This window comes from Ambystoma mexicanum, chromosome 13 (assembly GCF_040938575.1).
Source record: "Ambystoma mexicanum isolate Mex_15411 chromosome 13, UKY_AmexF1_1, whole genome shotgun sequence".
In the NCBI taxonomy this organism is placed as follows: Eukaryota; Metazoa; Chordata; class Amphibia; order Caudata; family Ambystomatidae; genus Ambystoma; species Ambystoma mexicanum.
In genome coordinates this window covers 715,580,688-715,703,384 of record NC_090938.1, presented here as the reverse complement: position 1 = coordinate 715,703,384, position 122,697 = coordinate 715,580,688, and the positions used below count along the sequence as shown (strand labels likewise).

Sequence of the window (122,697 nt, the reverse complement as noted above, 5' to 3'; positions counted from 1 at the left end):
CTAGGGTAGAAGATTTGCACATTGCAGTAATTACATTCAGACCAGTGGGGGGCACATTATTGGGAGTCTTAGACATTGTATCAAGTGCAGTTGGGTCAGGGCGATGCTTACTATGTGGGCTCAGCTCCACTGTGTGGCTTAGTCTATGGGATTTATGCAGTACTGAGGAAGGAGCCTTTAGGCTAGTGGCTGATTTGAGGGTTCTTGATTGTAGGCGTGTATTGCGTACCCTTGTGGGGATGGGTAAAGTGAGCATTACGCTCGGGAGAGTACGTGTGCGTAGCCGCTGTAGTCTGTTTGTGAGTGATTTGAATAGTTCCGGAGTGCGGGACTCCTTACCTTTTGATTCATGCAGAGTTCCACGGCAAACGGCAGACTGCGAGCAGCGAAGAGCTGCTAAGAGGAGCGCTGGCCTTTTTCTGCAGCCTTCTTCTCCCGGCTTCGCCTCACGGCACCCTCTACCTCCATATATGAAACAACACTATAGGCAGTAAACCATGGGTAGGCTTTTTTTTTAAAGAGTGTACCCTGAGAACTAAATCACTCTTAGAGACCGATCATTTTTAAATATTTTCTGTTATTTTGACAGGTTAACACTGAGATTCAATAAATTGACCAGGAGCACACATTTTGGTTATGCGGTGAAGCTGGGATTTGAGCCTATTCTCCAATTTTGACATTTACCCACATTATTTCCCAATTCTTGTCGTAGAGCAAAGTGTAATTATTTGTGATTGATGTTCATGAACTAAAATAATACCCTGGTTTCTAGAACTTTTTTGAAAAGTACACAACTAACATGATAAACCGACATGAGAATATAAAAAAAAGAATCCTTGTAGAAGCACTCGTCCCTCTCGACCTCCATGCTACCTTTGATGCCATTATGCATGAAGCCAGCCCCGGCATCCTCGCTATGCTCATGGGCTTTGACGGAACAGTCCTGTAGTGGTTCACCTTATGCCTCTCCAATGGAGACTGACTCCAGATGGGCACCAATAGATCCCAGCGCCACCCAGCAACCTGTGGAGTGCCACAATGCTGCAGCCTATCGCCTGTCATCTTCCACTTCTACATGGAACCCCTGGGGGAACTCTTCACCAACTCTGACATCAAAATATACCAATACGCAGATGATACGCCCATTACATCGCGGCATCCATTGGCTCAAGCACTGTCTGTCCCTCATCCCAAGCTGGATGATAAGCACCTACCTGAAGCTTAACCTGACAACGACCAAATTCATTTCCCGGGGGAACCTCACTAACCTTGCCCAAGTCCAGAATGTGTTGACTCACACAGAACTTGATGGATTCAAGCTTCAACTCTCACCCAGTACAAAATCTCTCAACTTTACCAATGACCGGGACCTCTCACCCAAGCCAAGAAGACCCAAGCAGCATTGGAACCAGATGCCACCTTGGCCCCTCCCTCTGATAGCCATTCGGCACTCTGCAACACACCTCCTCAAGGAGCCGCACTGGTTACCCCATCAAGCAAGCATCATGTTCAAGTCTGCCTTCATAGCTACAAAGCAGTCCCAGCCCAAACACCACTCTACTTGGCTGAGAAACTCACCATCTCTGGAGGCTTCGCACCAGCAGAATCCACAGCATCACCTGTCTGGAAACAGACAATTGCATGATGGAGGGAAAAGAGGAAATAGGCCTTTGCCGCTGTGCAGCCTTCTCTGGAACAAGTTACCAATGCAGATAAGCCTGCCCCCCGCCATCCTAGACTATAGGAAGGAGCTGAACACTCTAAGCTTCAAAGAACTTCTCACCAATTGCTGATCACTGCACTCAGCCCTATTTCTCTTCTTATACAGGTCCTCCCCTCCCCTGCTCCCGCTACACAACCAAGTTCCTCTGCAAACCCTGCGACCTGCTTGTAGAGCTCTGGGTGCGTTCCTTCCTTACTGCGCTCCATTGTTTCCAGGAGAGATTCACAATTCATAAATCCCATACATTCAAAGATGTTAAGCAAAAGGAACATGGATGTAGCTGTATGTTCTCCTTTAATAATGGAAGTCTACAAGTGCCAGAATACTAATGGGTGTGAGCCTAAAAATGTCTTCTGGGTTTTTCTACTGTATTGATTTAAATATACACCAAACACAATACCCTCTGCAATAAGGTCTCTTGGTTGTAGTCATCGTTTGACACAGACCTGCTAATTGTGAAATTGTAGGAAAAACAAACCATTTATGTGGCAAATAAGCAGACCTTAAAATAGGCTTGCCAGAACCATGTTCCATTTGTTTGTCTCTCTTTTGTCGCTGGCCCATTCCACTGAAATGGCCTATATGAAAATAAAAAGCAGGCAATGGTCTGAAAAAAGCCACCATAATGGAAACAGGCAAGACTTTTCACATAAGACAGCACGTCACTATCCAGTGGAGACAAGACGATATTTTGAGGGTTAGTGCGACCTCTTGTGGTAAAGCTGTGAAATGAGCCTTGACACTTTGGTTCCACTGTCACAAATTTTGATACCTAATGTCCTCTCCGGAATAATGCACTATGCATTTCATTGGAGGTGGCTGTGCAGGTTTTGCAACCCTTGTTTTGTGGGACCAATCTCTAGACCTGCACCATACCTATGCTACATTAGCGCTTTCTGGTGCAGGTAAATTGGGGCTAATTACAAGTTTGGTGGTATCTCGGCAGTAATACCACCAAGATACCACTAAACCGTATTACCGTTATTGCCCCTTGGTCTGGCCAGATTGCAAGTGCCAGTTTGGCAGTGTAAATCCCCATTTTATGGAGTCCATAGGACACCATTGTGGATTTTTGGCTTTATTTATCTCTGGCAGATGGTAATACTGCAGATTATTGGCAGTAAAGTGGAGGAGTTACCTGAAGCCGCTTTACCCCCCAAAATGGCCGTAATTAACATCTGGTAATTCCGCGAGAGGTAATACCGGCAAATTTGTAATTTGGCGGTGTGGGAAAAAGGGAGGTAAACCGAATTACCCTCACTTTTTTCTTGCACTGCCAAACTCGTAATGAGGCCCAAGCACAGTAGGTGTTATTATGAGAAAAGGTTATATACTCAGGTTTCTCAATTTCAATCTGGCTGGGATTTGGTATTATGATCTGGCAACCCCAGTCCTTTGCAACAGGTGCTTAACCAACTGAGCTATTTTATGAATCCTCATTGAATTCACTTCTCAATATGCATTTAAATTTTGGTTATTTCATGTGATCAATATATTCTCCAAAGAAAGGCAAAAACGCTACACAAGGTGAAACTGCATCTACTACAGTGAACACAGAACACATTACCAAATAAATCAGCCTAGACCTTAGATGTCATCAATGGCCAGGCAGCAGCTCCAGACCCAAAGCAGCACGCTAGAAAAGACCAGAAAATATAGTATTTTTCTTTTGTAAAAGTGGGCAATGACTCCATTGCATCAGGCAGCGAGGTGGGGCTGCGGGCGGCATCTTGGGGCATGTGCCCCATTTGCCCTCACATTAAGATGTCTCTGAGTACTTGCTTTACTTTATGACCCACTGAACTAAGTTACTTATATGGGTCAACAGGTGATGAGTTCATACTTACTGATTACCAGGTGTTACAGATTCAACAATGTCAAAGACGGTCTACACAGGTGACAGTTTAAACAAAACTTTATTTTGTGGAAAAGTCTCTCCGATTGGTTGGGTTGGCTCTTTGGGTCTTATTGCGGGTATGGCGGTTGTTAATGGATTTCTAAACTCTGCTCTGGTGGACAGATGTTTAGGAGGCCACCCTAGTTTAGTGAAACAAACAACACTTCTGCAAAGTTAGCCAGGACAATTCAAGGTAGTCTCAGAGGTAGTGGGGGGTGATCTGAGGTCTTGGATGAGCACACACAGTAGGATGACCAGAATTACCCTTATACAGTAGAATATCAAAAATATACAATTTATTAGGCCCACGAAAAACACAAGTGAATAATGGCAAACCCAGTAATACTATTACTTAAACACACACTAGATAAACATATATGTACAATCACTTTTCGGTCAATGCAGTAAAGTGCGGTTTCCACCCAAATCCTGTGAGGAGGAAAGCCAAGAAGACTTTATCATGATGGCCCTCTCCAGAAATGGATATCCCTAACTTAAGAAGTCCAGCCCTACGAAGATTGGAGCCTTGTGCTCAATATTATGTTTGTGCGTAAAGCGCTTGTTGATGTGTAAGGAGAACAAAAGTTAGAAGAGGATATTGGAGTATGAACATTTCTTTCCGAGAGTCAGAGGTGGATCTGCTGCGGAGAACAAAGTTGGCCCCTACGTTTGGATGAAATTAGGAAGCAAGAGCCACCCAAGCCAAGGCAAGGACCACAAGAGAGCCTGTGTGTGTAAAAATGGTATGGCGGAACTAGGGGCCATCGTTAAGCGTTATGGTTACTCACCGCCCTTAACTCACTCCGGGTTCTAACTTGGAAGGTACAAAAATGGTCGCCTGGAGTACGAAATCCCCTCCTTGGTTAAGCTTCAAAGTGCACAGGCGCTATGGGTGCAGATGTGGGTCCGGTTTACACCAGGAGCTGGATCTCTTGTCTCGAATGCAGGACAAAGAAAGCACTAATGCAGCTGATCTCAGGATACTTGAAGAAAGGCGGGAAAGCCACCAGCAGCGACAGCCACGGGGGCACCCAATCTCATGGACTGATGCACGCTTCTCTCTCATGACTCAAAGCAGTAGGGCAAGAAGAGGCTTTTCAGTGTGATCTAGGGTTCCCAGAAAGCTTGAGCCGTAACTCGATGTAGCAATGCTCCAACAAGGATGCCAAGGGACAAGTAGGCCAGTGCAGGGACACTTCCGAGAGGGCTCGTTTGCAGGGCTCCAAGGATTCGTTGAGAGTGATTGGTCCCACCAATCAAAAGGGATGAAGCACATTTGCAGGCCTTTGGAGATTGAGCGCAAAGCAGGGCTCTACCGGGGACAACAGCGGGCTCAGGGTGCCAAACCTTCTATGCGCGGTTCCGGATAGACCTTGGATCTGCTTTGCTTCTCAGGATACTTGGCTCCTTGTAGAGGTCGATTCGGACCTCTGGATGATCTTTGGTTCTGCACTTAGAGCCCCTCCTCATATCCCAAAGTCCAGTGAGTGCTCACACCCAGCTGGCCAATGAGGACATCTGCCCCACTCATGCACGCCAGCAGTGGGCCAATCAGGGATCACTGTGGCTCTCATGCTCTCATGCACAACAGACATCCTGGCACCAGTAGTGTGGATTAAGGCCAGACAGTCCAGCCCACTTCCTGGGTACCAACACATGTGGCTTGCATTAGCCCACGAAAAGCACCAGCTTTCGCTGGTGAATGTATGCCCAAATAAGGATTCCCCGGGTCACAAAGACCAGGGAGAAGGTCAACGGACAAAATGGCCAAAGGCGAAGACAAAAAAACTTTGTGGCACGGCCATGATGGACACTAGCCACAGTCATGAGGCAAGCGCAGTTAGCGCGGTATGGCTCAGTAAAGAAATGGAAAAATACATGAAAAAAAAGCTACTGATGCCACCAGACTCCTCTTAGGCACATTGTCCAGTTAGCAAACGATCCTTAAGGGATGGCTAAGGCCCAAAAATGCAAGGATTCCAGTGTGCAGTACAGAAATGTACTCAACACACTGAAATACTGTTGCTAAAAGGGGCAGCAAAGTCATAAAACTGAGGGAAACAAAGTTTCCCAGTACTGACTGGCTGAAGGACAAGTCAGTTTCCCCATAAAGATGAGCGGAAGCCCAGGGGAGTGCAGCTGAAGGCTGTGCTCCTCTGGCAGAAAGTCAGGGCAGGAGAATGAAACAAAAGCAAAAAGTTGGGGGTCCACAAATATAGAGGTAAAACAGCAGTAAGTGAAATTTTACCTAACAACGGTGCAGGGATAAATGACAGTAAAATGGCAGTAATTCCATTACTGCCACTTTGACGCTGCATTAGCGCACTGCCGCACTGCGAATTTGGAGGTAAGAAGGACAATTTACCTCCAGCATAAAGCTGTAGGTTAATCTTCCTGGTTATGGAGAACGCATGGCAGATTTACTGTGCGGTAAATCCACTACAATGCTGCATGCTGACTTGCATCACCGGGCCGCCCTGCGTTATCCAGTAGTGAGTCCATGGAACCGCGAGAAGTACTGCTGACTTACTAACAGACTGGTTTTAAGGCCCTCTGTCTCTAGTCCCCGCTGGTCAGGTTTAAGAATGCACTCCGTTTTCATTTTGGAACAATGACGTTTCACTTTGCTATGGCCTTTAATTGACCTTCCCAGCATGCAGTGTTTTAGACAAATGATGATCTAGACCAATGATGTTTCAGTTTGCTCTCGCTTTTCAGACTCACTTTTGCAGCATGCAGCATTGTTGGCAAATGCACAGGGGCTCTCTCCGCTGTGGACTTTAAGACTCATTCCCCAGGCACTCACAGTTTTAGTCAATTAACAATTCAGTTCGCTCTGGCATTAAAGACTCAAACCAACATGCAGTGTCTCTGGGTTTAAGGACTCAACCCAGCATGCATCATTTTATGCAATGAATAAGGATTCACTGTGCTCAAGGCTTTAAGACTCCCTTCCCTTTGCGGGCTGGTCTCCTTATGGGTAGATGATGACACTACCTTTTTCTCACTAATGACCTTTTGATGCGGAAGCAGTGTGACTTTCTGGTCAAGGTGACTGCTGCCATAAAGAAAAGACTTATCCAGCGCAGCGTTGATATCTACACCAGGCTACTGCCGCCATAAAGAAAAGACTTATCCAGCGCAGCGTTGATATCTACATCAGGCGACTGGCGCCATAGAGAAAAGACTTATCCAGCACAGTGTTGCTATCTACACCTGGCGACTACCGCCATAGAGAAAAGACTTATCCAGTGCAGTGTTGATATCTACACCAGACGACTGCCGCCATAGAGAAAAGACTTATCCAGCGCAGTGTTGATGTCTACACCAGGTGACTGGCACCATAGAGAAAAGACTTATCCAGCGCAGTGTTGATATCTACACCTGGCAACTGCCGCCGTAGAGAAAAGACTTATCCAGCGCAGTGTTGATATCTACACCAGTGACTGCCATCATAGAGAAAAGACTTATCCAGCGCAGTGTTAAGATGTACACCAGCCGACTGCCACCATAAAGAAAAGACTTATCCAGCACAGTGTTGATATTTACACTGGGTGACTGCCACCATAGAGAAAAGACTTATCCAGCGTATTGTTGATATTTACACCAGGTGACTGCCGCCATAGAGAAAAGACTTATCCAGCCCAGTTTTTATATTTACACCAGGCGACTGGCGCGATAGAGAAAAGACTTATCCAGCGCAACGTTGATATTTACACCAAGCAACTGCCGCCATAGAGAAAAGACTTATCCAGTGCAGCGTTGATATTTACACCAGGCGACTGCCGCCATAGAGAAAAGACTTATCCAGCACAGCGTTGATATTTACACCAGGGGTCTGCCGCCATAAAGAAAACACTTATTCAGAGCAGCGTTGATATTTACACCAGGCGACTGCCGCCATAGAGAAAAGACTTATCCAGCGCAGTGTTGATACCTACACCAGCCGACTGCCCACATAGAGAAAATACTTATCCAGCGCAGTGTTGATATCTACACCAGGCGACTGACGCCATAGAGAAAAGACTTATCCAGTGCAGTGTTGATATCTACACCGGGCTACTGCCGTCATAGAGAAAAGACTTATCCAGTGCAGTGTTGATATCTACACCAGGCGACTGCCGCCATAGAGAAAAGACTTATCCAGCGCAGTTTTGATATCTACACCGGGCGACTGCCGCCATAGAGAAAAGAATTATCCAGCACAGCGTTGATATCTAAACCAGGCGAATGCCGCCATAGAGAAAAGACTTATCCAGCGCAGTGTTGATATCTACACCAGGCGACTGCCGTCAAAGAGAAAAGACTTATCCAGCGCAGTGTTGATATCTACACCAAGCGACTGCCGCCATAGAGAAAAGACTTATCCAGCGCAGTGTTGATATCTACACCAGGCGACTGGCGCCATAGAGAAAAGACCTATCCAGCGCAGTGTTGATATCTACACCGGGCGACTGCCGCCATAGAGAAAAGAATTATCCAGCACAGCGTTGATATCTAAACCAGGCGAATGCCGCCATAGAGAAAAGACTTATCCAGCGCAGTGTTGATATCTACACCGGGCGACTGCAGCCATAGAAAAAAGACTTATCCAGCGCAGTGTTGATATCTACACCAGGCGACTGCCGCCATAAAGAAAAGACTTATCCAGCGTGACAGTGTCACTGCTCAGTTTGTTCCAATGATTTTCCACACAGGTTAGCTATAGTCATGGCCGGGGATTGACAGGCACTGTTCGCTGTATTGTGTACAAAAAAACCAAGGGGATTAGGTTTCACTGAGCACACACGTGGGGTTCTGAAATAAGTTCAACGCGCACTTCCCTTTAGTCCTTCACCCTCCGCAAACCATTCCACCGCCTTGAGAGAAATACTACTTATCAGTGTTTGTGGTTAACAGTGCTGTGTTATGTTGATTTATACAGCGCAACGCTGCCATTTTCATGGCCTCCAGGCGCTCAGTGCTCTGCACTTCTCTCGTGGCCCTTTGTTGAAACTTTCTTGGCTCATGTTGGATTCACCAGGAAGACGCCTCTAAGAAGTACTGTGAAAAGAGACCTGCATAGAAAAATAGACCCAATGGTTGGGACAAAAGAGCGCAGAGTGAACCAAGAAAAACCAGGTGACTTAAAGACCGAAGACCATATCCAGGCCACAGGCCCCAAAAATATATTATGGTAAAAAAAGATGCTTACCGGCAAGCATCGCATAAAAAAAAACAACCCTGGAGACCACCAGGGGGCGGGGCAAGATGGCGCCCTGAATGTCGTGCACGCTCCCAGAGCCCCAGAAACATGAGCAAATGGCCGTTGTTGCAAATGGATTGAACCTATGAAAGGGAACCCCCCTACTTCCCATATGCATCAGCAACTGTGGAGCCCAGCCCGGAGATAAAACTCCCCGAGACCACCAGGGGGTGCACGCAAGATGGCGCCCTGAACATCGTGCTCGCTCCCAGAGCCGCAGAAACATGAGCAAATGGCCGTTGTTGCACATGGATTGAACCTATGAAAGGGAACCCCCCTACTTCCCATATGCATCAGCAACTGTGGAGCCCAGCCCGGAGATAAAACTCCCCGAGACCACCAGGGGGTGCACGCAAGATGGCGCCCTGAACATCGTGCTCGCTCCCAGAGCCCCAGAAACATGAGCAAATGGCCGTTGTTGCACATGGATTGAACCTATGAAAGGGAACCCCCCTACTTCCCATATGCATCAGCAACTGTGGAGCCCAGCCGGAGATAAAACTCCCCGAGACCACCAGGGGGTGAACGCAAGATGGCGCCCTGAACATCGTGCTCGCTCCCAGAGCCCCAGAAACATGAGCAAATGGCCGTTGTTGCACATGGATTGAACCTATGAAAGGGAACCCCCCTACTTCCCATGTGCATCAGCAACTGTGGAGCCCAGCCGGAGATAAAACTCCCACAGAGGAGACCACGGAACGAGTAATTGAGAGATCTGAACCACGTGGCAGCGAGGGGAGAAGGAGTGGTTGAAAGGAACTGATCGCAGGGACCCACTGCGGAAGACGTTGGAGAGAGGCCACCGGGCGCAGAACAAGGAGTGAACAGGGAAGCCCGGCACACTGCAGCAGAAGGAGGCAGCCAAGGGGCAGCAGCTTCCCGGCCTGACAAGCAGGCATATGAGTAACCTGGAGAATGGGGCAGCCACAACATAGAGTGGGTGTCACGAGAAGGAGTGTGTAAGGGCAATCCGAAAAGACGAGTTGAAGCGGGGAAGGAGTGTGCACGGCACGGGCAACTGCCCGAAGCAGCAAACGAACACAGAACAGCAGGGAGCCCCTAGCCAGAGAGAACCCCATTCAGAGCGTGCGTGCATTACTCGAGGACGGGAAGACAAGCAGGGAGGTAATTTCACCAACAGGCCGGTGGTAGCGGAAGTGACATTACACGGCCCTTGACCTCTGATGACATCAAAGGATGTGATGTCATTTGACCCCTCCCTGAAGTGATATCATGGGATGCAATGGCACACGACCTTTCACCCCTTGACAAAACAGGAACTGGCATCACAGAGCATTGTTCCTAAGTACATTAAGAAAAATATGTTTACGATATCACTATAATGTGATATACATTTCATACAAAAATGGATCGCTATATGTATCGTTAGGATCAGTGTGTATAGGCCCATATTACCAAATTACTGTGAATGCAAGCAGACGTCCATGACCAAATGATAATGATGTGTTATTATATATCACTTAGAACAAATGTACATACAATATCACCCAACCTGTGCTGGTATTCATGTATCGATCTCGAAGGATGAAAGGGTGAGTTGGCCTTGCTAGAATTCGAACCTGCAACCTGCAGATCACACAAACATCGCAGCATTGAACACTCAACTCCCTGCACTACCTTACCGGCTATAGTAAAATGAGTAATTACATGCCTGAATCTTCTCAAAGTCAGAAAGCAAATTACACTGGTAACTGAACAGCAGGCCAGTTCATCTGCAGGTCTGGTGCACATTTGGCCATATGCCAAGCTTGTCTGAATCTACTTTTCAGGCTTCATAGGTTGGCAAAATACATACCATGTGGAGGGGTCATAACTGTGTATAAAAGAATTCTGAGTAGCGCAGGGAAAGCTGCACCCTCACACGGCATCTCGTACTGTGGGCACTCGTTACCTCATACATGCAAACAAACATCCTGAACAGCATGCCAGGGAGATAGGAAAGATAGACACATTGCAACAAAGCATTTATTGTGGCACAATGAAATCAAGGGCCACTTTATGTGCTATGGTCAAACATTTCTACACTGTACACAAGCTTTTAGGCACAAGGATTTTGTCCAGTGACCGAGGACACGGAGATGGAATGTCTTGTGATGATCGTAACAGAGACAGCGGCAGAAAATAAACAGGCTATAACTGCAACTTGCGAAAAGCAAAATCCATAGTCCGAAATGGATGCTTGTTCTACTCTAAATGCTTTTTGGAAGTTTTTGTCTGCATTGTGGATTTGAGATGTTTAAGAACAAACTACATCAGTGATTCAACCCCTGAAGTGTGTCTAAAATAAACCTTTAATGAGTCTAGCAATTATTGTATAGAATTCCAGAAAGACACATTATTTACTATTCATATTCTTTCTTATTTAGGGTCACTGTTACATTTGTGGAAACCCTTGTTTTTTTAAGAGGCCTGAACAAGAAAGCCAGCCACTCCATAAACAAAGAGCCACATGGTGCTGGCCACAGCCCAGGAGCTTCTGTTTGTAACGTAGGTTGCAATTGAGACCAAAGGGGTAGCAAGGGAGACCAGAGGGGTCGCAGTTGCGACCCCTTGTGGCCCCTAAATGACCTCCATGCCTAAAGCCTGCTTGCCAGAAAGTTAACATTCCTTCGTTATCCTCCCATTCTATTAGTCCTTTCAATAAGGAAATACCTTTGCCCGTATGTGGCAACCCTTTGATTTAGCTGGCCCCCCTTATTTTGCTTCTATTTGAATGACACGGCCACTGTAATTTTGGACGTGACAAAGGACATCCCATGTGTGGGTAGCTTCCCAGTTCCAGTCGCATTTCATTCCCACAACACCGTCCTTCTGGCACGGACTCCATCGGCACCACAGGAACAAATTAAGGTAGCTGACCCGTAGTGTTATAGAAAATAATGTAGTCATTGGCAACAGGAAATCTAAAATCATGACTTTTGCCCCCAAACATAAAAAGCTGTGAAGAGGGGCATTACTATTGAATAGTGCACCTTTGGAGCAAGTGTCTGAGGTTACATATCTGGGTGTAAGCCTTTCAAATGCATTGATCTGGAAGCCACTCAAGCCACCATTAGAGCCATCATCAAGCAGGTAGGAAACATAGCAACATCATCTCAGCCCATCCTGAATCTGTTTATTCAGGTAAAATCTGGTATTATTAGTTTTATTATTATTAGGATATTTATTGAGTGCGTACCTAGCTTCACGAAGCAACGTAGCTTTTCATGCGTCGCAGAGGCGTTGCTGGGGGTGGCTATAGCCCCGGGTGTTTTGGTTCTAGCCCCGGATAGAATCTCAGGGGCTACAAGAAAAAGGCTATAGCTAGCCCCGAGTCCTGACAATCCCAACATTAGCTTAGCCCCGGATCTTTTCCAGACCTAACAGCACCCCTGATGCGTCGTACGGAGAAGTGAACGGTGAGGGAAGCAGATTGCAAGGGGACAAGGGGGCGGGGAGCATACAACAGGGGCGAGGGGCGGGCAATTGGCAGCCTGCCAGCAAACGATCTACAAGCAAACAGTCGATGTAAAACCAGGGGAGGAAACGGGCGAGCAGAGCGTAGGGCGCTGGGATATGGGGGCCTGACAGCAAGGCTGGTGTGCTGGGAGTTTATCAGAGAGCTTTAGGGATGAAGTTACTATACGTGCCCAGTGGCTTTCCAAGCGCAGCCCTTCAGGTAGACACAGGATTTCTTTCTGTTTACTACAGAGTAAAAAACTCCCCAGCTCGGTGTCCTGTTAAGAGAGTTTTTATCAAGAAAAGACAACTTGATTGATCAAGTGTGGAATGAACATTTAAAAGGTGAATATTCTTCCACGAGCCTGGAAGCTTCTAAGCTGGAATTGCATCCCTTAGATTGGGCTGAATTTCATGTGGGGACAAACACCTGCATCAATCAAACACTCGCCTGAAAAGATACAAGACAGCGCAACGTGCTGACCTGGATGAATTTCTAGTCCATCGCAAGAAAGGAGACTTGTGCAAGGTTTTACAGACTTGTGGAAGTATTTGTAATTGGTTATTTATAATACGCTTAATACCCAGAGGTTTCTAAGCACGGACCCGGGGCTCGAACCCGTGTTGCCTATCCTCCCGGAACAAGTGCCAGAGCGATTGCTGATGCAATTGCTTCTTGCATCATATGGAAACCCTACAACATTCTGTGTTAATTTGCCCTTTTAATACTCCTTTGCGGAACTCTCGAATGGTCCCTCCATTTCAGAATGGAGGGAAGTCGGGATATGTACAATTCCCTGCATTTCTTTTTGGGGCGACTTTGGTGACTCTATAAAAAAAATGTGGTAGGGTCTTGTCTTATCTGTATGTGGCTTGGAAGTGTAGGACAACGTTTGCAAAATGTTTGAACCCCTCTTTCCAAGCAAACTCTCATAATTGTGCATCTTGAAAAGTAAGGGTCGGATTGATTGAGGGTCGTGACCTACAGGAATCATTTCTCCCCGTGTGCTGTAGTCATGACCATAAGAGGGCTACGGGGTATAGTTGATGACAGGTCTCTTTCTTTCAGGGCCCCAGGCTGCCTCGTTTTCTATCAATGCTTTACGCAGGTTTGTATTTTAAAGATTTATCAACGTTTGATTCTAGGTAACAGTTTTTACATTATTTCTGAGATGATTTTCTCTCTTTTACACACAAGGCTCTTGGAGTCAAAGTTCTAATAACGATCCATAGATTTATGCTGGTACATCAAGTATTTAAAATCCTATCTTCGCCACACATTTTGTATGTAGTGCAATTAATTTACGTGACTCCCCTTCGCCAGACTATATCCCTACTTATAACACTTCACAAAATCCCTAAAATCCTTTGCCACTCTACATCTTTTATTATCCTCTCTGTCCATGTTAAGCGATTAGCACCTCAAGTTAATATTGTGTCACTCGCTACTTTACCTGTATTCGTTATAGGATAGCAGGGCCACCATTGCAATTTCAATGGAAAATGATCTCTCGTCTCTTTGTCGGACCTGCAAAGATTTTATATGGAAAAAGTCTTTGCCAAAAGAGAATAAATGATCAATCATGCAAGAGGTATCATCTATGACCTGGCTGTACTAGGTTGACATGTTTTACTTGACAGTTTCAGACTTCATTGGCATGCTTACTGCTTCCGATTTAGCTAATCAATGATATCCTAATCAATGATATCCTGTAATTTTTGATGTTTTTGAACAAGATTAGGCATTGAGAGAGTCCAAAGATGGTCCATGTGATTTGTGTCCATTCCATCACCAGTTTTGGGTGGGCATTTGGCACCGAAGCCTCCATACAAGACAACAGGGTCACAGGGATCAGAGTCCAATCAATGACTTTACAATTTCCCATACTGTTTCCCATATTTACTGAACGTTTTGTGCCGGGGAATTCTTGAGAGCCCAGGCTCACTCCCATCCAGTCACTGGGTGGATTCTCAAGACTCCTGCCTTTTTGCCTTTGTCGTACGAGCCAGGGTAGAAATACGGAAGAAGGATCTGGCTGAAAGTGTCTTTAAAGGTGAACAGCAGTGACTTTCCATTAATGTTGTAAAATGATACCTTCCCCTCTTCATAATCCAGAAAAACACCAATAATCCTGGGTTTTCCTTTGGTGTCAATGGGGATATCTGGGGAGACTCCGGCCCAGTATTGATCGCCGTCCCTCAGATACACCCTCCAGCATCCATCCTCGGGTGAGAGGTTGATATCCTTGGCCTTTCGACCGATGGACCTGTCACATACCCCCAAGTCCCAGTCAGCCATGTCTCCCACGTCCACCTCCCAGTAGTGTTTCCCGGTGTTGAAGCCTTCACACCCCAGGATTAGGGGATACAAAGTGAACCTCTTTGGATTGTTGTCCACGTTCCTCCTTTTCTCTCCAATCCTCACACTCTTCTGATCTGTTGAAATAATGAGATTAGGGTGCGCTGTGTCAGGATCGAAGTGCACGTCCACTGGAAAGGAACACGAGAGGATTAGTGCTTTGTGGTAATCATGGAGCAGCCTTCATGTATTAATATTGACACTGCAATTCCAGAATTATGCCCAGCACAAACGTAATACTTGAATAAAAAGAAAGCCTACACATGACCAGGGCCCCATGTCAGGATCAAGAGTTTGCACTGCATGAACACTCAGGACACTTAACTTCAGAACAGTTTTCACTCATAAGTGAGTGAGCCTGAATGTTGACCCCACTCTTTACTGTAACATCTTGGTCTACGGCAGGGTCTGAAGGCTGTGGTTGCCCAAATGTTTTGGATGACCACTCCCAGGATCCCTTACCACTGACTATGCTAGCTAGGGCTGATGGTAATTGATGTCCAAATCATCTGGAGAGCCAAAGGTTGCAGACCCCTGATCTATGGTAAGGCCACTGTGTTCCATTTTAAAACAGGGAGAAAGCTCAGACTGTCAACGTGTACCCCATGTCTAAGCTGATTGGGTAGCATTCCCAGTTGTTGAGGCAGGAAAGAGGGTTGATGATAGTGTAGCATTCTATATGGGGAGGAAGATGGGAGGGCCCACTAATGTTGGAGGCAGGCAGGAATGCCCATTGATAGGGTAACATTCCAATTATCTGAGACAGGCAGGAGGCAGGGTAGCATGCCCAGTGTTGAGGTCAGATAAGAGGGCACAGTGTTAGGGTATGATATGATATGATAGGCTATTTATAACACGCTTAATACCCAGAGGTTTCTTAGTGCGGACCCGGGGATCGAACCTGTGTTGCTCGGCGTCGTCTTGCTTCCAAGGCGAGCACGTTGCCCCTGAGCTATCGTCTGAGAGGATAGCATTCCAAATGTCAGTGGCAGATATGAGGTTAAATCTGTAGTTTAGCCCTTACCAATGGCATACGCCATCCCTACCTCCACCTGGCTCCACTGAAAGAAGAAATGCAAGAAGCAGAAAAACAAGAAAGCAAGCCCATCCTTGCTTCGCTCCAGCACCGCGGAAAAGCATACCAATGTTTGTCAAACAGCATCAGAACAAAAGAAACTCTTAAAAGCTAAATTTGACAAATCTTTCCCTAACTTGCAAAGCAGCACTATCTTCTACAAAGTAAGCAACACTATAATAGAGCGTTCTCCATGATGCACTCTTACTGCATCATCAAAGGGAAGCTGATTGACACCAGGGCCCCTCTTACGTAAAGCTCTAACTAGCCATAATTAAAAAGAATTCAGTCTGCCACTGACTATAGGATATGGGGTACTCTCCCCCACCTTCCATGTTCCTCATTTGCTGCAAGTTCCCCGTCTTGGTTAGGCCTCTCTGGCATCCCAGGGAGTTGTAGGGTCATTTCCCTCCACTCTGTAGGATCTTCTGGCTTCGAGGCTTTAAGGGATCTTGAAACCTTTTTTGTTTGCGTGCTTCAGGGCTTTAGGATCCCAATGTCTCGGGAGGATGGGTCAGGGGCAATGTGCTTGCCTTGGAAGCAAGAGAACACAGCAACACAGGTTTGATCCCCGGGTCCGTGCTTAGAAACCTCTGGGTATTAAGCACGTTATAAATAACCTATCATATCATATCAATGTCTATCTGAGGGTTGTTGGTTCATAGGTACAGAGGATCCAGCATTATATGTGGTAGGCTTTATTGTCCACTGTTACTTCGAGACACATGTGGTAAGCACAACCGGTAAGTCATCTCCATTGCCAAAGAGGTTAATGGATCCATTAGACCAGCACTGGCCAGTCACACCCTTCCAGCTATCTCCCAATCTCCAACTGCCACTCCTGGAGCCATCCCCACTCCACCAACATCATACATTCCACTATTTCCTCACAGGCACTGGGTGCTCAGGTGAACATGACTCTTGCGACACCAAGCTATGACACCAACCCAGTTGATCAGTCCCTCGAGTAGGCAAGGAATTGTAGCCAGACCTCTGGGAGAGTTCAAAGGGAAGAGGGAAAGAGATGCTCAGCTCCCAAATATGAGCTTGGGGTACACTTAGTGTGAATCCCCTGCCTCCCCGATCTAAAGATAACCTCTTAGGCCCACTCTTGTTTCTGCTCCCACTGGTTGCGTGTGCCCTGGCCTGACATGGCCCTCTGGAAACTTCCTGTCCGGTCTGGCTGTTTCTACCATCAATATTCTGATAGCCATGCTTGTTCTGTCCTCCTCGCCTCCTCTGTCACCTGTGAGTACTGCCTTCTTCTCATAACCACCACCAAGTCCTGTTGTCATTGCTTCTTCCTGACATGTACCCTAGCCTTTTGACATCACTTCCCGGTTCTTCTTCGTAGCTGAAGCCATCTGTGCCACTACTCTGTCCCATACAACTTGTGATGTTACTGCCTCTGCTCCTTCTGGGCCACTCTCATTTCCCGGCGTCTCCCCCCCCCTCGTTATCAGCATCTGTTGTTTTCACTTTTCCAAACTTCCCACCTCAATGTTACTTTTGCCACTTGGTGTAACTATCACTTGGGGCCCCCCTTGCCTTTTTACAACTACTTATCCTCACTGTCAGCTTCAGCACCTGATGGGGATATTTTTCTCTGAGCTCTCAATCTCCAACTCTATATCACCATACTTGCCAATATTATGTGACCAAAAAGATGTAGGATTTTTCAAGTTTCAAAAATAATAATTCGCATAACAATCACATTACAGGAAAATACAAAACATACATTGTTGGCACCATTGAAGCATTCTAAAATACACAACCCATCAAACAGCACAACAGGGAAAGATGTTCAAATGTTAATAATGTATTATTCTGAATGGTAAGTTAACACCAAATTCAATTACACAGAAGGTAATCACACAGCCTGGGCAATACATATGTATTCCTCCAGTGCAAGTTGACCACTGAATGACATGGAGACTGATACCCTCAGTCTATTTGGCAGATGCTGTGTGATGGTGTTACGCTCTGCCACTTGCCTTCCCTGATGGTTCACCTAAGGGTTGTACCGGCAAGCGTGCAGGACAGAGTCACGTAACTGCCAGGTCAGTGGATTGGTCTGAGCCCAATCAAAGTAATCACCTACCAGCCCACTGTACAGACAGACTAATTAATGTGTCGCATGCTATGTCCTGCAGCCTGCCTTAGAGTCACATATATTACCTGCCACTGTAAAAAGCAGTAGGATCTGTCACCCAAATCTGTTGGCAGTAGGATTGCTTAAAAAGCAGTAGCCTACTGCCTAAATCTGTAAGGTTGGCAAGTATGTATCACTTCTGCAACCCGACGGTACCGCCACTACTATTTCCATAGCATCCTTTCCTCTTGGTGCATCTTCTCCCTCACTTTTTACCTTCAGCACCTGTTGTACTCACTTCCTCCTCTAAGCTCCCTTCCACCACCTCAGTATCACTTCAATCAGTGAATGTTACCATCCCCTGATGTTACCCCTCCTTTCTCATAACAGTATTTTCCCACCTCCTCCTTAATATCAGCTTCACCACCTGATTTGACCTGCGTCTTCATTACAGTACCAACGCTGCACAGTTTAACTTTTCTCTCACCACCTTTCGTTTCCCCTCTATTCCAGGGACTCTCTCCACCTTCCTCTGCCACTCGAGCCTCTTCTCACTACTCCAGCCTTCTCTTCTCAGCAACTACCTCCAAAACTCACTCTTCTTCTCTGAACGCCTTCCCTGCAAACAGCTTTTTCTCTCCAAACGCAGTCCACCATGACTGACTGGAGTCTCTGGTTTACGCTTTTCCTGAGTGTTTGCACCTGTGCCTTGTGATTGTGGTGCAGCGCTGGGATTGGTAGCTGCTCCTGGGCCCTATGTCTGACATAGCGGCCATCTTGGAATTTGTTTCCCTCTGCATGGCTGCTTACTGCCCTCCGTGGAAGCTTTACTATATGTGTGCAAGCAGCATGCATTTCTTTAGCTGGTTATGCTTCTCGGTATCTCTTTACAGATTAAGGGAAAATACTTTGTGTTGCTGAAATTGTACTTTTGCGTATTGTTACATTCTAAAGATGCACGTGTGAACAATCTGCCAGAGAAATGCTGATCGGCGACATTGTGTCACAAATGAGGTCAGGAAATGGCATAGCCAGGGGTCTGCAACCTGTGGCTTGAGAGGTGTTTTGAACTAACACTCTCATGATATGATTTGATAGGTTATTGCACTTAATACCCAGAGATTTCTAAGCGTGGACCCGGGGATTGAACCTGTGGTGGTCTGTGTCATCTTGCTTTCAAGGCAAGCGTGTTGCCCCTGAGCCATCCTCCCTCACCATTGTGTATGATAGTTAGGGCTGATGGGAGTTGTAGTCCAACACACCTGGAGGGCCAAAGGTTGCAGACCCCTGGCATAGACACCATTTGAAGCTTCCTTTCCTTCAACACATGAGGGTTTATATACATTTCCCTTCTGTTTGCGAAAATTGTTTTTTCTTTAAACCCCAGATGGCTTCTAAACATTGTTTCTCTGTAGTGAGTTCCTTTTTCCTAGGACAACATTTTAAGGACATATCCATGCATTTCTCCCCTTCCGGTTTTAACCCTGACTGTCTCTCTAATGCAGGGATCTGCAACCTGTGGCTCTCCAGGTGTATTGGACTACGACTCCCATGATCCTTTCGCATTGACCATGTTGGCAAGGTCTGATGGGAGTTGTAGTCCAACACATCTGGAAAGACAAAGGTTGCAGACCCCTGCTCTAAAGCTATCTCCCTGACAATAACATTAGCTTGGGTTTTATGACCGTCATGGGTGAAAGGCTCCCTCTACGGCGGGTGGTCTGCCGACTCCTTGGCTGACGGGAGCTGTGTCAGGTGTGCGCTATGGGCTCTTGGGGTTTACTTCCTGCAAGAGGGAGTCCATGGCAGCCACCCATGTAATGGTCTTATGCTATCTGGGGGGAACAGACAGGCATGACTAGGGGATCCTCCACATACTGTATCTCCCCCAGACCCACCATCCATTAACTTGGGGAGGTCCCCGGCCTCCTCAGTAACGCTACATCTGTGCCCAAAACCAAACATGGGGCCTTGTTACACTCCGCACCAATGTCAGAGGCATACATGAGTGCCATAGCCCGCACAGTGTATTTATTTTCTAAACCAGGGATCTGCAACCTGTGGCTCTCCAGGGGTATTGGACTAAGACTCCCATGATCCTTTCACATTGACCATGCTGGCTAGGTCTGATGGGAGTTGTAGTCCAACGGTTGCAGACCCCTGTTCTAAACCGTATTATAGCGGGGCTCCTGCGGTGGCGGGGGAGGGGATGGAGAGTGATAGAGCAAGAGGGAATGCAACAGAAATAGAGGAGAGACTGTAGATCAAGTGAACAGCAGTAGACCGAGCACTCCTTACACTGGGTTCCCTAACAATGATACCACTGTAACTGACACAGAAACCTACGTCTGCTCCCATTGATTGCAGGATCAATACTGTTTGTGCCATTGCCAGTACTCTGGCTTGCATGGGTGGCCTGCCCAATACAGAATATAGGCGACTTGTCAATCAACGTAAGGGACATTTTGTCGGTTACATGTGTTTACAACAACACATTTTATGTAGAATGCACATGTACCGAAACTTTTATAACGAAAAACATAACACATTTCTTTGGAGGGGTTCCCCCCACCATCCCCGTTTCCTAACCCTAAAAATCAACCCCAACCGTTTCCCAACTATATTTAACCCTTTACCCCACCCCCACATACATTTTTCGTTATAAAAGATTTGTTATGTGTACATGTCTACATATCATTTTTGCTATAAAGACTGCATACCCCTTTTGTCTAGCCTAAGTGCATTACCTGCGAATCTGCGGACTTCTTTGCATTCTGAAATAAAATGAGAAAACAGAGAAGGTTAGGGCAACAGTCAACAAGGAATAATAACTTACAATAACAGAAGGGCAAAGACCTTTATCTGAGATGCCAGTGTGTTCCAGAATGCCATGCACTAAAACTGCATGTGTGTGCACCACCAGTGCAATAACCCACCTCATTGCTCAGCCGGCCCGCCCCTTTAGTCCTCATTCACCTTTTCTCCATTGAGGAGGCACCTAATATGCCAATAAACAATATTTGGGGATGGGATATCCTGACAGTTGTCTGCTGTAACCCCTGAAGCATTAGAGACTATGAGGAGAGGAACCCTTGCAGGAGGTGTTTGGATTTATTACAAAATGCACCTGGCATGAAGGGGAACATCTATTTTAAAAAAAATGCTGGATTGGATACTATACAACCAACTAGTAGTCAAGAAAATATACTAAAATAAACATTTTCAAATTCGAAATAAAATTAAAACAAATCAATATAGGCTAGTGCATGTCTCAGTGGAAAATCGAATCTAGGTGGCGCGCTCTGATCACTTTGCTATACCCTCCACACTCACTCTACCCCACAAGATCCCCCACTTGCCACACTTACACCCACAGCCAGACAAACCAAACACATTACAAACATAGAAAGAGAGTAAGGCATAAAAAAGCCAAAGCGGTACCCAGCGCTTGCACACAAAAGGATTAACAAGAGGGACTAGAGGCTGCGGGTTAACTGGAAGGGGTGGGTATACTGCCTATAAACGCTACATTAGAGAAAGACCATACACAGATGATTCCAGAAACACTGCGCCAAAAAAAGTCCAAATTAGAGTTGCAATTTTGTGTTTAATTCTACACAAGAAGTCAGCCTGACACGTGTTTCGAGCTATCCAGCTCTTCTTCTGAGGCTTTGGTAGCACGGCTCTCAACGCAACTCAATTAACGGTCGAAATTACCAGACTAGGGTAACAAATACTCTTACGCTTCGCATTTGCGGTTATCTCTGGCAGGAACAAATCAATCGGCCTGCAGTGTCCTCGAGCGCCAGCAAACAAAGCCTTAGCACCAATCATACCACTTCCCTCCGGCTCCTCCTCAAACGCACTTCCTCAATTCTACTCAACCATTACAACACCATCATCACACAGGCACTTGACAAAAATGCACCCCGAATTACACAACAGCCACCACAGACCATGGTTCAGCTGTTGCCTCCTCTCTATCTAGCAGGAAGCCAGAAGCCTAGAAAGCGCCTGGCAAAGGAACACATGCCACACAGTCAGGACACTCCTCAGACGCTGCTGCAGCAACTACAGAACCGCCATATTCAATGCTCAAGCCATGCATTACCTCCAAGGATTCCAATCGGCCACCAGTCATACCCAGAAACTATTCAACATCGTCAAGTCTCTCTCAAAGCCACCATCCACACCTTCCACACTTGCATCCACAGCAGTATGGCACTGCCTCATGGACTACTTCAACTCCAAAACATTAGAACAGCCCTGCCCCCTTACTCTGCCACTCAGATGCACCGCCCCCAAATATTCCAACACCTGGGACACCTTCCAACCCATCGACATACACCCTGATCACTGTCACTGCCAAAACAAAACCTGCCCACTTCATGGATTATGCATGCCCACCTCAAGCTGCATCCAATTGCTTCACCCCCCAAGCCCCACTGGCTCAACCTCATTCACATCTGTCTCTCACATGGTACTAACCCCCCTGCACTAACAACTGGACAAATCTCATCACTCCTAAAAAAACACTTTATACCCCACTGTCCCTACTGCCCATCCCGATCTTACCAATTCTCGCAAGAATCATCAGGTGCTTTGCCACTATCCAACTGCAACAAAACATCATCACAAACAGGCCACTCAACCCCTTCCAATCTGGCTTCTGACCTGGACACAGCACCAAGACCGCTACTCTACACATCCTCGAGGACCTCCACAGCATCACAGACGAAGGACACACAGCAGTCTTCGTACTCTTCGATCTCTTTGCAAGCTTCGGCACTATCAACCACACTATTCAACTAAACATCCTAGCCCAGAAAAAGAAACTCTCCGCCACTGTACACAACTGGTTCACCCCCTTTCTCAATGACAGGACATTTGTCTCCATGACCCCTTATCAATCCTACCACGCCCCTGTCAAACATGGGGTCCTGTAAGGCTCCTTTCTGTGTCCACTTCCACCAATGTGCTGATGCCGCACAAATATACTTCCACATTTCATCCCCTTAACAACTCCACGCACTCAAAACACGTTTCCTCACCATCAGCAACTGGATGGCCACTTACCTCCTAAATCTCAACTCTTCCAAAAAGGAATACTTCACCTGCACCCTCCTCCCCGATCCCCATATCCCTCAACACACCTGTCAAATCCCTTGGAATGACTATCAACCGTACCTTTCCTTCACGTGCCACATAGTCACTGTCACCAAAACATTCCATTGAAAGTCACACCTCCTATGCAAGATCAGACATGTCTTCTCTGCTGACGACCTCCTCCCTGCAGTCCAAGCACTGGTTCTCTCTCAGCTGGACTATGGAAATGCTCTCCTCACTGCCCCCCCCCCCAACAGTACCCTTGCCCCTGTGCAAGCCATACACAACGGAGCAGCCAGACTCATTCTCCACCTACCTAAAATATTCAGACATCACCCCCACTCTCAAGAGAGACAAGTGATTTGACAGGGGTGGGGTCTGACTGATAAGGGGGCATGGAGACAAAGCAATATAATTTGGGGATATATACCAGAAATATATTACTTGTCCTTTGTTTCTCTGAAGTATGATTTACTGTTGTGATTCAACATGACTTTTTCCAATGGTATCTTTGCCACAGATTCCTCAGACTCCAGGGGCTTCATCGAGGCTATTTCCCAGAGGATTCTACTGAAAAACATGTAATACGTAACAACAATGCACTATATGTAGGGGTGCCCCTCCCCACCTAGGGCAAAGCAGCCCCGGACATTTTACAAGGAATAACTCCATAGTTCTGGGACATCCACAGAACCACGAACCACTCCAAGCCCCAACTTCCAACTCTCCTCAGCGACCTGTCTGTCAGCCCCTACGGGTTGTCCTATAAATAAATCACACCCTGTCATTGGCTCCTATACCTGTCACTCACAAATGCCCCTCCCAGGTTATCTAACATCCCAGGTACAGCACTTCCCCTAGAAGGGAGCTATGGGCCCCCGTATTTTAGGAAGCTGACCAATTAAATGCAATGATGTCACTGCTCAAGCCACGAGGAGAGGGACATGTAACCCCTTGCTGCACAGTAAGCAACCAAACATGAACTAGGGGCAAACACACACAAACAAGACCTGAAGTGCAAAATTGAGCAATGGGGTAGATATCACACTGCGAGCACTAAGCATTGATGATCAAGAGTAACCCAGTAATGCTGTTGTAAAACTGGAGAAAGGGCAGTAATTGGTTAAGCTTTGGCAAGAGATGATGTTTTCTTTAAGATGCAAACTGTAGTAATCAAAATCAATCAATCATATGTTAGTAAAATAACGAAAGTTTGAAGATACAGTGCTTTGTTAAATTGTTTAAAGGACTTGGTGCTTTTTGATGTCAGAATGCAAGCTAAACATTCAAGTCCTTGGGTTTCATATTAACTCTGAAGGGATTGGCACAGACGGCTAAACTGATTCCTTTGCTGTGCCACATGCATACTCTTCTTGACTAGTATACAAGTTGACCTTGTTGACATGCTAGACGAGTTATCAATCAACTTGAATGCTAGCTCATGCCTTGAGATTCATACCAGTGACCACCTACTGCAAGGACCCTCCTCAATAAAAGTGCAGCCCAGGTGAACCGTGGCCTGCATGACCATGCATGACATGGACTGTACAACCCACCAAGGCCTAGATTCCTATCCTGGGCCAAGAGCTCAGCGGCCCAGGCTTTCTCTCTCTCCACTGAGATGTTGCGTCTCCTATCCTTGCTCAGGAAGGACCATGGTCTTCTTTTCTTGAGGAACTGAAAGGCCATACATTCATTTAGTCTCACCCATGAAATCCAGCACGATTTTCTTCAGATCAATCCGCTGTTCCAGGAGTCGGTACATGTTGGCCTCCTGCTCTGGGCTTTCGGGTTCTGGCCTCTGAACATTTACATTCTCGCACCTGAGAAGAAGAAAATAAATCACTGCTATACATTTCATCACAAAAAGAAACTTGTCGGCACAGGGAAGGACGATGCAGGTTGTTTTTAATATATTTAGGGGCAAACAGTACATTTAAAAACATTTGTTAACAAAGATACTTGTCCCAGGAGGATAGTTCAGCGGTAACATGCTCGCCTTGGAAGCAAGACGACACGAAGCAACACAGGTTTGATCCCCGGGTCCGCACTTAGAAACCTCTGGGTATTTAAGCGCGTTATAAATACGCAACTAAGACAAAACAAAACAAACTATTATGCAACTAAAAAACAAACAATTCCTGTAACCACGCATCGAGCGCTTTAAAAATGCAAAAAATAATAATAAAATAAATACTTAACTGCATTGTCGGTTCTCAAGCAAAAGAGAAGTCTCAGTATTGAAAGGACTCGGAAATCACTGCATGGATGCGAGTCTTCTCGATTTCTGAACTAAAAGTAGGGAATGCAGTGTTTGACTCATAAGTATCACATAAGTAACCAGAGAGAACAAGTATATAACTTTGACGCAATGATGGATCATCAGCTACTTGGCCCCTTCCAAGCATGGCTTTACAGAGAAGAAGTGTAAAGTCTGTTCTGGCTCCTTCATTGATTGGTGCGCTCTTTGCAGCGGGTGTCAGCTGTGCACACTGCCTTACCTTAACAGATCTGTCTGAAGCGTTTCATACCATCAAGTGTGGATCATCACATTTCTCAAACAGCTAGCCAATAAGCTTTCTCCGTAGGCTCTTGGGTCCAAGGAATCCCAGCTGATCCAATTTCAGATTGGGTTCCTCTGTTGTAGGCTCATGTCTTATTACAAGCCTAGTTCCAGCTGGCCCAATTTCAGATTGGGTTCTTCTGTAGGATCATGTCTTGTTGCAAGCCTAGTTCCAGCTGGCCCAATTTCAGATTGGGTTCTTCTGTAGGATCAGGCCTAGTTCCAGCTGGCCCAATTTCAGATTGGGTTCTTCTGTAGGATCATGCCTTGTTGTAAGCCTAGTTCCAGCTGACCCAATTTCAGATTGGGTTCCTCTGTACGATCATGTCTTGTTGCAAGCCTAGTTCCAGCTGACCCAATTTCAGATTGAGTTCCTCTGTAGGATCATGTCTTGTTGCAAGTCTAGTTCCAGCTGGTCTAAATTCAGATTTGGTTCCTCTGTAGGACCATGTCTTCAGATTGGGTTCCTCTGTAGGATCATGTCTTGTTGCAAGCCTATTTCCAGCTGGCCCAATTTCAGATTTGGTTCCTCTGTAGGACCATGTCTTCAGATTGGGTTCCTCTGTAGGATCATGTCTTGTTGCAAGCCTAGTTCCAGCTGACCCAATTTCAGATTGGGTTCCTCTGTAGGATCATGTCTTGTTGCAAGCCTAGTTCTAGCTGGCCCAATTTCAGATTTGGTTCCACTGTAGGACCATGTCTTCAGATTGGGTTCCTCTGTAGGATCATGTCTTGTTGCAAGCCTAGTTCCAGCTGGCCCAATTTCGGATTTGGTTTCTCTGTAGGACCATGTCTTCAGATCGGGTTCCTCTGTAGGATCATGTCTTGTTGCAAGCCTAGTTCCAGCTGGCCCAATTTCAGATTGGGTTCCTCTGTAGGATCATGTCTTGTTGCAAGCCTAGTTCCAGCTGGCCCAATTTCAGATTTGGTTCCTCTGTGGGATCATTTATTATTCCAAGTCTAGTTTCCTTGTTTCTAGGCCCTTTTTGTGGGGCATGAATAGGGGACGAATTGTTGGATGCCCGTCTGGATTTTTAGCCTCCACTGTGCCTCCTATATCCCTTTGTTGCTTTCCAGTGTGGCTCTGTCTCTGTGTGCGCTCAGTAAGATTCTTCATTACAAGCACAAGCTTATTGGAGCCACTTGACATGGGGTTTAGAAGGGCCGTAAAGCTAACAGGCTTAAGCTCGGCTAGCAGAGATGACAAAAACGCCAAAAGATACATGGAACAAGGGTTATCATCACGCCAAGCAGATAAGCAATCAGGAACTTGGGCGTTGCTTCCCTTCAAAATATGCTGCTGGAACACCCAGGGTTTCTCTCCTCTGTTTTCGAAAACTGAATCAGAACTACAGTCGTGCGACATCATTTTTCTGCAAGAAACCTGGATGCAGATCTTATCGATCTGCGATGGATACATTGCATATTTAAACTCAGCTACTAGAGGCAAAACAGGGTGCCCTTTTTCAGGCCTTCTCACTTTAATCAAATATGCCCGTTACCTGGAAGTTGAAGAAGAGCAGAATCCTAACCCTTATGTTCAAATATTGCTAATCGAGAGAATGTCCCAAAATGAAAATCAATCTAATTTCTTGCTGATTTGCAATTTGTACTGGAACCCTGCGGGTATCACCGAGGCAGTGTTGATCGATACAGTACTTGCATCAATTGATAAGTTCCAACTCCGATGCGAAAAAATCCAAATAATCCTCTTTGGTGACTTGAACATTCATCTATTTGATAAGGCAGGATCCTTGCCTACAAAAGCCCAACTTAGGGTCAAAGAGCTGCAGGCAAGATCGATCGTGTTGATAAATGGACAACTGACAGGAGATATGCCTCCGATTCCTACATGGCAAAAGGGGAACTCTCTTGTCTACCTTGATTATATTTTAGCCTCAACAGAAATGTTTCTGGAACTAGATACCTTAAAAGTGATGCTGACTACAAAAAGTGATCATCGTCAACTGATTCTAACCTGGAAAGATAAACAGGGGGGAAGAATGTTGAATAACTACCTCCCTTAACGGTGAACACTAAGAAAAACAGACTACGAATACATAGTAGTAATGTTTCAGCGATGACAGCAAGGTATCTGAATTCACCCTTGATTGAACATGACAGGCTAAATTATGTGTAGATGCTGATACCATATCAAATTACTGGTGCCTAAATCTAAATAAATCGCCATCCCTGCGAGGAGCCATGCATTCAATAGCGAGTTAGTTTAGCAGAGAAAAAGGTTTAGAGCAGATCTAAGAAAGCTCAACCGCTCATCGGCATCAGACCGCCAAATGCTAATACGAAAACCAAAACAAAAATATAAAAATTGGATTCTGAGGTGAAGGGCACAACGACTTCAAATGGACGCAGAAAGAATGCTTAAATTATTGGCTAATCGAAACACTTGCGAGCTTTGGGCATTATTGAACGATCAGCAGGATATTTCATTGGCTTTGACTGCGGCAGTTCCAGAAGTTAAGTGGATTGCACACTTTTCAACACTATTCGCAAAGGCTCCAGGCTGGGAATCGATACTAAAAAAAAGGTAACATTTCAAGATGGAAAATATAATGGGACAAAGAGGACATTTTGATATTAATCAAATCACTCAACACATCACGAGCACCGGGGCCAGATGGGCTGTCAAATAACATCTTGAAGCAAAATCCAGAAGCATGCGCAGACTTGTGTGTCGCTTTATTTTCTACGATAATGGACACCAATCAGATTCCACCCTCTTGGAAAAATGCAACATTGATCCCAATTTATAAACAAGGAGACAGAGCCCTTCCAATTAACTACCGGCCACTTGCTCTCCTAGATCCACTGGGAAAAATCTCTGTGCCTCAGGACTTTTGAGACAACTTACATGCTGGGCAAAGCAAACCAAAAGAATAGACCTCAGACAGACCGGATTTGTTAAGGGGGCAGGAACTAACATCAACCTCCTCCTACTGAATCTCATAAAGCTTGAAGCTATGAGAGCTAAAACGAAAACCTATGCAGTGTTTGTAGATGTCAAACAAGCGTTTGATTGCGTAAACCGGCTGAGATTATTGCAGAAACTGCAGAGCTGTAATAGTCCACCCGATCTGGTTGCAGCTATTCAAGAGCTTTATATTGTTACATCCATCCAGCTCAGATTATCTAACCAAGGCGCACTTTCAAAGAAAATTGACACGTGGAATGGATTAAAACAGGGATGCCCGCTGGCAGCATTTCTGTTTAATCTTTGTATATCAGATCTAAATATATCCCAACAAGGAATACGAACATTTCCACCGATCTTATATGGTACGGCTGTAGGTTGGATGATATATGCTGATGACCCTGGTCTGCTGGACAAAACACTGATTGGCCTCCAACTTGGTTTAAATGCATTAGTCAACTATCATGGAATCAATACTAATTGACCTCCAACTTGGTTTAAACGCATTAGTCAACTATCTCGGAATCAATGGGCTTACAATCAATTCTACAAAAACCCAAACAATGTCATTCTCAAATCAGGAAGGTCGGCACAAAGCGAATTCTACCCTATACGTAGGCTCAACTGAGCTGGTAAAAGTGCAAAAGATCAAGTATCTAGGAGTATGGATTACTACATCACTAGACGAACATGATTGGGCCAATGCCCTACAGACTAAAGTGCTTTCCCATGCAGATCTGTCGACAACCACTGCAAAACTGTTTGTCACCATTGCACTTTGTGCAGTTTGACTGTAAGCCTTTTTTCTCATCAATTATCATTTTTGTCAAATAATTCACATTGATAACTGTACCGCTTACGTTGTGTTTTTTATACCAGGGATATCAAGGAGTTGCAGAGTTGTTTACTTAGGTCTTATAGGAAATATTCTAGTAGAGAAGATAGGCGGTGTGCCAAAATGAAAGGGTGGCTTACATATGCATCACTCACCTCTCGTAAATGCATTGATTTATTGGTCATTTCATATGCACTTATACAACAAGTAAATTGCGTTTCAAAGCGCCCACAGGGCAGCAGGGAGGGACATGGCATAGAAAACAATGAATACACTGGAAGATAAGGACAAACCTACTAGGCCTTGTGAGCATTCATAGTGTGCAGGTTTAGAGAGAGTAGAGGGGAAAAGGGGGAGGGGGTAAGTACTGGAGTGGCCATGCTTGTGAGTGAGCAGCAGGTGCAAGTGCCCAGAGTAGGAAGTGCTAGGGTACTATCGTCTGTAAAAAATTAAAATAATGGGCAATTGCAGGCCTAGAGTGGCAGAGGCAAGTAAGTGCCAAGGAAAGTGCTGTGTGAGGCGGAGACTGAAGGCGATTGGGTGGGCGAGGCCAGGGCCCCAAAGGACACATAAGGGCGCTGCTCACCAATCACAGCAACCGTGAGATTAGCATAGGGGAGAAGAAGGAAGGGTGGGATGAAAAGGAAAGTCTTGAGGAGCTTCCGGAATTGGTGGAGGTCTGGCTCAAGAGGAAGGGGGAGGCTGTTCCATAAGAGGGAGCCAGCTGGGAGAGAGATTGGCCTCCGGCCCTCTGTTTAGAGAAACACTTGACACATGGGGCCTCATTAGGACCCTGGCGGAGAGGGTTTTACGCCAGCGTAGTGCATGGCGTACCTCTCCGCCATACTACGAGTTCCCGTAGCGCCATGGCGGCCTTTTCCGCCTGGTTTTACCAGGCGGAGAAAACCATGGCGCTACGGGACCTCGTTGTTAATTACGCCACCGTATTTTACGGTGGCGTAATTAACTCCTTCCCCACTCCCATTATACCCTATGGGGCAAAAATGGGAATGGGGAAGGGCAGAATGGGGATTGGGGATTTACCGCTCCGCCGAGGTCGGAATGGGGCGGTAAATCCGCCAACCCCCATGGCGCTATCGGCGGCTTTCCGCCATGCTTCGCGGTGCATTTAGCACCGCGAAATCCGCCTGGGTCCTAATGAGGCCCATGGAGAGTTGGAAACCAGAGAAACATAGAGGTCTAGAGGTGGCGTATTTAGTAAGAGCAAGTTGCATATAGCATGGTCCCTGGCTCCAGACAGCCTTATGGATGATGCAGAGGGATTTGAACTTGATCCTTGCGGCAACCGGCAGCCAGCGAAGAGATTTTAGGGTTGGAGAGATGCGGTCCCTGGACTTGAGGTCAAGGATAGGTCTTGCTGCCCTATTTTGGATTAGCTGGAGAGGTCATAGAGAGGAAGAGGGTAGATTCAAGAGAAGGCTATTGCAGTAATCTAGCCTCTAGAGAACCAGAGATCTGGTAACATTGAGCTTCTGGGGGAAAGTGTGAAAAGGGAGGATTCCTTTGAGAAGGAAGAGTTGAAAGTTGGACTTCTTGGCAATGTCCTCAATGTGAGGGAGGAAGGAAAGAGAGGAGTCGAAGATGACTCCAAGGTTTCTGGATTCAGATGAAGGTGGAGGGGGAGTGCCCAAAAAGGATGGCTGGAGTGAGGGGAAGAAAGAGAGAGCAGGGGTCCCAATTGGAAGAATCTCAGTCTTGCTGGAATTGAGGCACAGATCTTTGGAAGTGCACCAGGACTGGATGGCAGACAGGCAGTCTGGGATGATGGAAGATGCAAGAGGGTCTGAAGGAAGTTTGGTGTGTGGAATCTGCGGCTATTCAGGGGAGAATGAGAAAATGAGGAGTGCCAGCTGAGCAAGAAAAGTGTTAAAGAGCCAGTGACAGAGGTTGGAGCCCTGGGGATCCCACAGGTGTAAAAAGAGGTAGGTGAGGAGAAGGTGCCCAGAATAACCTGGGACGAACGGTCAGTTAGGAAGGAGGTCAGCCAATCCAGTGCCCGCTCTGAGATACCCATGGTATAATGGAGCCGTTATGTGAGGATGGAGTGGTTGACCGTATCAGAGGCAGAGGAGAGGTCGAGTAGAATTAGGACAGCTGGGGAGTTCGAGTCCAGAGAGGCAAGCAGTTCTTCACGAGTGTTCAGAAGAGCAGTTTCCATGCCTCCGGATGCTCGGAATCCAGATTGATGGTTGTGGTGAAGTAAGTTGGGGGAATGCCAGCTTCTCCAGGAGTTTCCCAGGGAAGGGGGTGATGGAAATAGGGTGGTAGTTGGCTGGACAGGTTTGCCTGGTCTGCTGAAGGTTTTATCAGGAGGTGGTGCACAAGGGAGTGCCTGAGGGTGAGGGGAAAGAACCAGTACCAAACGAGCAGTTGCAGAAATCAGTGGGTGCAGTAGCAAGATAGCCAATGTTGTCTTTGATAGTTCTGGAGGAGCAAGGTGAAACCTGTTTGTATGAGACCTTCATAGAGCTGACAACTCTGGTGACCTCACCTGGTGTGACAGGGAGAAGGAGGAGAGAGAGCAGAAGGAGGGTGGGAGGCCATAGGATGCAAGGGAGTGTGGGAGGGGTTGGGGGAGAGGGTAGCAAAGGTGCTCAGGATGTCCAGCGTTTTAATGGTGAAGTGTGTGGTCAGTGTTTTGCAGAGGGCCTAGGATGGAAGAGCGTGGTCTGACCAGGAGAGAGGTGTGATCAAAGGGGGGGGAGAGTGAAAGACTAGAGTGGATGAGAGCATCAAGAGTGTGTCCTCCTGAGTGGGTTGGATCAGACGGGAGAATGGAGAGGGAGAGCGAAGTGCAGAGGTCAAGGAAGACGGTTGATGCTGTGATAGAGGAGTCCACGTGGATGTTGAAGTCGCCCAAGAGAAGGAGTTTGGAGGTGGTAGTGAGGAGAGAGGAGCAGACGTCAGCCCATTCAGAGAGGAACAGGATGGTTGTGCCAGGGGGCCTGTAGATAGTGGCAATTGTCAGAGAGGAGGAGGGAGAGATGACCAACTTGCAGACCAGGCTCTCGAGGGAGGAGTAAGGCTCAGTGGGTATGAGGGAAGCAGGAACCCACTCAGGGAAGATCAAGGCAACCCCAATTCCAGCACAGCTAGGGCGAGGCTTATGGATGATCCTCCAGCCGCCATCAGGGAGAAGGGAGTGAAAAGCAGACTGAGCTGGCATGTCTCAGTAAGAGTGAGAATGTCGAGGTCAATGTCTTCAAGAAGGAGGCAGATGTCAGTGGAGTGTTTGTTGGACGAGCAGGCGTTTAGTGTGGCCACGTGGTAGAGGTCTTCACCTTTGAAGGGCTTCAGAAGAGGAGTACAGGGGCGTGGTACATCAGTCGAAGGGGGAGGGACAGTGACAGTGGTTGGGGGAGAGGCAGGAGAGGGAAGAAATTTAACGAGGGATGGCACGTGCCGGCCGAAGAGAAGGAGGTTGGGTTGAGGACCCTGAACCAAGATAGTGCCAGTACGTGATAATGAGAAGCCCACCAAGAGGACTTCCCACTTGGTGCCACCATTGATGGGAGAGGATGTGAATGGGGAGAGAGTAGAGATGAGATGAGGGGTCCATAGATCTGGGGCTAGGACAGTGAAGAGGATATAGGTGAAGACCTGTCCGGAAGTTGCGCTGACATAGGTGTCTGCGATGGGTAGGCCAGGGTTGCCACTCAGGATGTCTTTTTTGTGCTTTTCTCTTCCAGACCTCGTGAGGGAGGGAGGGTAGGGGATAGTGTAGCTGTTAGAGAAGATAGGAGAGATGGTAAGTGCCATCAGAGTGGTAGAGGGTAGTTGAAGGAAAGAGGGGTGGCTGCACTGCACGGTCCTAGGCCAAACTCCCCATGTGGTCTAGCAGTGAGAGGTGGGGCACAAAAATGCAAGGCAAAATGTGGGGTGCAAGAAGTCACAAACACACGCACCTAGGTTCGAAATTCAGACAGGGCACAAAAATGCAATGCATATGTGTGACAAAAAATACGTACCTTGTCAAAGTATTCTTCACCTCCTGTTTTGAGGAAAATATAAATATGAATATATTAGTGTCCTGTTCACAGGTGATTGTTTCACTTTTTCAAACTTGTAACACATACAGCAAAGTGATAGTGTGGAAAGCTACATACAATGCAAAGAATCAACAATCAGCCTCGTTTGAGAGTAAAGTCACATGAGAAAATCTACCAATGGCTGCAACCGGTAAGTATGACATGTTTAACTGACGTATTTACTGAAAAAAAATCACAGAATTGGTCTCAGCCTCGTATGCATTTAAAAACACAAGCAACGTGGCCTGGGGCCTGGTTGGTAGCACTGTGCATTATATTTTTCGACGGAGGGCATGTGGGCAGGAGAGGTGGGCACAACCTTCCTTGCCCATTGCTGTTGTTAGGTTGGCTTGGCTGGCGTCAGTGAGGCTGCATGACGTGGGCCATGTTTGTGCGTCGATGAAATGTTTCAGCCATTTTGTGTTGGGGTGGGTGAGACTTGGGGATGCATCGCACAGTGGTGTAGCCAGAATGTCTCGACTTGGTGGGCCCGCACCCTACATATGTGGGTCTAAAGCAGGGGTCGCACTAACCTAATGGTGAAATATTGATGCCACTGGAGTCTTTTCTGTCTGAGCTCCATTGACCAGGCCAAGGGTTGAGCTTCTATATCCTAGCCTCATTTCATTACAAATGGCAGATGTTGCTATCATCCAACGAAATGGTACTTATTTTATAGTGTGTGTAAGGATGAAAGGAGGAAAGGCTCCTGACAGAATTTCCACATATGCATGCAGGTACAGCCAGGGACTACATATATGTGCACCCTGTCCCTCGGGATGAACCCTCTTAACGGATCCCGCCTCTCCTGACCACCTTGGCGCTTTCCCCCGTATTCTCCCCCTTTTTAAGTTCATCCCCACCCTGTTTGGTAGCTAGGTCCATGCTATGTAAACCACATACATGCATACATACATAAACCCATATGTACATATGTTCTCTTCTGCGCCACAGCAGCAGCCTGCGCGCAGCATGACTGCTGAGTGTGAGCGTTCTAGAGGTAGGGAGGCAGGCAGGCAACTGCCCACTTTTCTCATCACACTGCTTTATTCACACCCTCGTTTCGAAAGACATGTGCTGTTAGAGAGCACTCAGAACATGCTCTGCAAATCATTGCATAGTTAGCACTCCATGTTACATTCCTGTGTAGTTTAATACTAGAGATCTACAAATACCAGAAAGGAATATGACCATCTCAGATACACAGTCAGAGGGTTCTGTGATTGACTTGCTGAGCATTATCACCTCTGATTTACACCCAGAGGCTTCTGTTATACACTTGCTGAGCATTAACATCTCTGATTTGCATCCAGAGGGCTATGGTATTTACTTACTGAGCATTAGCATCTCTGATTCACACCAAGAGGCTTCTGTTATACACTTCCTGAGCGTTATCATCTCGGACATGCATTCAGAGGCTTCTGTTGAGCACTTACTGGGCATTATCATATCAGATTTGCACCCAGAAGCTTCTGGGATGCACTCACTGAGCATTAACATCTCTGATTTACACCCAGAGGCTTCATTTATGTACTTACTTGTCGTTATCATCGCTGATTTACACCCAGAAGCTTCTGGGATGCACTCACTGAGCATTAACATCTCTGATTTACACCCAGAGGCTTCATTTATGTACTTACTTGTCGTTATCATCGCTGATTTACACCCAGAAGCTTCTGGGATGCACTTACTGAGCATTAACATCTCTGATTTACACCCAGAAGCTTCTGGGATGCACTCACTGAGCATTAACATCTCTGATTTACATCCAGAGGCTTCTGTTATACACTTGCTTGGCAGTATCATCTCTGATTTACACCTAGAAGTTTCTGGGATGTACTTACTGAGCATTAACATCTCTGATTTACACCCAGAGGCTTCATTTATGTACTTACTTGTCGTTATCATCGCTGATTTACACCCAGAAGCTTCTGGGATGCACTTACTGAGCATTAACATCTCTGATTTGCACCCAGAGGCTTCATTTATGTACTTACTTGTCGTTATCATCGCTGATTTACACCCAGAAGTTTCTGGGATGCACTTACTGAGCATTAACATCTCTGATTTGCACCCAGAGGCTTCATTTATGTACTTACTTGTCGTTATCATCGCTGATTTACACCCAGAAGCTTCTGGGATGCACTCACTGAGCATTAACATCTCTGATTTACACCCAGAAGCTTCTGGGATGCACTCACTGAGCATTCACATCTCTGATTTACACCCAGAAGCTTCTGGGATGCACTCACTGAGCATTCACATCTCTGATTTACACCGAGAGGCTTCTGTTGTGTACCTACTGGGCATGATCATCTGTGAAGCCAACCCGCTCCCCCAGGCACTGGCCTTCATCTGCTGGCTGGTAGTCAACGTTAAGTTTCCCATCTGCCACACAGCCCAGGTGGCACAAGATCGGCGTTTCGAGTTCTGTGCTGTCAGAACCTTGTTCGACTTATATGCACTCTTCCTGAATCGTATCTACTTATTGGCGTATTTGCTGGCCAAGACGGTTACATATCTATCCTGGGCAGTCAGCTACGCCCCGGATGTTTATTAAACATAATACTACCGTGCCTGGCTTTTAAAAAACGGACATTACTTTAGTCTATGCGGCTGCACTGCCTCTTAGTGGCCCACATTCACTTGCCTGACGGGCTACTTAATGCAAGCTTTCCCACAGCTCAGTAATTGCTTACCAGAGGTTTCTAAGCGCGGACCCGGGGATCGAACCTGTGCTGCTCCGCATTGTCTTGTTTCCACGGCGAGTGCGTTGCCCCTGAGCTATCTTCCCGAGTCCTGGACTTTCTTAGCCGAAGTTTGTCTGTCTTTGGGTGCCTTGCTCAGCTTGTGCACTTATTCTGGCGCTCTCCTTCCGAGCGAAGAGTCCGAATATTCTGGAATGTTCATGCTTTGTAAGGCCTGCCTGGGACAATGGTCGTTGCACACTTATCTCTCTCTATAAATTCAATACGCAGTCTGCTTCTAACCGCTATTATTCACCCCTTCAGTGCCAAGTTATTATGCAAGTCTATGCAAAAAGGGCGGGCATACTCGTCTAAAGCTCTTATTGTTCAGGGTACCCGCTTGTTTTTCGAAGTCTGTGCGGGCATTGGCACAAGTCCTGCCTGCCCTCCATACTATGCGCAGTGAATACCAGTGGAGTAACATTTCTGAAAATATTGGGGGGAGGGGGGCATGACATCTGAAAAAAATGTGCCCAAACCAAATGAATGGGGACAAAATGGTTTGCCATGAAAGTTGGAGGGGGACAAACACCTCTGCCCCCCTTAAAATTACGGCCATGTTGAATACATGACTTTCCAGGGTTGTGAGTGCTTTTAGGCACTCACAAGCACTGATGTGCTAACCACACTGTAAAAGGTGGGGCTTTTATCACACAAGATGGCATTTGTGCATGGCGCTTAGACTCAAGAAACACTCTCCAGGTGTTCTTTGCAGCTGCTGTCATTCACAAGTGACATTTAGGAGGCTTCAATGGCCTGTACTACTGCACACATAGCCATAGAATGACGTTACAAGAGGTCAGGGGGCTTGCAGGGGCAAATAGAGGCGCCCCTTTAATTACTATGTAAAGAAAAGCATTTTCAGCAAAGAGTAAGAGGAACAATGGGTGGGTCAGGAAGATAGAAATAGGGGCAACACGGGGTTTCAGTGTTCTCATTTTAAAAAAGCTGCAGGAGTATGGGGCGGGGAGCGTAATGTCGAGGCCAGGCGGGATCAGTGGCCTGGGGGCCATTGGAGTGGAAAGGAAAAAGTGCCCCTCTGTATTCTAACCCCGGCCCCCTCTATATACCTGTTCTGTTGCTACCTTCGTAAAGCGCTCCGTTGCTTCTCGAAACTAGGCCCGCGCTCAATAGATACCATAATAGTAATTAAAACACAAACTACAGCAAGTAAAACGTGCTGAAACTTACACATCTGAACGTGATGAAAGAGCAACACAACAATTGTGTATTTTGGAAATGTGATTTTCGAGATTTCAATTTCAGACTTTATATTTTGAAACTAGAGCGCTATCCTTGAGTTGGTCATGGAAAGGACATCTCTGTTGATAGCCTGCGCTACTGTGGACACCCCCAGGGCTCACCTGTATGAGCTCGAGGTCCGGTTGTTGGAGTGTGGCCTGCAGGTCTGAGATCAGGTTCTTCAGGTAGGACACTTGCCCGTCCTGCTGCGACACAGCCCCGCGGACGCGCTTCAGCATGTCGCTGTGCTCTTTCTCCAGTTTGCTCAGCTGGAGGCGCTCCTCCTCCCTCAGGAACTGCTGCAGCTCTTCAAACACACTCACAATCCTTTGCCGTTGGCTCTTGAATGCATCCTTGGGAAAGAATTGGACATTACCAGCATGTTTTGAAAGTATAAACAGTGATTTGTGATATCAATTTTACAGAGCCCTCAGGTTGTCCCAAGCCGCGCGACTAGGTGTGCACATCCTGGTTTTATTATTGGCATTCTGGTACTTGTAGTTTCCCTTTTTTTCTTTTAATAAATAATGGGCCTACATGTCTCAGGATGCTCATCAAAAAAGACAGGCATGATTGAGGAAGTCCTGCATGACATGGGACATCTTGAAAGCGCTGCCCAACACGCACACTTCATAACGTATAGCGCAATATACACTTAACTTTGAAAAAAGGGAGCAGCCTCCTGAGCTGTAGTCAAACATATCCCCTTTTTATAAATGTGAAGTGTTATGATCTAAAAATGGCCTCCACGTGGCCTATGAGTGAACAGTTGAACATAATATCGTTTTAATTCTTTACCAAGGAACAAAGACTGAGGCATTAAAAACATTGGGGTAATCATGTACTTGGGTTCCACCCTCTGCATCAGTGCTCTTCTTCTTTCTTTCAGTTTCTTAAAGGCAAAACGCCTACCTGCCAAGTGGCTGCGAATATGCTGGGCTATTGTTTTTCTTTTTTTTACATGTTTATTCATTTTATAAACATCACAACATACATCCATAGACATCACAAAAAGCTAAAAATGTACATCTAGGTTCATCACAATCAGGTTACTCAAAATCTCCAACAGAAAAAGGAATATTACACAATCATTCAAGTATAGCATATATCTAAAAATCTGCTCCAGATATGATCAAATAAATTCATTTTCTTTTCTCTGTAGAGGATTATCTTTTCAAATCTTGACACAAGTTTTAGATCATCCATCCATTCAGAAATTGTTGGCCTTTCCTCACATGCAGGGCTATTGTTGAACACCAACTTGTTACTGTGGTGAAGCCCCCTTCCCCTCCCTCCCCCATTCCCCCTACCCCCCCCCGTGGAATTCTTTGACTAGTCCACTGTTAACCCCTACTCTGGGAAGCAAGCAGGCCCACACCATTTTATTTTTCTGCAATTTGCTTCCCTAGAAAAACAACACACAAATGTGTGCAATCTGAAAATACTTTCATAAGCAGCACAACTGACGCTTGGTCAATTGACAAAGGCAAAACACAAAATATATGTTATGAAATCATACAAATTAAGGGTGTAGCTCACAATTGTAACTCGCCTTTTATTTGACTAATAAGGAAACATATCATGTTCAAAGGCCTGTTCATTTCCCTGCTAAAAAAGCCAGGTCTATTGAGAAAACCTGTTGCCAATATGTTCAAAGGTCAGGCTGGTTGCTCAACTCCTCCCAGGGCAAGAAGTACATGGATTAAAATGGCGGCGCACGTCGCGTCTTTCCACAAACACAAAGAAGCACCGGCACATACTCCAAGCATACTCTATGTTGAGAACCCTTTGGAGCAGAGAGACGTGCATTTGAGACAAACGCGCTTTGACCCTAGAGGCAATCGCAGCATTTGCTAAACCGTTTCAACGCAAAAGTGTGAATACTGAACTGTTAACCCACCTTAATTTAAACCTGAAGCTCAACAAGACGCCATTTAAGATTTAAACAATGGCCCCCAATATAGGGGCAAAGCATGCAGAACATAGCACATGCTGAAGCTAATTAGTTACTTATCCTATATATTAGGTAGGAGGCTTTCCCAAAATATCCCAGACCATTGCATTCCTGCAAGACCATTGGCCGTTGCCACTTGGCTAGCTCCTCGTCCTCCTGTAATTGGGGAGTTTTTCCTTGCTACCACAGCCCATGTCAAAGTTCCAAATGGGAGGTAGAGTTTGTGTCTCGATGCCTTTGGCAGTGTGGTTTCCTTGGAGAAGCCTCCTCTTACTTTCTTTCCTGTTGTCTTTCATTTGGAGCTGGTGGACCAATGAAGTGTATGTGCTCTGGGATCATTGATTTCACTGTTCGATTCAGTAATGCCTCCGCTGGTCCTACACCTGTGGGGGGGGGGGGTGTGCTGTTGCTCTATATGTTATGTTAAATTGACTTATACCGTGCAGCGTTAACCATTGGCCTCGTTCAGTGTCCTCATCAATCTCTCGGCATCGTCATTGGCATGTGGCCAGCACAGTGTTCTGCGTGTGTCCGGCATGCCACACATGCCTGGAATTCCTTGCTCTGAAATGAGGTCCATTGCCAGGCTAAATGAATGCAGATATCCTATGTGCCATAACACTGCCTCTAGCTGTTAGGATAACCACCTTTGCGGTGCTAGCCATGATAAACTCGAAGTTGGGATATCCCAAAGTCAGTGCTGAGTGCAGGCCAGGGAACTGTGTTCCTCGTGGGAGACGCAATTGGGGACAACGGCTGAGCCACGCCTGAAGCTTGGCACCACGTGCAGGCGGCAAGTGCCTTGTCTCCCTCCTTTTTCAGGAGAGGGAAGCAGACCCGTTCCCTCCACCTGGCCTTCGTTTCTCTTGACCCTTGATGCCCTGCATGGGCTAAGCTTATCACATTCGGTATCAGAAGGGGAAGGATCACAAGGCTCGAGCTTATTAGCAGTACGCCATCCTCACCAATCAACAGCTCAGCTCGTACCCTCCACAGGCCTTGTAGGAAGGCTTGAGCCTCAGCGGTTCAATGCCCATGAAGAGCAAGGACGTGTTTCTAATTGCCTATCTGTTCCTGATCCATGACCCTCAGAATGCCTACGCCATGTCCTCCAGAGACATTGCTTTTGGAACAGTAGTAGCTGTTAGGTCAGGGTTGTTCAACTGCAGGCCTCGAGGGCCGGAAACATGTCAGCTTTTCAGCATAGTCCTCATTAATATGCATGAGCTAAATTTGCATACATCAATTCTAAATTCAGACACAGATTCGGACTGCATCCAGACGTTTAGTCTTGCTTGCAATCACTCTAGGGGAAACCCATGCCGTGGGTCGCCGGACCCTTTACATTATCCCCTCAGCCTCTAGTTTATTCAGCTCAGCTTCCCTCTTTAGTCTCACGTAGAATGAGATACGATCACAAAGCACTAATGATTGCACTACATTGTACTAAATAGTGTGGTCTACATGCAAGCGTACTTCTCGATCTTTGAGACACAGTTATTATTTCCAATCCCTATATGCCTTACCTATAAACACGATCTCGACCCCAAATGAACAAGAAGTGATGAGGTTTTGGTTGAACATTGATCAGAAGGAAATTAAACATCTAATTATGACCTCTAGCAACTCGCGTGCAGCAGGCCCCGATGGGATTTCAAATGCCCTAATGAAAAAACATCCTGAAGTTTGGAGCTCAATTCTCTACAAGATATTCGCCACAATAAATAAGTATCAGAAATTACCCAAAACTTGGACGGAAGCCGTTACAGTTCCGATCTATAAAAAAGGCGACCGCCAGCTACCAACGAGTTATCGCCCAATCTCTTTATTGGACGCTCCGGCGAAAATATTTTGTAGAATAATACTAAAAGAGCTTAATGAGTGGGTAGATCAAAACAGTCTAAGAGACTTATTTCAGTCAGGCTTTGTCAAAGGCATGGGCACAATACCGAACATTTTAGCACTTTCGATGATTCAATCGGAGCAAGCAGATGATGGACTCCCCTTATATCTGGGGTTCATTGATTTTAAATCTGCCTTCGACTACATTGACAGAAACATGTTAATAACCAAACTTAGACAACATCGGTGTCCAATTTCTCTCACAAATCTAGTGGCATTACTACACACCTCTACATCTATGCGAGTTAAATTAAACATGGGAGGAAGACTATCACCTGCCATCCAGACCCACAGAGGAGTGAAGCAGGGTTGTGCTCTTGCCTCTTTCCTATTCAACTTCTATATTCTGGATATAGGCCCTGTTCTAATGAACTGTGTAACAGATGCGCCTCGTATAGGCTCTCAAAGGGTTCCCTATCTACTATACGCAGATGATCTGGTACTATTATCCTGTACACCTATAGGCTTACAAAACATGTTAAATCAACTAGGCACATATGCAACATCAAACAACCTTGTGATCAACACAGCTAAATCCCAAATATTAGTGTGCAAGAACAACTTCACAAAAAAATATCACCTTGAGTGGTCTCTTCAAAACTGTGTATTAACCAAAGTCGTCAAATATAAATATCTTGGAGTTTACATTGAACATAAAAAAACCCTAAGTACCACGACAACTGAAACTAGGGTGAAGTTAAACTCCTTGATTTCACAATCGAAAATCATTCTCAGAAGATATGGGAAATTCACAGTGAAACATGTTGTGCAATTTTATAAGGCCAAAGCAATTCCAATTCTGCTATATGGTGTTGAGGCCCTGGTCCCACAAAATCGTAAATTTTGGGATAGCATAGAAGCTAGATATTGGAAAAAAGTTTTAACACTTTCGCCAGGAACACCTTTGGCCATATTGCGACATGAATTGGGTCTGATCTCCCTATATACCCATGTATTATGGAAGCAATGCGCTCTTCTCCGAAAAATGTTGGATGGTATGGGGAAACGCAGCCTTCTACATGTATTGGCCCAAAATTTATTAACCACCAAAATTGGTATGTCGTTGAAGTGGAGAAATCATACGCTAAATGCGATTTCTGATGCTTCAGTAACGATCGAGCTTCTATTGACAAATCCTGATCGTGCCAAAAACAAAATTCACCAAGCAGACTGGATATTCAACATGACAATCTGCTCAAAACTTAAGGATTTTAACCCCGAAGCATTTGGTGTTAAAAGGCATGGGGTAATATCAGAGTATCTACTAAAATATCCATCACCTACATGCCGTCAGAAATATCTAAGATTCAGACTAAATCAATATGAAACTAATGAGATTTTATATGGAAGGAGAGTAATATCAAAGGATCAGAATTTCTGTCGGCACTGTAATGACAAAGGACAATGCGAAACATTGCAACATCTTATAACTGAATGCCCCGCCCTATATAACATAAGAGCAAAATGCTTTGGAAATAAATTGTTGGTCCAGAGTGGTACTAGTCACAGACAGTTATGGAATCTCTTATTTTCTAACCCAAGATTAACAATACAGCTTGCAATTGTGCAATTTCTTAATCAAATATTTCCTGATACGAAGACTGCTTGTATCTATGTGAAGTAAAAGGCAATCTGGTAGTCATAACATTATACATTTTACTGTTTTATGCTGCCTTGTAATGATTTGTAATGAGATACAAAGAATGATTGACTTTCTTTTAACGTTGTAAGTATGGAAATGTAACTACAAAAATGATAATGAGTGTAAATATTTGAAAAGTTGGTTTACCAGCTAAAACAAATAATAAAAAAAAAAAAAAAAAAGACACAGTCTGCTGTACTCCTGCAAGAGTACAGCAGATTGTGGCTTCTTGACTGACATAAAACGTGGCCTTTGTTGTATCTTTGTCATGTGTCACACTTGTGCTGTACGCCACTTGCAGAGGGGGAGGAGGAGAGCCACTATACATATATATTCTGACCGTAGGCTTCGTGAGTCTCGGCTGCGTCAGGAGGCGTTGAAACCGGGACTTGGGCATGACGTTGACCGATGCCCCTATACCAATGGGGACTGGGTCCAGGTCCAACTGAATAGTGACAGCACAGTGGCAGATTGCCAAGAAGAAAAATAAACTGTTCTGCATCTCTATCTTCAGATGTGGCCATGTCTTTGGAATCTATCTCAGTGAGTGCAGCCTCTCTTGTGTGTCTCCTTCGTGGGGTGATTGGTGTGAGGATTGATCTTGTTGGCGCTAGGGTCTTGCATACTCTTGGAAGGTGACTGGGCTTTGCAAATCTCCCACCGGTTTGACCTGTCACTGTGGCAAGGAGCCCCGCAGAAGTCAGAGGGTGTATTAGGCGATGTTCTTGTTCTCGGCAGTATGCTCCTCGATTGGCCTCTTCCTCATTTGGCCGCTCTTTATTGGGCGAGCTGTCACTGCGTTCACTTCTTCCACGAGTAGCAATTTCATTGCTTCCTGCATGTGGGTCGCGCTGGATGCAGCTAGCTTGTGAGACCTCCCTAACTCGAGTATTCTCCGTAGTAATATGCCGTGTTCTCTTAGTATCTGATGGCACGGCTGCTTAGAGAAGGATTGCTGTATTACCTACAATCTTATTTCATCTTCTTCGTCCTGCAGGCTGCACAACATGGTCAGTTGTCCTACGCGTGTGGAAGGTCTACAAGGACTCTTTGGGACTGTGGCGAGCTTCATAATCAGCATTGGCCAATGGACTCAAGTGGTTCCTTAGAACCCTTCTTCGTGCTGTGTAGGAGCATCATCTGCTGGTCTTGTATGTACCACATCTAGTGCAAAGAAAAGCAGCATGGATTTCTTTGTTGCGTTATCTGTTTTGCGAGTTGCTCCAAATTGCTTGTCCAATGCTTCTACCCTTAATTCCCATCGGGGTCCTTGGAATGATTTTCCCCCTCAGCCATCAAAATCAGATTCCGGGAACCCATAGAGTCTGGTATGAACCCAACGGGGCTCAGTTTCAGAGGGTCTGGACCTCTTGCCAACCGGTGACCATACTGAGAGTGATGAAACTACGCTGTCATCTTCAGATTCAACACTGTCCATGCTATGACCTTACTTAGGCATGTGGCGGAAGAACGACAGCCTGTAACGTACTTCGCTGTGTATAGCGGACATCCCTAGACCCTGCTCTCAAATGCTCAGTCTCTGAATTTCCATCCTCCTGGTCTTTCAGGAGCTAATTCTCCTTGCATACAGCCAGGACAGTCTGGTATCCACTCAAAGTTATCGCATTGTATGCACTGAAATTAGCTCAGGACTCTTATTTTGCAAAAATAGGGATTCACTATCCTTGATCTGCGAGGTCCACCGGGAAGGCCGCAGCAGCACCCATTCATGAGCCTCGAGCCTCTATCCGGCAAGCAGCACGCTGCAAAGGTGGCAGACCTCAGCGCCACAGATGATGTTGGTGCACCTAGCCGTACTGTACTGATCATCAAAAAGGGATCGGAGCACAGGGTGGGCCATGGTGCTCCTGTGCTCCTCCAAACCTTTGTCGTCGGTTGTTGGGCGTTGCTGGGCTCTGCTGGTAACCTAATGTATCCAGCCGGTGGAGCGCAAGCTCAAAACATTTGACAGAGATCAATCATACGCCGGACATGGAAAGAGTGCTTCTGCATGGCTTGAGGGGGCGAGTCATCTGTATTATATCTGGTAATGATATGTTGCTGGGATGGCAGACGTCCTCCATTGGCACGTCCAATGTTGCAACACTGCTGTTAACAAAACAAAAGAGGTGATGGCTGGAAGGTTTAGAATTAATCTTAACCTCTGCTCTGGGCAACCCACCAAACAATCGTTCTTCGCCTGCCAAGCCGTTACAGAAGGGGAAAGGCCATATGCAAATCAGGCTTGGTCCCATCCCTAAAGGGGCAGTCCAGCCTGAACTGTTGGCCACATCCCTTCTGCACGAGACCACAAGCATCCCCAGACATGTTTCAGCCTTGTTTGGCATCATCACTGAGGAGTAGCGTGGGTCTCTAGGCCCGGCAGACTCGGGACCCATGTCTGGGCAGACCCGTCCCACTTGGGGTGACTTTAGCAAAACAAAAAGGTGATGGCCGGAAGGTTTTGAATTAATCATAACCACGGGCACAGCTCTGGGCAGCCCTCCAGATAATCGTTCTTCACCTGCCAAGCCATTACAGAAGGGGAAAGACCATATGCAAATCAGGCTTGGTCCCACCCCCAAAGGGGCCGCCCAGCCTGAACTGCTAGGTCACCATCTGTATCTTATCAGTTAATCATTCCTTTGCCAGTTTCCTACAGAGCAGGAAAGTGGGCTGTAGTTATGCCTCCCACAAGTCTTCTACAACCTCCATACAACTCACAGCGGCATGTCAGAAGGAAGGCGGGGCACTGTGCAGCAGTGGGTGAGGGTGTTAAGACACTGCCCGATGCCCAGGAATCAGGTGGTGTTTCCCCAGGACCCCATGACCTTCACCCATCAACACATGCTCGTTCTCTCTCGTGCCCTCTTTTTTCACTCTATCTTTTAACTCGTTTGCACTCTCTCCCCATTACTAATCCTCACTTCAATGCTACCCTCGCAGTGCTCTCTCTTACCCTCGCACTCTCCCCCACTTGTGCACTCGTGCGACCACCCCCTGATGTTGTTTTGCCTTGTGCTCTGTCTCCCATGCCCTGCCTGATGACTTCCTTCCCATTCTCCTCCCATCCCTGTCTTTACATTTACCGCCATGCTCTTAAACTGCAAACAGGTAAAGCACTCCAGAATTCCTCTGAAGTTCTGGCACTCCATCCTTCCGACATGCCGCTGAGAATCTGTGATGTCATCATCCAGGCTGGCCAGATAGTTGACACCCAGACGAAACTGTGCAGTAGCAGAAAAAATGGTATTAACCAAATTGATCGTTTCGATTTGGCCGAATAGTCCAGTTGGCCAAATTCGGCCAGTACTATTTGGTCATTTCGAAATGATCTATTTGGGTAATCACTACCAAACATGGGGAGCAGGGGTTGCGGGGGTGTCTCCCGCTCTCCATGTTTGGTAGTGATTGCCTTTAGGGGTAGCAGGGGTGTCCCCTGCTTCCAGAGGTATGGGGGCGGGGTACAAAAAAAAAAAGGACTCTGCAGTGTCGGATCCGACCCCCGTAGGACGGATGGATCCAATGCCACAGGGTTACAAAAGGCCCAGGCGGTGACAAGGTAAGTAGTGGGTGGTGGGTGGCTGTGTTGGTTTGGGTCGGGGGGTTTATAACAGGGTGGTTTTGGCCACAGCAAAATTGGCTTCGTGGCCAATTTGACCACAGGCAATTTGGCACAACCAATTGTGCCACGGCCAAAACGTATACATACGAAAAAACAGCATCGCTAGACTCAGCACATTCTGTGAATATAGAGATAGTAAACAGACTTCCATTCACTGTGCTTGGCCTAGGACTGTTTCAGAAAGCTCACTTTTGATATTCCTGGGGGGAGGGGGATTTTAGACAACCCATTGAAGGGATAGGGATTTTTAGCGCAGATGGCTAGTGCAGATGGCTTTTCCTGGGGGAGGGGAAGAAAGGCCTGGGCCTCGGATTACCCGCGTTTTCTGCGCCCCTGGTCTGTTTACTAAGTCTACTAGATGTTTTCTATGTGTGTGAGGAATAAATTGCATTATTTTCTTGATCTTTAGAGGTAATTACTGGGCCTGTAGGGGCCCATGAATGTACTTACTGTTTGCATGCATAGATGAAATCAAAATGGCGATGTCACCAACAGGAGCCAAAGAGATCCCACAGGGATCCATCCTCTCCGTCTGCTTTTCAACATCTACATGTGCCCACTGATGAAAATCATTCGAATCCACGGACTTACCACCTATAACTACACAGACGACATAGAACTGATTGTAAAAACAAACAGAACCCAGGAATAAAATAACAGCCTCAACAACTGCCTCAAAGACATCTACAATTGGATGACAACAACCTTAAACTGAACGTGGCAAATAATGCTCTCACCCGCAGGATTCGACAGAGGGAACCCACAACTGATGGGCCGATCAGCATGTGAACTCAACCAGAAACTACTGACGTAGTAAATAACCTATGAATACTCATGGACAACGGACTATCACTGGAACCACAAGTCAACGCAATCGCCAGAAAATGCTTCTTCCTCCTACGACCGCTCATAGGATTACTCCCCTACCTCTCCTTTCCCCACAGAACCCTCACAATCATATCCTTGATACTCTCAAGAATCAACTACGCAAACAGAATCTACACCAGACCTTGGACTAGCCACACTACACATAAACAGAGAATCAATGCAATGCTCACACCAAGCATCTCTAGATGCTGCAGCACACTTAGGGCCTCATCACGAGTTGAGCGTTAGCCCTTAAATCTGGCGGTAATGGTATTAGCGCCACCAATACCACTCAGCTGGATCACGAGTCTGCGCAAATACCGCCGGACCCAAAGTGTACCGGCGCTATTACAGTCGGCGCTAATAGCACCAACAACACAAGGCGCAATTATAGCCGTATCACAAGTGCATGCATGGCAGTATCAGTGCCGAAAACCGGCGCTAATACAGCTGAGAATTATCCCTAGCCTCGAGCTGGAGGTAAGTGAACCCAGGTGCCAGGAACCAAGCCACAGGTGAACACAATGTACACCACAGGCCTATATAAAACCGACCTATGCCCCAAACACTGTTTCCAACACCATGCTGCCATTAATTGCTGCAAGCTGGGACAGGCAGCTGCTCATTGAGATGCAGGACAACCCGGCCAAGGCACAGGGAGTACAGGGGACTTGGGGGTGTTGAGGAGGAGTGCAAGGAGGAGGAGAGCAGCCCCAGCAAGCCAAGCACCCATCCCCAGGGGCAGACCATCACCCTGGGCCCTCAGTGACACCCAGTTGGTAACTGAGTACTGCCCGGACAGGGAGACCATCACTGAGCTGCTGGCCACACTACATGAAGCCATTGGTAGCAGGTTTAACATCTGTACAACCGTGCCCCCACTGGTGAAGCTGGTGGCAGTCTTTCAATTCCTGGGGACGGGCATGTTCCAGCACTCCGTGGCCATGATGCATGGCACAGTGAACATTTAATGCATTCCTGGGCCAGGTGCTGGATGCCCCCTTGCGCCATGTCAACAACACATTGCACTGCCCACCAGCCAGGCCCAGGTCATTCACGTGAAGGCACACTATTATGCCACTGCACAACTGCCCAATGTGATTGCAGCCAACGACTGCACCCATGTTGCATTGGTGGCGCCCTAGGCCCATGTGGTCGTCGTATATAGGAAGCGGAAGCACTACCACTCCCTGAATGTGCAGGTGACCTGTGACCTTGACCTTATCATACTCCACTGCTGTGCCCACTACCCAGTATCCACCCATGACTCCATGGTCCTGCGCAAGAGCACATTGCTGGGATACATGGAGAGGCACCAAGGACAACGGATCAGGATAGTGGGTATGTACAAACCCTTCCACATATGCAAGTTGAAGCACAAGACAAAAAAGAGAGGGATAGCCACAAGAAGCATTGCATGTCAAGAGGAGGCACTGGCAGCACCCGTGCAGCACCTGCACCATCGACGGGGGGCATCCAAGGGTGCATGCACTGTTTGACACACCTGGACACACACATGGTGATGGACGCACACCGCTGCCATCACAATGACACATCAGACCACAATGCATCTTTAATGTGGCACAGCACAGATCCACACAGCAACTTCCAACAGCTTGTCCACCCATACCGCAGCCGAATGCTCATGTGCGGTCAACCAGTACACGCTACAGAACACCTGCCACAATGACAAAGGGTGCATGTACAGGACAAAGAATGTATGTCATAGGATACAAAGGATTCACACCCATCACACACACACATTGCATGGGGCGGATGCTCACAAGAATGCTCATGGCTAACAATGGACATATACATTGAGACAGCAGACCCATGCATGAGAAAAATGATTGATGTCTGTATTCCACCCCATGCAGGTGACTCTGGATATCCACAGCAGAGGTGGCTGATGACCCCTGTGCGTGACACACATACACCACATGAGACCACCTGCAACCACGCCCACAGCCGGAAACGCGTATGCATAGAGCGCACCTTTGGACTCTTGAAGGCACAATTCCAGTACCTAGACCACATTGGAGGAGCTCTGATGTATGCCCCTGACAAAGCAGGGAAAACAGTCTTGGTGTGTGCTATGCTCCATAACATTTGCCTAAGGAGGATTGTCTCCCTATCTCCCCCCACATCCCCTCCCCTGACGCTGGCAGGCCACACCCAGAGGAAGAAGGAGATGATGACCATGTTGCAGGAGCCAGGGCAGACACCCACAGGGATGAAGTGAGGGTAGGGAGATTGGGCCGACAGGCACTAATAGACAGTTACTTCTAGTACGGTGACCTGACCCAGTACACAACCAGCACAGTGTGAACAAGGAGCACAAGAACCCAATCATGAATGTCCTTGCATGTTATTTGTTCACCAAAACTTTATGTAACTGATTCCAACCAACAATCCCCTAATCCCCACCCACCACCAACACCCCAGAACACATTCCCCTCTCCCCCCACCCACCAACACCCCAGCACACAATCCCCCCTCCACCCACCCACCACCAACACCCCAGCACACATTTCCCTCTCCCCCACCCACCACCAACACCCCAGAATACAATCCCCTCTCCCCCCACCCACCAACACCCCAGCACACAATCCCCCTCCACCCACCCTCCACCAACACCCCAGCACACAATCCCCCCTGCCCCCACCAACACCTCAGCACACAATCCACCACCGTGTCTATAACATCGCCACTCAGGCCAACAAGAGATAATGAATTTCATGATGGACGTGCCCTCTTCTACTGACCCCCAGCAACCGGGGAGAGTGAGAGCAGCTGCTCAGGGACCTCCGCCTAGGGGTGCCGTGTTGAGGTTCCTCTGTGGGGGTGGTGGCGGTGGATGGAACAGAAGTTACCACCTGCATCTGCTAGCATTGGATGGCATTGCTCTCCCTCATCTGCTCGGCTAGGGCAGAGACCCCCTTGCACATCTCACACACCCGCTGTCCAAACCCTGTCAATGAGGCTGTGCAGGCTTCCACAACTCTCGTGGTCCGCGCATTGTCATGGGCCATCCTCCTCGTGGCTGCTTGGATGGCATCACTAATAGCCTGCATGTGTTGGCTGTGTGCAGTGGCAAAGTTCTCCATTTGGCACTGCCGTTCCTCCATTGCATTTATCCGCTCCATGACAGTGCATCGGGCGGCCATCGGCTGGGATGGAGAGGGGGGATGTCGCCTGGTGGGGCTGACAACTGGGGAGCCATAGGAGCTGGTGTCAGTGTCTGCTTCCGGGGTATGTGCGCTCCTCCGGCATGCTTCCGCTCTGTGGGCTTGGGCTGCGCTCCATTCTCTGGACTGGGCGCTCTGGTGTGTTGGGTAGTGGAGGGTGGCGACTGCGGGTTGGTGATGGGGCACTGCCGCATGGTGGCCATCACTGCTGCTGTTGCTCGCCCCTTGTTCCTCCTGGGTGATAGTTTTCAGGGCTGTGTCCTCCTTGGCAGCCTGGACTGCCACAGTGGTTACCTCACTGGCAGCCTGGACTGCCACAGTAGTGTCCTCACTGGCAACAGGTGTGCTCCTGGCAGGCTGGGCTTGTGGTGTAGGTGTGGCCCTGCTGTGGCGGGGTGTGGTGGGGTGTGCCTTGCGACTAAGTGTCCTTTAGCACCCCCTTTGCAGGGTGGTGGTGCTGGTGGTGGCGCGGGAGAGCATGTGTGATAATTGCCCCTCTACGTCCTCATACCCTGCCGCCTCTGGTGAAGCTTGTGTGCCAGTAGGGGACATAGTGGATGGTGTTAGGACACATTCCCTCACCTGTTTTTGCATACATGACAGTAATTACATGGCGAGGGGTATGGCACAGGGCTGTTGCACTGATGCACGGGCCTGGCCTGCTTGTGTTTGGTAGTGGATTGGCAATGATGGGGACAAGTGCTAGAAGGGGGGGCACTTGGTGGATTGCAATTGGCCGTGGTTGCATGGCTGGGGTATGTTGGTGGCCTAGCCGTTGCTTTAATTGCATGCATCTGATCCCCATTACCAACTTGACTGTTGCGCATGATGATTGAGGGGGGAGTCTGGTACTTGTCACTGCCAGGTCCCTATGGGGAACTGCTGTGCCCCCGCCATGGCTGTGTGGTGCATGGTGCTTGGATGTGTTCCTTAGCTGCCCACCCCACTCCTCTGGCTCACAGGGGTGGCCTTCGTACACTGGCACATGGGTGCGGCAGTAGGTACCTGTAGTGGCTCCCATGCACTGCCCCCAATCGCAGTGCCCGGCTCATGTGTAGTTCCACTGGGGGATTCTGTGCTGGGCTGTTGTAGTTACATGCAAATGGTGGGGGAGGTTGACTCACCTTCTGCCTCCCGGCTGCTAGAACCCACCTCAGCTCCTCCGACTCCCTCGATCCCCTCCCTGTCGATGACGGTACTACATTTCTCCTCCCAGTGAGTCAGGGCAAGTTGCAGAGGTGAGCCTCCCCTGGTGGCCAGGCTGTCCTGTCTGTGTTGGGCCAGGATTCCACGGACCCGCACACGCAGGTCATTGCAACTTTTGCAGCAGTCTTCCCCATTGCCTGGGACGCGGCAGACTGTTGACACCTTCTGGCTCACCGCCTGCCAGATCTGGGTGGAGCGCTGGGAGGATGTCTTCCTCTGTCTGGCACCATGAAGCTCCACATGGTGGGCCATGACCTCATCCCCAAGACAATGAGCTCCCCCTCCGTGACCTTGGGTTTGTGCAAGCGATCTTGTGCGGACTTGCCCTCTCCCGAGACATTTTGGATACTCTGGGGGCGTGGATGGCTGCCAGGGGCTATGATTGTGGATGGATTGTGATTTTCAAAATGGCCGTCGCAGTGCTTCCCATTCAGGCGATGACGCATTTTCTGTTGGCGCTGTAGCGCACAGTAAGTGTGCTAATGGCACTGACGGCGGTAGCGGTATTAGCGCTGGGTTTTTCGGTGGCAGCCTGCTTTCCGGCACTGTTTCTGCTGGGCGCAAATTAGTGTTACCGCCTGGACCGTGTGCGCGTGTCCACATACTTGTGATGCTGCGCTATTTGTCCCACAGCTCCCAGCAGTAGTGATATTTCCGCTCGACGGAAATAGCGCCTGCATACCGCTCAACTCGTGATGAGGTCCTTAGAGTGAACCACCAACATAGCCCATAAACCCATTAACATTGCAACTACACAACTAGGTACCGGATTATCCTACAACTATGCCCATCCGTGACCCTGGATCCCTTAAGGATACTATCTAACTTGTGCACACAAACAAACCCACCATACAACACACTAACACTGACACAAACACTACCACACACCCGAGGCACTGAATCTTACCCATATGGTTACAATGCACAAGTTCTTGGGCACAGACTACCACATGCAAAACAACACTCACAGATGTCAGTTCCTCCTGGTTCTGAACCTATCCTCTCACCCGATCCCTATTAACCTCCCCACCCACCTCTCTTGCAGAGCCACGCGAGCACCTGGAGACTGCACTTGGGTGGTAGCGGTGCACGGAATAAATCAATATAACATAACATATATATGTGTTTTCAAGGAAAAAACTTTAGTTGCAAGGACGTTGATTGATTTTTTGATTGATATTTTATTTCTATCGCGCTCGTACACAAGTGTTTCAGAGCGTGGCAAGGCAAGGGAGGGGAACAGGGGAGAACAAAACAGCGATCTTACTAGGCCCAATGACATTGAGAATATGCAAGTGCATGGGAGAGGGTGAGGGGAAAGGTACATGGAAGGGGGGAGAAATGGAATGTGCGAAGCAGAGGAGAAACAGATAAATAATAATAAATAAATAAATAAATAAATAAATAATGTAGGCAACGAACATTGGCAATGCAGCCAGCAATTTGCAAGTTCTAGATTTAAGGCAGCAGATATGGTAGGTCTGATAAGTGCAGGAAGAAGAAAGGGGGGCTGTATGGGTACAGATACAGACCCCAGTGCAAGGGGTGGCCCGGAGGCAGTGCGGGAGGGTGGCAGGGTGAGCAGGTACCTGTGGCCGGAGAATAGAGGGTGGCCAGGTGCATGGTGCCTAGAGAGAAGAGATCAGCAGGGGAGAGAGGGAGCGAAGGCAGAAGAAAAGAGGAAGGTCTTGAGGTGCTTCCGGAACCGGAGATGGTTCTCCTCAAGTTTTAGAGTGGCAGGGAGGCTGTTCCAGAGGGAGGCCCCAGCCGAAGACAGAGATTTACCCCCAGCTTGTTTCTTTGAAAAACGACTGACCCTGAGGGAGTTAAACGTAAAGGAGTGAAGAGCTTGAGAAGGGAGGTATTTGCGTAGGGATGGTTGAAGGTATTTTGGACCCAGGCACCAGAAAGCCTTGTGGACAATGCAGAGGGTTTTGAATGTAATCTTTGCATCCACTGGGAGCCAATGGAGAGATTTCAGAGCTGGAGAGATACGATCCCAGGGCTTGAGGCCAAGGACAAGTCTTGCAGTCCTGTTCTGGATTAGTTCCAGAGGGTGGAGAGTAGAGGCAGGCAGATTTAGAAAGAGGCTGTTACAATAGTCCAACCTAGAGAGAACCAGAGCTTGGGATACCATGAGCGTCTGGGGGAAGTAGAGGAAAGGCAGAGAACCCCCAAAATTCAGCTAAAATCACCTTAACTTTGCCTCCATTGTGCAGCCTATGACCACGATGATGACATCACAGATGACACACAGATGACATCACCGGTGATATCATCATTGTAATGATGTCACCAGTGATATCATCATTGCAGTCATAGGGCACGAGGTTAAGGTGGCTTTATCTGAATTTCAGGGTTTTTGTTGCATTAAGTTCTCACCTTAATGTCTCTGCAACTAAAGTTTTCCTTGAATTTCAAGGGTTTTGTTATTCCATAGATTTTTTTCTGCACCACTGCTTATGGCCCAAGTGGGCACGGCCTATTTTAGAACACTACCAGACCCCTAGCTGTGCCTACTGGCAATTTTAAAACACTCCAAAATATTTTGGTCAAAGTGGCCTACTTGCAGTTGCAAAAATGTATTGAGGACAAAAATATCTTAGGGTCCCACCAATCAGGTTTCAGAACCCAACATGGCACTGAGACTGTGCTATTGAACCTCAAATCTACCATCATTGGGATAGTGGAAAAAGGCCATCCTGCTCTATTGATGTTGTACCAACAGAGTGTGATCTTATAGATCATGGGCTACTACAAAAGAGACTAGAAAAAATCGTCAATTGCTCGGAGAAAACCACTCAGTGGATTATGTCATTCTTAGGTCCAAGAATTTCGAGAGTTGCCGTAGAGGATGCCCCGTCACCATCTATTACCACCACATGTGGCATTCCACAGGGCTCCTGTTTGTCCCCTGCCCTTTTGAGCATCTATATCAGGCCCTTCCTTGATCTTCTTGCAAACTACGCTGATGATACGCAGCTAGTCGCGGAGTTATCAGGCAATCACGCAGAAGACACTAAAGTACTGGGCAGAGTATACACAGCTATACAAGTATGGATGGCAGCCAACTCACCAGCTCTAAACAGTGAATAAACAGAACTACTCATTGTTTCCACAGGGCCACGATTAAAGACATTAGACCCTCTTTTTTCGTCAACCTTAAAATTCTGGGAAACCAGATACCGGTATTCAAGTGTGTCAAAACACTGGTAATATACCTTGACTGTAACCTCTCAATGAAAAAACAAGTATCCCATATACGTTCAGCCTGTGGATACGTGAATACACTTCTTCATCAGATCAGACCTTTCCTATCGCTCAAGAATAGAGCCCTTCTGGCCACTGCCATGGTGAACTCCCGATTATTCTATTGCAACAGCCTGTTGATCGGCAAATCTCAACACAGCTTCCACTGTTTGCAGACATCACAGAATGACGCAGTTAGAGCGATCCATGGATTGTCTAAACGTGAGCATGTAACCTTACACAGAATATCCTTACAGTGGCTACCTATTAAGCAAAGGATAATTCACAAGACATTGACCCTTACTCACAATTGCTGGAATGCAGTGGCTCCTGTGTATTTGATAAAACGCCTGAAAGTTAAGCAACCCGCACGAATACTACGGATGGGGGACAATTACACTCTCAGTCAACCCCAATTTAAACTCTCCAAATGTGGCAGTACAAGCTATGAAATTCTTGCAGCCCAACAATGGAATAAGCTTCCCCTCTCCTTAAGAGCAACTCCTTCGCTGGCTGATTTTAAAAAGGCTATAAAAACTTGCCTCTTCAATTCAGCAGCCTAGGCACTTCGCATATCTGCCTTCCTGCTCTCCTAGCCTGCCATTCTCCAGCTCAATTTCCTGTTTGTTAGTCTTGTCTTGTTCTGTGTGCTTTCTGAGGCTTATGGGCATGTAGCGCAATCTAAAAATTTAAATAAATAAAGTACCAGACCAATGGCCAGTAGGCCGTGCCCTTTGTTAGAGTGCAATATCTTTAGTTGGAGGGTATGTCACCATGAATAAATTAGGGCAAAATGAAAAAGGTAACTATGCACAGGAATAAACATGAAGCGTGCGTGCAGAAAAAAAAGATGTTCGGCTCTTAGTTGAGACATTTTGTACATGTACAGTAAAGAAAGAAAACAAAGAATGCCAGCATTGCCTCTGTAAGAACACACTCATGATGGCTTTGTCCAAATATTGCCACTATTTATGACTGGAAGAATACACCTGTAATGGCATTTTCCCCTGTAAGGATACATCTGCAATGGCTTTGTCCCAATATGCCAGCATTTGCTGCTGTAAGGATACACCTACGAAGGCTTTGTCCCAATATGCCAGCATTTGCTGCTGTAAGGATACACCTACGAAGGCTCTGTCCCAATATGCCAGCATTTGCTGCTGTAAGGATACACCTACGAAGGCTTTGTCCCAATATGCCAGCATTTGCTGCTGTAAGGATACACCTACGAAGGCTTTGTCCCAATATGCCAGCATTTGCTGCTGTAAGGATACACCTACGAAGGCTCTGTCCCAATATGCCAGCATTTGCTGCTGTAAGGATACACCTACGAAGGCTTTGTCCCAATATGCCAGCATTTGCTGCTGTAAGGATACCCCTACGAAGGCTTTGCCCCAACATGTCAGCATTTGCTCTCTAAGGACACACCTATTATGGCTTTTCCCCAAACATGCAGCAAATGCCCCAGTAAGAACATACCTGTGACGGCTTGGCCCTAACATGCCAGCATTTGCCCGACGTAAGAATATGCAATGTGTTTCTTTAAGCACAGACATGGTAGAAAGACTTCTGCTCATCTAGGTGAATGAAGTGTTTATACTAAGTGTATGCTTAATGCAATATTGCGCAATCCCAAACGTACACTCTCCTTTGAGAGTTGAACCGTATTTACTGGATATGTGACCTTTATTTAAGTACTCTTTGTCAAATTACAGCCTGCGTTGAGATGGTGACAGTCCAGAACTGGAGCGCGGTGCCTCCGATTGCAGGGAGCCGTCCAGAAACCTTACCTCAGCGCCTAGACCTTAGAGGAACAACATTTCTTTACACACTCTAAACTTTTCAGATGAACACCACTTTGAGGTTTGTCAACGAAAAAGAAGTTTTGTTCAAAGTTAGAGGTGCATTTTGAGTTTATAGAGAATGGGCACGAAAAAAACGTTAACAACAAAACATGCATGAGTTATTCATGTCCACATGTATAGTTGCACAGAGCTGCAAAGATGAGAAGAGAAACAACATAAAATGGCATATCAAACAGAGGTGCAGGGGGCAGGGCAAGCTGCCCCCCCCTCCAAAGGGCCCTTGGAGCCGAAAACTTGGACATCTTAGAGCTGACGGGGACATTTGTGCCAACTGCTGCCTTGTCTGGAAGGGTTCCGCCTTCACATTCTCCACCGTGCATGGCGGCACAGTTTCCACATGTGTTTTTTTATTTATAGGGGGCGCCCTGCTAATGATCAACAGTTCAACTTAATGGGTGCACTGTCCCATCCCATTTCGAGCCTGCCATACGCAGGACAAAAATGATCCTACCAAGGCTTTGTCAATTAAAAAAGAGTTTCTAATTGTTTCTGTAGTAAGCAGGGCCTTTTCAAGACATGAGTGTTTAGACAATTGGCAAAGTGATGTGGCACTTCCAAATGAAAGATACCCCCCCACCCCCTCCAGTCACCGACCAGATCTGTCTGCTACCAAGATAATTCAAGTGAGTAATGCAATAGAGCTCCTTTTAAAGATTAAATATATACAGTTTAAGGAGATAGCTAGTTTTCCAATGTCATCTGTGAAATAACTACAATTTCTGGCGTTTAGACTCAAAACAAAGTAAAATTGTATGCTTAAAACAATGGTGCATGTGTTTTTTTGCGAATATGTTTGTGTACATAGGTGTATGCGTGTGCATGTATGCAGCAAAGTGTCAGTTTGTGGGCACTGCGAGTGACATGATGCAGGGCTGAGGTCAGCATGGGCATGTTTGATGACACACTGCAAGATTTTATTTGGGCACTAGCAGCATGAAAAGTGTGCAGCGCAAGCATATGTTGTTGAGATGGCCCCCTTTTTTTTTGGGCTCCAGCAGCAGGAAAATGTGCTTTGCAGGGACAATGCTGGCACGTATTGTGAATACCGGCCTCATTACTTTCTTTGGACATAAAATTCCTGAAAGGGGAACAGACCTGGCTTGGGGATAACTTGCTTGAAAGCCGGGGAATGCTGGCATGTACTGTGGAGAGAGGCTTTCTGATTTTATTTTGGGGACGGACAGCTTCAGCAGACATTACAACATGTTCCTTTGTACTGTTGGTGACCTGACATCTATTGGAGTGTTTCATGTGTCCCTACAGTGTAAATTGTACAAAGTTAGAATTTGTTTTGATTTTTTGTGCTGCGAAATGCATGATTTCAACCCATTATTTTACAAAATGTGTAAGGGGCCAGAATCTTACTAGTTTAGTTCACATGCACTATCTCGGTTCAAAATACCCCTTCACTTTAAACCTTCAGCACCCGCAACTGCTCTAGATGCAGTGGTTTTGTTGGTGTGGCCACGGAAGCCAATTAAGATGGGTAGTTAGATCTTTCTACCTTCTTTGACCACACATCGGGAGAACCCATTTTCCCCACTCAAGAAAAAAGCAGGACTTTTTCAATAGTTCCCCCCATCCTCCCCCACCCCGTCACTCCTGCCACGCTGGATACTCCCCTGGCTCCATAGCGGAGCAGATGATCTGTTTCCGCCGTGGCACCCGCACCATTGCGGCAAGAGTGGAGATGCCCTCCTTATTGAAGGGCCTGGTCCTGCCAGGTCAGTAAAATGATCTTTGGTTCAGCCCTGCCCTACGTGTGGAAGAAAGATCATGATTTACGCCTCCCAATGTGCACATGCCTGCGTGGGGAGAAGATCAAAGGTGGGAGGCTGCCCATCTCTCACCTTAGAGGGAACATTGGAGAGATGAGAACTACGTACTTGAGCGGTCATAATCGACAGAAGAAGCCAATGTACCCGAGTGGGCACACAAACAAAAAATCATCACCGAATTCCACCAGGTACGCATGATGCACCACTCTGGTGGACAGTGGCCGCAGGCATGGCTACCGGCACACATCAGCATACAGCAAGGACTATGACAAATTTTGGTTGTGATGTTTCCATAACTGCCTACTCACATCAGACTAGGTCTCAACGCCTCTGACATCAGAATGCAGAGAAGACCTATGACAAATGTGGGCACGCTGGGCACATAGCGAGTCTATAGCACTCACGCCATCCTCTGACTCCTCTCAGCGCCCACCCACATGCCTGACCACAGAGGTTGCTCTGTACCGGATCCTGGCCAGCCCTGCTAAGCCTTATTTGGCCAAATGCACACACGCATCCTAATCTTACTCCATGACCTCCAACACTCTTGGTCCTCCGAGGGCGCACCCACTAACAGCGCATTGAGACTCTAATAATGGTAAAAGGCGCTATATAAATGACAAGCACAATACAATGCTTACCCATAGACCTGAATATGGATAGTGTATCATTTGTATGTCATTTTGATGTGCCTTATGCACCATAAAATAAACCATTTAAGCTGATTTGTCATTAACGAAAATGCTGTCCGATTTGGTTGACTACAAAACATCTTAGTATGCTTTATCAGTGAGCCAAAGCAAATCAATTAAAGTTAAATGGAATCTGTGAATTATATTTTGAAGAGGGCTTAGCCACACATTTATGCACACACCAGGATCTTGGGGCGTACAGTGTTCATATTGAATCTTTTATATAGAATGCCCATATATCGAATATTTTATATTGAAACCCTTTATATTGAATGTATTTAGGGTGGGGTAAAGGGTTAAATATTTTTGGGAAACAGTCGGAATGTGTTTTTAGGGGTGGGAAACAGGGATTTGGGGGAGACCCCCCAAAACACCCTGAAAAAAAGTGCATTCACTATAAAATGTTTCTATATAAAATATTCAATATATGGGCATTCGTTATAAATTACTTCGGTATAAAGACATGTAACCCTCCTCTAGATACCACACAACCCTCACGCACAACAACTCAAAGTGACAATCGGAAGGATCAACACAAGTACTGTAACACGATATACCCTCAACTACGAACGGCACAAGGTCATAGGAAGATAACAAAAACTAAGAGTATAATATTTTAAAATACTAGGTGCTCATTGGCTGAGATGTACTTAATCAAATACAGTCATGCATGTAAGAAGTAGATACGGCTTCTGTCTTATTTCTAAGACATGGAATTAGGAATTCAAATTCAATAATAAGCCTTTGAAAAAAGAACTTGTGGATGTGATGGCGCCCGGCTTGTACTGGCGTACTCTGCCGTGGATGGAGGAAAATAGTAAATAGAGATTACCGGTGGAAAGGATCAAACCCACAGCACCTGTGGTTACTTGATTCCTACCTGAAAGGTCCAACCTCTCTCTCTGACAATGGCCCGTGAACAAGCACATGTAAAATGAGACTCTCTCTGTTTTAAGGTCTCAACGCAAACCTTTACGCCTTCTTGGGTGTAGCTTTCTAGGCTTAGCTACATTATGTTTGATGGCCTTGGGCTTCACAGCATTGGGTGGGCTCTTCTTTGCTGCTTTTGCTTCCACCGCTTGGTCTTTGTGTGACTCTTAGCAGTTTTCGCGGTTGGGGCCACTTTGGGTGTTTCAGGGCTCTTGGCTGCTCCCGCTTTCTTCACCTTCTTCAGACTCTTTTTGACTGAAACATTGTTTAACTTCTGTTTCCCATCCCACCTCTTGAGCTTCTTAACCTCTCAAAGCACTCCGAAGGCCCTCTATGTAGGGACAGTGCTGACCAAAAAATCAAATAACATAAAGCCCCATTAGGGATCTAGAGATATGAGTAAACACGAATGCAATATGTACGCTGTTCATGACCTTTTTTTCTTGTTAGATGTTGGATGATGGACTAGTCATTTGCCCAACTCCGGGCTTCGAGGGCTGGGATCCTGACAGGTTTTCAGGATATCCCTCTTTACTATTCATGAGGAAAAATGTGCATACACTTAGAATCACTGTATGAAAATGTATCTATTTAATATTGAGGGATATCCTGAAAACCCGACATGGATCCGGCCCTTGAGGCTTGGAGTTGGACACCACGAGTGAATTGAAAACTATTATACTATTCATTAAAACATATTTTGGTTTTGGTTGTCACATACAATTCGTCAAAATTATTTTATCCCGCTAGTTGGCGAACGTGTATTAAGAAACGATTTATGAGAGGGATTATCCGAACATACGAAGGATTGATTGAAACGTTTGTATGTTGTTTTTCAATGATATAGATGATATCATTTAAATTGCATTCTTCTCGTAACATTGCGTATGATGGGAAATGTGGATCTCAATTTACCAATGGCACAAAAAGGATTTAAGAAGCTTCTTACGCTCGCATGCAGTCAAAGTTTAGCATTGTCCGCATTGTCCGTCCCAGGCAAGGGTGCAATGAAACCTACATTTCGGTTGGGGGGTGGAGGGGTCTAACTGGTGATGGGAGGGGCCACTTCAGAAAATAGGTGGGGCTCCTCCCCCACTTTTCTACCCCCACCCCCTCATGGTCTGGTGTGGGGACCAACTATCAAATAGTACATTTTAAAGTGCAATATGCACAGAGGTGATGAAGACTTTCTTGAAAGAAGCCGCTTTAAAGTTTGACTGCGTTTGTTCAAGTATGTTTTTTTGCACAAACACAGTAAAACTTAACACCGCCAGTTTCGGGAAAGGCTTAAGGGTGAAACCAGGTATGTAGCTGTCCTGACAGCCTTGCAACATGTCTGCCTTGGGTTGATTAAGCTAGTATAAAGTAGCACTGCCCCCTAAGGCAAAGACAATTTCCTGGAGAAAAGGTTTGTTTTTGGGCTAATTTGCATACCCACAATGCCTTGCCGATGTGGCTCAGAACTGGGGGTAAACTCCCAGCGATGGCTACTAGGTGGCATTGTGGAATGCGTGACTTGGCTCAAATAGACTTTCCTACTTTCACATTTCAGGTGAAAGTTTTTTTTTCAAACCTTTTTAAGCCCACCATAACTTTCTTGGTGTTGTGACAACATGGCCAAATGCTCTGACCACAACTCTCTCAGCAGTGTACTGCACTAATAATCCCTAATAAGGTGGAAACCAGGTATGTAGTAGCCCTGATAGCCTTGCAAAGTGTCTGTGTTGGGTTGATTAAGCTATGTATAAGGTAGCACTGAGACAAAGAACATTTCCTGGAGAAAAGGTTTGCAGCTGTGCTAATTTGCATATCAACAATGCCTTGCTGTTGTGGGTCAGAACTGCATATCAACTTCCAGCAAGGTGTGTGACTTGGCTCAAATGGACTTTCCTACTTAAATATTATATATATATATATATATATATATATATATATATATATATATATATATATATATATATATATATATATATATATATATATTTAAGTAGCAACACTACAGCCAGTTAAACCATGAGTGAGCCTTTTTTGAAGAGTGTACCCTGGAACTAAATCACTTTTAGCAAAGGACATTTTGACATATTTTGGGAATAGCAAATTTGACAAATTGTTCACTGAGATTAAGGGGGTAATTCATAGAATTCGGCGCACAAGTGGCGCATGCTGCTGGTGCACAGAGTGCGCGTGCGGCAGTCTGCGCCAGCCGCATACACCAAAACCCATTTAGGCGCACAGCATATTCATGGATTTATACATCCATAACCAGCCGTGGCGCAGAGTGGTGCAGCGACCCTGCAGCAGCGCCAGTTACGCCCCCAACCCCACGCCGTGCGCCAAAGAAATCACACAAATCCAGTACCAGGTGCAAAGGCCAGTGGACCAGCATACAGCCCCCCAACCACGAAAACGCATGTAAAACTCCCAGCGCACGCCCCAGAATACACGTACCCCGCTCACGCCGGCGGAAACGCGTGTAAAGGTCCCAGCGCACACCCCAGAATACACGTACCCCGCTCGCGCCAGGCCCATCGCGTGTAAAACTCCCTACGCACCCCTTGGAATACACGTACCCCGCTCACGCCGGCGGAAACGCGTGTAAAGGTCCCAGCGCACACCCCAGAATACACGTACCCCGCTCGCGCCAGGCCCATCGCGTGTAAAACTCCCTGCGCACCCCTCAGAATACACGTACCCCGCTCGCGCCGGCGGAAACGCGTGTAAAGGTCCCAGCGCACACCCCAGAATACACGTACCCCGCTCGCGCCAGGCCCATCGCGTGTAAAACTCCCTACGCACCCCTTGGAATACACGTACCCCGCTCGCGCCAGATAAATTGCGTAGTAAAAGCACCCCCCTGTGGCGTGGGCTGTCTGTGGGGCATGCCCAGGGTGGATGGCCTCCCTGTGGGGCATAGGGAGGGTGAGTGGGCTGTCTGTGGGGCATGCCCAGGGTGGATGGCCTGCCTGTGGAGCATGGGGAGGGTGAGTGGGCTGCCTGTGGGGCATGCCCAGGGTAGATGGGGTGCCTTCGTGTATTTGGGGGTTTTGCGGGAAGTTTTACACGCGATAGGCCTTGGGCGAGTGGGGAACATGTATTTGGGGGGTGTGCGGGGAGTTTTACACGCGATGGGCCTGGTGCGAGCGGGGAATGTGTATTTGGGGGGTGCGCAGGAAGTTCAACACGCGATAGGCCTTGGGCGAGCGGGGATCGTGTATTTCGGGGGTGTGGGGGGAGTTTTACACGCGATGGGCCTGGCACGAGCGGGGAACGTTTATTTGGGGGGGGTGCGGGAAGTACAACACGCGATAGGCCTTGGGCGAGCGGGGAACGTGTACTTGGGGGGTGCACGGGGAGTTTTACACGCGATGGGCCTGGCGCGAGCGGGGAACGTTTATTTGGGGGGTGCGTGGGAAGTTTTACATGCGATTTGACAACATAGGCTCTCCCGGGTGTGTGGTTTCCCCCCTCCCCATGCCCTGCAGTCAGCCCACACCACAGGGGACTACCCTACAACCCTCCCCATGTCCTGCAGGCAGCCCACACCACAGGGGACTACCCTACAATCCTCCCCATGGCCTTCAGGCAGCCCCCATGGCACCATGCACTTGTGAGCGCACTTGTGAGCCCTGACTCATGTCCCCCTGCACCCCCACCCACCCAGCAGTGACGGGCACCTGCCAGCAGGCCCCAACGCATGTCCCCCCACCCACTCACCCACCCACCATTGACGGGCACCTGCCAGCAGGCCCCGACTCATGTCCCCCTGCACCCCCACCCACCCAGCAGTGACGGGCACCTGCCAGCAGGCCCCAACTCATGTCCCCCCACCCACTCACCCACCCACCATAGACGGGCACCTGCCAGCAGGACCTGACTCATGTCCCCCCACCCAACACGTCATCACACTCCAGACCCATGGGCCTTATGGCCACCCAAATCCCACCCCAGGCCACCCCAGTTCAAACACTCCACATATTGAATTTCCAAAGTCATGATAGAAAATACATAACCAGCATGCCCATGAATACATTTCCCTCAGGCCCACACAATGGTGACACATGACTGTGAAAAACAACATTGTGACATGCACAAAACAAATGATTGAAGACCACACAAGTAAAGTAAAGAAAAAAAGTTTATTGAAGAATCAACTAAATGAATAAAACCAAATCACACAATAATGAAAAGAAATAATCCAAGTCCGGAATTCCAAAATTGTTAAAAAAAATGGGTCTGTCCATAAAAAAAAAAATCACAGTTCAAAAAAAGCAAAGTATTCCACCATGGGTGGAAGAAAATGAAATCTACATCGAAAACTATTTACAAAAGAACATCCAAGGATCCATGAGCCCAACAATCCAAAGGAAACCTACAAAAAACCCCACCTAATAAATAACTATACACAAAAAGGTGGGGCATAGTCCATGCACCCTAAATGAAAGAAAAATAGAAAGGAAACCTAACATTAATGAACTATATACAATGGCGGCGGGCAAGTCCTACGGCTCACTTGTAGATTTCCCAGCCCAGGGCATCATCGAACTCCTGTTCAACATCCTAGAGACGGGCCTGTTCCCTGGCCCAGAGGTCTAGCAGGGATAAAGCCATGTCCACCTCCAACTCCCTGCGAATTTCTTCGAGGCACACATCCTGCCTCGAAAGCCCTACACATGGAGTTCTATTCCCTGACCATAGTGAGCCGTGCCTCTTAAGCCCGCTGCCGCTCCGCATCTATTTGCTGGCCCAACCACTGCCCCACGGAAGACACTCCCAATCCTGGGTCCTCCTGCCCTCCGGCCGATGCCTGTCCCTCTGATGTTGATGGCCCCGAGCCATCATCGCTCCCACTTGAGCCTGCTGCTGCTGTTCATGTGCCCTGCCTGTTGATGCCTGCGTGTCCTCCTCCTGCTGGGGTCCAGTTGTTGGGGTGGCCACCCCTGCTGGACCTCCGACTCCCGACTGTGGCAGGGATGTGTCCTCTGCCAGCCTGGCCGCTGGGTCAGGGGCAGCTCCACAGAGTGGCCAGGTGATACATGGCCAGGAAGATGGCACGGAGGATGACTGGCGCATAGGGGGTTCAGTTGAGGAGGGGGCTGGTACAAGGTCCAGCACACGGAGGAACCCAGCACTGGTGATCCGTCCTAGTAGGTCGACGCGGTCAATGAGGCATCCAAAATAACGTCATTGTGCCACGTTGACGCAGCGCCACCCCAGCCAGGACAGGCTCAACACGGTCCCGGATTGCCACGTCCACAGGGTGAGGAAGGCCAGTTGTTGTTTGTGCATCCCCTCGCTGAAAAGGGGTCTGGACGAAGGCATCCCTGCTGGTGCGGGATGATGCAGTCATAGGATCAGGTACAGGATTACACACAGGTACCTCCGCGGCCGCCTGTGCTGCCTCGTGTCCCTGCCCCTGGACTGCACCACTAGCACCAGTGGAATCCCCCCTCCAGACCCCGTGTGTGGCACTTCCACGGCCTCCTCCTCAACCAAACCCTCCACCAACCTGGATGACTCGGTGCCATCTTCCTCCATAAGTCCCTCTGGGGTCTCAGCTGCCCCTTCTGCTGCCGAGGAGTCCACCTCCGAGCTCCGCCTATTGGACCTACCCTCGGCAGCTGTGGCCGCGGAAGCGGCACCAGAGCCCTCACTCCCCGACGAGATGACAACATCGGAGGGGAGCTGGGCCTTGCGTCTCCGGCTGGCGGTGGGATACCTGCTGCTGTGCTCCACAGCACCGTCTCTGCCCTCTTCATCAGTTGACGCTGCAGACAGGGAGAGACAGAACACAGGCATCAGGGCACTGTACATTGGTCTGAAACACACATGACAGTTGCACATGAGTGGCAGTGTCAACTTCACACATGGCATCACAATCCCCAACACACCTATCATTTGAACCCACACACATGCGCAAATTAACAGGAATGTTTCAGCAGGCAGCAGCATCCATACACACACAACAGCACAAACATCCGAAGGTTAGCCTGACGTCACAAGCAACACGGGGAGTGCCAAACACATGCACACATGCCACCAGACATACATGCATCTGTACATCTCCACCACCTGTCGCAGTTAAATCATCGGCATCCATGTCACATCTGCCAATCAGACTCCTACATGTCAGTGTCACATGAATCCATGGTGTATCACAGTGGCACACATGGCAAATACACACACACGCACATGTACATTGTGCACATACATGAAGGTGGAACCAGCATCCATGTGTCACACCACAACCATGCCACAGTACATACACAGAAATGTATACATGTGTGCACCTACACATGCATTTGGCCATCATGCATTTGAACACATACACCATTGATGTGCCTCACACATGACTGGACTCACATGCGGCAGGCTCATGTCCCTGTATATACACATCCATACAAAGGCCTTTCAAGACATATGTCCAACCTGCACACTCCTGCCACACCTCAACATGCACTGCGTCCAATCAGTACGCATGGACACTTACCGCTCGACTCTGGACGGGTCTGCCTCTGAAGGACCTCTAGGTTGAGCGCTGGGTGTATGCATTCCAGGACCCTCATCTGGATGTTTGTAAGGCGGACCCGGCACCCCTCTGCATGCTTTGCCTTCAAGAGGCGCCGGGCCTTGTGAGGGTCCTGGACCTGAAGTCCTCCCAGTGCTTCCGGATGTGTTGCATGTCACGGGCTGCCACCCCCTCCACGTTGATGGCAGCCACGATGTTGTCCTTCCAGATCCTTTTCCGTCCTTCATTGTCGGCGCGTGAACTTCCAAAGAGAACATCATAATTGACCAGGACTTGCTCCACCAGGATTCCAACTTCTGCGGCACTGAAGCTGGTAGCCCTCTGCCTCTCTACCTGGGGGTTGCCATTGGTCTCCAATGGTGTTTCCCCTGACATTACAACCCCTGAGGCAGGTGTGGGTGGGCAACTGGGTCCTGGTGCTGGGCTGTGGAGCGATGGAACTTCAGTCGGGAGTCTTCTGTTCCAGCAGGGATGGTCACAGCAACTGGACCCCTGCAGATGGCTGACGTGCAGGCACCAAATAGCAGGGCACGTGGCCAGCAGGCAGGCAGGCTGCAGCAGATGGAAGGTGGGAGCGTGCTCGGGGCTCTGGAGGGCAGGAAAATGGCCTTCTGGGCAGGAGCGTGGTCTTCCGTGTGTTGTTGCGTGGCCAGCTTGATACGGAGTGATTTGGCACGTGAAAAAACTGCACGTCAGTGTGTAATTCGAGGAAAGGCCCTTAGCGCGTAAGCGCGTCTGTGATGTGACACGCGCAGGCGTTTCTTCTGGCATGGGTTGAAGATCCCACGTGGGTTTCCATCGCTCTGTACGTGCTTTTCGTGGGAAGCGGTGCATGTGTTTTCCAGGTGTTGGGGTTCACACGTGATTACTTCACAGCGGGTGGGTGTTGGCTATGCGTCCTTCTTCTACACGCAGATGGTGAGTCGCACACGCTATTTTTCCCACTGCGGGTGTCCATGTTTGTCGCATACCCCTTTTTTTTACAGGCATACTAGCCTGCGTGTTGATCGCGTACGTATTTTTTGGGCTCCTGGCTGCCACAGCGTACTGCGTGTGTTTTTTTACATGCACATGGGCAACAGGGGTCGCTTATCTCTTTTTCTTGCTTTTCTGGGATGCCTGTGCGTTGCGTGACACGTCATTTCTCCTAAGGGGCCACAGAATGGGACATTCATCGTTGCTGTATATACGTGTTTTTTGTTTGCGCACACTTTTGTAATGCGCAGGGACGCTACCGCCTGCCTTCGAGTGGCGGACGTGTTAAGGCCTGTGTGTGTCTTTGGCCGTGCGTGGGTTTCCCCTATTCCATTCCATGAATACGTGTACTTCCCAGCAGCACATCCCCAGTTACGCCCTTATTTTCACGCATTGTTCCCCATTCCGTGCGTTACGCCCCGTGTTCTGCCCCCTTTTTGGTGTGTGCGCTGACGTTGTGCGCTTTTGCTGCGTGCCTCGCGCATGGCGTTCTGGATGTTGCAATGATGTGTGCACCCGTGTACGCCACGCACGGATTTGGCACACTTCCAGGGGGAAACACGCACAGGGCATTTCATGAATCGCACCTGCGCTTGATTTTTCACGCTTGCGCCACCTTGTGCCACGATTTTCGGCGCACATTTGTTCCATGAATCAACCTCTAAGTTAGTTGCCGAGCATCAAACACTATGGTTAAGAGGTGGCGCTAGGATTTGAGGTCAGTCTGATCTTCCTGTACTTGAACATTTGGTTTCTCAGTTCCTTTCATAAATACAACAATGTGAAATTATTTGGAACTGCTTACCTTACATGAACTAATATAGTACTCTGTTTTGTAGAGCTGACTAGTGAAGAAGATGAATTACTTAATGGCCCAATATCACAACATTTAGAAAGAAACTTGTTATGCAGAAGGAGAATGATTCTAGCTTAATGTTCACGGTCATTCATTGGGAGTATGCAAGTACCAGAACAGTCATGGGCGTGATTCTCAATCTCAGTCCCATCTGGCTTTTACATTCACCCAACACACACACTGGTGGATGGTTATTCGTAATGTGCAGAATGTGATGCGTTCTGTCCCGAGATGATGCGTGAGAGGACTACCCATTTCTGTATCTTTATAAATTCTCCGTCCTCAGTAATCTCGTCAGAAGTTTGGTACAGACTAATGTCAACCAACCTCTAATCACTGATGCTGGCTCTGGTTAAGTTCCTCGTGAGAACCTTTGCGGAGGGTGAAGAGGTAATGTCTGAAGCTCAGCAAGAGGCGCCAAACTATACCTAACACCCCTAGGATGCTGATAACCCCATTGGAGCACTGTGGCATCTCATAGATTGATCCTTCCCTCCTCTATTCATTTCTTCTGCACACTTAACTCCCTATTTGCTGAAATTGCTGGACATGCCAATTTCTTGAAGCTTTACTGAGTGATTTAATGTTTTAAGAATGATGAGAAATGTAGAAAAGCAAAGGAATATAATGCGGTTTTGACAAATGATGATTTGTAGACTCTTTTATTTTATGTTTGGATATAATGCTCTGATTCAATGGAAAAAGTACACTGTGTGCTAAAAACATTTGTTTTAAAAACAAATATATATATATATATATATATATATATATATATATATATATATATATATATATATATATATATATATATATATATATATATATTACATGGACGCGGTAGCGTCCATGTAGTTATGGTTAAGTTGGTGTTTCCATAGGAAGAGCATTTTTTGGGCGGCTTATAACTTCGCTCCCTCTGGACAAATCCTCACCAAACTTTGCAAAAAAAGTATATGGCCCACTCTGAATTTTTTGCAAAGTTTGGAGAGGTTTGGTCCAGGGGGGGCAAAGTTATAGGGGGGTCCCAAAACTTTTGTTTTTTCCCATAGACATAATGGGAAAAAACTTTGCGCACGCCTACAGCCCAAACCGCTGGACGGATTTACACCAAATTTGCAGCAGGAGCGGGGGCTTGGTCCCGAAAGCGTGCTTTTGCAAATTTGGTGTAAATCCATCCAGCAGTTTCTTTTAAAATGATCAAAATGTATGGCAAAAAAATTAGTGATATCTCTGTTCGCTCCGCGGACAGACTTCCCGGTTCGCTCCGCGGACAGTGCTCTGATTGGCCAAGCGGCTTGCGTGATGTCTGCGGACATGCGACGTATTCGCTGATTGGACGGCGTGGTGCGTGAAGCAGGTCAGATTTTCTGTGGCGCCCGCCATCTTGCATTCGCGGACGACCGCGGACAGCCTGGTGAAACTTGGATTAAAAATTGTATTTAGTGGAGTGTCTTGGTGTGTAAGAGTGTTTGGGGAGGGTGGGGGAGTATGAGATAGGTTCAATGTTCTGTTTTTTTTTATATGCTAGACACTTTTGTTGTGTCCAATTTGTCTGCGGACAACACGGCTGTTCTGAAATGTTCTATATAAACTAAATGGTGGGGTGTTCTGAGGACGGAGTATGTGTACGTTTTGTTCACAAGCAAGCTAAAATTGAGCTAAGAACACTCGTAGTGTCCTTAAATGTTCATACATAAACAAAATGGGGGTGTCCTGAGGACGCTGTCCGTATTGTACTCTGGCAAGTTGAATGTGTTCTAAGAACACTCGCGGTGTCCTGAAAGGCTCTGATTACTTACTGGTAATCTTCATTACTCCTAGTCCTACTCTTCCCCATCACAGTACTGACGACCCTCCTCACCCTCCCTGCGGGGAAGGTCCCATGCTCCGGCTTGGTAATATGAAACTGAGTGATGTGGATGTGGGGGAGGAGTTATAGGAATTTAAAGAAATAGAAGAAGGTCCTGTGTCGGAGGGAGGGGCCTCATGAAGTAAGTACTGGGACGAGGAAGAGTGGACGTGGAGGTAATGTTTGCAATTAAACAAAATGGGGGTGTTCTGAGAATGCTGTTCGTATTGTTCGTTGTCAAGTTGAAAGTGTTCTAAGAACCCTCCTTATGTCCGTTGACATTACAATTTCCTATGGGCCTTACCCGACTTTTTGTCCACTAAACAAACGATAAATCAGGCTGCTGCTGTGCGCCGACATTATGTGATAATCCTATCACTTGCCCCATCGACCTGGCTGACCTGCTTTTGCGACACTAAATCATATCTCCCGCCCCTAAGCCTGACATTATCAAAGCATTCATATTCCCTGTCTCTCTCCGTGACGGTACAGGGTGTGTAGCCAAACGCGCCCAGTCGTCTCCAGTCCAACGCAACTTTACACAGAACCCGGAGAACAACACAGATCATCTCACAACACAGCGCGCAACAATTCGGAATATGAAACTGTGATTTAAAAGCAAACAGCAAGATTGTACATTTCGTAAAGTACTTTTTTTTTTTTTTACATCAAATGTTTAGAGAATATTCAGCGATTTGCATTTGTCTTTGCTGTCGATCTGCAAAAGTTCATCTTGAGTCACGCGCTGTTCCTTTGCGGTACACAGGGTGTTGGTTTATGATAAAAGAAGCACTATGGTCGCACTGATAATCGGAAGGCTGTTCCAACAACGAGGCATTAGACCACCATAATGGTTGGTATGTTGCTTCTAGCCGCTAGTACCGCGTAAGGCCCAGTCGTCTCCAGTCCTACGTGACTTTACACACAACCCGGAAAACAACACAGATCATCTCACAACACAGCGCGCCACAATTCGGAATATGAAACTGTGATTTAAAAGCAAACAGCAAGATTGTACATTTCGTAAAGTACTTTTATTTGACATCAAATGTTTAGAGAATATTCAGCGATTTGCATTTGTATTTGCTGTTGATCCTCAAAAGTTCATCTTGAGTCACGCGCTGTTCCTTTGCGGTACACATGGTGTTGGTTTATGATAAAAGAAGCACTATGGTCGCACTGATAATCGGAAGGCTGTTCCAACAACGGGGCATTAGACCACCATAATGGTTGGTATGTTGCTTCTAGCCGCTAGTACCGCGTAAGGGCATATTGGTCCTTGGCGATTGTCCCATAAAATGGTGAGGGTCATGAAGTTGTTTAGAAGTAGCTGCACCTGGCAGTTAAAAAATCCATCTTCTGGGGTCTGAAAATCGTGGCATTGACAGTACGGAAGGACGTACCTGTTTTAAAAAACATAAATTAGTCTCACCAGCCGACATTCATTAAAAATATTCATTTTATTTATTAGGGTGTGAAACTATTTGCTAGTGAGGATAGTGCAACGGAGTATGTTAACTTATTCCCATTAACCCACCATCTGTCCTCTGCCTTTTTCAGAGCCCTCTAAGCGACAGGGGACCAATTTGGCTGTGATAGTGCGGGTTAGAAAACACTATGCCACATTGAACGAACAAGTACAACTTAACCGGGCTTTAACGCCACGCTATTGTTATTATATTTCGGTATAAAATAATCTAAAGGGTTACTTACATTATATTGGCATTTTCCATTCTCTAAGCGTAGTGCAGTCCCAAAATACGACTCCGTCTGCGCCAACAATCTTTCTCATAGTGATATAATATAAAAAAGTGGTTTCGTTTCAGAAATTTCATCCTTATCGTGTCTTACGTTTTTGCAACACTCCTTCAAAAGAAGTCTTTTAGCACGATCCCTGTCTGTCAAGGTCAAAAAGCAATAGAACCTTATAGTGTGAGTCGTGGGCCTCTCCGGCACGCGAGCAAAAAATGGAAGCAGCTGACCTTCACTGTAAACGACCATAAATTCTTAGTTTGCAACATTCTATGTACAGCCATCTCTGAGAAATTGCTTTTTACACTCCATCTTTGTATATTGTTTGCGTGCTAATAAAAAAACTTTCTTAAAGGGACGTTATGGTTCCAAGTAAAACTGAAAAGCCCCTGAAATTCACCAGTTATGGTAAGCTAAGCAACCATAACTCGCGCCACCATCGTGCACTGCTAAGACTAACACCCACGACATCAAAGATGACATCACAAATGTCATTGATGACATCACTGATGACATCACATGTGTATGTACTTTTCATGAAATATGTGTACAAGGGATTCTTATTATAATGTTGCGAAAAAAGTGTCAAGGATCATTGCAATAAATATCATACCCTAATTAGTGCTTTGAACGATGCATTGATATAAATAGCATTCTATTATGGGGTTCTATCTAGTAAACTAAGCTACTAATGCAGAAACAGCATTGTATGTAGCGTACAAGATGAAGGTATAATATTCGTAATGTTAATATGTTGAATAATGAAATTATAATTGTTTTCTTAATAGATTTTTGTGTACTGTGAAATATGTAATAAGTAGCTAATAAAACCCATGTATTACATAATTGCATTAGTATAGAGAAAACAAAAAGAGACAAGAACATACCAATATACATATACATAGGGTAAATAGCAGCTTTGAAACAGAGAAATCATCAGTTATTTGCTTGAAAATAATGCTGTCTTTAAAGCTTGTGTCTTCCCCTATGTATATGTTTCATATGATGTGACTGGACTCTAAGGGAATTACTATAAGAACCTACTTGTAGGATACGTCTACAATCAATGACATTTGTGATGTCATCTTTGATGTCCTGGGTGTTAGTGTTAGCAGTGCACGGTGGCGCGAGTTATGGTTGCTTATCTTACCATAACTGCCGAATTTCAGGGGTTTTTTGGTTTTACTTTGAACCATAACGTCCCTTTAACAAAGTTTTTTTTACTGAATTTCATAGGTTTTTAGTAGCGAAACTTAACCATAACGTCCCTTTAACAAAGTTTTTTTACTGATATATATATATATATATATATATTTTCAAACGAAAATTAAGCCCGAAAGAGGGCAAAACCTGCGGAATGCACTCCCAAGAGCAGCCAAGTCCAGTGAATCCAGTCCTTAGCAAATAAAGGGCGTCACGGCAAAAATCAGGCAGCACCAAATGTTCTTTATTAGTAAAAAGTGCATTTCAAAGGAGAACCTGAAGGTTACAACGACGCGTTTCGCGATCAACTGACCGCTTGTTCACGATAGTAGGGCAAACACAGACAAAGGACTCCTTAAAACACCATTCAAACTCTATGGTTGCAATGTATAGAATGTCTCGTTCAAAACGTTACTCTAATGTGAAGAGAAAGCAGTCGGCCATATTGTAGTGACCAAGTTTACCTCATGTCAACCTTAGTCTCAAATAAGTACATTAAATAATGTGCTTAACATAAAGTGACAATTTACAGATTTGATTGTTGCCGCAAGCGCCACAATATACATCAAGGAGGGAACAAATCAAAGAGATGGCAAATACCTCGTGGAAACCTAAATGGTCAAAATGAGAAGTAAAATATTATTAAAAAATAATAATAATAACCGTTGGAAAGAAGGAAGGAACCACACATGCATAGAGTAAGGTACGCCCTGCAAATGCAAAATACAAAAGCAGTGGCGGGCTGTATAAAAAAGTGTGGTACAATGTCAAATACCAACCTTCCAAAACTAAAATGAAATAAAACCTGCGCCAAGAGAGTAATAAGGCACACTCACAGGTATATTGCCATCTCCCCATTATGGACCCTCTATGCAAGTTGTGCACGTGCGCAAGTAGAATGACATAAATACATGCGCCTTGATCATCGGTAATCTCAATCTTACCTATACATCGAGTGGACATCGTATATATGTTAGGGTAAAAAATGGGTCTAATCAAACACGTATAGCTGTATTAGGACAGGGGTAAAGTGCTTAGTGCATACACATTTGTGCAAAGTGCAAAGTGCAAAGGGCAAAGTGCAAAGTGCAAAATGCATAGCAGCAATAGTACGGGGCGGAGGGATAGACAGGGTACGGGGGAGAGGAGAAAGGGGAAAAGGGAAACGCATGGGGATCAAAATTACATTCTCTACAGCAAAGCTAATACGCACAGTGCTCTACGTCCATGGGTGCACTTATCATATAGTCTCAAAATTTTAAAACCAACCAAAACTCCCTTAAAAATAAAAGGAGGATGGCAAAAGGATGTGCAGCCATGGACAGCTGGAGAATCATAAAAATATAGATCCACAATAAAGTGCAAAGTGCATAAACCCTAAAATGCCCCAATTTAGGAGGCAAACACCCTTCCTGATAAGCCTTAGATTTCACCTAAATAATGCATTAATGCTATATAGGCCCGTTCAATCATAGGTTAAGAAATCCACACATAAAAATGAAAAAAGGAGAAAGAAAAATGCTATATGCATAAATATTCATAATACCCAAAACATACGATTAATGATCTTAAAATACGAGACTAAATGCAACACTGATTGAATGCGTCTGAAGAGTCCAAAGGACACTGTGTGAAAAATAGTATACATCACAATTATCAATCTAAAAAGATAAATATACTCCCTACTAAAATACACGTTAAAACCAGATAATAATACAAAACAGGCTGACATAATTCATGAAGAAACAACCATCAAAAATGTGTCCTAGCCTAGATAGAATAATCTTGTTGACATGAGGCAATTGAAGACTTTTTTGCCGGGGAACCCAAAAATCCGGCAATAATACATAAGAAAATTACATGAAATATGAGCTATTAGGTCCCCAAAAAAGTGTACAATTCTTCATCTATATGTAATGTGCAGAAGAGCATTTGAAATTGTCCCAAAAAAGTGCACCGTTAATTTGTGTCAAATAAGCAGACAAGAAAATTAGCCTGCATGAGGCCTGTGGCATTTGGTTGTCTTATCTGTTGAGGAGCGCGTCCATGCAGACGGCGCGCAGGAGAAGAAAGAACGGGCAACGGGCTGCATAACGTGGCCTGGATGCGAGAAGACACTTCTATGCAGTGAGATAGGGTGATGTGCACAGGAGCACAGTACTGTCCGCTGGCAACACTGGGATATGAGCATCCACTCTTTGGTTCCACAGTAGAAGACACTTCTATGCAGTGAGATAGGGTGATGTGCACAGGAGCACAGTACTGTCCGCTGGCAACACTGGGATATGAGCATCCACTCTTTGGTTCCACAGTAGAAGACACTTCTATGCAGTGAGATAGGGTGATGTGCACAGGAGCACAGTACTGTCCGCTGGCAACACTGGGATATGAGCATCCACTCTTTGGTTCCACAGTAGAAGACACTACTATGCAGTGAGATAGGGTGATGTGCACAGGAGCACAGTACTGTCCGCTGGCAACACTGGGATATGAGCATCCACTCTTTGGTTCCACAGTAGAAGACACTTCTATGCAGTGAGATAGGGTGATGTGCACAGGAGCACAGTACTGTCCGCTGGCAACACTGGGATATGAGCATCCACTCTTTGGTTCCACAGTAGAAGACACTTCTATGCAGTGAGATAGGGTGATGTGCACAGGAGCACAGTACTGTCCGCTGGCAACACTGGGATATGAGCATCCACTCTTTGGTTCCACAGTAGAAGACACTACTATGCAGTGAGATAGGATGATGTGTCCAGGAGCACAGTACTGTCCGCTGGCAACACTGGAACGTGAGCATCCACTCTTTGGTTCCACAGTATCGAATCATCCCTCTCAGCTAACACTTTACACTATTAATGGGGCAGGGGGGGGGGGTGGTGGCCAACCACTTCTACAACCCTCATTACAGACCTGCACCCGACGGCTGCCAACTTTTACAGCTAATGCCCAGAGAGTGGAAAGGCTGAACCATCCTTGCCGGAATTTTGGAGTGTGATCTGGCATGTGAACAGAGATCGCTGCAACAAATGATTAACACACTGAGCTGTTTTCTGAACCACTGTGTCACTCAAACTTATCAATATGCATATCTGCTCTTTTTCTTGCGCAGAAAGGTGAAGACACTACACGAACTATGTCACGAGCGTTATTTACTACAGGGAGCACAGAATAAATGACAACATTTATTGATCAGCTTGGACATACTCGTCAGCAACTTCGAGGCAGCGGGCACAGAGCGGAGAGCCTCGGCAGCACAGTAAACAATATCATAGCTTCTCTCTTATTTAGGTTATGTAAAAGAATGACACTGTCTTCTTTGCATTAGGCATCACTGCCAGCCCCCACCCAAGGTGGGTGTAATGAACTGCAACACCGGTGGAGGTAAGCAGGAGCTTTATTTTACAGCCCCCGGAGGCTGGGGCAGTCAGGGAGGGAATCACCAATACGTTCCGTGGTGGAACGAGGAGACAAACATTCTCCGTTCTGGTTGGAACGGAATGCATGGGAGCATAGACATATATATAACATCTCCTTATCTACGGAAAAAAACGGGGAAGACGGAAGGGGGGGGAAACAGGGGAAAGAAGTGCAGGGTGGACGGGGTGAACAGATGCTGATCAATAGTAAACAAAATCATTCTTGAAATTCTGGATGATGGTGCGGTTCCTTCTCGACAGACTTCTGGCAGAGGATCCCTCATCGTTGGGACGGTGTTCGCTGTGCCAGTTTGTGCCGACGTGTGAGTCTGTGGAAGTAGTGGGTCTGTAGGTGTCGGTGGTTGTTCTTTTCACATCTTCTCTTGACCGGGTACCAATGTGGTTGTTTTTGGAAGTGCTCGGTCTGTGGTTGTCATTCGTTATTTTCACGAGATCGTCGTGGGACCATCTCTTTCCATCCTCTAAAGTGACTGATTTTTCATGGCAGCGCGTGACTTTTTGTGGGGATCTAAATTTCGATTCGCCCTTGAGTATCTTCTTGGGTTCTCTGACACAGACCCAGTCACCTTCCTGTAGTGTCAATTGTCTTGTTCCATTGTTCTGGTCATAGTAATTTTTGTACTTCCTTTGTTTCTCTTTTATATTTCTATGGATTTGTTCCATGTCCACCTTCCGTTCTGTGTTTATTCTTGCTTCGCCAGTATCTAAGAAAATCCATGCTGGTCTCAGTTGGTTGGTTGCTGTTCTTCCACGCATCAAGGTGAAGGGTTCTGAGTTGGTGGTGGAATGCGGCGTTGTTCTGTATGCGAGCCGGGCCTCCTTGAGGGTTTCTCTCCATGGCATGCCATTGGCTGTGGCTAGTTGGATGACACTTATTATTAGTCTGTTCATTCTTTCCACCAATCCGTTGGACATTGGGTGGTAGAGTGATGTGGTGATGTGGTTGATGGATTTCTTTGCAAGAAATTTGCGGAATTCCAACGAGGTGAACTGGTACCCGTTGTCTGACACTATGTCTCTGGGGTCACCTTCCCTGTTGAATATTTCTGTTTGGAAGTCAATGACTTTTTTTGTGGTTGCGCTGGTTTCTACCACACCCCATTCGGTCCATTTGGAAGTGTAGTCCACGATCACGATGATGAATATTTTTTCGGCTTCCAGATTTTCAAAAGGGCCCATGATGTCTATGGCCAGCTTTGACCATACGTGTTTGGGGGTTTCTACCGGCTGAAGTGGTGTTTTGCTTAAGATTTTCGATTTGTCGCTGGAAGCGCAGGCACTGCAGTTTTTTACTGTTTCTTCTGCTTCTTTCGACATGTTGGGCCACCAGTAGTTGCTCCTTATCCTGTTCTTTGTCAGACTCCTTCCCAGGTGTCCTTCATGGGCTAGTTCAAGTAATTTTTTCCTGAGTGCGACAGCTGGAATTATTCTGTTACCTCTCAAGATAAGGTTGTCGTTAATGGATATTTCATCTTTGAATGGAGTGAACTTTGCCAACTCTTGCCCGACATCTTCCCAGTCGTTCATTACGGCTCTTCTGATTTCTTGCTGCTCCGTGTCAGCTTTGGTGATGCGTGTCCACTCATTGGAGGGAATAGTAGAATGAATGGTGGCTATGATGTCTTCGTCTTGAACTTCATTTTCAGTTGCTGGTTTGTCTTGAATGGTGGTTAGTCTGGTGAGACAATCTGCCACTTGGTTTAGTGAGCCCGGATTGTAGAGAACCTGAAGATTATTTTGCATCACATCCAGGAACCAGCGTCTTATTCTAGGGGATATTAGGTGTGGCGTTTTGGATTGTAGGATGTTCACAAGAGGTTTGTGATCAGTCTTTAAGAGAATGGGTAGACCCCAAATTAGATTTCTGAAATGTTGTAAAGCCCACTTGACAGCCAAGGCTTCTCTCTCAATGGTGGAATAATTCAACTCAGCATCCCTGAGCACTCTCGATGCAAATGCGATGGTCACGATGTTGCCCTTCTGTAGTTGTTCTAGTACTGCACCAAGGCCGATCTTACTGGCATCCACTGACACTATTGTCTTAGCCTTGTAATCAAACATGCTTAAAGCTGGAGCTTGATTGATGTCAGACTTGAGGCTCTCGAACTCGTTTTTGCAATCCATGGACCATTGAAATCTGCTACTTTTCTTCATGAGTTTCCTCATGTTCTCTGTCTTATTAGCATAGTTACTGACGAATTTGGAGTAGTACTCCGTCATTCCTAAAAAAAAAACTTTTCAACTGGTCTTTATTGGTGGGTTCAGTCAAACTCAATATTGTGTCCAGAAGTTTTTTCTTGGGACGGATGCCTCTGGCATCGATGGAATGGCCAAGATAGGAGACTTGATTGCACTTTATGTTGCATTTCTCTAACTTGAGGGTGAGTCCACTTCTTTGGATTATCCGTAGCACGCACATCAGTTTGGCATCGTGGTCTTCCTCGGTTCTGGCTGATATAAGAATATCGTCTTGGAAGCATCGTACTCCATCAAGACCTCCAAACAGATGTGACATGAGTCTCTGGAACACTGCCGAAGCAAGCCCGAACGGCATTCTGTTGAACATGTAAGCTCCCAAAGGTGTAACAACAGAAGTGAGGGCCTTCGAATTGTCATCTAAGGCAATTTGGTGGTATGCCGAGGAGAGATCTAAAGTGTTAAAAAAACTTGCCGGTTCCATGGTTGAAAGAAGTTCTGTTATATTGGGAAGTGGATGTCTATCGACCCATATGTTTTTGTTTAGATCTCTTAGGTCAACGCACATGCGTATGGAATTGTCGGGTTTCTTTACAAGGACGATGGGGGCAAGCCATTCAGAACTCTCTATGGGTTGTATAATGTTCTCATTGCATAGGCGTGTGAGTTCGTCCTTGAGTGCCGCCTTGGTCCCAAAGGGCACACCACGCACCCGATGGACCACAGGGACAGCACCTTTTTTCAATATTATTCTGTGCTGGAAGCCCTTGAGCAATCCGATCTTATCGCAGAACACTTTGGGAAATTGTTCGGCCAAGTTGGCTTTGATGTCGGTATCGTTTTTGAGCACACTCAGTATGGGGATATCTTCTCCGGGATGGATTCTCACTTGGAGGGCCGCCTGTTCTTCCCACCCTACTACGGAGGACCCGTTCTTGGCTACAAACAACTTGCAGTATGTTTGTCTGGCCCGAAATTTGAGCTTGACCCAGGTGTATCCCATGATGTCAATGGGTGTTTTCCCATACCCAGTGGCTCTTACTGAGGAGCTCCGTAAGTCATGGATTTTGCCAGAAAGTACCTTTACAAAGGTTTCAACATCCACCATGGTATATGGGGATCCGGTGTCTACCATCACTCTCAAGGGTATGTCATTGACGTACATGTTAACCCATGGACCATTCGCCTCTTGGAAGGAAGTGACTGTGAGAATCTGTACCTGTAGGTGCGTCTGATTGACGGATAGCATACTGTCTGACATTTGCTCATAGTCCACTGTTTTCACGGACCCATATCTGTTGATGGGTTGTCTGCTGCCGTTGCCAGGTCCATGTGGTCTCCCACGGATGTTTCGGCAGAGTTTAGCAAAGTGGCCTAACTGGCCACACTTATAGCACTCAACATTATTGGCCGGGCACGTCCTCCCAGCAATATGGCGTTTATACCATCCACACTTTTGACAACTCGTGGGATTTTGATTATCGTACACTGATGTTCTCCCCCTCCTAGAACTTCTCCTGGTACTTTGGGGGGCATTTTTTACAGCCGCTACTAATGCTCCATCTTGGTCGTAGTCGGAACTGCCTTCCACATACTTCACTTCCAATCCAGCACCCTCCTTCAGAACCTGCCTCTCTTTCATACAACGGTCCCCGAATTCCATGCTCCTCACTATCTCAGTGGCTTGATCCAGCGAGGGATTCTTTGTTTGCCATAGTTTTTGCTGTATGCGAGGGTCTGCTACATTGAGGACCAGCTGGTCTCTCAAGTACTCGTCACTGACACCTGTGAATTCGCACGTAGACATGAGTACTCTGAGGGAGGCTAAATATGCGTCGACAGGCTCACCTTTCGTTTGTTTCCGAGAAAAGAATTTATATCTTTCTAGTACTACGTTTATCTTGCTGCCGAAGTGCTTGGTGAGCTTTGTTAATGCAGTGTCGAACTTCCGGGTGCCATCTCCACTTGCGCCGTCTGGCTCTGGGAGCGCCCTGAATATCCTGAGGCCCTCGGTTCCTAAGCAGTTCAGAAGGGTCGCTTCCTTAAGGTCGTCGCTAAATTTACTTCCGCCAATGGCCCTGAGGTATATTTGGAAGCTGTCCAGCCATTGCTCCCAGGGGCATGTTGGGGTTCCGGGGCAAGGAAGAAATTTGGAGGGGTGCGGCACGTTCTGCATGTTTGAGGATGCTGAGGCTAGCTAGAGCACGATGTTTTGCACAACTTGTAATCTCAGAGTTTTTTTTTTTGTGTTGAGCCGCGGGAAGTTTGTGTCGTTGAGTATGAGGTTCACTGCTTTTTGAGATTGAGGGGCGTTGAGGTGCGTGGCCTTGTTGTGGTCGCCGAGAATATCTTATGTGCTTTTTCCAGAAAAAATTGTTTTTGTTTTGTTTTTTTTTGTCCAGAGTTCTCTGCCCCTAGCACCTGTGAGGGCGCTGTGTGACGCGGCCTTGAGGCGGTGGCTGAAAACAGCTGATATGTTTGTATAGTTCTCTGCCCCCTGCGACCTGCGGGGGCGTTGTGGTGCGCGGCCTTGTGGCGGTCGCTGGGACACGAAGAACTAAGGCTGGCCCAGAGAAAATGGCCGCACGCAGGGCACGTTACAAGGTCCTTTCCTCGAACGGCCATTGGATAGTGCTCAAAAAATGCACTACAGCGCTGGTGGCATACGTCGATTTACAAAACAGTGAACATGATATGGTACCTCTTTATGTCGATCTGGTACCTGGTGTCTGCCGGGTGGCCTGCCGGACGGCCCCCTCCCCACAGATGGCAAGACTGGGGGGGCGGTGGAGGCGGCGGCGAGAGGGGAAAAGAACCGCCGGGCCGTCGCTGTCGCCGGAGGAAGGCTGGAGCACCGGCAGTGGAGCTCCGGGAGCCGGGTGTCAAGGAAGAGAAACCTCGTCGCCAATTGTAATGAACTGCAACACCGGTGGAGGTAAGTAGGAGCTTTATTTTACGGCCCCCGGAGGCAGGGGCAGTCAGTGAGGGAATCACCAATACGTTCCGTGGTGGAACGAGGAGACAAACATTCTCCGTTCTGGTTGGAACGGAATGCATGGGAGCATAGACATATATATAACAGTGGGCGCCCGAGACATGTGCACCCTTTGACCTCCTATAACGACATCTCTGGTCCAATTTTCTTTCCAAGATGGCAGCCATGAAACCCCTGCTTTAGCGAAGAAGCAATGGCTCACTCTACAGAGGAGCTGTCTGACACCAGGGCCCCTTTAATACTCCTCCAAGAGCTCTGGTGGAGAGCAAGCTCCCTGTAGCCAGGCCTAATGAACAGTGCTTTTGCCTAATATTGAGGCGCACTAATAATAGTTCACAGGCAGTGTACTCTGTCATCATAATGAGCACTTTGAAGGGGGCTACGCAGTAGCGGTCCGACCTGTCAGAGCGCGAGTCTAAATGGTGGGTGGAGCATAATTATAGTACATTGTACAAAGGTGTGGACAATAGTCCTTTATCACCTATTAGTGTCCTCATTTAGTAATTCTGATTGGTCAATAAGTGGAGTGCATTTACTAATATAAATTAGAATAACACACATTTCCCTAGTTCCACTTAACCCTTGGCATGGGCTGGGCCGCTGTTGTGAGTGAAAGATGCATTTTACTGAAGAAGGCAAAGGGCATTGGGAAAAGGTGAGTGCGTTTTCTCCTGATGGACTCTGACAAGGAAGGCGACTTCTTTATTTACAGTGCTGTACTTTACCCTTTTCCCTACTCTCTTCCAGGATATGCTGTTCTCAATGACACGTGACCTCTGTGTCATAGAGTCTCTTCCTTTCGCACACAAAGAAAGGCGTTCTCACTACCCCAGCCACTCCAACACCTCAGGCAGCCTGTATAGCTGAAGCACTGCACAGTTACACGGGCTGCCTGCATGTGTCAGCACTTTAGATTAGAAAAAAAGAAAAGGCATCGCCTTTTCTCTTTTTCTAAACAGAAGTACGGATACCATCAGACAACCATGTAACCGTGGTTTCAGTTGCACGGGCTGCCTGATGACTCTGTACACAGAAACAGGAGGAGGGCCCGGCTTTCCTATAGTTTCTGAGTAAAGTATCATCAGGCAGCATGAAAGCCTTTTAACTGTGTGGTCATCACGCAGCAGACAGGCCTTTCATTAACCATGCGGCTCCTTGAATGAAAGGGCTGCCTGTTGTGCCTGATAGCTGGGGCACAGTGGTGTCACACCTTTGGTACGCCCAGCCTCTCCTTTTCTTTAAAAGAAGGGTCTGGGCGCACCAAAGGTAAACATGCCAGTGCGCCCCAGCTCCCCTACTTTCACCAGCCCTGCCCCTCTTAGGCGAGAGGGGGCTCTCGTTATGGGTATGACCTAAGTACACACATACTTAGGCCACGCCTCCTAACAAGAACCCCCCCTCTATTTAGCATCCCACTTGAAGTACTGGCTGACACGCTAATTTGAGGTGGCTAGACAACCCTGTACAAAGCACTGTCTCAACTTTGGAGACTTGGGGACTCTTCAACAAGTTATGGGGTAGATTCCCCATTTACCCAACTCATTATTTCGAGACTCTGGATTGAGGACTGTGGAAGAAGTGAAGCGAGGCTCTTTTCCTCCACCCTCCCTTCTTCTCTCCTCTGCTAATCCCACAGTTGCTGCGATCAGTGTCCTGGGCCCTTATGCATCCCCGGGGCCCTGACCTCCCACACCAACTCTTCCCAGCTTCTGTCCATCCACAGCACTTGCATCTGCACACCTTCCATTCTGGAGGTTCGCAGTTACACCTCCCATGGCCCCAGTCCGTGTAGCACTCAACATTCCTAGCACTTCATCTGTGGCTCTGCCTCGAGCTCGGACTCCCCAGCACATACCCCCATTTCCCTCTTCCTTGTTGCGCTTGAATGTTTTGAATACTCTCAAGGCAGAGTAGGCTCACCCCTTCTACGTTTAACACCCCTCTGCTCTTAAATATTGTTTTTTGATTGTTTTCCCACCCTTGCTCCCTCCCAGCCCTGTGGGTGCTTTGAAAAAGCGCCTAACAAGCAAACATTAAATAAATAAATAAATAAATAAATACATAAATAAATAAGTCTGGCAAGCAGGCATTGCGTGCACTTCACCTAGCCCAGCCTCCAGAGCCTTTTAAACTGCGGAGGCGCTGACCCTTGGATTTTTCTTGTTCTGTGCTATTGCTTCTATGTGACTGGACCCAGATCCTCAGAACGAACGGTGGCCCTGGGTGTGTTGTGTATTAGTTACTGGGGTTCTCCTATCTCTCTTCACGGCCCAAGACTTCAGAACAGACTGGGACACCAGATGTGTTTCACACAGGAACATTTAGGATTATTGGACTTTTATGGGTCCTCCTAGCAGGGACACTGGGTGTCTCTTCACTGGAACATTTAGGGTTATTGTACCTCTATGGATTCTCCCGGCATGGAGACTGGATGTGTTTTATACAGGAACATTTAGGGTTACTCTACCTCTGTGAATATTCCTGGCAGGAACACTAGATGTATCTTACACACGAACATTCAGTGTTATTGTACCTCTATGGATCCTCCTGGCAAAGATGCTTGATGTGTTTTACACAGGAACATTTAGGGTTATTGTACCTCTGGATCCTCCTGGCAAAGAGAGTGGATGTTTTTACACAGGAACATTTAGGATTATTGTACCTCTTCGGATCCTCCTGGCAAAGATGCTGGATGTGTTTTACACAGGAATATTTAGGGTTATTGTACCTCTGTGGATCCTCCTGGCAGCAGGGACACTGGATGTTCTTAGGCATTATTATTCTGATTTCTTGTGCATCTATGGATCTCCTGGCAGGGACACTAGATGTGTCTTACATAGTAACATTTAGGATTATTGTACCTCTATGGATCCTCCTGGCAAAGATGCTTGATGTGTTTTACACAGGAACATTTAGGGTTATTGTACCTCTGGATCCTCCTGGCAAAGATAGTGGATGTTTTTACACAGGAACATTTAGGATTATTGTACCTCTATGGATCCTCCTGGCAAAGATGCTGGATGTGTTTTAGACAGGATCATGTAGGGTTATTGTACCTCTATGGAGCCTCCTGGTAAAGATGCTCGATGTGTTTTACAGAGGAATATTTAGGGTTATTGTACCACTATGGAGTCTCCTGGTAAAGACGCTGGATGTGTTTTACACAGGAATATTTAGGGTTATTGTACCTCTGTGGATCCTCCTGGCAGCAGGGACACTGGATGTTCTTAGGCATTATTATTCTGATTTCTTGTGCATCTATGGATCTCCTGGCAGGGACACTAGATGTGTCTTACATAGTAACATTTAGGATTATTGTACCTCTATGGATCCTCCTGGCAAAGATGCTTGATGTGTTTTAGACAGGATCATTTAGGGTTATTGTACCTCAGTGGATCCTTCTGGCAGGCCCACTGGATATGTTTTACACAGGAACAATTAAGCTGAATGTGTCTTATACAAGAACATTCAAGATTATTGTACCTCTATGGATCTTCCCAGCAGGGAAACTGGGTGTGTCTCACACAAGAACATCAGATTTGTTGAACCTCTGTAAATCCTCCTGATAGGGACACAGGATATGTCTTACACAGGAACATTCAAGGTTATTGTACCTCTATGAATTCTTCTGGTAGGTATTCTGGATGTGTCTTACACAGGAACATTCTGGAATGTCGTCCTACTATGGAACCTCTTTCTCTCCAGAATAGACAGGGATCCTGAATGTGTCTTAAACAGCAATTGTGTTTAATGTCATACCTCTATGGATCCCCTTGGCCCCTAGAATAGGCAGTGACACTGGGATGTGCCGTAAATAAGAACTTCACAATTTTCATAACCACTTGGTTCCTTCTGGTCTCCAAAATACGCAGGCGCACTGGATGTGTTTTACACATGCATGACCAGGATTGCTGTACCGCTGTGGATCCTCCTGGTTTCTGTAACAGGCTGGGACACTGGATGTGTCTTACAGAGGAATGCTCAGGAATGTTCTGGTTTGTCGTACCTCTAAGGATGCGCCTGTTCTTTAAGAGTAGGCATACCAAACTGGATGTCCCTTGAACAGGAATTTTGGGGATTGTGGTATCGATCCTCCTGAAACAGGCAGGGACACTAGATCCCTCTTACCCAGGTACATTCAGGAATGTTGGGGATTGTCGTACCTCTATAGACCTTTTTGGTCCCCAGAATAGGCAGGGACACTGAATGTGTCTAGTAACAGGGTAGGGCATTCTTCTAATCCCCTCTAGCTAAAAGGCCCACTGTATGTACAGAAGACCAGTGGGTGTGTCTTGTGCTGAGTCATAATTCTTAGGGAATACCTGCTCTCCAAATAGTACCCTAGGAAGTGACTTGCTTTTGGGGTGCCCAGATTCTCCTACTTCATGATCACCCCAAATATAATGGTATGGGGGGCTTTCATGTGTTATTACACTAGCTATAATTCTTCAATCCCCTCAGACCCCAACCTTACGAATAAACAGAAACCCCAGGTGGGTCTTGCACTGAGTACAGGAATGGTCATATCTCTTAGGATCCTTAGTCCACCAGAATAAACAGGTATCCTTGGAAGTTTATCATTGTTAATGTTAATGTTAAAGGACATTTGTACTGTGCACTATCACCACCGGAGTGGTCCCCTGGCGCTCTGGCGGCTCTGAAAGAGGGGGAACGGGAGGGTGAGTTAGTGGGAGGAAGCTGGGAAAGTGCAAGAGAGCAGTGATGTGCTGTTGGCGGCCTCAACCCGGTGGGTCCGTTGGTTGGGCCTTGGTTGTTTGTGGCCGGTAGTCGTCGTGTACTGTTTTGAGACTATGTGTGTTTTGTTTTGTTGTTGCAGTGTAGTGAAGTTTGTGCGGTTTGTTGTGCTGTAGGCTTCTGGTTGTGTTTGGTTTAGAGTTTGAGAGGTGTATGCAGAGGGGGGAAATTGTTAGTGGAATTGGTTAATTGGCATTTGTCTCGAAGTGAGGCGCTGGGTTTCCGTAATTTCCCCAGATGGGGTGTGGGAGCATTTCTGTGCCTCTGTCCTGATCTGGGCTTGTCCGGTACTCACAGTCCCTTTCCCATCTGACCTCCACTTTCATCAACTTCCTTCACAACCTCACCTGCCTTCCTTCGCCACTCATACGGCCAGTGTCCATGCTAATGCCCATATTTTAGTTTGAGTGTGGTGAGTGCTAACATTCAAACAACTCTATATCAGTGTGATACCTGCTAGCAATTATGGGGCGGGTGAGCTAGTTGGCTGGGATTGGCTGGGGATGCTGGTTCTGTACTAATTGGTGTCGCTTGTGTTCTATTTGACTTGGCGTTACCTGTCATTAGAGGAGGGCCTGGTTTTTCATATCTCACTGATCCCGCTACCCCCACCTCCAGTGATCGAGGGGAGCACTTGGTTGCGTTTCATTACCCTGGGGAAAGAGCAGACACTTGGAGCACAAGCCTGGGAGGACACACTTGAACAAAAGGAGTCCTTTGAGTATAGGAGCAAAAGAAGTCTTTCAAGGAATACTCAAAGTCAGATGCCCTTTAATTAAACTGGACATACACAAAAGTACAATATAAGGGTTTTTCAAAGGCAATTAGACATTGACCACCCCACCATTCCCAGAGGGTTACATTTGTTGGTTAAGGTTAGTAACAACAAGGGGGGAGACAGAATACGTTCTGATGCTATTTCCCCTTTTTTTAATTGTCTGTGACACAGATTTAGGTGATGACACACTACCTTTGCAATCACACAACTATCACACTCGAAAGCGTGATGGCTCTGCCGTAAGCTTTTATGACCTTTGCAGTAGATAATACTACTTTGTAGATTCAGACGAATATTTTCTAGATGGAATTTCTTTCAATTGCAAGAGAAGGTAGAATAAACGGTATCCCTACATATTATCCCCACCAAAAATTGATGTTGATATTTTATTTCTATCGCGCTCATACACAACTGTTTCAGAGCGCGACAAAATATCGCCGTATATATGGTCGTCTGTCTCGCCATAGCGATATTTTTTGGGGGGATAATTTGTGGGAGCGGGGGCTTCGGGGTTGTCCCCCGCACATTTAATCATAATGCAGGGGTTGCGGGGGTGTCCCCCTCAGGGTCCATGCCTCAATATTTTTGTATTGCGATATTTTTACACATGTATCCGAAAAAACTATGAAGGGAGCGCTCCATCCGAAGTGCAAATATATCATTAAGAGGGCTTTAGGTTCTAGTGCAGGGATTGGGGCATATAGATAACACGATGTCCAATTAGGGATGACTGGGAATAATGAAGGAAACAGGTGTAAGGAGTTCAATATGTGTGGATTATAAGAGCAAATGTTTTACACCATACATTTATAATGTAGGCAATATGTTACTAGGAAATTATTGATGAGGCCAGAAAGATTGAAAATGAATTAATGAATTAGATGTTAGGTAATAGGAAAGCAAAGGGGATTCTGTTCCGGGTATAAGTATTGATAATGGATACAGTGAGGGTAAACTCAGTAGGCTAATAAGAGTGCACAGTTGTGAGGTTGCAAACACACTCATTTCCAACTCCGAGCTGGAGTATGTTTCATAAGGTTATTGCTTCCAGACGAGAGCTGCGCCACAAGTATGGTTCAAATTCAAGTGCTTGTTTTATATCTTTAGGAATTCGTCAGCATTTCTTGTGGGGAAGCAATAACCTTTCACACTGACAACGGAGGGGGGCGAGCGGTTCCTCCGACCCCTTTCACACACACGCGACACGGATACACTAAAAAGCGAAACTGGTCGCAGGGCCGAAGAAGTTGACACAAAAAAAACCCATCACTGTTACTTCTTCAAATGACCTTTGATACAATTATTTTCACTTCATTTGAGTTATGTTTAGAAAGTAACTCCATGTTGCTGTCTTGCTTTTAAGTGAACGTTATTTTCAATGCGTTTAGGGTAAACTGCATTATTTTTCCTGCATTATTCTAATTGGGCAAAGTTTCAAATACAATATAGGTAAAATCACAAAAACCGCCAATATATCAGATCTCCAACTGTACCTCCATCCTCGCGGCCTTCTTCCGTTGATTGGATGTAAACGCCTTCAGTTCGTCCAACTCCCTGTCCAGAAACCTCTGCCAGCCCTGGAGGATTCTCTGTAAGGAAAGAAACAGTTTAGAGGCTCAGGCTGGAGGGACCATCCTAGATACTGACATGGCAATTGGGAAGAAGGTCTGGTGGAGTGTCACCTGGGTGGGTTTGGTGTCCTTGCACCATTCTTGGGTTTTCCATAGTTTATGTGGAGCTTAAGAAGGCCTTGCCCATTTGGCAAGTTGGATCAGTTTCCTTCACATCATCTGATTTTTGAGAGCCAGGCGTTCCTTAGTTAAGTTTTACATATATTTTCAATTGAATAGTTACAGTCTGCGGTGAAATGACTACTGTCCTGCAGGAATGCAGGGATGAGTTATGTTTACTGCTTACTCAGCCCCACACTGCTACTAGACCAGCACTGATCCCAGTCAGACACATGAAACAGGCACAGCGCGACCGGCATACCACCTTCGCCTTTTGTGGTAGCGCAGGCCGATGGCAGGTTATATCTTCAGGAGGGGTGTGAGCTGACAGCAATAACAACCCAAACAGCAATAGTACAATGGTTCCCAAATAAAATAACACTCAATCAAGAAAACACTAGAAAAACCCACCCCTGTAAAAGAAAGAGAGAGAATGCAGACTCAAAAGCGAAAGTGCACTCTGGGTTGATAAACAAGGGGGTTCAGACAAAGATTGGCAACAGTGTCAACAGATCAAAGCTATGTCTTGATAAGGTATCGAAGGGGACTTCGAAACCACTATGGTCCCTAATAGTGGACTGGGGACGGGTCATCTTCGGAATAACTTAGTTCTTGGTCTTAGGTGCTTGACAGCATCAAGATGGGTTTCTAGGTGCTTTCACTGCAGTTGAGCCGATGTAGAGACTTTAAAGTCTGTGCGGTCCCACTCACAGGTCGGTGTTCAGTCAATTCGAAGGTACAGACTCCCGTTGGGTCAAGTCAGCATTCAGGACTGTCAAGACGATGGTCTGCAAAGGTTTGGGACCGGAGTCAAGTCAGCAGCTGGATGACGGTTCTGCTGGGTCGAGCGGGCATTCTCGACAGCGAGTCTATGGCTTCTAGCAGTTCCAGCCTGGTCTTGAGTCATTTGCTACCATGAGGTAGAACAGCAATTGGCTTGACTGATGTGGACAGTGGCAATGGGTCAAGCAGGCATCGGGATGGCTCGCAGCACAGCAAGTGGTTTGAAGGTTGCTAAAGTGCTAAACGCAAGCACTGTGGGTCCCATAGTGGTTCGAAGTGCATCAACCATGGCTGAGCTGGCCTGCAGATTTTCCAATGTGATGAAACATGATTCCAGCTGCCTTTGGACTTCTGGGAGTTCCAATCTTGCATATCCAAGGCAGGATGGGTCCTTCCGTCCTATGCTTCCACTCCAGGATGTTGTCTGGCACCTACAGTGGGCCTTCACCTCCAGTGAACAGGGTTCTTGTTCCTATGCAGCCAGCCTTTAGGCCTTGGTCCATGCAGTTCAGCCCCACTGTTCACTGGGGATGGTTAGTGGAGAGAGCTCGTCTCTGCCTTGGATGAACTTTGTCTTCACCTCACTGGTGGAGGACTTTGGCACTCACAAAAACTACTAGGTCACTCACATTGGTGAAGAGTTTTTATGAAAGGCGAGTACCATTCTCATGGTACTCGACCAAGCTGACAAGTATGGGAATGTTTGAATCTTTCATTTTAAATGTACACCATTTAATTTGTTTGTAGTAAATGGCAAATAAAGGTTTAACACTTCATGGCTGGCTTTGCGTGGCAGCATTGCACCAAATATGACATGTGCTTATGGTGACGTGAACCATTTTATAGATGGCATTTGTAAATATTTTGTCATCAGTCACAATGGGGCAAGTGCATTTCTCTCAGGTCGAGTGTGTAAACTAAGGAACGCGCCCCGCAGGTCTAGTGGGATTTCTAAGAACTGTCAAGCGCTGTTGTGTGCTGACTTCAAAGGGGATCCAGTAGTCAGCACCCTGGTGTGAGGAAGACCTTATTGTGTAAGTGTTGCCTTTGAAGCACTCGTTCCCTGGAGATCTGTTGGGGAGGGTTCCTGTGTCCTGCACTGAGGTATCAAAGAGAGAGCTACCTGGCCATTATCTCAAATGGTTGCAGTGTAGACGCTCCTGCCAGATACTAATACACACCCATCCTGTCACAGTTGAGCCATTCTCACATAGCTGACACAAGTACAATATCGAATTGCTGTGGCTGTTTGATTGTGTGATCTTAGCAGCAGTCAAGGTCATGAAAACGCTTAAGTAATTCAATGACAGAAATGGATGTGCAGACCATACAATTCACATCGTCTGGGGAGGATAGCTCAGCGGCAACGTGCTCGCCTTGTAAGCAAGACGACACAGAGCAACACAGGTTCGATCCCTGGGTCCGCGCTTAGAAACCTCTGGGTATTAAGCGCGTTATAAGTAACCTATCATATCATATTAAGGTATACCAAATAGTCTTCACCTGTGCCTGAAGGCAATTCCTTTGTTTATGATCATGGAATCAGACTCCTAATGCACTGGACCCAGGTTCTACTGTCAGGAATAAGCTTAGGTCAATGGGGACATGAGGACAGCAGACATAAATCACAACAGGTAAATGCTTGTGCATGTTGTGGAAGTAGTCCTAGATCCTGGTGTTTGGCTGGTTGCCGAGGCAACGAGAAGCATTTATGTCAACACTAGTTGTCAATATCTTTTCATTAATGCATTGCCCCTTAAGGTGGCTCCATGTAATAATGTCCCCGCAAAAATGTCTCCTGACAAAAAAGTCGCTGTTTTTTGCGGAGACATTATTACATTGAACATGCGGGGGACACCCCCGTAACCCCCGATTTTTTTTTTTTTTTACAAGGGGAGCAGGGGACATCCCTGCAACCCGTCCCCATGCATAATGTCACCATATATAATGTCGCCAGTGGCTTTTCCCTGTGACATTATGTATGGGGACATCATGTATGGGGACATCATGTATGGGGACATTATTACCTGATACCCTTAAGGTACCATTGAGGACATGTCCCTATTTAGTCAGGGACAGAGGGTGACACTACACCTTACAGACGATACATTCCTTCTTCGCCTTGTCACAAATGTGTTGACTTGTCCCAAAGGCCTTGCCCCTTTTGACCTAAGGATGTCATGTGCCAGTAAAGACGCTCCATTTGACCAGTCACATGTGAATTATACCAGGAGTTTGTAACCTTTGGCACTCCAGGTGTTATGGACTACAACTCCCAGCAGCCCTGGCCAGCTTATTCTATGGTGAGGGATCATATGTGTTGTAATCCAGAGCATCTGGGGAGCCACACGTTGCAGACCTCTGCATTATACTCTTTGATCTTAGGGAGTGTTCCGTGTCAGTAAAGATGCCCCCTCACCTGTCACAAATACATTTGTTATCTTAGGGTGCCATGCACAGGCAAAGATTTAAAGATGCCCCTCTCGCCCCACAGACCTTATACCTTCTAATGTTAGGGTGCCTTGTACCTATAACTCCGGCATTATATCTTTTGATCTTAGGAAGTGCCCTGTGCCTTTAAAGAAGCTCTTATATATTTTGATTTTGGGGTGTCATGCCTCTGTAAAGATGCCTCCTTTGACCTGCGAACTCGACATTGTACATTTTGGTCTTAAGGAGTGTTATGGGCCTGCAAAGATGCTCCCTGGGACCTGTTTTATAGACATTTGGCCCTGATTCTATACACTTTGTTTGGGGCGCAAGTGACGCGATGCCCATTTCCAAAGGACATGCGAATGAGCGCCTCTTAGGTGTGTTAATTCAGAGGCCCCTTTTGACCCCGTTGTACATTTCGCATATCAGGGGGCGTGTCTGCGCATTTAACGGGATGCCCTTTTAAATGCACAGAACTAAGGGTTGTGCCCTGCACCTGTTCTCATATAGGCAAATCATGGCAGGGTCATTTCTGACCCACAGCTGCTACACTTGCATTTCAATCCCCCAAGCAGATATGTAAATGCTTTTTTTCCAAGTATTTCAAACGGGCCGTCTCGGTGAAATGCGCAACCAGCAGGAGGTGGCCATTGATTAGTGTCGGCAGGGCACTCCTGACACTAATGTGTGCAAAACGGCTGGACAGCGCATCTTTGCGTTCCTGTCCAGCCCTCTGGAAAAGCCCAGGTCACCTTCAAGAATAACGTGAGGTGTACATTTTAGCAATGGATGAAGGACAACTGGATGTGCCGTAGTAGCACCAAGACTGAGCTAATGATTTTTGGATCCCCACATGCCAGAAAACAACTGAACTCATCTTACTCCTCATTCAACATCAAAAACACTCGAATTCCAATATCTGAGAAAGTGAAGACGCTAGGAGTCTACTTACAAGCCTCTCTAGGAGCAGAGGCCCACACAGCTTATTTAAAAAGAAGCTGCCCGTACCACCAAAAACTCTTGAAAAAAATCAGACCCCTGCTCGACCAGAAGAATAGCACCACAATAGCCAGAGCAACAATACTCTCAAGACTCGATTATGGCAACTCCCTGCTCCTTGGAGCAAACAGTAAATGCCTGACACAATGCCAGGTTATTCAAAACAACGCTATTAGGACAATCACAGGCAGGTCAAGAAGGGAACACATCACAGGCGATAGGAAAGATCTACACTGGCTGGCCATGGAAGAGAGAATCACCTTTAAGTCCCTCACCATGGTCCATCGATGCCTACATGGTAAAGCCCCAGCATACTTAAAGAAACAGTTTAAGTGGCACGTACCAACTAGATGCCTAACATCATCAAACAAAGGCCTTCTACAAACCATCTCAACAAAAAAGATAAATGGCCTTGGCAAAGATTTCCCGACCAGAAGTATCCAAAAATGGAATGAACTACCTTTGTCCCTGAAGCTTGAAACCAACTATACCCAATTCAGAAAGAATCTAAACACACTGTTTTTCAAATAAACCTTTGAATCAAGACAACCCTTAGCACCCATGAAATGAGCTCTATATGTATCTATAAGCTGTCCCGTTACTCTGCATCTATACGTCCTGTCTCTTTGTAATGCGCTCCGATGCCTGCGGGCTTTAGCACCAAATATATAAATAAATAAATGAATGAATGAGCATACATGGAAACAGCACATCCTCTGTGCGTTTGTGAATATGGCGCGTTCACTTTAGGGTGCCAGGTGCCTGAACAAATGACCCCTTCATCTTGTCATAAGCGCTATACCGTTGGATCTTAAATTATCATGTGCTATAGTGCGCATTATAAAACAGTTAAAGCACAAACAGAGCAAAGTGCATGAGTTGGTAACATAACACCACAGCGCAGGGATCCCTATGGGCCTAATTCATGGAATTATGTGCGCGGTTCAAAGTGACTTTGCACTGCTGAAAAGTGACGTTGCACAGCCGACACAAACCCTGATTCATGGAACTGTGCAAAGTGTATTTTTACGGTGCATCGTCATTGTTGCAGTACAAAATGGCTTTGCGCAGACCTTACACTGTGAACATGCACTTTGCACAGTTCCACGAATCAGGGTATGTGTCGGCAGTGCAAAGTCACTTTGAACCGGGCAAATATTCCATGAATAGGGCCCTGTGAGTGTATATTTCATGCGCACAGATGGATTGTGGGGCTATTGTGCATGTGAAGAGCGTGTGAACGATAGAATCAGGTGGAAACCTGCGCCACTGGCTTATAACACAAGAGTGTGGCTTAGCAGCATTACATATGTTTGTTGTTCTTTAAAAAGGGATTGTTTTAGCAGAATGCTTGCGAGTCATTGTGTGCCCGTTTGTTGTAGAATAAAAAAGGGGGCAGATTTTTAAAAAAGTAGCAAATGAGAGGAGCGCAGAGAATGCGCTAGTTTCCTTTGCGCAGCTTTTAGACATGCACAGTTTACCTTATTCTCAAAGGTGACCGGAGCATTTCCGGAGGGGCCGGATACTAGCGCAAAGAAGCTCTGTCCAGGCGCCCTTGAAACACTTGTGTATAGGCGCGTTATAAATGTCATATCATATCTTATAATACATTGGTCCCAAGGAGAGGCTCACAGCTGCCAGGTTGCTGGAAGCACATTTTGCAGAAATGCTCAGAAAAGAACCACGTGCAACCCTCTTTGTGGAATGGAAACGTAAGTGTGATAGCTGCTTAAAGTAATGTGATGACAGGCTAAAATACGACCCTGTCATGATCTGCACCTCCCCCTGCTCCCAAACAGGCGCGCGGGCATGACCCTCATTTCTGGGCATTTAAAAGCGCATTCTGTTTGTAAATTTGGGATGCTCTTTTAAATTGCAGAAAAGCCTCCTAATTTGCGCAAGTGCGCAAAGGGGTGAACAAGTGCATCTGAATAAGTACATTTGGCAAGCGCTCACTTGGTCGTCCTGTGTGGGTGGGGCTGCGCCTGTTTTTGGCGCAAATGATGAGATGCGCTAATTTTAAGACTCTTGCCCTGAAAGTGTTTATATTTGCATATTGCAGCTATGCACTATGGGAATTTCTATCCACACCATAACAAGGGGAGATACATTGCAGCGTACCTTGAACTCTTGGGCCGCCTCCTCAATGGGCACCGCGCTGTGCCCGCTGTGCTCCCGGGACAGGCTGCACACCACACAGATGGCCCTCTGGTCATCTCTGCAGAACACCTTCAGCTTTTCGTCATGTCTCGGGCACTTGAACTCCCTGCCCGCCGGCCCCCTCTGCAGGCTGAGGCGCTTGAGCCTGTCCGCCATGGTGCCCAGCTGCACATTGGACCTGAGAGTCCCCTGCTCCGACACTCGGCGGCATTGCGGGCACGACAAGTTGGTTGAGGGGTCAGCTAAGTACTTGGAGATACAGGGATGGCAGAAATTGTGCCCACAACCCGTGGTCATCGGCTGCGTAAAGAAATCCAAGCAGATGGAACAAGTGGCTCCGTCCTGGACAATTTCCTCCAGGTGCGCCATGGCTCGGGCGAGAAGGAGGTGCGGGCGCGCAGGTGCAGCTCTGCCTGTGTTTGCTGAGCTTATCAGGCGCAGAGTAGGGAGTGGCGCAGCCATAGAAACATGCCTAGGCCTTATCAGAGCGGGGGTTTATAGGCGTACATGCTGTGATCCAGGTGCACGCCGCTGCAGATCCCTAAGGTGGATGCCCTGTCCCCATCAAAGGCAATGCTCCAGCCCCTGCAGGGGGGGGGGGCGGATGCTGGGTGAAATTGACCAGAAAAAGAAAGTTTGCATCTCTGGCCATGAAAGTCAAACACTTTGCAATCAGGCTCTGGCTTCACTCTTTCCTAACTGAGCTGTTCAGTAAATAGCCGCCCTCTTCAGTGTGGGCACAGAAATGCCAAATCATACTAACCCGAACTGAACCGAAAACGGGGCTGTGAAAATAAAGAGGTACAAACAGCCCCCTTTACTTTGAAATTCATGAAAATGATAAAAATGAAGATCCATCTTGTAAAAACCATTTTGGTTAATTCAAGAATTTAAAAAAAAAAAAAAAGATCTTTTAAATGAAAATGTAAGCATGGCGAACTAGGCTATTTTACTTGTTTGTTTTCTAAAATTAAATACTCCCCAAACGTATGTACTTCTTATTTTTAAAATGTTTTTTCATAGTGAGGCACTTGGATTGGTGACACCCACTTTGCCCCCACCCCTCCCAGCTCAACTAAACGCTAATTCCTTCGCACTTAAACATTTCCATCGTTGAAGGTCTATTTTCACCCCAAATTCTCCTGCTTTAGTTCCTACTGCTCCTGGAAAGAAGTGTTTTTCTTTTTGTTTCAGTGTGCTTTTTTAAAAAGAAATTCAAAATCAAATGTTATTATCTCTTTGTCAATAATGAGACAGGCATTTAGACAGTGCACATCATGTAGCATAACACATTTTAAAACCCCACACGCCTTCCCAATCCCTCCCTCCCCCCAGCATCATGCATTAATTGTGAATAAACTGAAAACGACAACCATACATGTGATGGCTCTTATTTATTTATTTATTTATTTATTTATTTATTTATTTATTTATTTATTTATGGCATTTGTTATACCCCCAGAACCTGGGGTATCACAGCATGTTCAAGAAATCTTACATCTCTGGTTACAATCGAACAGATGGTTAGTTACATTCAGGATACAGTGGGCCTCATTACGATAGTGGCAGTAAGGCAACAACGACGCCGGGAGGGCTACCAGCGCCGTTGTTCCCATGCCGCCACATTACGAGTTCTGCCCGCGGGTGCCGCTCTGCACGCCTGGCCAGACCACGCGTGCAGAGTGGCTCCCGCAAGCAGAACAGGATGGTGGCAACCATCCTCCCCATTCACATTGAGCCCTATGGGGGCTCAAATGGTAAAGGGGACGTACCGGCTCCGTGTCCCGCGCAAGGGGAATTACTGGGCCCTCCAAGGTCAGAATGGCACGGTAATTCCCCTTTCACGGGACCCGGAGCCGGACACGAGTTTGGGGGTAGCCATGCACCCCCCCCCCCAATGCACCCTGCCACTGTAATCTTTAACTTCACAACAAGGAAAATGCGGGCCCCACACCCTAACACTATCCTTGTGCTAGACCTATTCCCACATGCGTGGATGAGTAAAGTCAGTGTGGAATATGCAAATTCAATCATGTCCTGCACGCATGTCATTCAAGTGTGCCTCTAGCAGCCCCCGCCACCCCACCCTACCTGGGGGTCACCTACCTAACTCAGGCATTCTCCATGAGAGAATCTCGCGTGTGATGCTCTGATGTGCACAGCATTCGTGCACTGTGCTCAGCCTTAGCACATGATACATTTGCCAGAATGAAATCTTCACTGCAGCATGGACATGCACCAACATGCACGTGCCTGTCAGATTCTCCCCTGGCTTCATGCTTCCCTTCTGTGGTCGCCCACGTAACTTCACGTGACTTTGCGGTGGTTTCCTGCCCTGAAATCCACAAAGCTGCCAAAACGACATGCCTAGAGCTCTGGCCCGAGTGGCAGGTGGCAGTGCACCCATGTCAGCCAAAGCACAACCTTGGAAGGGAGGCCCAATAGGAATTCATGTCCTTAGATGGGAGGCCCAATAGGAATTCATGTCCTTGGATGGTAGGCCCAATAGGAATTCATGTCCCAATGCAACATCATGGGCACCTGTGGAGAACAGTGATCCAAACACTATCTAGTGCATTCCATGACATTATTGGACAAAATGGTTGGTTTATGTGCATAAACTGTCATCTGTGCACGAATGACATGACGTGCACCCAGTCCCAACACATTGCGCTACTGACATGCTTCTGTTTGTAATGCACGAAGTGAAGACGGGTTTTTTCAAAGCTATGTCATGTCCATGATGATGGATGGTTGTAGTCTCAGCATTCCTGGGTCTTGCATGGCACAATGCCAGGTGCATGCCTCTGTGAGTTGGATTTTCTACAAGGGCACGTGGTACTTCCATCCATGGCATAAAGGGTGCAGTATTTGGAGGGAGTATACAAGAGAATGCCACACACTTCATTTCAGCTGTCTGCAAGGCTTTAAGTGGGCTGTGGCTAGCCGGGATGGAGCGGCTGCAGTCTCCAACAACTGTCCTTGAGCAGGGGCGTTGCCAGGGCGTTCTCCGTCCCCCAGGAGTAAATACTCTGCGTGCTTCAGGTGACTCGCAATAGGGGCGTTGAAATTAGCACACAGCGAATGCAAAATATGCAGACAGCGCCTGATTCACGAAGGCTAACTCTCTCCAAATGTGTGTTGCTCTCATAAATGAAATAGGCAGAAAGGTCAGTGTGCATTATGTGCTCAGAAGGGTTGCAGGCTTGAATCACATGAAAAGAATCCGTGTGTTGTCATAACGAACATAAAATAGTAGCGCCAGTTTGTAAGATAAAGGTTTTGTTGAAATCTGGTTTTATGGGGAGGAAGGGTGGATGGCAAAGATATTGCCTCAATATCCCCAAACCCTCTTCTGCTTCAGCAGTATGGTTAATTGGGCCAGTTCCTTCTGCTTCAGCAGTCCATTTAGTTCAGCCTGTTTCCTTCTGCTTCAGCAGTCCAGTTAGTTTGGACTGTTTCCTTCTGCTTCAGCAGTCCGGTTAATTTGGCATGTTCCTTCTGCTTCAGCAGACCAGTTAGTTCGACCTGTTCCTTCTGCTTCAGCAATCCAGTTAGTTGGGCCTGTTTCCTTCTGCTTCAGCAGTCCAGTTAGTTGGGCCTGTTTCCTTCCGCTTCAGCAGTCCAGTTAGTTGGGCCTGTTTCCTTCTGCTTCAGCAGTCCAGTTAGTTGGGCCTGTTTCCTTCCGCTTCAGCAGTCCAGTTAGTTCGGCCTGTTTCCTTCTGCTTCAGCAGTCCAGTTGGTTGGGTCTGTTTCCTTCTGCTTCAGCAGTCCAGTTAGTTCGACCTGTTCCTTCTGCTTCAGCAGTCCAGTTAGTTTGGCCTGTTTCCTTCTGCTTCAGCAGTCTAGTTAGTTTGGCCTGTTTCCTTCTGCTTCAGCAGTCTAGTTAGTTTGGCCTGTTTCCTTCTGCTTCAGCAGTCCAGTTAGTTTGGACTGTTTCCTTCTGCTTCAGCAGTCTGGTTAATTTGGCCTGTTCCTTCTGCTTCAGCAGTCCAGTTAGTTCGACCTGTTCCTTCTGCTTCAGCAGTCCAGTTAGTTGGGCCTGTTTCCTTCCGCTTCAGCAGTCCAGTTAGTTGGGTCTGTTTCCTTCTGCTTCAGCAGTCCAGTCAGTTCGGCCTGTTTCCTTCTGCTTCAGCAGTCCAGTTGGTTGGGTCTGTTTCCTTCTGCTTCAGCAGTCCAGTTAGTTCGGCCTGTTTCCTTTGTGTTGAGAGGGCATTACAGACATTTGGGATGTGTCTCCTATAGGAACCGAGTAATCCCGGGAAGGTCTGCAGATCTTCCTTGGTCCAGGGAGTTGGCATGTTTTGCACGCTCTACTCCCTACCTTCATGAGTGTGAATAGGCTCTTAACCAATGTATTGCACCATGGGCATAGCTAGATGCCACTTGCTGGGGGTTCACACATAGGGCCGACTTTCACAAGGTTTGAGGAACTTGTAAAGGTTACACGTGTGTACTCTCCGGGAGTGACTAGACATGACAAGGTCATCCACATAGGCTGCGGCGTAATCACCAAGGGGCTGCGGGATAGTGTCCACAACACATTGGAAAGGTGCTGGAGCTCCCTGACACCCTAAAGGGGGGTACAGTCCCACTGGGCTACAGAGTGCTGACTTCGACTGGTGCCAAGGGGAGCTGCCTGTAGCCTTTCGTGAGGTTTGATGCCAATTGGAACTTGGCTGGTCCAATGTGCTACATTTTTCCGAGGGCGTTGAGCTTTGCTGAAGCATCAAAATTTGAGATCTGGTTTAGCGTGCCTCCACTCCCGTCAGGTTTTCCTCCCGGCAGAGGCGTTGCTAGGGGGGGCGCCGAGGGGGCTATAGCCCCAGTTCTTTTGGTTGTAGTACCGGGTACAAGCTCAGGTGCTACAAACAAAAGGCTAGCCAGCCCTGAGTCCCGCCAGTCCCAACATTAGCGTAGCCCCTGATCTTTTCCAGACCTAGCAACACCCCTGCCTCCAGGGACGATTGTTGAGAACCAGTGACTTAGTGAGGGTTTGATTGCATTGTAAGAGGGTGAGTGGGGTCCACAAAAAGGCTTGCAATTTGATGAGGATACAGATTTTATGAACACAAAAGGTATGTTACGGCCTAACACTCGAATGAAGATAACAGTTCAACAGGGTGTGCAGTCATAATGTCGACTGCAAAAAGTAGAAAACAATAATGTCGGGAAAAAAAAAGTCGAAAAAAAACCGAATGTTTTTTTTTATTTGTATGTTTTTTTGGGTTTAGGTATAAAAAATAAACAGGGGGCTGGGGGGGAACTCCCCCATTAAAAACAAAAAAAAAATAAAAAATGTGACTTTTTTTTTCAACATTATTGTTTTCGACCTTTTTGTTTTTGGCATTTTGACTATAAACCATTCAACAGTGTTGCAGTTTCCTGTTATCTGTCACTACAGTAGAAGGTTTCCTGACATCCTTCACTACAGTAGGAGGTTTCCTGATATCCTTCACTACAGTAGGAGGTTTCCTAATATCCTTCACTACAGTAGGAGGACTCGCACATCACTTACAGTCACCAGGCGAGGTTTCAGTCTATTTGACCTAATCACATTTGATCAAATTTATTTGACCTTGTTTTTGGTCTAAAATGTGGGAGAGACACCCGCAATCTCCCCCCACTTTCCCTCAACCTAATCTATACCTTTATCCACCCCTATATATATATTTAATTAAATTTGACCCCAAAAAAGGTCAAAAGAATTCAATCAAATGTTTTCGGTCAAATGTTTTTAGGTCAACTATGCTAATTCTGCCAGGGTAACACTTCCTCACCAGAATGTGGCGCTGGGTCTCAACCACTAACTGCAGGAAGTAGCAGAGGCTCTCTGTGACTGCCACTTATGAGTTTACGGCTTCTCTCACCGCTCCTCAGTGATCCTCTTAGGCTGCCCTGGCGGCTTGGTTGCCAGCATCTGGCTTATGTAGTTTCGGCACCAATTCCTCATCCTTCTCGGAGTGTGATGTTCCTGTAACACCTCCCCCTGATCTTTCACTCCCCCCTGTTGTTCTACTATCACCTACTCTCTGGGTTCACTGGCAACCATCTCTTGATACTGTTCTCCTTTGACATCTGATGTTTTTTTGGGAGGGCATTTTTGTGAGGATCTTCACCTGTGAGGATAAATGGACAAGAGGCTGTGATTGGTTGACCTTAATTAAGCCAGCTGTGCTGAATATGGGACTGGGAGGCTGGATCAAGCTTTTATGATACTGATCCACTATTTTGGATTCCATTTGGTTCCCATGTGTATCCTGACAATGTTTCTATAAAATGGATGTGCCCGGAGGCATGGTCTTACAGATCTTGGGAGCCTGTGTTACTGGCGAGTGAAAGTAATGCCCCTTTTGAACGTGGTTGTTATGCTCACCTGGTATCCACAGGGACGCCACCCAGCCGGGTTACTCGCTGGTATGCTTCTCAGCTTTGCCCTGATGTGGACTGCGGGGAAGGTTCTGCCTGAAAATACAGGAGGACTGTGTTCAAGACTGACCGACTGGGGTAAGTATCTTCACTCCACCCCCGTATGATTTCAGTCCCTCTGGCACCCTCTCCTCACCTTGTGGTAGAATTAGGCGTGCTCTCCGTCCTGCCTTCTTTGCAGGGGCGCATTGTCCTTCATGGGCGAGTGAGGTCCAGTTACTTCACTGACGCCGGCCCGTTTGATATTGATCAGGTAGGTCTTATTGCTGTTCTTTAGTTTTGTTGCTATCCTGCATGCCTTTCTTTGTTTAAAATGTCTCTTTTTTTCTCCCTTAGGTATGCAGAGCTTCAGCGCGGCGAACTGGCTTGGTTGAGCCCTGCTGGTAAATGATGGCGCATTAAGAGCGCTATGATGCAGCGCTGCGAAATCTTGCCTTTGCTAACCTGTGTTTTCCTTCCTTGTAGGTCGCAGTGTTCTTCAGCGTTCGTGGAATGTCCGGAGTGGTGCCAGCTGAGAGACGACCAGCCAGTTAAGCCTTTTGAGCAGTTCGTACTTTGTAAATGTCTCTACTGCTTTCTTTAATGTTGCCTCTATTTTCCTCTTTTAAGTCATTCTGTCCTGGAGGCGTGCGGATTCGAGGAAGCTGTTCTCAGTAGCTGCGAGGGTTTATAGATGAAGACTGCAGGTAAGATTCTGCTGCTAATGATGTTCCTTTTGTCTCCTTGCAGGTTCTGCTTCTCCGAGGTTCGAGGGAAAAGCTGGACACGGTGAGCGTCACGTTGCAAGCTGCAAAGTAACGCGAAGCATGTTGTCTTGCTCGGGTGTGGTTTAAATAGCCCCAACAAAATAGTCCAGGTAAAGTAGTCCCTAGGCTACCACTCCCAAAACACTAGACCGCATAGCTTGGTTCTTAGGAACCAAGCTATGTGGATGCCTCCATGTTGGCTGACAATACAATGAAGTAGACCCCAAGCACATTGTTTTTCATGGTGTATGAGCCTTGTGCCATAGGCGCCAGGACTGGCCCCATGAGGGCTTTTGAAGAGGATGCCAGGCTCTAGAGGCCCGAGTCCTGACTCCACCTGGCCAATGGGTTTGCCACCGGGGTTTTGGGAGAGGGTCGTGACAGTGGTGTCCTTTCTCTGCAAGCGCCCCTCATGAAATCGATTCTGCTTATCTACGTACTGCGCGGTTGCCATGCCGCCATGCCAGTGCAGGCCAAAAACGTAATGTGAGTCTGTTTTCTATGCAGACTTGTGAAGCCTAGGAAAAGTCACTTTACCGCTTCGGTCTCCAGGAGCCCACATTATGAGTCTTGTGGAAGTTTTCCAAGTGTCTCTGATTATTGTATGGGAGAAAGCAGATGTGTATGCTACATGTCTGCTAGGAGTCTGAACATGTTGCCTTGTGGGGCCAGTGCTCGCTGGTGTCAGCTCCCTGAAGCGATGGCTGGCCTATGTTGGCACACTAGGAAGCCAATGCAACCCTCTCTCATTGAGATTCACACTGCTGAGGGCAAAAGGTCAATCCCTTTTGGCCGGTAGTCCTTAAAAGCAGTGCTAATGCTATTAGCGCCCTGAGGCCTGCAGGCTGCTGCGCGTTACAAGAAAATAAATAAATATATTTAAGGGCTGGCCCTAAAATGAATACATTTAAGGGCTGGCCCTATTATGGCTTGGGTGGCGGAAAGTGTGGAGTTTTACCTCCAGCTTTTGGGCGCTATTAGCCCTGCGCTAATAACGCCTTGAAAAACCCATTGAGTCTAATGGACCTAATGGGGAATGGGCAATAACTGCCCAACCGCTGCTTGTGATCCAGCGGTCATAGCACCCAACTGAGTAGCGGTAATGCTATTTGCCTGGTGGTATCCCAGCAGTATTACCGCCGGGATACTGCCAGACTTGTGATGAGGCCCATGTCCTCAGGCCTCATATGACCATCCCGTGCTAAGAGATAGGGGGTAAGTGACAGTGACCAGTGCATCCTCCCCAGACCCACCCTCTGCCCCTTTTCCACCCCACTAGATGCCCTCAAAGGCAGGTTGGGGGCCTAGCCAGACATCTCCCCCTCTTTTTAGAGCCTAGTGCGATACCACTGCTGCTTCATTTCCAAATTCTTGACATCAACAACATAACTTCTGAGAAGGTCTGTAGGATGTTGAAGAAAAGTTGCCTGTGTCATCGCCCCTTTTAATAGTGCACAACTTTAACAATCCAATTATCTTATAAACAGATGTCTTCCAGGGGTGTCAGGAGGAGTACATTCCCACATCCATAATCGAGTGGAACCCTCCAGTCTTTTTCCAAGTAGAAAAGGCCATCCTGATGAGCAGAAGTAACTAGCCATTCAACTGGCATGTCTAGGGCTAGCGATCACATTGTGACTCTTGGTTCATTGCCCTGGCATGACTAGGGCCAGGGAGCGCATTGAGACACTTGGCTCATTGTCCTGGCATGCCTAATGACAGGGAGCACAGTGTGACTCTTGGCCCATTGCCATGGCATGCCTAGGGGCAGGGAGCGTGTTGTGACTCTTGGCTGATTGCCCTGGCATGCCAAGGGCCAGAGAGTGCATTGTGACTCTTGGCTTATTGGCCTGGCATGCCTAAGGACAGGGAGCACATTGTGACTCTTGGCTCATTACGCTGGCATGCCTAGGGCCAGGGAGCGGATGGTGACGCTTGGCACATTGCCATGGCATGCCTAGGGACAGGGAACGCGTTGTGACTCTTGGCTCATTGTGCTGGCATGCCTAGGGTCAGGGAGCAGATTGTGACTCTTGGCTCATTGCCCTGGCGTGCCTAGGGCCATGGAGCAGATTGTGACTCTTGGCTCATTGTTTTGGCATGCCTAGAGACAGGGAGCAAGTTGTGACTCTTGGCTCATTGTCTTGGTATGCCTAGGACCTGGGAGCACATTGTGACTCTTGGCTCATTGGTCTGGCATGCCTAGGGACAGGGAGCACGTTATGACTCTTGGCTCATTGCCCTGGCATGCCTAGGGCCAGGGAGCACTTTGTGACTCTTTGCTCATTACCCTGGCATGCCTAATGCCAGGGAGCGCTTTGTGACTCGTGGGTCATTGTCCTGGCATACCTAGGGCCAGGCAGCACATTGTGACTCTTGTCTCATTGTCCTGGCATGCCTAAGGACAGGGAGCATGTTGTGACTCTTGGCCCATTGCCCTGGCATGCCTAGTGACAGGGAGCACGTTGTGACTCTTGGCTCATTGCCCTGGCATGCCTAGGGCCAGGGAGCACTTTGTGACTCTTTGCTCATTACCCAGGCATGCCTAATGCCAGGGAGCGCTTTGTGACTCGTGGGTCATTGTCCTGACATACCTAGGGCCAGGCAGCACATTGTGACTCTTGGCTCATTGGCCTGGCATGCCTAGGGACAGGGAGCACGTTATGACTCTTGGCTCATTGCCCTGGCATGCCTAGGGCCAGGGAGCACTTTGTGACTCTTTGCTCATTACCCTGGCATGCCTAATGCCAGGGAGCGCTTTGTGACTCGTGGGTCATTGTCCTGGCATACCTAGGGCCAGGCAGCACATTGTGACTCTTGTCTCATTGTCCTGGCATGCCTAAGGACAGGGAGCATGTTGTGACTCTTGGCCCATTGCCCTGGCATGCCTAGTGACAGGGAGCACGTTGTGACTCTTGGCTCATTGCCCTGGCATGCCTAGGGCCAGGGAGCACTTTGTGACTCTTTGCTCATTACCCTGGCATGCCTAATGCCAGGGAGCGCTTTGTGACTCGTGGGTCATTGTCCTGGCATACCTAGGGCCAGGCAGCACATTGTGACTCTTGGCTCATTGCCCTGGCATGCCTAAGGACAGGGAACACGTTGTGACTCTTGGTTCATTGCCCTGGCATGCCTAGGGCCAGGGAGCACTTTGTGACTCTTGGCTCATTACCCTGGCATGCTTATGCCAGGGAGCGCTTTGTGACTCTTGGGTCATTGCCCTGGCATACCTAGGGCCAGGCAGCACATTGTGACTCTTGTCTCATTGTCCTGGCATGCCTAAGGACAGGGAGCATGTTGTGACTCTTGCCCCATTGCCCTGGCATGCCTATTGACAGGGAGCACGTTGTGACTCTTGGCTCATTGCCCTGGCATGCCTAGGTCCAGGGAGCACATTGTGACTCTTGGTGCATTGTCCTTGCGTGCCCAGGGCCAGGGAGCACATGTCTTGGCTCATTGCCCTGGCATGCCTAAGGACAGGGAGCACGTTGTGACCCTTGGCCCATTGCCCTGGCATGCCTAGGGCCAGGGAGCACTTTGTGACTCTTGGCTCATTACCCTGGCATGCCTAATGCCAGGGAGCGCTTTGTGACTCTTGGGTCATTGCCCTGGCATACCTAGGGCCAGGCAGCACATTGTGACTCTTGTCTCATTGTCCTGGCATGCCTAATGACAGGGAGCATGTTGTGACTCTTGGCCCATTGCCCTGGCATGCCTAGTGACAGGGAGCACGTTGTGACTCTTGGCTCATTGCCCTGGCATGCCTAGGTCCAGGGAGCATATTGTGACTCTTGGTGCATTGTCCTTGCATGCCCAGGGCCAGGGAGCACATTGTGACTCTTGGTGCATTGTCCTTGCATGCCCAGGGCCAGGGAGCACATGTCTTGGCTCATTGCCCTGGCATGCCTAAGGACAGGGAACATGTTGTGACTCTTGGCTCATTGCCCTGGCATGCCTAGGGCCAGGGAGCACTTTGTGACTCTTGGCTCATTACCCTGGCATGTCTAATGCCAGGGAGCGCTTTGTGACTCTTGGGTCATTGCCCTGGAATACCTAGGGCCAGGCAGCACATTGTGACTCTTGTCTCATTGTCCTGGCATGCCTAAGGACAGGGAGCATGTTGTGACTCTTGGCCCATTGCCCTGGCATGCCTATTGACAGGGAGCACGTTGTGAATCTTGGCTCATTGCCCTGGCATGCCTAGGTCCAGGGAGCACATTGTGACTCTTGGTGCATTGTCCTTGCATGCCCAGGGCCAGGGAGCACATGTCTTGGCTCATTGCCCTGGCATGCCTAAGGACAGGAAGCACGTTGTGAGCCTTGGCCCATTGCCCTGGCATGCCTAGGTCCAGGGAGCACATTGTGACTCTTGGTGCATTGTCCTTGCATGCCCAGGGCCAGGGAGCACATTGTGACTCTTGGTGCACTGTCCTTGCATGCCCAGGGCCAGGCAGCACATTGTGACTCTTGTCTCATTGTCCTGGCATGCCTAAGGACAGGGAGCATGTTGTGACTCTTGGCCCATTGCCCTGGCATGCCTAGTGACAGGGAGCGCTTTGTGACTCTTGTCTCATTGTCCTGGCATGCCTAAGGACAGGGAGCATGTTGTGACTCTTGGCCCATTGCCCTGGCATGCCTAGTGACAGGGAGCACGTTGTGACTCTTGGCTCATTGCTCTGGCATGCCTAGGTCCAGGGAGCATATTGTGACTCTTGGTGCATTGTCCTTGCATGCCCAGGGCCAGGGAGCACATGTCTTGGCCCATTGTCCTGGCATTCCTAGGGCATGGTACACATTGTAACTCTTGGCTCATTGCCCTGGCATTCATAGGGCCAGGGAGCACATTGTGACTCTTGGCCCATTGTCCTGGCATTCCTAGGGCCAGGGAGCACATTGTGACTCTTGGCTCATTGCCCTGGCATTCCTAGGGCCAGGGAGCACATTGTGACTCTTGGCTCATTGCCCTGGCATGCATAGGTCCAGGGAGCACATTGTGACTCTTGGCTCATTGCCCTGGCATGCCTAGGTCCAGGGAGCACATTGTGACTCTTGGCTCATTGCCCTTGCTTCAGGATAAAGAGGTGAGTGGTCGAGGCCAGTGGCCAATGTGAATTTCCCTCCTGCCAGCAAAAACGTGCCAGCCTCTGTGGATCACCTCATGTCTGCGCATTCCATGGTGTTGTAATCCCCCCGCCCCCTTTCCCACGCTGGGCGTTTCGTTCAAAATCTTTTTATGATCAGGTTTTGAACTTTTAGAAACCAGTAAGCAATACACAGTTGAACACAATACTGCATAAAGCATGGGGTAGGAATTGGCCCCTAGAGTGTAAGATATAGAACAGTGAGTCAAGGGCCACTGAGTGCCACGAGAGCCCACTACTGGAGCCAGTTTCTGGGCAGACACAACTCGGGAGGTGCATACAGGTGAGGGGCAAGTGCCTGTGCAAGTGGGGGAAAAAAGGTGTGAGAAGGAACACCAGAGGACCTCCCCCAGACCCTGAAAGAGCAAGCGCAACAGGGGTTATAGTGAATGAGTGCAACATGGGGGAATAGTGAATGAGTGCAACAGGGGGAATAGTGAATGAGTGCAACAGGGGTAATAGTGAATGAGTGCAAGAGGGGGAATAGTGAATGAGTGCAACAGGGGGAATAGTGAATGAGCGCAACAGGGGTTATAGTGAATGAGTGCAACAGGGGTGATAGTGAATGAGTGCAAGAGGGGGAATAGTGAATGAGTGCAACAGGGGTAATAGTGAATGAGTGCAAGAGGGGAAATAGTGAATGAGTGCAACAGGGGGAATAGTGAATGAGTGCAAGAGGGGAAATAGTGAATGAGTGCAACAGGGGGAATAGTGAATGAGTGCAACAGGGGGAATAGTGAATGAGCGCAACAGGGGTAATAGTGAATGAGTGCAAAAGGGGGAATAGTGAATGAGTGCAACAGGGGTAATAGTGAATGAGTGCAAGAGGGGGAATAGTGAATGAGTGCAAGAGGGGGAATAGTGAATGAGTGCAACAGGGGGAATAGTGAATGAGTGCAACAGGGGTAATAGTGAATGAGTGCAAGAGGGGGAATAGTGAATGAGTGCAACAGGGGGAATAGTGAATGAGTGCAACAGGGGTAATAGTGAATGAGTGCAAGAGGGGGAATAGTGAATGAGTGCAACGGGGGAATAGTGAATGAGTGCAACAGGGGTTATAGTGAATGAGTGCAACAGGGGTGATAGTGAATGAGTGCAAGAGGGGGAATAGTGAATGAGCGCAACAGGGGTAATAGTGAATGAGTGCAAGAGGGGAAATAGTGAATGAGTGCAACAGGGGGAATAGTGAATGAGTGCAAGAGGGGAAATAGTGAATGAGTGCAACAGGGGGAAAAGTGAATGAGTGCAACAGGGGGAATAGTGAATGAGTGCAACAGGGGTAATAGTGAATGAGTGCAAGAGGGGAAATAGTGAATGAGTGCAAAAGGGGGAATAGTGAATGAGTGCAACGGGGGGAATAGTGAATGAGTGCAACAGGGGTAATAGTGAATGAGTGCAAGAGGGGAAATAGTGAATGAGTGCAACAGGGGGAATAGTGAATGAGTGCAACAGGGGTAATAGTGAATGAGTGCAACAGGGGGAATAGTGAATGAGTGCAACACGGGTAATAGTGAATGAGTGCAACAGGGGTAATAGTGAATGAGTGCAAGAGGGGAAATAGTGAATGAGCACAACAGGGGTTATAGTGAATGAGTGCAACAGGGGGAATAGTGAATGAGTGCAACAGGGGGAATAGTGAATGAGTGCAACACGGGTAATAGTGAATGAGTGCAACAGGGGTAATAGTGAATGAGTGCAAGAGGGGAAATAGTGAATGAGCGCAACAGGGGTTATAGTGAATGATTGCAAAAGGCGGAATAGTGAATGAGTGCAACAGGGGTAATAGTGAATGAGTGCAACAGGGGTAATAGTGAATGAGTGCAAGAGGGGAAATAGTGAATGAGTGCAAGAGGGGGAATAGTGGATGAGTGCAACAGGGGGACTAGTGAATGAGCGCAATGGGGGTTATAGTGAATGAGTGCAACAGGGGTTATAGTGAATGAGTGCAACAGGGGTGATAGTAAATGAGTGCAAGAGGGGAAATAGTGAATGAGTGCAACAGATGGAATAGTGAATGAGTGCAACTGGGGCAATAGTGAATGAGCGCAACAGGGGAATAGTGAATGAGTGCAACAGGGGTGATAGGCAATGATTGCAACAGGGGGAATAGAAAGAAAGGGCAAGGCGGCTCATCCACGGAATAGGGACCTAATTGAGACAGAGGGCCACGCATTCCGATTGGAGGAAGAAGAGGTTATGGGTGGCAAGCTGAGGAGCCAATGGGGGAGCATGTGACCCCGCAAAGCAGTGGACTAGGCCAGGAAGAGAATGGAGCTGCCCAACGTGGACCCGAAGACCTGTAGTGACCCATGGGTACACCCCCCATGCAGAGGAATGGAAGGGGAGAGGCACGCAATGGCCGACCACGCGAGCCTTTGCTAGGAACAAAAAAATGGCCGCTTCGACCTGTGCATGTGGAGATCTAAAATCTACGCGGGTTTGGGAAGAATGCAGTCTGGATCTGCTCTCCAGTTTTTGAGGTCCCTGCTCTGGTGGGTTTGGGGCTTTGGTGAGAATAGTCCTGTTACTCCCTATAGTAACAGATGCTCTGGTCACCTCGTGGCAAGCTACTATGCTGGGAGGCGGAGAGCCCCTTTGGGAAACACCCGCCTGCCATCCGGGAAGGGAGCAGCAGGGTGCAAGTTCATGATTAGGGGGTGGGGGTAGAAGTAATCCCGCCCAAGAGCACAGGCGTGCCCGAGGAGGAGCCGGTATAAAGGGAAGGCAGATGTCTTGGGGGAATCGCTGCGAAGTACCAACACGAAAGAACAAGACTGGGACAAACCAGCCGCTAAATACAATGAGGCAATGCGTTCTGATGGAGAGAAAGTCTCGGGGAGGAGGTTGGTTAGGAAAAGGTGTATTACAGAAATGACAAGGAAACAGCAGTTTGTACGACCAAGAGCCGCAATTTTTAAATTAATTAATTGTTTATTTGGAGGGAGGTCGGGGTCCCCCAACTCCTGTTTTTTACCCTTTATAATGCACCTAAACAAAAATTAACCCTCTAGCCCCCCAAATAATGCATTAGATGCAAAGTTTTTAGATGGAAAAAATTCCATAGAATGGCATTAGATTCAATGGCATTAGATGGAAAGACCAGATACCGCGAATAAACATAGGAACGTTTATTTTACATTGTGAAATGCAAACCTGGACATTATACCAAATTTGTGTAAGGTAAGTGGCGTCCTTCCCACTTCCAAGGAGCATGTCGGTGGACGAGCAGAAGTCCTGAACAGGACTTCGGTGTCCATGGCGCACCCTATACCATAGGCCCGGGGGCGACTTCCGTCTAATAATGGTATTCTTGTATGGGCGAGTAATGGGCCCTTGGTAACATTGACGCTGAAGCTCTACGGCAATTCGTCCCCTCAGATAGGATTTTCAGTCACACAAGAGACCACCTTTTGATCCTCGACCCCAAGTGCAAGATGATTAGTGCAAATCCCATTGGCCAAGTGCAAGGGCATTGTGGCGCTTATTGTGTATCCATCTAGTTCTGTGATGGATGGAGATTTTTGGAAGTGGAGGACACCACCAACATAAGGATGTTGTCATTCGAACACACAGCAAACAGATTGTTAAGGTGTGAAAGTTTTCTTTTTTATTTTGTCTCATTAGACTTTTATTTATTGCAGTGTCATGGATACATCTCTGAATTATTGTGATTGGTCTTCAATTGTGTGATCATCTCCATTTTTCAGCAGTTGTATAGAATTAATGTTCGATGCTTAGTTGGCGTGTTATGCATTAGCAACATTTGAGTGTATACCACCTCATGGTCACAACATAGACATAGAATTCTAGCATTCAGCGACTACCAGATCAAAAAGGCAGAACACATCTATTGCTTCTTTTTGGGCCTCTAGGATGTGGTTTTCATTAGCCAGGTAGTAAATGCGTGATAAAAACCTCCCATTGGATGCCTTGAAAGTAAGCTTATCATCTTGGTTGAGAAGTTCAAATTCAGTGGAAGGTGTAATCCTTTGCTGGACCGTCTTAATCACTGGGCTCCCAGGGGTTAGATTTAGGAACTCGTTCTTGTAGTCTGTGATTTCCCATTTTCCCATGTTCGTCCGGCACAGCTGGAAGCGGGTGGTGTAGTCTCTTTTAGTTTGACCTTTGATGCCCTCGATGGTAGAGCTCCAGTACATGCCGTTGTCCATCTTTAATGAGATATCCTTTGAAGTACAGATCAATGGATTGCTGGCAGGAAGCTTTTCGTCACCTAAAAAAACATTTAAAAAGAAATAATAATTACTTCAAAAGGGAAATTGTGCCTTTCACATCTCACAACATCTCATTTTCTATATATCAGAGAATCTGCCGTAAAGGACCCGACCTCTTACGCACACAGTGGTTACACTCTTTGCGGTGGCCTGTGTTTCTGATTCCCCACTTCCAGATGCAGATCTGCTAGAGCCTGCAGGCATGCCAATTCTGGTTTTTCCTCGTGCATTCCGGGACTTGTAGGGCTGCACTACAAGTCCCAGCATGCAATGGGAAATATCAGGACTGGCTTGAAGTGTCTCGCATAAAAGTGGGAATCTGGGCAGCTAAGATCCCATCACCCTCCACAGCAAACCATTTATTTGTGATGCAAATATGATTTTTTTCTCTTTAACCACGAGAGCTTGTTGCCCACATCACCGAACATGTTTTGAAACCCGGATGTTGGCCCTGCTCGCTAAAACCATGCACTTTCCTACTTTTTGCACTGGGGACACTTGGAAGGCAGTTCCTTAATACGGACATGCAGGTGCATATAGTGGTTATAATGAGGGGCTCATCACTGTTCACGTAGGGCTCAGGCCTGAGCATCCCCCATAACACACTACTGTGCACTACATTGACAGCAAGCTTCCTGTAGGACATACACCACCAACATGTGTTAATAAACACTTGTGATGTTCACGGTATACGACAGCACTGTCACGTTATGTGGCTATCACACTAGGAGAATCCTTTCACATGAGTGATATTTGGGCTTTTGCATCCAGCATAAGATAACACTGTGGCATAACCAGACAGTTGTGACTTCATCCATTGCACACGAGAGGCACTTTTTCACTGCTCTCTCCAGCCCAGGCAAACCATTACAGAATTATTTTCTGCAGCTTGCCCTGGCACCTCCCCCACCACAAAGCTGCACGCATCTATTCCTTTATCTGCCAACACTGGAAGCCTGCAGCAAGGTGGGCACTCCTTATGCCCAATCATTCATGCCTGGATCCATGTGCCTTTTACCTAGCAACCGATCTATGCATCAGGTCAAGCATAATTAACAGCCAATAGTTTAAAATGTATTAAAAAAAAGTCAGACGATAATTGAATAGGCAAGCAAGCAAAGGAAATCCGTGTCAAACAAGAATTGGCAAAGCCAACGATTTGGTTTCTTTTTGGACACTCATTGAATAGACACTTGCCAAGTACTGTCATTATATGCCCATCTATTCGCGCCATTCATTAACTGTTGCCACCTTATCAGATAGTGTCATCATGTACCATGTACTGCCTTGGTTTGCTCAGTGACCCGCATCATGTGCATACTTGCCAACATTACCCATTCCAAGCTGTAGGTGCTTATCCAGTCCTAGCTTTTCTTTGCATTCTGGGACTTGTAGTCCGGGTTTTATAAAGGGAAAAGTGGAACTAGATGTTGCCCTGGTATGGGTATACTATCACATGCTGTAAGTGTAGATACAGGTGCATTATGAAAGCCCTGAAGTGTGCATCATGGGTGTACTATCACATGCAGTAAATGTGGATCGAGGTGTATTGTGAGAGCTTGGGGTGTGTCTCAGAATAGTATGAACATGCCACTACACGATGCAAGTGAATAGATGCGCATTATGAGAGATCGGATGTTGCCCTGTAATAGGTGCACTATTACCTGCTGTAAGTGTAGTTAGAGGTGCATTGGGAGATCTCTGTGGGCGTCTTGGTACTCTGTGCGTAATGAAATACATGTTGTAAGAGTAGAAAGAGATGTACTGTAATAGCTCTGGAGCTGTCACAGTACTGTATGGGCATGCTAGCACATGACATAAGTGTGGCAGAGGTGCACTGTGGGAGCCCTAAGCGTGCCTCATTATGGGTATACTATCACATGCTGTACGTGTGAATAGTGACGCGCTGGGAGAGATCTCAGGGCACACTAGTACTTTGTTTGCACTATCTTTCTGCCCATGGATGCTATGCCAAAAGGCACATTTCATGGGTACTTTTGGGTCACCTAGGTGGTGACTGGCACAATAAGAAAAGAAATAAATGTAATATATGTATGCGTGTGTGTGTGTGTCTGTATGTGTGTGTATGTGTCTATATATGTCTAGACCCAGGTCCGTGAAGACAACATTACCTCTTACAGGCAACATTCTACAACCCTAGACCCAGCTTACACAGTAGCCCAGGCATTTACAGAATCACTCATCCCGTGCACACAAATGCTGTTTTGATCAATCTCTGGGAAGCTTCAATCTTCTTCCTTGTGTTGCATGTGTGTATGTGTCTATAGATCTCCACACTGGGCCGCGTAGACTAAAGGAGCTCTTACAGGCAGTAGTTTGCAACCTTACACCCAGTTTACAGAGTAGCCCAGGCAGTTAAACCTTGCCTGATCCAATGCACACAAATGCTATTTTGCTAAATTTCCAGGGAGCTGCAAGTTACTTCTTGTGTGTTCCACATCCTCTGCTTACATTTCACAAATATTTTAGCGTGTGACAGAGGGAGGGCAATGCACCATTTCTGCCCACAGAGGGCGCACACAGCAGCTGCTCAGTTTAGGAGTGAGTGCGAGGTACTGTCTGCTGCCTTCTCTGACATCTCACCAACTTTTTAATAGATATTGTACCTTCCCGGGCTCCAGGAACAGCCAGTGGGGAACAGCTCACACCGTGTGCATATGTTGATCCCTGGCATCCCATCCCTACTGTAGGAAGGACAGCCCTTCAAATCGCGATGAATAAAGCAAGGCTCTTTTGGCCCTGCTCCCATCCCTTAGCCGTGTCACAAGTAAAGTAATACCCCAGAGAGACTCTTAGCTAGCAAGGGGCCCGAGAGACCGCAAACTCCAAATAGGAGCCTTATTGGGAAATCCATCATATTGCCCAACCCCCACATCCCCTGTCTGTCACTACCAACCCACTGCTCTTCACCGCCCTTCAGCTGCCTCTCCTCCCGTGGTCATTTCTAGGCAAGGTGCTGCACATTGTGTAATCCACACTGCACCGTCCATCTTTGCTGACCCTCGTCTCATTGTGAAGAAACCCTTGCAGAGTTGCTGCATCACTATGACACGGAAGGCGTGGCACTGTGTCAAAACCTGGTGAGTTGTCACTCTTGGTAGGTGGGCAGGGGGTTTCATTTTTGGACTGTGTGAGAGAGAGAGAGAGAGAGAGAGACAGGCCCAGAGAGAGAGAGGGGGAGGTGGCATTGCGAGCTTGAGAAATCAGACTGTCTGCAAATGGTCAGGGGTAGGAGTGCAGGGCTGCAGGTTGTTTTGCCTTGTAAGGCCTATTCCCCTGTTTCACTAAGCAACACCACTCTAAGATCTAGAACTTTGTGTGGATTCTAGGGGAATGTGTAACGTATAACATAGCAGCTTTTACCGCCAGTGGTATGATAGTGATACCAACACTATGGCTGCGGTAGCACTGGTGGGGTTCCTGCTTTGTTCGTGGCGGTATCCAACCTTTTAATCAGGCGGATGGTAATAAATGGCTGTATCGCTGGTTACTTCCGAAATTACAGTTACCGCCCGACTCATAGGACCCAAAGTTGATTAAAAACACACTGGGCATATATGTTCTGTAAAGTTTAGGTATTAAAAATGAGAAAAAACAAATGTGCATGAATAAATTAAGTACAATTACATAGAAACAGGCTTATATTAGTACTTTTCGTCAACACCGGAAGCGAGAAAGGACATGAGGGACCCTTACCTAGGGCTTGGTCTCCAAGGCTCAAGAGAAGGACCGCAAAGAAAACTGCGCCACTGAAATGGAATGCCGCCATCCTGCAAGAGCGTGAAATAAATGGCAATCGTTAGAGATTGGGAAGAATTTGTCGATTTCTGAGCTGCACCTCAGTACGAACTAGTATAATTATGCATTGACTTGAGTCCGGAGGGGGCCAAATTCCTGCTTCTGGTTTGCCACAGTATACACACGTGGATGCAACTTAACCTGTATTCAGGAGTCAACCACTTTGCACAGGTGCCCAAGACAGTAGCACAGCGATCCCCCCTGCCGTGCCCGCGACGCAGGGTGTCCCCACTATTCACTGGCTCCGGTGTTGGCTTTCGGAATGTGCATGTCTAGGGGTGAAAGAAACTCAGGGGTCCATCACTGACTTTTGCAGGGGGCCATCACTCCCTTTCACAGGGGGCCCTCTCATTTTGCATGACATTACTATTGCAAAAACCCAAAGGTCTCATATGTATAACTAAAACTATGCATGATTATGTATGAGAACTAAAATTGAGGTTAGTAAACAGCAAGTTTAAAATGAGTGATTATCCACAGTCTTGTTGAAGATATTTTGAGTACACAGACTGGTGATATAATACAGTCAAATTTGCTTTCTATTGCAGCTAATGTATCCTCCTGATGCGCTACTTAGTTGTGGTTAAACATATGTCAAGGATATGTTATGAGCAATTATATGCATGGATATGCTATGAGGATATGATATGCAATCGATGAGGATATGATGTGCAACCTATGAGGATATGAATGTATGTTATGCAATCTATGAGGACATGATATCAATCTATGGACGGATTATAATTAATCATTAACCAAACAACCAATTTGACTATATTTAAGAAGAAAATATGTATCTACATTTTAAAACATGTAAAAAAAGGAACACTATGAAATTTAAAAAAATACAAAAATGTGGATTCAACTAAGGATGTATTGATACATTAAACTAAAGAGGACTGTGGATTATTAAAAACACTAAACATATTGGCACAATGATTTTTCAAACTCCTCCTTCTTGTACTACTGTTATACACTGGGTAGATGCAATATTGTTTGAAGCATTATAAGTGACAATATATCATGAATGGTAATTGGGAAGAGGCGTTCTGGAGGTAAATTACATCTGTAACTGACTTTTTATGATTTACTAATTGGGTCATGAATAATAACATCTTATCACTAGTACAACTTGTTTTTTGTGAAGGTGTAGGTACCGCATACCTGGATCAAATCATTTTATTCAGAATTAGGGTTTAAATTCCAGGGTTTCAATTAAGCAGAAAGCTCCGAGCCGGGGGGGGGGGGGCATTACCACTTCAGATAATGCCCCAGGGCCCACAGTTACAGGGCCGCGCAAAGCTCGATGTATTTGATTATTCATTGTTGGAAATTGGTTCCTGAAGATGGTCCTTAGGACCGAAATGCATTGGACTTCTTAGGAAAGCCTATGACTCTGGAATAACAGAATATTTGTTATGAAAAACCATTTGAAAGTTGTGGGACATTTTGTATGCACTATTCCAAAATTTGAGTACATATTATCTAAGTAATGAAAATGTCTAATCTATATAAAACTAAATGTGATACATTCACACTAGGACCTTTCAGACGTCTGGGACATCCCAACCCAGACAACATCCCTAGGGACATCTGTTGTGATCACATCTACTGGGCAGGGGGAAATGGGGCCCAAAGAAACCTATTGGTGCAACATATGCTGCGGCCACGGCCAAAAGCCAAAAGCTGTGGCTCGTGGGCCTCAAGGAAACCAAAGGCATGCTGAAGGTCATGGCTAGTGGCCATTGAATATACTACATTATAAGAAATCACTTGAAATTCAATGAAAAAACTTTAGTTAAGGGCCAGTTAATGTGATCAGATTTAACGCAACAAATCCCTTTTGCGTTTTTCCAGTGAATTACACAGTCTGCGGTAGCGACCCTGTAGTTATGGTTAAGTTGCTCAAACCATAGGAAGAGCAGTCTTTGGGTGGTTTATAACTTTTGCACCGCTCGACGAATCCTCACAAACCTTTTCAAAAGAAGTATACAGCCACCTCTGAATAACTGTTGGAATTTCGTGTGGTTTCTTCAAGGGAGGGCAAAGTTATAACGGGGGGGGGCCCAAAACTTTAGAAATCCGGATAGCCATGAATGGAAATAAATGTGCTTGTGGCTACAGCCCAAACAAGCTGGACGGATTTGCAACAAACGTGTGCGAGAAGTGGTGGCCTGGTCCCAAAAGCATGCTTTTGCAAATCTGGTGTTAATCCATCCAATAGATTTGTTTTAAATGCCCAACAAGTAGGTTAAAAAACAATTGTGATATCTCTGTCCGGTCCGCGGACTCACCGGTTCAGAGTCCGCGGACGCCTTTGAGCCAATCCAATGTTGGATTTGCTAACTGCGCCCATAGTCCACGAATATTGTGGTAAAATATATTCCAAAATACAACACGAGACTTGTCAAACAAATGAAAAATTCTCTGTGGAGGTGAGGGGTGATGAGGATGGGAAAGGAATAGGTCCATAAAAAGATAAAAAGAGGGTGTTTTTTCTTCTCCGATGTCACAAACATCTCAGATGTTCGGGGACATTGCTGTGATGTTCGCGAACTTGATAAATGTTCGAGGACATCCAAGCATATGTGTGCATTACAGGGTCTGTGTAGAGCAGGGATCAGATGGCTCATAACTTTGGCGTTGTTCAACGAAACTGGATGAATTTTTGAAAACAAATATAGAGCCAATGTTGAATGTTCTTGCAATGTTTGGTACCGTTTCATCAAGAGGGAGCAAAATTAGAGGGGGTTCCCAAAATGTTTGGATGGCTCATAACTTTGGTGTGCTTTGACGAATCTGCACAAACGTTTGCGAAAAGATTAGAGACCCAATTTTGCATGTTTGTGCAAAGTATGAAGGGCTTTTGTTAAGAGCGAACAAAATTGTAAAGGGTTCCCAACATTTTCTAAATCAGGATAGGCTTGGATGGGAAAAATAATTCTGCCCACTGCTACAGCTCGAAGTGCTGGACGGATTTGCGGAAAACCTGTGCGAGTAGCATTGGCAAGGACTGGAAGGCATGGTTTTGAAAATCTGTCCTATGTTTTGTATTTTGAAAAGTGTCAAAATGTAGATACATAAAATAGTGATATAGCTTCACCAGACAATCTGCACACTTACCATGGCCACCAGGGACTGGCAATGGGATTAAAGCGGCTTGACCACCAGGGACCAGCTATGTGGTAACATTTTTGAAATTGGGATAGCCTTGAATGGAAAAAGAAAATGCGTTTGCGGTTGCAGCCTGAAGTGCTGGATGGGTTTGCAGCAAACTTGCGCGAAGAGCCTCAGCAAGCACCTGAGCACATGTTTTTTGCAACTATGTCACATATTTTATTTTTTCAAAGTGCCAAAATGTAGGTACAAAAAATCGTGATATAACTTTGGTGCCTGGGCAGTGGTCCTTGCGCCTGGTAAGGACAAATGTCGACTCTGATTTGCTTATTGGGGCCTGCGGAATGGCCGAAGCCCATGCCCCGTGGATCGTGGACACTGCAAGCCATGCACACTGGCAATTGGGCACATTATGGGGGTATAGGTGACACTGGACCAGGATGCAGGTTAGGAGCAGTGGATAGTGGTATTTTTTGGTGGGTCCAGGGCAATGGTCGAGCCTCATGCCCTAGGCCATACAATCATGACTTGCGTCCCCAGCATGCGCTAGTGAAAATGACAGACATCAGTATCCGCTGCAAATATTATGTTTGTAAAAGGCAGTTTATAGTCCTTTCATATATATTAAAAGAGGAATTATTAATAACATATATACAGTGCTGTAACCTCACGAAACATTTTCACTTATAAAAACCAAAAAGAATTCAGTGAAAAAGCTTTATTAAAAGGGCGTTATGGTTAAGTTGCACTAATAAAAACCCATGAAACTCATTGAAAAACACTTTAAAGGGAAGTTATGGTTGCAAGGTAAAATCGAAAATCCAATGAAATTCGCCATCATGGTAAGATGTTGATGCCATCTTTGATGTCCTGGGTGTTAGTATTAGCAGTGCATGGCGGTGGCCCAAGCTAAGGTTCCATAGCTTACCATAACTGGTGACTTTCTTTGGTTTTTTGACTTTACCTTGCAACCATACCGTCCCTTTAAAGTTTTTTTATTAATATTTATACATTTGACCATGGAACGGATGCCTTCCCCATCCGTTCTCTAATAGTGAGCGTGTTGTGAAGCAAAGAGACACCTCTGTAATTGCTACGTACAGGCTTGCGGCCGCAAAGGGATGTAGCCAGAGGTGTGAGTTTAATGAACATGAAGGAACAAGGGAAGGTATTGAGCGTGATTTACACGGGAGCCAGGAAGATGTTCCACATACAGAAATGGATGGGCACCCTGCGAGATAGATAGACATGGCCCATTGCAGTGTACACACAGATGAGCAGGTGTCATGTATGCAGAGATGCTCGTGTACCGGTATTGATGATGGATGGACACCCTGCGAGATAGATAGACATGGCCCATTGCAGTGTACACACAGGTGAGCAGGTGTCATGTACGCAGAGATGCTTGTGTACACACAGGTGAGCAGGTGTCATGTACGCAGAGATGCTCGTGTTCCGCTATTGATGATGGATGGGCACCCTGCGAGATAGATAGACATGGCACATTGCAGTGTACACGCAGGTGAGCAGGTGTGATGTACGCAGAGATACTTGTGCACACACAGATGAGCAGGTATCATGTACGCAGAGATGCTCGTGTTCCGCTATTGATGATGGATGGGCACCCTGCGAGATAGATAGACATGGCACATTGCAGTGTACACGCAGGTGAGCAGGTGTCATGTACGCAGAGATACTTGTGCACACACAGATGAGCAGGTATCATGTACGCAGAGATGCTCGTGTTCCGCTATTGATGATGGATGGGCACCCTGCGAGATAGATAGACATGGCCCATTGCAGTGTACACACAGGTGAGCAGGTTGCATGTACGCAGAGATGCTTGTGTACACACAGATGAGCAGGTGTCATGTACGCAGAGATGCTCGTGTACACACAGAGGAGCAGGTGTCATGTACGCAGAGATGCTCGTGTACACACAGATGAGCAGGTGTCATGTACGCAGAGATGCTTGTGTACACACAGATGAGCAGGTGTCATGTATGCAGAGATGCTTGTGTACACACAGATGAGCAGGTGTCATGTACGCAGAGATACTTGTGCACACACAGATGAGCAGGTATCATGTACGCAGAGATGCTTGTGTTCCATTATTGATGATGGCTGTTTCACATCAATGAGTAACTTTTAGATTTATAGAATTTGTCTTGAAGGTTTTCAAAGTTTGAGGACTTGTTATGTACTAGTAATGCACTGAATGGATTTCACCACACACGCACAGGGTCAGATTATGGTGTATTACATGAGAATGACTTTTGCACATTTAACATTGCACTTCATTATTATTTCCATGTATGTAATGGATGAATATTGTGATGAATTTTAAATTGTTCAAATTGATTAAATTGTCCTAAATTCTGTAGTTTTTGTTATATGTATGTCCAACATGTCTATTAACCAGTTATGGCAGCTTTTAAAGATATATCTAATAACTAAATAAAGAAATGTTATGTGAAAGGACCAGATGCATCCTCATTCTGTCCTTTAAGTATAGCATGTACACAGAGATGAGCAGCAGGTGACATGTCAAGACATCTTCTCGGGTGCCATGTAAACATATCTGCATAGGTGCTATGTACACAGGTATTTCCACATAGACTGATAGGCGCTCTAAGCACAGATAGAAATGGCCCAGCGCAATGTATACAGGGATGATTAGGTGCCATATACACACAGACTAGCAGGTGGCATGTACATAGGGATGAGCAGGTCTCAACGACAGAAAAAGAGTTGTAATTTACACATAGAGTGATGACAGGGGCCTTGTACACAGACAGGGATGGGCAGGCACCTTGTACACAGACAGAGATGAGCAGGTGACTTGTACACAGACAGAGATGGACAGGTGCCTTGTGCACAGGCATGGATTGTAAAAGTATATTTTGCATGAATACTGTCTGATAGTAAACATTGGCCTAAACACATTCGCATCGCACTGTAAATCGCATTTGAATGAACCTGAAATAGGCTGACTACGCCGCCATTTTAAGTTATTCGCCATTTTGATTAAGTCCTGCTTTCTGTCCCATGTTAGAATTTGTGTTTTCGGCTCCAGCAGAGCAAAATGAACTTTGTACTGAAGCTGCTAAGGTGGATTGTTTGTCCTACACTAAGGAAACCTTGTGCTAATAAGTAATTTAGATGCCATCTGTACCAACAGTGTCTTCCCCGTTCAAATAGCGAAACCGAATGATGAATAGATGACATGTGCTTTTGCAGAAATCTTTGTTTTCGCTCCTTGAAACTTAAGAACAAATGGTAGACAAATATAAGTAAATTAAATAAGGACGGTTACCTTTGTGTCCAATGTTTGAAAAACATATGAAGTGTTTAACAGAAAACAACCAGCTATTCAAGGATGTTTTAACATGTATTAGTTTTGTGGAAATGCTGTGTACTCTAGGTAAATGTGTTACACGAAGAGGGGCTGGACGATGTGTCAGGGATTTTGAGAAAAATGTATAAATACTCATGTTTTTGAAATGTCCAGCACTCTCGCATCTCACGGTGTCTGCTTGCACACATTGCGGGGTGTTG

At 46.8% G+C, this 122,697-nt stretch overlaps 1 protein-coding gene across 1 annotated transcript; it reads right to left on the bottom strand.

The window, feature by feature from the left end:
* Nucleotides 1-10,837: 10,837 nt before the first annotated feature.
* LOC138521779 (E3 ubiquitin-protein ligase TRIM39-like) lies at nt 10,838-95,997 on the bottom strand. Its single transcript, XM_069634853.1, has 7 exons — nt 95,617-95,997; nt 89,044-89,139; nt 37,447-37,677; nt 33,276-33,298; nt 24,664-24,779; nt 20,598-20,624; nt 10,838-14,814 (listed from the first exon to the last, which is right to left on the bottom strand). Exons 1-7 carry the CDS (start codon nt 95,950-95,952, stop codon nt 14,267-14,269), a joined length of 1,377 nt encoding a protein of 458 aa, XP_069490954.1. The 5' UTR covers nt 95,953-95,997; the 3' UTR covers nt 10,838-14,266.
* Nucleotides 95,998-122,697: the final 26,700 nt, after the last annotated feature.

Bases quoted from the DNA above. Each gene is read 5' to 3' on its own strand.
- LOC138521779 (XM_069634853.1), bottom strand. From the start codon at position 95,952: ATGACCACGGGTTGTGGGCACAATTTCTGCCATCCCTGTATCTCCAAG. The intron at 24,780-33,275 runs GTACGTATTTTT...TCTTCTTCTCAG, and splicing joins GTGAAGAATACTTTGACAAG to GTGCGAGAATGTAAATGTTC. The intron at 14,815-20,597 runs GTAATGCACTTA...GTTCCTTTCCAG, and splicing joins AGAAGTCCGCAGATTCGCAG to TGGACGTGCACTTCGATCCT.